Genomic DNA, 144,179 nt, shown 5'->3' with positions numbered 1-144,179 from the left:
GCATCTGGTGTCCCCACAGTCCCATTGCTTTGGAGACCAGAGGCAATTGAGGTGCTTTCAGCCAGAAAAATATAATTTAGGGGTTTGGCATCTGGCTGGCAGCAGAACTGTGTTGCCATGGCAATGCCTCGCTTCATTTAACAGCAGCATATTCCTGAGTTTGGTCACATCCACACTCAGGCACATATAGCACCCTGTCAGCAGCCCCACGACACACACACATACCTCTGGCAGAAATCCCTCTGCAAGATGCAAAGCCCATTCCCTGCACCATCCTCCCCATCACAGGCACCCACAGTGCCTTATATCCTTTCCTATGACAACTCGGCCAATCACATAGACTCCAAAAAATACCCCTAGATAGCACAGAGCACTCCAGGGAATTTCGAGTGTTATATGAGTGCAGACACTCTTCAACAGGCCCACTTAGAAAGCTGCTGGGGTCCATATACTTTTCCAAAGACCCTAACATACAGCCATATCTCCATGTTCCTTTATAAATCTCCTTTGTAGATCATCTCCAACCTATGGAGAGATAGGAGCCCAAGAGGACGGTAAAGAGAGAGAGGAGCAGTGTTAACCACTGGTGCACGAATGTTGCTGTTTTCTTGAGAGGAGGGTTGGGGATAAAACCCTGCAGTAATTACCCAGAAGCACCTACTGATATTCTGTTTCTGCGCCTCCCTTTACCCAGGCAGTGGTAGACAGGATAGATTAGAGCAGTGAGATATGAAGGCACAAGGATATTCACTGCATTACTATTTACAGTAGTAAAAAATTGGAAATTCCCTAAATGTTCATTAACAAGGAATAGTTAAATAAATAGTGGTGCACCTGTGTAATGACACACTCAATGGAAGTTCGAGAGTTATACATGCATTCACATGAAAATACGTCAGTTTGTAAAGTATGCTCCCACTTACATTTTTTAACTTTATGTAGTATATGCACATGGATATTTATAATAATAGGTAGAAAAAGGTCTGAGGAAAGTGGTATCAAGAGAGGGGTGATGGGGACTGTTTCAGTTACCCTTTGTTGCATAACAAACCACCCTAAAACTTGATGGCTGAAAACAACAATAACCTATTGTTTTTCCTGATTCTGTGAGTAGGCTAGGTAGCTACTCTGCTGGGCTCCCGGGGCTCCCTGCTAGAGCTGCGTTCCACTGGCGCTGGCTGTCAGCCAGGCTGCTCAGTCCTCCACATGGGCCCTCGTTCTCCAGTGGGCTAGAGTGGCTTCTGTGGTGTCCCAGGGCAGCATTCCAAGACCTTGAAAGTGGAAGCAGCAGGACTTTTAAAGGCCAAGGCTCTGGAATTCAACATAATCCTGTCTGTCCCATTCTATTGCTCAAAGCAAGTCAAAAGTCAGCGCAGTTTCAAGGGACAAAGAAATAGACTCTACCTCTTGATGACATGAATGGCAGCTACATTGCATCATATGTATTGGCATGGGAAGAATTTGTAGCAATTAAACAAACAACCGTGGGTACCTTTCACTTTTTACTCTATGTAATTCTGTACTTTGTGTTCACATATTACTTGTGTAAATTTAAAGAAAAAATAAATGAAAGGTTGACTCTAAGAGATACAAGGTAAGAATGACAAGGATTTTGTTGACACATAATTCAGACAGAAAAATCAAAGATGACCTCAAGGTTACTAGTCTACTCTGGAATACTAAATTATACTGAGCTTTTTTTTTTTAAACCAACTATGAGGAAATGTAAATTGGAATATCCAAGGACAGAGATGGGACAACATTAACTAGTGATTCAGTGGGCAAGAAGCATGAATCTTAAAGAGCAAAGGAAGAAAGTAGAGCTATTTCACCGGATTCCCATTTTCTAAGAAATAAATGTAATCAGCCTTTGAAATAGCTATACATATGAAATAGATGTGTATATATATTCACTGAGCTATCAAAATGGATGACAGGATTTTTCATTCTCTGCTGGCTCTCTGTCACTGCTCGCTGGATGTTAAGTAAATTCTAGAACCACATTCCCACTCATAAAATGAAATGATCCTCCCTGATAAGGTCTTTGTAGAAAAAAAAAGTGATTTCACATTATACAAAATTCCTGCAAAGATGATTTGGTCCATCAGTATATGTGATTTAACAAAACAATATCCTCAAAGGCATGGAAAAAGAGGGCCAGCAAAATAGAAAATAAAATCTCATTCTCAAAATGGCAAATTGGGGGCCGGCCCGTGGCTCACTCGGGAGAGTGTGGTGCTGATAACATCAAGACCACGGGTTCGGATCCCATATAGGGATGGCCGGTTAGCTCACTGGGTGAGCGTGGTGCTGACAACACCAAGTCAAGGGTTAAGATCCCCTTACCGGTCATCTTTAAAAAAAAAAAAATCAGAATGGCAAATTGGATGCATCGTGATTCCCAGCATGTCCTCAGTGAAGGCTTGGTCTGTGTGGAGCACTGTGGAAAACACCAATTTAGCAGAGTTCCCAGGACACACAGGGAGTGGCAGAAGAATCAGATTATGAGAAAGGTGCTGGAGATGGAGAAGTTGCCTGGGGCAGTAGACCCATAGGGAACATATATTTCATGTGCCTGGGTTAGGACCACAGATGTAAGGGAGGAATATGAGGAACGAAACTTCCTCCTCTCTCCTGATGTTTCCTTCCTGTGAAGGAAGCTTAATTAGGGAATTTCTGGAACTCTCTCTGCCCCATTGCTCCCTCCTCCCCTGGTAGGTGTAGGGGAGGAGCCATGACTTACTCACTGTTAATTTTGGGAAGAATACACCGGCATCCTTGGCTCCCATCCACACCTTGTCTCTCTTGGACATGAGCCCACTTGCCAAGTAGAAGTTCTCCCTTCTTTATGCTTTTGCTCTGCAAGAGGAGGTGTGTTCTCATCCTAGTAGTTTTGGGACTCTGTGGGTAAGTCTACCTAAATTCTGGGGCTGAGTATTAGCAGGCTGAATTGGCTTAAGACCTAAGGTCGGGGGCCAGCCCGTGGCTCACTCGGGAGAGTGTGGTGCTGATAACACCAAGGCCACAGGTTCGGATCCCATATAGGGATGGCCAGTTAGCTCACTCGGTGAGCGTGGTGCTTACAACACCAAGTCAAGGGTTAAGATCCCCTTACCGGTCATCTTAAAAAAAAAAAAAAAAAGACCTAAGGCCACATCCTGCGATCTGGCCTCTTATCAGTAATGAAAGTGATATTTCACTTTCCATGTTTACTTTTTGTCTTATTTCTCGACTGCAAAACCCAAGAAGGAAACGACAGTGCTTTGTATCGGGAGCCCTCTTGAAGCCTGTCTTACGTGTGTCTCGCTGCATGGCAAATTAGTGACTTAAAACGACAAACATTTATGGTCTCACCAGTTTCTCACAGAGCAGATTTCCTGGGTGGTTTTTGAGGGTCAGGGTCTCTCATAAGTTGCAGCGAAGAGCGTTGGCTCCCAACCAGGCTGTTGGCAGAAGGGCCTCTCTGCAGGGTTGCCTGAGCATCCTCATGGCCTGGCAGCCATCTTCCCCTGAGCAATGGTCCGAGTGAAAAAGAGGAAGTCACAGTACCTTTTATGACCTCGTTTCTAAAGTTGCACACGGTCACTGTCGCTGAGTCCAACCCAGGAGGAGAATTCAGCTCCACTTCTTCTGGAGGGTGTCAGAGAACTTGTGGATCTTTCTTAAAGCCACTGAGGCCTCAGGAAAAGTGACTCAGCTCTTACACAAGAAGCCAGTCAGGAGTTGGAGAAAGAGAAGTCATTTCACTCAAAGGGCTCTTATTGAAAACCCACTAATTGCTAGGCTTTGTGCCGGCTGTTAAGTGAAAAGGCAGAATACTCTAAGATCCTTTTGCTCAAGGTTTGAGTGAAAGAGGATGCATCGTGGGTCCCATACATTGGAGGATGCTCCCCGCTCTACCAGCTCAAGGGAAGTGCCCACCCAGAGCCCTTGACCCCCTTCTACATTATAATCCAGCAAGTCTGCTCAGCCTGCTGTGAAGGGATGATGTGAGCTGGATTAGGCTGCCTCAGTTGCGCCCCTTCTCGACCACCCGAGAATCTGTAGCCTCAATAGCAGGCGAGTCTGGTGCCACTTCTGAGCCCATGCCGCCCTCTAGTGGCCAGTCAGGGGGCAACAGCCAGAGGTTCCTGCTGCTTTCCCAAATGGACACCTCTACCAGGACCTACTTTCCAAAACACATATCTGATCCTGTTGTTCTTTGCTTACCTCAAAAACAAAGAGTAAAACCCACCAAGTATCCCGTTCCCCGCGTGCCTTTGAGGAAAAGATAAAGCCCAAGTTCCTTAGTCTGGTTTAAAATATACCAGGTGTCATGCCAGAGGCCCTTCTCAATTTGAAGCCAGGCTTACTTTTCCAGGATCACTCAGAGCCAGCTTCCAACACACATACACACATGCTGCCACCTTTCTTCCTCCATAAAGACTCAAGTCACGGCTTCTTTGTGACTTTTACGAGCCCCCATGGGAGAACTCACAGCTTCTCACTGGGTTCCCCTAAGGGCTTTTTTTACAGAACAATCTCTAACATTTATTTAGCTCTTAATGTCAGTCCCTATGCTGAAGGCTCGATGGGTATTATCTGATTAATCCTCTTGATAACCCTAAAAAACAGGTGCTATTACTATCATCCCCATTTTACAGATGAGGAAACAGAGGAGAGGGGTTAAATCATGTGCCCAAGGCGGCACAGACAGCAAGTGCAAGAGCAGTGTGGTGCCCAAGTGCCCTCTCTTGACCTCTAGCCACCTCCCCAACCACAGCTCTTAGCACCGGCATCCTTGTGCCCTGCTTGCCTGTGAGCTCCTCCAGAGAGGCCTGTTCACCTTGCCTCTGAATCCCCAGCATAAAACTACACAAAAACCCCTGTGCTTGGTGCTGGTAGGTACATGATGTATTTCGTGAATTGAATGCCTCCAATTTTTCCTCAAGTCCTTTAGGTCTGAACACCGATTCCTTTTTGGGGGGTTGGGGGGTGCAGCTGGCTGGTACAGGGATCCAAACACTTGACCTTGCTGTTACCAACACCATGCTGTAACCAATTAAGCCAACCAGTCAGTCCTTGAACACTGATTCTAAATCCCCCATCTAAGGCTAAAAATCTTGTCTCCCCCCGCCACAGAGCCAGTAAGACACATTTAACAAGCAAAGGCAAAAGCTGTGGACATAGCTCACAGTAGAAAGAACACTATCTAAAAATAAGAAACAGGGTGTAAGTTTGGGCTGGTTGCCGAAACAATGGATCTTCAATTCCCCCATCTCTACGCTAATTCACCCCAAACTGGCCAGGATTATTAGAGTTTGCGCTGACACACCCAGCTGCGTCCTCAGGGCCCAGGTGTGCTCCAGTCTGACCCAGGCCCATGTCCTGCTGTCCTCCCCCCACCTCCCATCCTTCTCTTTCCTTTTTCCCTGCCTTTCTGCCTTCCTTATTTTTTCTCTTTTCTCTAATTTAGGCAACGTGCATTAAATAAACAATTTTTTGTCCACCTGGAATGCTCAAGTTGTTAGACTAAGCATTCATTTCTTCCTTTTTTTTCTTCAGAATGGAAATATAGGGGCCGGCCCGTGGCTCACTCGGTAGAGTGCGGTGCTGATAACACCAAGGCCCCGGGTTCGGATCCCATATATGGATGGCCGGTTCGCTCATTGGCTGAGCGTGGTGCTGACACCAAGTCAAGGGTTAAGATCCCCTTACCGGTCATCTTTTTAAAAAAAAAAAAAAAAAAAAAAAAAAAAGAATGGAAATATAGGATCTCTTTTTTCTTCCTGGTTATGAAAGTAATGCAGTCTTGTAAAAATCCAAACACATAAATTTTTAAAGTAGAAAATGAAAGTTGCCAGTCTGATCCCACTACAGACGATAACCACTGTTTTCAATCTGGTTCATAGCATTCCATATTTGGGTGTGTGCATGCGTGCGTTTGTCATTCCACTTTAATCTGAGTCATAAATAAAGATGTCTCTCTCCCATGGTGATTTTGTTGCAGCAGTCCCAGGTTGAAATAATACTGCTACAAGGTCTCTGTCAAGAGCTACCCAGATTCATTCCAACAGAATTTTCTAACTTCAGTTGGGGAGGAAGAAGAATAGGGGATATTGGAATTTTCAGTTCCAGAAGATTCCTGAGGTCCTTATGCCAATTGATTATGAGATCTATGTATAGAATGGCCTTTACTAAGCCACAGAAAAGTCTTTTCACACCATTTCCTCAGAACAAGGCTTCTACTTCTTCATATCTACCAAAATTAAGGGAGGCCATCAGCATAATATTTTCCCCCAAAATAGTGAAATGCCACCACTCTCAAGTAATTTGCTAGCTTCCCTTTAGGACCAAGCAGAGGATGGCAGAGTACTGGGGGTGGGGGGACAGTGGGGACTTCACTTCAGCAGGAATTCATTCATTTCAGAAGCGTTGGATAAGGAGATAATAGTACCACATGGTTCCTGCTCACAGGCTATGGGAAGAATCTCTGTTCTCCACAGAGCGGTGGTGGCATCGAGGATAAAGTACTCTGCAAAGGGTAAAATGCCAGACATGTGTAAAGCAATAATTACTGATTCCCACTACCAAACTCGTGCGAGATCGACGCATAAAAGCCAGGAGAGCAGTCTAATTGTTTTCTAATAAGAAATAAAACTTTTAAATGGATTGACATGCTGCTTGTGTTTGCCAATCAGCACATTCTCTCCCTGTGGGTTTATAATTACAAATGATAACATTGTATATATAACAAAACCATCATCATCATCATTTCAGTTACTCTGTTGAGTACGCACTAAGTGCTAGGTCCTGTGTTGAGCGTTTATTTTCGTTTTCTCACATAAGTCTCTCTACAATGCTATGTGGTGGATACTATTTTCACCCCCACTTTGCAGGTAGGGTTTAGAAATGTTGACAGCAAAAAAGTGGGAGACTTAGGATTCGAATCCAGTTCTGCCAGCCACCAAGGCCCCAAGCTCTGGATTGCTTACTTATCCTCTCTTCCCATCTGGGAAACCAGATTGTAATCTGGATTTGGAATGGGGGATGTTAGGGAGTGACTCTTCAACCAACTCAAATTAACAGAGTCCTTTGGAGCCAGGCTCAACACAATGATGTGCCACAAAGAAAGCACACGTCTGACTCCCAAAGCATCAAGTTCAAAAGTCTGTGTTCCTGAAGGTTTTATGAAAATAAGAGTGAAGAGGTTACATATCACAAAACATCCTAAACATCTCATTTCAACATCTCTTTCCCCAAAGTCCCTCTTCCTGCGGCAGTTGTCCCCAGGCCTTTCCTCCTCCCTCTCCACCTCATCCCACCCATTCCTTCTTTCCGAGTCTTCCTCTGCTCCATTCCAGACTTCTCCTCCTCCCAAATCTTTACCCTGGTTATTCAATTCAGAGATTACAGACTGATAACCGCAAAGATAGCCTACAAAAGAGGTTTGTTTGGCCCACACAGCATTTCAAAATTTTGAATTAGTTGCCAATATTTAAAACCAGCAGAGGCTGGCCAGGTAGTTCAGTTGGCTAGAGCACGGTGTCGGTGTCCTAACACCAAGGTCAAGGGTTCAGATCCCCATGCCAGCCAGCAGCCAAAAAAATAAATAAATAAAACCAGCAGATTTCACATAAAAAAAATTTATTTGCAAATCAACAAAACATTTTTCACATAGCAAGGACTGGTTGGAGGTGAACTGCAGCTGCTCCTTTTAGAAGCAGGGTGGGTTCTTCAGTTTATCAGTCTCCTCCCTTCCCTATAGCCTACTGGCCGTGAGTCCAAGGGTCAATTGCTCTTTATCATCCTCCTAACTCATGGAAGTTATCAGATAATTATCACATATCTGATCCCTCCAGATACATGAATTTCCAAGCTCTCTCTTTTTCTTTACTTGGTTATCACAACATGATAACTAGGTCAGCTAGACTTTGGAGCCAACCTTTGGGTGGATTTTTCTTCCATGTCTATAAATGTATTTGAATGTCTTGTAAATGTGTCACTGATTAGAAAGAATGTTGCTTTGCACTGGTTCTTCTTGGAAATTCCAGGCCTGGGTATGTCTGCTCACATGAAATTATCCAAGAGGTTGCACCCTGGAGCACATGCACCCTGCACTCAAATGAATGCCAAGCAAAGTTCAGGTGTATCTTCTAAGGACACACTCTTATCATGAAGTAAGAGTCAGTTGTGCGATAAAAAGCAAATGCTTAACACATCACATGGTGATAACATAACATAGATAGTTCTAATGTTTAAGATTGAGGGATGGTCAGTTAGCTCACTTGGGAGGACGTGGTGCTGGTGACACCAAGGTCAAGGGTTCAAATCCCCATGCTGGCCAGCCACCAGGAAGAAAAAAAGGGAAAGAAAAAAGAAAAGATTGGGCCGAGCCCGTGGCGCACTTGGTAGAGTGCTGCGCTGGGAGTGCGGCAACGCTCCCGCCGCGGGTTCGGATCCTATATAAGTATGACTGGTGCACTCACTGGCTGAGTGCCGGTCACGAAAAAAAAAACGCCAAAAAAAAAAAAAAAGAAAAAAGAAAAGATTGGGTGCTTCTAAACTGAATTTAATATTTATGATAAGTTATAAGCTCAGGCTTAGTGATTCAAATTTGAAACAAACTGTGGTGGATTGAATTATGTCCCCCTAAAACTCCCTGAAGCTTGAATTGTGTCCCCAAGTTTTATGTATTAGAAACTTGGGCCCATTTTGACTGCTAAGAGAGTGGGAAATCCTATTATGGTAATTGAAAGGTGGAGCCTTAAGGAAGTGATGGGATTGTAGGACCGTGCATTAGTGAACGGATTAAAAATGGTGGTCAGGGGTGTGGTTCTGAGGGCTTTAAAAGAAGAGAGAGGAGAATCTGTCTCTTTCTGCTCTCTCTGCTTCCACCATCTTGCAATGTGAGACCCCTGGGTCACTGTCCCTACCACCAGATGGACTTTGGACTTCCCAGCCTCAGAAACTGTAAGCAATAAACTTCATTTTCTTTATAAATCTCCCAGTTTCAAGTGTTTTGTTATAAGCAACATAAATGGACTAATACATAAATTTCTAGTGTTATTTCAAACTTAGGTGTTCATCTAATTAAAGACTCCTTGAGATTGCAAGGTGAGCTTTTGTCATTTCTAATGGCATTTCTGTTTAACCAGATTTCTAATGTATTTTGCAGTAGTAGACTATATTGTTGTTTATGAGTATTCTCTGTTCCTCCCTTGGACAGGATTATATTTCTTTGCTTGTCAACATCAGTCTTGACCATGTGATTTGTTTGGGCCAATAAAATGCGAGCAGAGTGATTTGCGTTACTTAAGAGCTCTATGAGTTAGTGGAGTGGTTTGCCAGGGTTCTCTCTTCCCTCTGTCACAATGGGGTCAGCCAGGCCCTAAGTGAAGGTGATATGTAGCAGAGCTGCAGATGCCCGCTGATGGACACAGAGCATGAGTGAGAAATAAACTTTTGTTGTTACAGGCCACTGAAATGTTGGAATCATTTGTCACTGCAGCATAACCTAACTAGTCCTGTTGCCACCACCAGATGGAAACCAAAATACTAGGTCTGATGCTGAGGCTTGGGATAATAACCCAAAGTTCGTTTTTTTCCTATTCATCAAAATGAACTAATTTTTCTCATTGATTGAGAAGTAAATGTTATAGGCTGGCCAATTAGCTCACTTGGTTAGAGTGTGGTGCTGATAACACCAAGGTCAAGGTTCAGATCCATGGCCTGCTGCCAAAAAAAGGTAAATGTTATAAATTTAAACATAATTATATGCTAATAAAATGCTCTTTGTTGATAATATGAAATACTATATACATATATACATATATGTAGTCTCTGTAAATTTTCATTTAAAAAGAAATCTCTGCTTATAAAAATCTTGAAAGTCTCAGAATGAAATTCTGGTGTTTATGGAGCAGATCACCCTCCCAGGACAAAGTTTAGATGGAAAATGTCAATGTTTGCTTTTTTTGCATCTTCTTTTCTAAGCACCTTTTGCTGACCAACCCCTTTCCAATGGACATATTCTTCCTTTGTGTGTTGGGGGGGGCTGGCCAATGCAGGGATCCGAACCCTTGACCTTAACGTTACAAGGTGCACTTTAACCAACTGACCCAACTGGCCCAGCCCCAACATATTCTTTTTTTTTTTTTAAAGATGACCGGTAAGGGGATTTTAACCCTTGACTTGGTGTTGTCAGCACCACACTTTCCCAACTGAGCCATGGGCCAGTCCAACATATTCTTTTTTGAGGTAGGTCCACAGCATTGATTTGACTACTGTGTCAAGTTCTGCCAACATGGAAGTCATTCTGCCTCTTCAAGGTAGTGTGTGTATCTCTGCTCAAATACATTGTGAGTGAAATATTTTTAAATTATTGCAGTAAGGTAAGAGCCCACCACAGCAAATAGTCGTGGATAATTAGCCTTAGAAGAGCCATTTCGTAGAGTATAGCTTTAAGCAGAACACTAGTCATAAAGAAGTCTTTTTGTAACTTTGACTCGCAGCATAACTCGTGGGAAAATGCTATAGAACTTGGTGCCATCCAGCTTGTGGGAACCAGAGAACACTGGCGTTCCAAGGATATGCTGAAGACTTACAGGACTGACCATGAGATAATGAATAGCCCAGAGTCTGCAAGGTTACACATAGCAGCTCCCTGACGAGAATAACCTCCCCCTTTGTTTACCACACTTTTCCCTTTATTTATTTATTTTTTTTAAATTTTTTATTTTTTTTAAAGATGACTGGTAAGGGGATCTTAACCCTTGACTTGGTGTTGTCAGCACCGCACTCAGCCAGTGAACTAACCGGCCATCCCTATATGGGATCCGAACCCGGGGCCTTGGTGTTATCAGCACCACACTGTCCCGAGTGAGCCACGGGCCGGCCCGCACACTTTTCCCTTTAAAAACTTTGGTGAGGCTCCTGAGCCCTTGAGATAGTTTTAGTCTGACTGTCTCCCAGGCCTGATAATAAAGCTTCTAATCCTTGCATTAACATTTGACTTTTGAGTGTTTTGTTTCCGGCAAGAGGGCAGCTGAACTTGGTGCCTATAACAGTAATACATGTACATAGCAAAAAAATACATACCAGAGTATAGTATAAGTAAATTCTCTCTCCCTTCTCAAACCCTCAGTGCCACTCCTCAGAAGTAATCATGTTAGGAGTTTCTTATCACAGCCAGCTTTATGAGTGTACTACCTGGGCAGTCACACAAGCCCCCACACTCGGAAGAATCCTTCACTTGGTTTAATGCCCTACCGTTGCCATCTTGAAAAAAAATTTTTTTTTTTTTTGGTGGCTGGCCAGTTTGGGGATTTGTTTTTGTTTGTTTGTTTGTTTGTTTTTTTAAAAGATGACCGGTAAGGGGATCTTAACCCTTGACTTGGTGTTGTCGGCACCCTGCTCACCCAGTGAGCTAACCGGCCATCCCTATATGGGATCCGAACCCATGGCCTTGGTGTTATCAGCACCGCACTCTCCCAAGTGAGCCATGACCTGGCCCTTCAGAAAAATTTTTATGCATATGCAAACATATGTAAACATGAGTTTGTTTATTTTTTAACATGGTGATTCAGTGCTCACCAATGCTTTTTCTTCTTCCTGGGCCTGTAGGAGGACTACAGTTCCCAATCTTTCTTGCAATTAAGTTGGAACTACGTAACTAGGCTCTGTCCAGTGGAAGGTGGGTTGAAGTGGTGTTCACAACTTCCAGGAGGAGCCCCTAAAAGGACCTGCCCAATCTGCTGCAAACTCTCTGCCCTGTTTATATGGCTTGCAGTGAAGTACTCTGAAATGGCACAGCCACATGATGGGAGGATCCTAATCCCTGCATCACCATTTGGAGGGGAACCACTTGGGAGAACCCATAACCCATGTTAGACTGTTATGTGAGTGAAAAATAATCTGCTATGCTGTCAGGCTAAGGACTTAAATATTATTTGGGGAAATGTTTTTATCACATGTATGTTGAAATTTACAGTTTAACTCACTTTGAGTTTTTGGTAGGCAACTCACCATTGCCCTTGAGTAATGACAGCCTAAGCTGGAGACAGAGAGCTGGAGAACTTTATGAAGCTGTTTGGGCCAATCCACGCCCCAGATCTTTTCTCCTTCTTCTGTTCTCTGTTAAGTGGGACTGACTCCTAGAGACTGCATTTCCCAGGATGTCCCATGCCAGCTGGCTTCCCGCTGGGGCTAGCCAATGGAAGGCAGGAGATTAGAAGGTGAGAGAAAGGGAAAGGCCAGGGTGTTTTTTCCCTTCTCTCTCTGTGGTGAGTAGCATCTTCAGCAGCACCTGCATCTCTCCTGTGTCTCTAGCTCTTGCTGGACGGGCTCACCACAGTCTAACTTTCACCAGCTGACCCCATCCCTGGGCTCTGGTAATACCACCTCCCCTCTTTACTCTTTGTTACAGACTGAATGTGTCTCCCCAAAATTCGTATGTTGAAGCCCCAGTCTCAAATGTGACTATGTTTGGAGATAGGACCTTTATGGAGGTAATTAAGGTTAAGTGAGGTCCTGAGGTTGGGGTCCTGGTCTGATGGAATCAGTGTCCTTAAAAGAAGAGACACCAGAGAGCTTTCTTGCTGTCTCTCTGCATGTGCACAAAAAGCCATGTGAGCTCACAGCAAGAGCTCTCTCTTGCCTACAAGCCAAGAGATAATATTGAAACCTTGCAGACACCTTGATCTTGAATCTCCCAGCATCCAGAACTGTGAGAAATAAATTTTCGTTGTTTAAGCCGCTCAGTCTATGGTATTTTGTTATGATAGCCTGAGCAGACTAAGACACCATTCCAGCTTAGTGATAGTGGAAGTATCCTGCGTTGTTAATTTCTGGGTTTCGCCGTCTCCTGTGGGCTTCTCGGCCTTTTTACTACCAATTCTCTGCATAAAACTCCCTCTGTTTCAAGTACTCAAAGTGGTTTCCCTCTTTCTGGTTAGACCCTGAATGATTCATGTATTAGTCAGGGTTCTCCAGAAAGACAGAATCAATAGGATATGTTATAATTATATGAGAGGGATTTATTAGCTCATGTGATTATGAAGAAAAGTCCCACGATAGGTCGTCTATAAACTGGATGCTAGTAGCGTGGCTCAGTCCAAGTCCAAAGGTCTCAAAACCAGGGAATCTGATGGTGTTCTTGGTGTAAGTCCTGGAACCCAAAAGCTGAAGAGTCTCGAGCTCTGATGTCCACGGACAGGAGAGAAGAGTGTATCCCAGCTCCAGCGGATCGAGAGAGAGCTTCACCTCTTTCCTCTGTCTTTTGTTTTCTCTGGACCCCCAGCGGATTGGATGGTTCCCACCCACACTGAGGGTGGGTCTTTCCCACCTAGTCCACTCAGACTCTCATACTAATCTCTGCTGGAAACACCCTCACAGACACAACCTAAAAAGATAGCTTTACCAGGTTTCTCAGCATTCTTTCATCTAACCAAGTTGACACCTAGAATTACCCTTCATAATTCACTGTATCATTCTTGTAGACATTACTTAGGCTATAATACACCCATCTCCAGTCACTGGCAATACAGTGTGATACATAAGTTCATTTTTTGTTTTTTGGATGGCTGGTACAGGGATTCAAACCTTCGACCTTGTTGTCATCAACACTGCATTCCAACAAAGCTAACTGGCCAGCCTAGAAATATATTCTAAAATTAGCCTGATTCAAGTCGGAACTCTGACTCTATTCATTTTCTAGTTGTGTCACATTAGTCTCACTAAGCCTCAGTGTCCTCATCTGCAAAATGGGGAGATAATAATACTTAATCTATCCCATAGAGGAAATAGTACATAAAACATACTTAGCATAGCATCTGGAACAGAGAAAGTGTTCAATAAGAGTTAGCTTATGTATAGGAGGAAGGACAGGGGCTGGTGAGAATGTGACAATGTCAGCCATAGGTACCAGTGTTCTCATAATTTCCAGTGTGTACATCAGTCTTCTGAAAGCACTGTGAGCCTCTTGTGCAGTGTCCTAGAAACTTACTTATCCTCCACAATGCCCAAAACAGTGGTTAAAACAAAGAAGGGTCTCAGAAACTTAAATTGTGCCCGATTCTGTAATTACCACGTATTACCTCAAATCGGGCCTGCCCTTTTTTCTGTATCACCAAAAGCTGGCCCTGATCTTCCCCTTGGTTTCTGAGCCATTCATCAAAGGTTTCCAGTTTCTGCAGAATTCTGTGTCCCCTCCCCAGTCACTCCTCACATACCTCACTCAGATCCCAGTGTCTAAGGCCTTCAAGGAGAGTTAAAAACGTAAGAAACTGCTGAGAACTCCAGACCAGGAATCAGCAAGCTTTTTCTGTAAAGGGTCAGATAGTAAATATTTCAGGTCTTACAGGCACTTACAGTCTCTGTTGTAACTACTGAACTCTGCCTTTGCAGTATGAAAGCCATCATAAATAAACAGGCATGGCTGTGTACCAATAAAACCTTATTTATCAAGATTGACATTTAAATTTTATTTAATTCTCATGTCATCAAATTATTATTCTTTTGATTTTTTTTAACCATTTAAAAATGTAAAGACCATTCTGAGCTCTCAGGCTATTCAAAAACAGGCAGCAGGTAGAAGTTAACACGCAGGTCACAGTTTTCTGTTGGCTTTTGCTCAAGTCCCTGTTCTTTTTGTTGCCCTCTTCTTTCCTTGCTGTGTGACACTGAGTAAGTCACTTAGCCTCTCTGAGCCTCAGTTTTTTTTTTTTTTTTTTTTTTGGCAGCTGATGGTACAGGGAACCAAACCCTTGTCCTTGGTGTTACAAGGCTGCGGTCTAACCAACTGGGCTAAGGGCCAGCCTGAGCCACAGTTCATCACCAGCTACTCTGGAGTAAGCAGTAGATGAGTGTTTTTCAAAACCAGCTCTTCAATGAGGATGGGGTGGAGGGAAGGGCAGGAGAGCAACTGTTGGTTTTGTTGTTGTTGTTGCTGTTGTTGTTACTGTTTTTAATCTATTTTATTTATTTAGGCTTCCGGGTAAAATTTCATTGAAACAGAAAGTTCACCTCCTACAACTAGGTTTGAGAAAGTGCTCATTGGTGCAGTGGTTCAAACATGTTTCCTGCCTCCTCACTGTTCACCAGCACAAAACAAATCCATCAGTAGCATTTCAAGAGGTGCAGGCGACAGCGAGGTGTGCAGTGACTTTCCTCCTTGCGCACCCTCTTCTTAGGCCACCGGAGCATGTGTTTGTGCCCAGGGTCCTTTCTTGTAGGAGTTTCTGCCCAGCGCCTCCTAGGCGCGGAGCCCCGGCCTGCACCAGCCGCAGTGAACCCCCGGCCGATCGCTCCCTCGGAGGGAGAGCCGGGGCCGACAGACCCAGCGTGTGTGTTCCCAGCATTGTCCGGCTGCTGCTCCAGAGGCCCTGCTCTCTGGCTTCCTCTGCTTCCTTCCGGCGCCTTCTCCAAACACAGCCTCAGTTTCCCGCGCTAGCCCCTCCGCCGGCGTCCTCTCCGCCCGGCCCCTTCCCAGCAGCAGGGGCGGGGAAAGCGGCTGGAAGTCACACCCCGGCCCCTGCGCTGACCCCAGCTCTGCCTCGTGCTTCTCGGAAGGGCTCGGTGCCCCGCCCCGGCCCTCGCGATCCGCCGCCCTCCCTTATCGGGCTCGGCCACACGGCCACCTGGCGACTCTCCGGGCAGCGTCGGGCCTCCGGGCCAGGGCTCTGATGCCCGTGGGGAACTGATCCGGGCTGACCCCGATCTGTTTCAGTGAACTTTTCTAGGAAGAAAGATTGTTGCCAGCGATTGCCAGGGAACACACAGGAACACACGTTCTCTTTGGGACTTGAGCCTAAAATAACCAGACGACCTGATTTCCACTCTCTGGGCGGGGACAGGAGAGGATGGGGGCACGGTCTAAACCTCCCCTCTGTGTTCTCCGTAACGTTTTCTGCCCTAGGGCCGCTCCTTTCCTTCTCTCTTCGCTGACCACCTCTTCCTCACTGGTCATTCAAGAAAAGTCCTCGGGGGATTGCATTTTGACTTCTTAACTAAGGGATTTCTCAGCTACCTCCTGAGATAGTTCTTAGGCCTCGCAGCTCTTCCGTCTGCTGCTCCCCATCTGTTCATCTTTCTCAGGCTGACCGGCTTCCTGCTCCTAACATGGATAATCTGACCCTTATCTCCTTTCTTTTCTGCCTCACCCAATACAGTAGACACTAGGGGTGGGATCTTCTAGCTCATGCCTGCCCTTTCTCTGAGAATTTCCTACACACACACAGACACACACACACCCTTCCCGTGTGGGCCCTCTGCAGCTGTGTTTGAGCGTGTGCCTTGCCTCAGGGCAGTGTTAATTGGGCCAGGGTGTACGTGACTCACAACTAGACTTTGGAATTGGGTTTGAGATGCTAGTTGCAGCCTGAGTTGGTCTCCTGCATTCAGGAGATGCAGAGAGGTCTTTGCCATGTGAATGTTGAATAAGTAAGTGACCACTGGTCTCTAGAGAAAGAGTGAAGAAGGATGCAGATTCTCATAAAGGAGCAAAGATGAGGCTGGAGGAGAGTGTAACTGCCTAAGGGTGTGATACTTTCCCATCCCTGCTTCCTGACCTTCCAGAGTTTCTGCCTTTGGGTCCCTTGAGACTCATAGTAAATGTCTTATAAGTCTGTATGCATTAGGATATACTTGACTGCAGGTAAGAGATAACCTAAATGACAGTGACTTGAACCACTATCACGACCACTAGGACACATTGTTTCCTTAAGAATTCTGGAGGCAGACAGAGTCAGGGTTTGTTCAACTAAGCCATGTCATCAAGGACCCAGGCTCTTTCCATCTTTTAGCCACTTGGCATTTTGACTTTCCCTTCTTATGCTTATGGCCTCCTGGTCACATAATGGCTGCCAGAACTCCAGACATCATGTCCTCACATCACTGCATCAAATAAGAAGGAAAGGAGCAGAAGGGAATGGGGCTCAATTTTTTGTTAATAATGAAAAATTCCTCTTTCTCAGAGGCCACACAGGAGACTTTCTTATGTCTCATTGGCTAGAACTGTGTCACATATCTCCAGTACCTACAAGGGAGGTTAGAAAAGTGAGTGCCTGACAAAGGGGAATTGGATTGGATTTCCGTGGTTAGCTTAGACCAACTATGACTCATGGGGCTGGCAGGACATCTGCTTCTCTGAGATCAAGGGATTTCCTCCCTGTATCTCAGCAGGGAAGAAGGGGAAGAGGGGGAGGAAGAGGGGGAGCTGGTATTGCATAGAAAGCAGTATCTGCCACATCTTCCCAAAACTTCCTGTTCCATTTAAACTAATTTAATTGTATTTGTTACTTGTAAACAAGAGAGTCTTGACTAAGATGCCTGTTAAAGGGGAATACGTCTTTCTCCATTTCTCAGGTTTACCTAATCACTCTTGGCCTCTTGCCCCCCCACCCCCACCCCTTACTTCTCCTCAGAGAGGTGGAGTGGGGTATCTGGTCGGTGTGGGACATGTTTCTCCACTGTCAACGATGTGGCTTGGGGGGATGTGGTCTCTTTCTCTCTTTCCAGCAGAACCGGTGGGACAGCAATTAGCGTACATGCTCAGACCCAAACTTTCCTTTAGGTGGGCTGCTCCAGTGTCTAGACTGGAGGTCAGAAATTGGTTTTCATACTCAAGCTACATCCTCCCAGATCACTTATAACAGTAATAAAAAGGGCATTTTGTAAGGTGACATTTTTGTCAGCTACATAATGTGTGGGACCCATTGCAAAATAAAAATTACCAAGAATTTCTGGATGGTGATGGTAGAACATTAAACCAAGTGCAGGGCCCTATGCAACTCACACAGGCCCCGTGCCCAGGAATTCAGTCATGCACCTGAGTTCTGCATCTATTGACCCTTTTGTCTTATTTCTCAATTGGTTCAGAACTTTGGTGAGGAAGGGGGTGTCCTTTATTGGGCCTTTTTGAACCGCAATGACACCTAACATTAATTTTCAGAACATCTCCCTTTACTTCCCTTTCTCCCAATGGCCTCATACACACGCGTATACAGCTCTCTCAGTCATGTCAAGGTAGCTTAGGTTCACCCCTATATGTTGAAATTCATCTTTAAACCTCATCATGAAAATTATAGTGATGAACATGCAGACTATGGGCTTTGGAGTATACAGACTTGAGTTCCGATTTTCCCCCACCATTCAGTAGTGGATGGATTTAGATTAGTTACCGATCCTCTAGGAAATCTAGTTTCCTCATTTGTAAGATGGCACACTGTAGAGAGTGAGTAACAGTTTCTGAAGGGATATCATAGTCAAATCACTTCCTTCCTTTTCCTCCCTCTCTTGTTCTCTTTTTCTCTTGTCTTCCCCTTCCTCCCTCCCACCTTTTCTTCCTTCTTTCCTTTCTTTTATTCAATTGTTATCAAGTGTTCCATGTGCCAGGCACTGCAGTAAGTGCTGAAATTACAGAGTTTAAAAAACACAGTCCCCTTCCCATCAATGAACAGGACATTATCCCTGTAAGGGTTTTTATTTTTGAATAAAGTATTTTAGGTTTTGTTTTCTAATAGCTTTGTTAAGATGTAGTTTATATACCATAAATTTTAACACTTACAGTACACAATACATGGTTTTTGGTATATTTACAGAGTGACCCAACCATCACCATAATTTAATTTTAGAACACTTTTTTTTTCTTTTTAAAAGATGATCGGTAAGGGGATCTTAACCCCTGACTTGGTGTTGTCAGCAGCACACTCTCCCAAGTGAGCCATGGGCCAGCCTTTAGAACACTTTCATTATCCCAAAAAGCATCCTTGTACCCATTAGCAGTCATTCCTATCCTACCTCCCTCCTCTTTTTCTCCACCCTGCCCCCACCTCCCAACCCTGCCCAGCCCAAGACAATCACTAATCTACTTTCTGACTCTGATTTGCCTATTCTGGACCAGTATGTAGTCTTTTGTGTCTGGCTTCTTTTATTTAGCATACTGCTTTCAAGTTTCATCCATGTTGTAGCATGTATCCATACTTCATTACTGTTTACTGTTAAATAATATTCCATTATATGAATATACAATCTTTTGTTTATCCATTCATCAGTTGATGGACATTTGGGCTGTTTCTCCATTTTAATTATTATAAATGACACTGCTATGAACATTTGCACACAAGTTTTTGTCTGGACATGTTTTTTATTTGTCCTGGGTAGGCACCCAGGAGTAGAATTGCAGAGTCATAATGATAACTCTATGTTTAGCATTTTGAGGATATGCCAAACTATTTTCCAAAGCTGTTGCACCATTTTATGTTCCTGCAAGCAGTGGTCAAGGGTTCTGATTTCTCCACATCCTCACCAATACTTGTTACTCTCTGGCTTTTTATTTTAGCTATCCTAGGCTGGTTGAAGTGGTATCTTACTGTAGTTTTTTTTTGTTTTTTTTTTTTTTTTTTTTAAAGATGACCGGTAAGGGGATCTTAACCCTTGACTTGGTGTTGTGAGCACCACGCTCAGCCAGTGAGCGAACCGGCCATCCCTATATGGGATCCGAACCCGGGGCCTTGGTGTTATCAGCACCGCACTCTCCCGAGTGAGCCACGGGCCGGCCCATCTTACTGTAGTTTTGATTTGCATTTCTCTAATGACTTATTAGCTTATTTTTTTATTTCCCTATCTTCTTTGGAGTAATGTCTTTTCAAATCTTTGGCCCATTTAAAAACTGGGTTATTTATCTTTTAATATTGAGTGTAATAAGAGTTCTTTGTATACTCTGGATGCAAGTCTCTTATCAGATATATGATTTGTAAAAATTTTCTCCCATTTTATGGGTTATCATTTCACTTTCTGATGGTGTCCTTTGAAGAACAAAAGTTTTTAATTTTTTTCCCCAAACTTTTAAATTTTGATCAAGTCCTGTTTATCTATTTTTCCTTTGGTTGTTTATGCTTTTAGTGTCATATCTAAAAACTGTTGCCGAATTCATGATCTTGGAGATTTATACCTATATTTTCATCTAAGAATTTTATACTTTTAACTCTTATATTTAGATCTTTGATCCATTTTGACTTAATTTTTATATATGGTGTGAGGTAGGGGTCCAACTTCATTCTTTTGTATGTGATATCCAGTTTTACCAGGACCATTTGTTGACAAGATTATTCATTCTCCCCTTGAATTGTCTTGGCACTCTTGTCAAAAATCAGTTTATTATAAATGTTAGAGTTTCCTTCTAGGTTCTCAATTTTATTATATTGATCTATATGTCTAACCTTCTACCAGTAGCACACTGTCTTCATTTCTTCAGCAGTGTAGTAAATTTTTAAATTGGGAAGTGTGAGTCCTCTAACTTTGCTCCTCTTTATCAAGATTGTTTTGCTATTCTAGATCCCTTATATTTCCATATGAATTTCAGGATCAGCAGTGTCTCCAAAAAAGAAACTGGGTTTGGATAGAGATCACACTAAATCTGTAGATCAATTTGGGAAGTATTGCCATCTTAACAATATTAAGTCTTCCAATCCCTGAACATGGGATCTCCTTTAATTTTTTTAAGAGTATTTTTTAGTTTTCAGTGTACAAATATTGCACTTCTTTTGTTAAATTTTCCTAAGCATCTTATTCTTTTTGATGACAGTGTTAATGGAATTATTTTCTTAATTTTGTTTTCATAATGTTTATTGTTAGTATAGTATATAAAAAATACAACTGATTTTTGTAAATTAATCTTGTGTCCTGTAGCCTATTTAACTTATTAGTCCTATTCATTTTTTAATGGATTCCTTGGGATATTCTATGCATAAGATTATGTCATCTGTGAGTAGAGATCATTTTACTTCCTCCTTTCTAATCTGGATGCCTTTTATTTTACTTTCTTGCTTAATTGTCCTGGCTAGAAACTCCAGTATGATGTTGAATAGATGTGATGAAAGTGAACATTCTTGCCTTATTTCTGCTCTTGGAAAGAAAGCATTCAGTCTTTCACCATTTAGAATAATGTTAGCTTCACATGTTTTGGGAATGCTCTTTATCAGGTTGAGGAAATTCTGTCCTATTCCTAGAGCTGAGTGCTTTTGTCATAAGAAAGTGTTAGATGTTGTCAAATGCTCTTTTTTGTCTAATAAAATGACTATGTGATTTTGTCCTTTATTCTATTAATGTTGCATATTAATTTAATTGCTTAGGGATATTAAAACAAACTTGCAGTCATATTCTATCACTAGATTTTTAATTATTATATTATAAATAGATTTATCATTTTTTACAACTGGAAAATAGTCATCCACAACTTGACCACAGGATTCTTTGGTCTAATTTTGGGGGGTACAAATACATGAAAAGAAAAGATGCATAAATAACCCCATATGATAACCGAGTATATTTCACTAATTCCTATTTAGTGCATGAGGAAACAAACACAAATAACTACACAAATACCTTGAATACAACACATGCAGGTGTGCTTCAAAAAGTTCATGGGGAGGGGCCGGCCCATGGCTCACTTGGGAAAGTGTGGTGTTGATAACACCAAAGCCATGGGTTTGGATCCCGTATAGGGATGGCTGGTTAGCTCATTGGCTGAGCGTGGTGCTGACAACACCAAGTCAAGGGTTAAGATCCCCTTACCAGTCATGTATAAAAAAAAAAAAAAGTTCATGGGAAGAAAATATTTGCAAAATATACATCTGACAAAGGATTAATATCTGGAATATACAAGGAACTCAAACAACTTAACAGCAAAAAACAAGGAACCCAATTAAAAAATGGACAAAGGAGATGAATAGGCATTTTCTTTTTTTTAAAGATGACCGGTAAGGGGATCTTAACCCTTGACTTGGTGACGTTAGCACCACGCTCTCCTAAGTGAGTTAACCAGCCATCCCTATATAGGGATCCGAACCCGTGGCCTTGGTGTTATCAGCACCACACTCTCCCGAGTGAGCCACGGGCTGGCCCTGAATAGGCATTTTCAAAGGAAGATATACGAATGTCCAACGGATACATGAAAAAATGTTCAACATCACTCAGCATTCAGGAAATGCAAATCAAAACCACTTTGAGATACCATCTCATTCCAGTTAGGATCGTTAATATCAAAAAGACAATAATAAATGCTGATGAGGATGTGGAGAAAAAGGAACTCTCATACACTATTGGTGGGACTGCAAAATGGTGCAGCCTCTATGGAAAATGGTATGGAGTTTCCTCAAACAATTACAGATAGATCCACCATATGACCCAGCTATTCCACAGCTGGGAATATACCCAGAGGAAAGGAAATCATCATGTCGAAGGGATACCTGTATTCTCATATTTATTGCAGCACTATTTACAATAGCCAAGAATTGGAACCAGCCTAAATGCCTATCATCAGATGAGTGGATGTGGTATATCTACACAATGGAATACTACTCTGTTATAAAAGAAAAATGAAATACTACCATTTGCAGCAACATGGATGGACTTAGAGAAAATTACATTAAGTGAAAGAAGCCAAGCACAGAAAGAGAAATACCTCATGTTCTCACTTATTTGTGGGAGTTAAATAAATAAATATACAAACAAATAAACAGGGGGTGGGAGAAGAAGACACAACAACCACAACAATTCCTTGAACTTGTTAAGACAAGTGAACAGATATGATGTTGATGGGAGAGGGGAGGAGGAGGTAGAAGGAGGAACTGGTAAAGGGACACGAAAATCAACTACATTGTATATTGATAAATTAAAATAATATAAAAATGTTTTTTTAAAAAGTTCATGGAAGATTCATATTATCTTGTAATTCTATTTTTCCATGAACTTATTGAACTACCCTCATACTGAGCCCTGTGTTTCGTTACAGGACTGCAGAACAGGGACTACTCCTCTAGGACTCTGTTCCAGAACTGGTGCATCATCTGCCCCCTTCCTAGGCTGTTTTGTTTCTTGGTGACTGCTCAGCCTTTTCATTTACCCCCAAATTCTCTTCCCATCTTCCTTTCACTGTTTTTCCCCCACCAGGTTATCATTCCTGGAAAGATCTACATCAAGATATATTACTAGTGATTTTAATTTTTTTCCTTTTTTGCCTATATTATATTCTAACTTTCCTACATTAAATATGTGTTGCTTTTGTAATAGAAAAAAAAATGATTTAAAAAGAGACTCCACTCCTAGGTATTTAACCAAGAGGAATGAAAGTTTATATACACACGAAGATTTGTATACATATATTTATAGCAACTTTATTTGTAGTAGCCTTGTATTAGTCATTTCTGTTGCTTATAACAGAAATACCTAAAACTGGGTGATTTATAAAGAAACAATATTTAGTGCTTACAGTTTCAAAAGCTGGGAAGTCCAAGTCCAGGGAACATGTCTCGTGAGGGCCTTGTTCTTAGTGGTGACTCCAGTGACGCAGGGGTATCATAATGAAATGGCAGAAGCAAGAGAGAGCTAACCTGCTCATTCGCTTTCCTTATAAAGCCATCAGCCCCACGCCCAGGATCACCCATTACACCATCAATGGATTAATCTATTCACTTGGGCCTGGTCCTCACAATCTAATCACCTCTCGAATGCCCCATATTTCAATTACCGTAGTAGATTTCCTACCCTCTTAACCCTGTCACAGTGGGGATTTAGTTTCTAATACATCAGACTTTGGGAGGAACACAATTCAATCCATAGCAAGCCCCAAATTAGAAACAACCCAAATGTCCATCAACAGGTGAATGGATAAACTGTTGGGCATCCAAACAATGAAAACTACTTGGCAATAAAAAGGAACAAAGATAAGAGCAACAACATGGATGAATCTCGAAATATTATGCTGATTGCAAGAAGCCAGACAAAGAGAGAACATAATTATATAAAATTCTAGAGAATGCAAACTTGTCTATATGACAGAAAGTCTGGGGGTGGGAGAGGGCAGTGAAGGAGGAAGAGATTCCAGAAGGGCATCAGGTATCCTTGGAGTATGACGGCTATGTTCATTATTTTAATTGTGGAGATGGTTTCACAGGTGTATACATATATGTCAAAACTCATCAAATCATACACTTGAATATATGCAGTTTACATAATGTAGACCTCAATACTACTGTAAAAAAAGATTCTGATGAAGGATTATAATAGGGTGCTTTAAGTTCCTATTTTTAAAAGCCACACACAAAACTTCTTCTTTTTTTTTTTTAAAGATAACCAACTGATAAGAGGATCTTAACCCTTGACTTGGTGTTGTCAGCACCACGCTCAGCCAGTGAGCTAACCGGCCATCCCTATATGGGATCCGAACCCGTCGCCTTGGTGTTATCAGCACCACACTCTCCTAAGCTAGCCACGGGCCGGCCCCCCACACAAAACTTCAATGTGCACAAATAATTAAAGAGAATTTCCTGACTCAGCATAACTGAAATGTCTGGTATAGATGTCAGGTATAGTTTGATCAGAGCACAAACTGCAGCCACTCTGCTCACTTCCTGATGTTGGCTTCATTCATTCTTATGGGGTTTCCCTTGTGGTAGCCAAACGGCTGCAGCAGTTGTAGATGTCACATTCACATACCACATCTGCCAGGAGAACAGATAGGATTTCTTCCCCTGAACATTGAATGAAAGTCTCCAGTTTCACCATGATTGAATCAACTAAGCTCCTGTGTCTGTGCCTGCACCAATCACTGTGGCAAGGGTCTGGGCTGTGGTCAACCCAACTCTAATTACATGACTACTAATCAGTGAAGGAAGAGAGGGTGGATGATGGAGAAGCAACCAGCTGAAATGTGGGATACAGACTGGCAGATTAGTGTGGGGAGGTCTGCATGGGAACAGGCTGTTAGGATTGAAATAAAAGGTGGCTCTAAAGTTGTCACTTATTGCAGCACTCTTTACAATAGCCAAGAGTTGGAACCAGCCCAAATGTCCATCATCAGATGAGTGGATACGGAAAATGTGGTACATCTATACAATGGAATACTACTCAGCTGTAAAAACGAATGAAATACTGCCATTTGCAACAACATGGATGGACCTCAGAGAATTATATTAAGTGAAACGAGTCAGGCACAGAAAGAGAAATACCACATGTTCTCACTTATTGGTGGGAGCTAAAAATTAATATATAAATTCACACACACACACACACAAAAAAAAACCCGCGGGGGTGGGGGAGAAGATATAACAACCACAATTACTTGAAGTTCATACGACAAGCAAACAGAAAGGACATTGTTGGGGGGGAGGGAGGAGTGGGAGGAGGGAGGGAGGTTTTGGTAAGGGGCAACAATAATCAACCACAATGTATATCGACAAAATAAAATAAAATAAATAAAAATTAAATTAAATTTAATTTAATTTTAAAAAAAGTTGTCACTTATGCTTCAAAAGAAGTTATTGATATAAAACAGATGTGTACTATATTTTAAAATGTTATAGTGTCAGGGTCTTGAACTAAATACAAGAAAGTTCCTTTCTCTGTCAACTTTTGGGCATCCCTGTTCATCCCCACTGCCTGTTGAAATTCCTGTACTTAGGACATCCATTGAGAGAACCTGTCATTTGGCTTTGGAGTCACCCTAGGAACATAAACAACAGAATAGCACACTTCTAGACATAAGTTAAAATGGCTCCCCCAGACATAAGGCACCAGATATTGTTGGCTTTGGGGGTGGTACAAGATAGAGAAAAAAATGGAAGAAAAAGTTAGGAAAATATTGAGGGTAGCAGGAAGAACCCCAAAAGGCCATTTTAAAGAAAGTTAAGTTGTATTGTTTGAGAATACATAGCATTGCCAAGTTAATAGAAAGAGAGTGATGGGGAAGATAGTGCAATCTTTGAAGGGTTCTACAGTGAAGAAAAGAAACGGCAGCTTTAACTTAAACCTGTTCTGTTTATTTTATTTCTTTTGAACCTATTCTATTTAAATATGCAAATTTCATCACTCCATAGAATGCATATGCCTCGTTGCCTAGGAACGAATGCACCTTCTTATGTCTTTTTATAAAAAACTTTTTAAAAAAAAAATTGAGGTATACTTCACATATAGTACAATTCAATTTATGTTATTTTAAATTGACAATATATAACATATTCAGAGCTGATGTGGCTGTCTATGAGTCCTTTGTCATCATTAATGCTCTCTTAGAGAGTAAATTCTCAGTCCGTAGAGACAGTATTTCTGTTTTTCTTATACAGCCTATATATACAGAAGATGTTTATTAATTGCTTTAGGATGATGGTTTGTTGAAGATGAAGATGTTATCAGCCACTTTAATCAGTTAAGTAAACACACAGATAGTTACCATAAAAAGAGATTAATTTAGGGTAAAATTTAGAAGGTGGATTTAAGGAGGAGGGGGAGCCTAAAACCAGTGTTTCTTGTAATATCATCTAAAAATGTTGACACTGTCCTAGGCTTTTCTGTTTCCCGTCTCTTCTAATCATCTTCATATTCAACATGATCAGTATAACGAACATGCATTGTGTAAGCCTGCCCAGCACCCTTTTTTCTGGTAACAGCACCCATCTCTTCCAATTTGGAAACCATTGGTCTCCCTTTCTCAGAACCAGTGGCTCAGAATTGGGAAAGTGGGTGGGCCCAAGATTCAGACCTTCCCTGCACTGGTCAGCAGCCAAAAACAAAAACAAAAGGAGATTCAGGCGTGGCCAATCAATCCGACATCCACCTGAGGCACGTGACCCAAGCTGGGCCAATGGGAGTCTACTTAAGAATCTCTCTGGGACTATAGAAAGAGGCACTTTAGAGAGGTGTTGAAAACACTAAGGTCAAGGGTTCGTATCCACATACCGGCCAGTGCCAAAAAAAACCCTAAACAAACAAACAAACAAAAAACCCCAAAACCAACCAAACAAAACAAACGAACAAAAAACCGAGAGAAAAAAGAGGCGCTTTCTGTCAGCTGAGGTTTTAAAGCTGATCGAATGCAAGCTTGCCTGCCCTGAGACGTCTTTGCCATCACATGGTGACAGCCTATCTGGGAATAAAGCCAAGTCAGAGGGACGCTCAGCCAAGGATGGAGAAAATGACATTGTTTGAGCACCTGGATCCAGTCAGATCTGCCCATGGTCTTTTTGGTTATGTGAGCCAATAAATCTCTATGCTTAATCCAAATTGAATTCAGTTTCAAAATCTGCAACACAGTGTGTTGACTAACGACACTGCCATTAGTATAATCGTTATCAGCACCACCATTCCTTGTCCTCCTTCCTGGAGCCAGAAGCAAGTTCACTTCCTGAAGCAGAGCCTCACGTGATTGCGACACTCAGCCTGGTGAGTGCCCACAGGAAGTCCAGGGTGGCAGCGCGGGGAGTGGCGGTTGAGTAGGAAGCTCTGAGGTGCTTCTAGAGCAGAGGTAACTCAAGGGCAAAGACCTGCCATTGAGACATAGGCTCTAGCTGCCTGTTCCTGGAGCACTCATCTGTTTTATCTCAGAGCTCCTATTGCGAATGCCTCGTTAGACACAGATTAAAATCACTCTACTGTATGTTCAGTGGCACCCTGTAGATGTGTAATCAGGAGCCATTATTCCTCTTAAAGCTTCCTATTTTCATGCAATCATTCCTTTAAATAGCTCAGGTCTCAGATCCCCTCTTCTCTGGATCAAGTTCAGGATGCGGAATAAAAGGGATCCGCTTTGGAGTGGCCTTTCAGTAAATGCTAGGTGTCATTTAAAAAATACAGTTACGGTATCAGCCAGCTGCCCCTTACCCCCCAGCCCCCTGCCCAATACTACTACTACTACTACTACTACTACTACTACTACTACTACTACTACTACTACTACTACTACTACTACAAATAACTACATAGCTTAGGTTTTGAGATAATAATGCAATTCTAAAACTTTTGTCCCAGGGTCGGCCCAGTTTTGTGGATGCAAATATTGCTACTGAAAATGGTCCAAAAACATTGTCCAAGATTTCTCACCAAAAGTAGGGTCAGAAAACCAGGGAGAGTAGTCTCTTTCACTCATTGTATTAGATTAGGAATAATGAACAGGGAAATAGCAGACCCCTTCCTTGTAAATCAAGTCTGAAAGCTCTATGAGCACAGAGTTTATGTTTCTTTCTGCTTATTCTTGTAATTGTGATACCTGACACGATGCACAGCAAAAAATATTTGTTGAATGATGGGCCAAATAGATAAATGAATGAACGAAGCATGAAAGGTTTGGAAAGGGAGACCAAATGATGCTCTCAGAGTCAGGATCAGATAATAGCTCTGAGTTGTCTAGCTCTGCTTCTTGTACAGAAGTAGATAACTTCTGAATGGAGATTCTTCTGCGGTCTTAACTAATGTAGTGGACATTGGTCATTTTTGCCTGCCCGGTGTCCATTTCCTTATTCTATTAGGTCCCCAATTTATTTTTGAGAAATCACCTCTCCTCATTGAGAGTCCTCTTCTTGGTAAGCACCTCCCACCATGCAAGGTGAAGTAAATTTCCTTCTTCTTTCTGTGCCTGTATGGAACAGTGTGACCTAAACTCAGTGATGGAGTTTGGATGTGTTGTCCCCTCCAAAACTCATGTGGAAATTTGATCCCCAATGTGGCAGTGTTGGAAACTAATTGAATCATGGGGGCAGATCCCTCATGAATGGATTAATGTTCTCCCTGGGAGAGGAGGGGTAGTGAGTTCTTGCTCTATTAGTTCCTTTGAGAGCTAGTTGTTTAAAAGACCCTGGCACCTCCTCTCTTTTGCTTCCTCTTGCCATGTGATCTGCTATACCTGCTGGCTGCCCACCACTTTTCCGCCATGAGTAGAAGCAGCCTGAGGCCCGTGCCAGATGCAACCGTCCCAGAATCGTAAGCCAAATAAACCTCTGTTCTTTATCAATTACCCAGTCTCAGGTAGTTCTGTTATAGCAACACAAAATGGACTAAAACACTCAGCCAATCAGGCTGGCCAGCTGCTCAGCTGGTTAAAGTGTAGTATTGTAACACCGAGGTCAAGGGTTCAGATTTTCACAGTGGCCAGCTATCAAAATAAAATAAAATAGAATAAATTCAGCCAATCAGATGCTTTTTCCTGGACTTTGACTCTTGAGCAAGTGACCGAAGGATGAAAGGGCTGGATGAAGACCATTTATTTTGGTGGTGGTGTGCTCACCAGACAGTTTCTTGCTGCAGTCCTTGCTGCCTGACCCTCTGAAGCTCCTCTGGCTCCTGATTTTTTTCTAAGCCTGGTCCTCCAGCCTTTAGCCAGGTTTGAGCTGCTGATAACCTTCCAGTGAATTTCCTTCTGGATAAGTCAGCCAGCGTTGACTTATATTGCATGTAACTGTTACCGACAGGTCAGGCTTGGCTTGCCCTCTCGCCTTAAATGACCTGAAAGTCCAAAAGTTGACACAAGGATTGGAAGATTTATTCAGATCACCGGTACTCAACTAAATGTCTAACCAAGCAAACAAACGAAGAGAAAAGAAGAGCTGTGGGGTCCAGTTTAGCCTAGTCCTAATAGGCGGAGCCAACCTATTCCATTAACAGTAATTGATAAAAGCACTTCTCCCCACTGTTTTCAGCATAAAGAAAAGTATCAACTAGATTTAAATCAGAAAAACAAAGCATAGCCAGGAGCCCTCCAGGGTGCACCTATACAGAAGTGGATACAATCCAACCAAACAGAAGAGGGCTCAGAAAATCAGAGAAAGGTACCAAGAATAAAGCATTGCCTTGTCAGAATTTAGGCCAGGGACTCCAGGAGAGATCTACCAGCAGCAGAGACATGAGAGCAAAATAGTCCCAGTGGCCACTTGCCTCTTGAAGTTAAGAGTCTTTTCTGGTGTCCAAAGCTTTCCAATTTTTGCCAGTGATTAAATTAGGCTCTCAGATTCCAAAGTCATAGAAATAAACAATGTACCCAACAGTAAAGCAAGCAACACTTTATTAAAAGAGGAGATAGACTTATGCATAAAGAGGGTAGCGACAGTAAAGCTAGCCCCCCCCCCCCGCCCCAGGGGAGCTGTTCAGGGTCTTTTACAGGGAAAGGAGTTAAGAGGTATAGGCCAGTGTCACTGGAGGTGCTCCGTTCTGTTCTTCCTGGTTGCGTCATGGGTGCGTGCTCAGTAGGCAGTGGTGTTCATCATTGCCACCCCAGGAGGATCATTGTAGTAGTCACCTTGATGCTTTGTGGGCAGGTGGGAATTCCTAAAGGGGTCCTAAGGTTAATCTGTAACTTTTACAATTATAGTAAACAAGCCTTGGGGAGGGGTTTTGCAACTCAGTAAAAATCTGTTTCCTCTCTTATCAGTCTATTTTGTCAGGGCAGCCCGTGGGGTAATCATTTGCCCTGAGGGGTCTCATGACTGAAGAGTGGAAAAGTAACAAAGTGTCTTCTGCAGGGAAAATGGAGTCAGTTTGGTTCACAGGCCTAGCCTTCTTCTCTTTCATAACCAACCCCCCTATCTGATGGTGCCGGCTGGTTGCTCCTCCAGCTCAATATAGCCTTGTTTCTTTCACTTCATTTTTCTAACTAGGCAGCAATCCCTGTAACACCCTTTTGAAAATGCTGTACTGGAAGCTTCCTCCTTTAATACTCATTCCAATCTATTGTTATTTGTCCTTTTCATTCCCAGATTCTGTCTCCTTAAAGAGGACACTGATAGGGTTGTTCCTCCCTTCTCTGCAATGATTCTTCCTTCTCTGTAACTGATTCCTCATCACCAGCAACTTGACCTTGTGCTCTGCCTATCACTGATCGATCAAACTTAGCCATTTAACCCTAAGATGGGCCAATCAGATTTCTATTTCCTGAGAGTTTAGAAGTTTGACCTAGGGAATGTGAAAGCTGTAGGTTGCTGAGAGCTAAGCATCAGAAGTGGTTTGGTGCTAGGAAGGAGGTCTATAATTTTCGCTTGCTGAGGTTTGTGCTTTGTTCTGAGTCTTAACACTTCACTGTCTTCAGGGGAGTTCCAATAAATTTACCGTTCTTGATTAAGTTTTCTAATATTGACTTACGTTATCTGCAACCAAAAGGACCTTAATTAATACAGTTTCCATGTGATGAAGGCTCTTTGGAGACAGGACCAGATTTACATTCATTCATTAATTTATCAAACATCAACTGAGCACTTGTTGTGGAGCTTTTTTTTGGGAGAGGGGCAGCTGGCTAATACAGGGATCTGAACCCTGACCTTGGCATTATCACTCTATGTTCTAACCAAGTGAGCTAACTGGCTCACTGAGTACTTGTTATGTGCCAGGCATGTGCTAGGTGCTGGAAACCCAAAGATGAATTACACAATCCCCTGAATTCAAGGAGCTTGTTCTCTGTCTAGTTGGAAGTATGAGTGTATTCAACCATTCATTCATTTAACAAACAATTCAGTTATTCAACTAATAATTGCCAATACTCATTGAATGTTATATAACAGGCCCTGGTACTAAATGCTTTTCCTATTTGAAAGAAAGTGAGCCGAGATGCCGGGTACGTTCAAGCTTTATTAAAGGAAAAGAATCTGCCGGGCTGTGCTCAAAGTGGGGAACAGCCCAGGGCTGCCCTGAAAATGGAGGATAGCACCAGGTCTGGGGGTGGTAAAGCTTATATTGGTATGTTGGCACCAAGAGCTGGCTGATAACATCAAGGAGGGTCATTGTGCTAATGTGGATCGGGGTGGAGAACTGCGCCCTTGCAGAAGCAAAAGGAGTTTCTGTTTAAGTCAGGAGGCTTCTCGTATAGGGAAGGGGGGAGGGGAGGAGGTGGGTGGTGTGCTGATTATGTTACAGATTTATTACTATTTAATTCTCACAATAACTCTATGTGGTATGTCCCATTTTACAGATGAAGGAACTGAGTCACAAAGAGGTCAGGCAGCTTTGTCTACGTCATGAGGTTTCCAAGTGCCGGAGCTGTGCCTTCAATCCTGGTATGTCTGACTGCAGAGCTCAAGCTTCTAAGCATTGTATAACCTCTTTCTCAACATAAAGAATCCCAAAGCAATGTGACACATGCTTACACAGGTGTGTATGAAGCTCACAGAGGAGAAAGTAACTGATTTTGGGGGGAAAGGCCTCACAGTTGAAGTGGTTTGAGCAATCTTGAAGGAAGAGAAGAGTTGTATTCCTGGTGCCTAGCTTAGAACTTTGCATGTGAACTCCATAAAATGATGATAAGGCAGCTTATCCTTCTGGAAGGGGTTGTTCTCCTGTTTACCCGGAGCCTGGGGTGTTTCCTACTGCCTACTGAATCCTTTTTGTGATTTAGCAATGGTGAGTGAAGTAATCAGATTATTTGAGTATTAAATCTCTGATGCTCACAAAAACCTTGTGAAGTAATTATCACAGGTACTAACTTTGCAAGATGAGTGAGGAAACCAGGGATGAGTTTGCATGACTTGTCCAAGACCCTACATGGTGACTAAGTGGCAGAACAAGATTAGGAGCTGGTGTCCTGCCCTCAGGAGGGAGGGATCGGCTAACAGAATTCCTCTAAACAAGGAGCCGGGCTCCTTTACTCTTCTTAGGCTCCACTTCAGGCTCTGCTCTTTCCAGCCTCTACACCTGACTTTCTGGAGGTTCCCTCCCTTAAGAACATCCTCCCCTCTGTTCCCAGTCCCAACTCTGCAAGTCCTGCTTATCCTTTAAGATCCAGCTCATTCCACATTTTCCTCCCAAGTCTTCTGCCATTCATTCAACCCACTATCTAAGCTTCAATTAAATCCCTTAGTCCTGCTTCCTTGAAAACTTTCCATATGGAAAGTGGTCACTGCCACCCAGCCTCCCTCTTCAGAACTCCTGTTGCCCAATCTTTCTAGCCTTTGGTTGGCCTTTCATTGTTTTCTTTACATGTATACATCCTGTCTCTCACTGGAATGTAAGCTCCATGAGGCACAAGCCATATGCTTCTTTTTTAACCTCATACCTAGAGATTTATGTTCACTTTGGGATCATAGTGTCTGTGGACTCTAAGAGCATATGTGCTATACTCACTCACTGTTAGATTGTTCAGCTCCTAAATCATGCAAAACTGGTAACTTGTTGATCCCCTTTCCAAAGCTCTTGTGGGGTAGGGGGAAAATGCAGGGACTTTCATAAGGGCATACAGCAATTAATAATAACCAACATTTAATGAATGCTTACTAATTGCCAGATCCTGTACAAAATGCATTACATGTATTACCTCATTAAATTCTCATGACAACTATTATTATCCACACTGGACAGATGAAGATACATAGCAGTGGTTAGGCTAGTAAGTGCTGTAGCCAGGATTCAAACCCAGACATGAATCCGTACAATGACAATTCTTTTTAAAAATTTTTTAAAGATGACTGGTAAGGGGATCGTAACCCTTGCCTTGGTGTTGTCAGCACCACGCTCAGCCAGTGAGCGAACCGGCCATCCCTATATAGGATCTGAACCCATGGCCTTGGTGTTATCAGCACTGCACTCTCCTGAGTGAGCCACAGGCTGACCCACAATGACAATTCTTTATGGGTAACCAAAAGTATCTTGCTGTTCTGTAGATCAATTTCCTTTCACTCCAACCCCTCTGAGAAGATAGGACTAAATGGGTGAGAAAATAATATTTATTATCCTCCTAGTTTGGACCAGGTATTATGATAGGTGCACAATGCTTTATTAATATAATTCTTGCAATGAATATATGAGGCAGGAAGTATTAACTCCATTTTAAGGAATTTAGTTCATAACGAGGTTGAATACTCAAGTTTTAGCTTCCAGTTATTGGTAGAGTTGGAACTAGACCAGGCTTCCCGACTGTCAAGGAAAGACTTTAAAGGAGACTGTACAGAAAACTCTGACAAACGTGAAAGGTACGTGAAGAGGTGTCTAAATTATTTCTTAAGAAATGTGCAAACGTGTGGTGTGTATTGAAGAACGGTGACAGGCTGTCAATAAGGCTATTCTATAAACACCCACAGAGGAATCAGCTAATTAAATAAAGGAGCTGCCTGCCTCAGGTTCAAACGCGAGCAGTTCCCGGGAGGGATGGACAGAAAGGGCGCCACTTGTGCTGCAAAAGCAGGAAAGCCCCTCGACAGACTAGGCTCCGCCCCCTTCCTTTCCTCACACTCTAATTGGCTACTTCTTCCTGAACCCCGCCTCCTCCTCAGTCTGCACCATTTAGCAGCCAAGCCCCACCCACGATCTGGCTTGGGCCTCCAATCAGGTCGCCAGGACTACGAGTTCTTCCAGAGAAGCCCCCTCCGCACCGGCGAGCCGCTGTGCTCTCGCCCTTGATTGGCCGGGCAGCTGCATGAGGTCCGCCCCCTCCTCCGTCCTCAGGCTCGCGTCAGTGCTCTGTGGCCGGTGCTCGCCCTGTCTCCCCTTCGTGGCCGGGCGGGGCGCGCCGCATCCTCTGAGTAGAGGGCCCCTCCCGTGCGTGACGTCCCGGCTGGGAATTGGCGGTGGCGCTGCAGCCATTTCCGGTTTCGAGAGGTGGGTGGGGTTCGGAGCGGAGCCAGGGTCCGCGCTACTGCTGCCGCCGCTGCCACCTCCTACGGAGCCTGCCTGGAGCCTGGTGCTGCCAGGACGATGCGGCCGGGGTCCGGAGGCTGCTGCTCCTGCCGCCGCCCGGCGCGGGCGAACGGCTGCGTGGCGAACGGAGAAGTGCGGAACGGATACGTGAGGAGCAGCGCCGCTGCAGCCGCAGTCGCCGCCGGCCAGGTGCGGGGGCACTGAGCGGCCGGCCCGGGGCAGGGGGTCAGGATCCCGCGAGCTGACGTTCGGGCCGGGCCGGGGGCGGCGCGGGGTCGCGGTGACCCTCTGAGGGGTGTGCAGGCCGGGAGGCTGGAGGGCGGCGCGGGGGCTCTCCATCTCTCCCCGCCTGAAGGTCTTCCTCCCCTTACCCCGGATTTTTAGGCTCTGCTCAGAGCCCCGGGTACCTTCCTCTGACTGATGCGGCCAGAAGTGCGGACAGCCCCGGGGGAGGCAATCAGTGACTCATCCGACACTGATCGGATCCACTCAAGGGCTCCTTCCTCAAGTCCCATAGTTGCTTCCTCTTAGGGGAAAACCACTCTTGGTGTCCTTTTTTGTTGTTGCTTCTTTTGTAAGTTATATTTTATTGGGGGTCCTTAAGAGGCAAACAAAGTTAGCAGTAGTGCCAGGGGGAAACACGCCCAGTCTCTTCCTACCACATTCTGGACTCCCTCGGCAAGACATTGGACCGTAGATCTGGCAGTGAGCCGGTTCCAGTGCCTCGAAAGCATTATCCTCTTACTCTGCCGGTGGTGAGGCCCCATCTCAGGCTGCAGGTTGAGTTAGGTGGTCCCTTTGACTGAGCAAGAGTGCTATCACACAAGGGGATTGTTTAACCTGGTGGTGACTTGGCATGAGTCTCTATACTAATTAACCAAGGCTGAGTCAGCAACCAAATGCAGGCAGCCCTAAGGTATTTTGAAAAGTTCTGAATTCAAGACAATATTTATCTACCTTCCAGTTCCCTGGACTGACAGGTACTCTGTTGAAATGTGTTTTTAAGATGAGTCGGTTAAAAAGATGCAAGATCAGTGTTGCTGGAGGAGTTATGATTTGCAGTTGTCTTTAATACTTAAAAGTCTTGTTCACATATTAAGGAAAATTTGTACTCTCTTCACTTTGGCAGGAGTGTGACTGTTGCAGTTTTGATGAAGGTAATCTTGATTTGGCTTTAATATAAATATCTGGCAGCCTCCTCCCCAAAAGAAAATAAACAGAAAATAATGAAACAGAAAATAAAGCATTTCTTTTGGTCATAGTGAGATATTGAGATCGTGAGGATTGGGGGAAAAAAACATAAAAGAGATTTGACCTCCATGAAGTTCTAAGGTGTCAAGGCAGAGGAATATGAGGGTACTTCAAAAAGTTAGTGGAAAAATAGAAAAGATAATACATATCTTTTCATGAAGATAGAGGGGTCTTTTTTTTTGACACACATTCAAAAAATTTGTTCTCAGGGCCGGCCCTTTGTTCACTTGGGAGAGTACGGTGCTGATAACACCAAGGCTATGGGTTCAGATCCTATATAGGGATGGCCGGTTAGCTCACTGGTTGAGCGTGGTGCTAACAACACCAAGTCAAGGGTTAAGATCCCCTTACTGGCCATCTTTAAAAAAAAAAAAAAAAAGTTCTCACTTTAAAAGAAATTATTGTATGTGAAAAGAAGTGCAGAATTAGCTTATTAGCAGTGGAAGCATTTGTTGTTTTTCTAGCAATGTAAATGGCTAGTAAGACAATTGTTGTGGTATAGAATGTAACAGAGAAACTTAACGGGCAGTAGTTAGAAAAGACATTGCAGGTGAATGAGTGAGGTATGATTCTTAAGAGGAAAAAGGAAGTCAAGAGAAAGGTGTTCACACTTCAGAGGTGCTTTGTGTTTAAGTGCTCTTTTCAATCCCTAGGAGTTATGTTCTGATTTAGTAGTAAGTCATGCTCCTCCTTCCTCCCATTATCTCTAACAATTTAGCATTTGTAGACATGATATTTCTTCAGAATTTGCCAACTAATAAGATGAAAAAATATCAAGTTACTAAAATGAAATTTAAAAATCATTATGACTAACATCTGGCTGACTTTTTGGAACAGATTTTACTGAAAAATTTCACTCAAAGCACATGGGTAGCATTTGGAAGAATGTTCTAGTAGAATGCTCTGAGGGCCGTAGTACCTCTTCTAGAAAACTATTTCTCACAAGTCTTTTTAAAACAAAGACTTCAAATCTATAGCTCTGTGCACTCATACAGAGGAATATTGTCTGTGAGGTTATTTTTTCCTTTCTTTTTCTTATGCAAAAGAGAGATCTTGGTAACTTCATGAGAGCAATTGAATATCTTGAAAATATTTTTAAAGTTGTTTTTGTTATAGTTAAAATCATGTGCTAGTGCTCCAACCTTTATCTTTCCTCTCTGAGGAAAATGTTATCAGTTATGCCATCAAAATACACAGAATATGTTAGGTGCACAGATGTGTATCATTCTTGTACTCAAATGTAAATCTGGAGTAAAACATGGTTGAGATGTAAGTTCATTTCCTCACATATCCCAACATTTATCTTTTAATGAACAGGAGAGAAGTTAGACATTTCTAGGATCCTTTTACATTCTCAAGAGTATGTTACTGTGTTTGAAGGGATGAATGTATATATTAAAATAGCAACTCTTGGATTTGGGTTTAGAGTTTGATTTAAGTAGATGCTGTGGTAGGAAGGAGTTATGAAACAATAAGACATTAATTACTATCTAATGATGACAGTAGACACAAAGTTTTCACAAGAGTAGCAGTTGAACAATAAAGCAATAATTTTCTTCCCTGACATTTAGATGATGGAGAGGGGAGGGTCTGCCTTTATAAGAAGTAAAGGGTGGTAGTTAGCCTTAGGGAAACTTTGACAGCATTAGCATTTGGAAGAAGGTTTCGGGGGTTCATGTAATTCAGTCCGTTTATCTCTTTGTAGAACTTTATTGAAAACAATCTTGATAGACGTGTTTTAAAGTACCTCCAGAGTATTTGCAGGAAATTTCTCAACAGCAAGCGCATTATTCAGTGATCTTAATTACTAAGAGTTTCTTTCTGTGGATTTAACATTTGGTTTAAATAAATGCCATGTTTTGGGTACACCTGAAATGTAAGTTTGTTTGCTTGTTTGTTTTTAAAACTCGTTGTTAACAGTACTTTTAAAAATATCTTCCATTTCTTTTTTTTGCTTGTTTGGTGGCTGGCTGGTTTGGGGATCTGATCCCATGACTGTGGTGTTGTGAGGCTGCCCTCTAACCAAGTGAGTTAGGCCAACCCCCTAAAAGATCTTCCATTACTTTATAGAACTTTTGAGATTTGAACACACCTTATGCTTTCCTTGATTAGTTAACAAGTATGAAAGGAAAAAATTTATCTGCCTTTGAGACAGTTTTGAACCTAACTTTTTCCCCCTTGAGAGTAGTTTTCTTGAGATATTAGAAAGATGAGAGCCTTCTAATTGTCAGAATGAGTAAGATTCTGTCTCAAGGAGGAATTGGGGTACAAGTTATGTTCTTATGTTAAATAATAAGACAAGCAAAGGAGAAAGAACAAAGTATTGGTCCTGCTACTTATACTTAGAAGGTGGTAAATAAATAACTAATGACCCGTGATATAGTAAATAACTACCAGCTTTTGTTTCCACTGAGGGGAAATAGTAACTGGGGATTTAACGTGATGGTAGTTGAGGAAAACCAGAAGTTAGTTATGAGACAGGAACCGGAGGAGAATCTAGAACGGCCAGTACACCTGTTCAGGTGTAGCAGGGCCTGATGAGACACCTCAAAGACCTCAAGGTTTTGCAGAAACAATGTTTTAACTAATTACAAGTAGTGAGACAAGATTTTTCTTTCAAATGTTTTTTGCTCCACGGGGAAGAACATTTTGATTCTTACTAGCTGAATCTGGAAGATTCCAGAGTCCTTTGAGGTACTCAGGAATTGTCTTTAATAAATAAGAATTCTAGGAAAATACATAAACAACTCTATCCTTAAGATAGTATTTGAGGACATGGATGTTCAGAGAAGGCAGACTTGCCCACTTTTTAGTGTTGGCCCAGTTGCCCTAGAAATGTGTAGTGCTCTGAGCAACACAGTTAATTGGTTGATTCAATTAGATTCAATTTCTGAAAGAAAGAAGCAGTGTTTATTGGTAGAATAGGCAATTGAGAGGGCTGGGTAGAGGCAGTGTTTGCATTCTGAGTGGGTGTGCCTTACTTGATTAAATAAATGGTTTGTGACCTCAAAAGTCAGTTGCCTTCAGGACAGTTTCTAAAAGGCTTCTGTAATACAGTTTGCAATTTGTGACCAATTAAGAAAGTGTGCTCTTTGCTCTTGAAATCTGTGCTCTTGCCCATTTAATTTCAGAAAATTTATCCTTTTGTTTTAAAATCATTTTTATTTCTGTTTGTAGAAACAATACATAACTGTAGGACCTTAAACCATTGGGATAGTCCTGTGTTGGAGGTTCATTTTTTAATGTGGTTATTGTAAATCACTCTGCTGTTTTCTGATATTTCGTAAGTACAGTGAAATATGCAGGTGTCCTGAAACTATGGATGTGATCCAGCCTTATTCCAACAATACATGTTGAGGTTGGGGAAAGTATTCAACCACTTTTGTAATCTGGAAAGATTTAGAAACTATTGTATAAATAAAGCACTGATCTGTTAAATGTGATGATCTTGAGTTATTTTCAATCGCCTAATTAATAATTGCCTATAGCAAACATTTGAGATTTTACTATTTGTATTGTGTCGGGTATGTAATGGGAACTCAGGAGATATTAGTTGAAGGAATGAATGGGTGGTAGTTGACGCCCATGGGAGTTGATTACTTAGAAGAGGGCACGAAGCAAGAGGAGGTGTCAAGGATGTAATACGGAAAATCATAATATTCCTGGAAGAACACACACACACACACACACACACACACACATACATGCACACACACATACACGCATGTACACACACGCACACGGGCTGTTGAAGAAGATTGTGAAAGAACACAATCGGGAGGAAGTGGTGTGAGAAAAGACCAGGGAACAGGAGGTTATTTCATTAAGGAGGGCTAAGCACCATCTTCAGGTGGCAAGATACCAAACGTGATAGTAGTAATAGGTACCATTTACTTACTGAGCGCCTACTCTTGGCTTCTTTATCTAGCTAATCTTCACAAGAGCCTTGCTAGGTAATCAGTATTCCCATTTTACAAATAAGAAGACTGAAGTCCAGACCACTTAAATAACTGGCTCCAGATCAACAGTTATGAGTTGGTAAAGCCTGGATTGTATTCGGGTTTGTCTGACTCTAATATAACACTGGATTTGGTGATACAGAATTCACTGGTAATTTTTGAGAATTTAAATTAGATATTAGGGATGACGATAGATTTCATCTCTAAAGAATTGGTTATGAAGGCTGATCTTTTGGAATTGTACTGAAATGTACTAGCCTCTTCCTACTGAATATCACACATACTAGAGAGAATAGTTTGAAGTTTTGCGCAAATCACACAAGCTATGCCACACTCTGAACATGTATTTCCGGAAGTGTCCTTTTTTGGCAGGGAAATGTTGAAAAGTAGGGAGTCCACATTTTTTCTTGCAGTCAGGATAAATTCCTTAATATTTGTCAATAAGTATTCTCATATGGAGTGGACTGAAAAGTGCTTCCAAAGCTAGCTGTAAAACACATTTGTAGTTTGACATTACCGTTTTTCTATTGAAAACCAAAAACAGAGAACTTTAAGTGTATATGAACTGGAACATTTCAGTTCAGTGGCATCCTGTACACACTGGGCACTGATGTCTGCCCTGGAGTTACCACTCTAACTTGCCACCCAAACCTCCTCTGTAGCAAGTGCTTTCCTATCTAGATGAGCATCATAATGTAACAGACAGATGCAAGAGTCAGGAGACTGGAGCACAAGCGCAGCTCCACCACAAATTCTGCATCTTCATCTTAGCTCTCTTCCACCTCCAGCACATTCTGACCCTGTAATACCATCGCTTGCACTCTGCTCCCTCCACGTGCTCCGATCTGGCTTTGTAGTGCACATTACCAGAGAGCCCACCTGATCTGCATCAATTTCCATTCTCTGGGAATACTCCCTGATATGCAGGGGTGGGCCCCTGGTGATGACATTTATGCTTTGTGACTGCATGTCCTGGGCCATAACTGATTGACAGGGTAGGCATTTTTGCCAAAAGGAACCCAACAACCCTCTCTCATGGGGACTTAATTTTAATGGGGAGGATTTGTCTTAGGTGGAATAGTGCCTTATTAGAGTTTACATACATGAGAAGTTGTACATTTTTTTTAGTTGTAAAAGCTAGTATTTATTGAACATTTGTATATTTTCCATAAAATTAAAATTGGACATATGTAGTGTTTCTTCTGTAAAAAAATGTATTTTAATACTATTTTATCTGAAAAGGCAGAAGTTGAAAAAATACCTACTTGGAAAAAATTACACCAGCGCATTAAAGTATAAAGAAAACAAAAATCTCCTGAAATTTTCTTTTTTTTTATTATTACTTTTTTTCTTTTTATTTATTATTTTAAAAAATTTTTATTGAATCATAATTGATTATATATATTTTGGGGGTTCAACGTTGATATATGTTGATCAAACTGATATTACTACCTTACATATTGTTACAAATCATACTTATTCTTTATATCCATGTTCAATCTCTCCTCTACCCCCTCTCCTTCCCCCCCACCTCTGATAACTCTAGATTTCTTCTATTCTTCTGAAATCTCCTTAAATTTTTTAGCTCACAGATAACCACTCTTATCATTTTGATGTGCATCCTGCCAGACTTTTATATTTGTGTAAAAGTTTATGTGTATACATAGAGAAATGTACAATTTTGCATAAAAGAAATCATATAGCATGTCTTACAATTTTTTTCTACTTAATCTTTTTTTTTTTTTAAAGATGACCGGTAAGGGGATCTTAACCCTTGACTTGGTGTTGTCAGCACCATGCTCACCCAGTGAGCGAACCGGCCATCCCTATATGGGATCTGAACCCGTGGCCTTGGTGTTATCAGCACCACACTCTCCCAAGTGAGCCACAGGCCGGCCCCTCTACTTAATATCTTTAATATAGTTTATCATCAGTATAAACAAATACCATTCTTTTAAAGGACACATAAATTCCATAATATGGATATATAGTATAATTTATTTAACCAATTCCCATTCATAATATTTAGGCTTTTCCCAGTATTACTAATATGTAGGCACTTTGTACATCTCACACTTTTGATTTTCTTCTAAGAAAACATTGGTAGATGTGAGGTTTGCTTGATGAAAAAGTAAAAGTATACATTTATTAGATTCCAATCAGAGTATCATTCTATAAAATAAATTTAAGGAGGATTTAGAGCTATTTTTAAAGGTTTGCTGATTTCTGAAGCGCAGTTGGCTACAATTTAAGTGATCTAAACCTCATCTTTAAGTGAATAATACCATCAGTGTAATGTTACACAAAATCATCTTGGGTTCCCAAAATGCACTGATGATAATGTGACAAAGATGCCAGTTTCCTTAAATTGATTCTTAAAGGCAATGCAGTTTCAGTTAAAATCTTACCCTCTAAGTGTTTTTTTTTTTCCTTTTCTCTTTCATTTTCTCATTCTTTCTTTCTTAAATTGATGCTGAAATTTATATAGGAAAGCAAAGGGCCAAGAAGAGCCAAGGTAGTTTTGAAGAAAAAGTAGGTGGGGTTGAATCACTTTTATTAGATAAGACTTACCATAGAACTGTAGTAATTTGGGCATATAATTTTGATTAAACAGTAGAGAAGTGGAACAGAATAGAAAACCCAGAAAGATTACACTGTGAATACGGAATTTGATAGATAATAGTTGTGGCATCTCAAATTAATATGGAATGGACTGCCTTTTTTATTAGTTTGTGCTGAAACAAGTGGTTTTTCATGTGGAAAAAAAGAAAAAATAGATCCCCACCTGACACCATTCTGTAAAATCAATTCCAGGTTTTTAAATATCCAAATGTGAAAATCAAAAAATTTAGAACTGTAGCATATAGGAGAAATTTTTACGAGTGTGAAGTACAAAATGATTTTCCTAAAACCACCAAAGCACAAACTATAAAGGTTGATAAATTGGATTGTTTAAAACTAATAGCAGCTTTGGGATGGAGGGATCTCTAAGGTTTGATCTCATTTCTTAATCAGTATAGCCCCAGGAAGGCTAGGGCTATTTACCGGGATAGACAAAAGGGGTTTACCTCCCACCTTCAGTCCTAAGTCCCTGTCCCCTCCTTCACACCATAACTAGGTAGCAGTTTGATAACTAGGGAAGGAGACAGAACAATAAGCCACAGCCACATGCCAGCCTGGCTACTGGTCTCACCCCAGGCAGGGTATGGGCTAGCCATCCTTTCCAGTGGTAGGGCCCCTTTGTGGTCATGGGAATCTCCAGTCTTGCTCTCTGCCCAGCCCATCTTGCCTCCGTGGTGCCTCCTCTAAAGAGGTTTGGTAGGTACCAAGAGCCAGTGGAGTAGACTCCTAGCTGATGAGGACCAAGTCCCACATGTTGCTTCTGGGAATGGGTTTTTAACACTGCTACATGTGCTGTGTGGTTCCTGGGATGCCCTCCACTGTCTGCTGCTGCTCAGTACCAGGGCCTTGCTGATCAGATTGTCACTTAATGAGAAGTGCTTGGGGTTTAAGTTACCATCCTGGCTTTGCCCATCCTCAGCAATTTGTAAAACTGATAATGAAATAAATAGTACTAAAAACAAACAAAAAAGGACTTCACATAAAAGCATCAAAAAGAATAAGATACTTAGAAAAAAAATTAACAAAAAAGGTGCTGACTTGTACACTGAAAACTACAGAACATTGTTGAAAAAAATAAGGTCTAAATAAATGGAAAGACATCTGATGTTTAGGGATCGGAAGACAATATTGTTAAGATGGAAATACTTTCCAGATCTACAGATTTAGCACAACCCTTATTAAAATCTCAGCTGGCATTTTTTTGAGACCTTGCCAAGCTGATCCTGAAATTTTTATGGAGATATAAGGACCCGTAGTGTACAAAATCTTGAAAAAACAAAGTTGGAGGACTCACTTCCCAATTTCCAAACTTACTAAAAAAACACAGTAATCAAGACAGTGTGGTGCTGGCATAAAGATAGACTAGACTTATAGATCAATAGAATATAATTGAGAGTCCAGAAATAAATCCTTACATTTATGGCTGGGTTTTGACAAGAGTGCCAAGACAATTCAAGCGGAAAGGAATGGCCTTTTCAAAAAGTGGTGTGGGGATAACTGGATATCCACATGCAAAAGAACTAATTTGGACCCCTGCCTCAAAGAATTAACTCAAAATGGATCAAAGAACTAAGTAGAGAGCTAAAACTATAAAATTGTTAGAAGAGAACATAGGGGTAAGTCTTTGTGACTCTTAAATAGGGAAAGTACAAGCAACCAAAAGAAAAATAGATAAGAAATTAAAAAATTGTGCATCAAAGGGCAACATCAAGAAAGTGAAAAGACAACACACAGAATGGAAGAAAATATTTGCAAATCATATAGCAGATAAGGGACTTATCTACAATATATAAAATACTCTTACAACTCAACAATAAAAGACCCAATTAAAAGATAGTCAAAGAATATAAATAGATATTTCTCCAAAGAAGATACAAAAGGCTAATAAGCACATGAAAAGATGCTGACCATTATTAGTTATTAGGAAAAGGCAAATCAAAACCACAATGAGATACCACTAAGGTAGCTAAAATAAAAAGCCAGACTTAAGTGTTGGTGAGGATATAGAGAAATTGGAACCCTCATTGCTGGTGGGATTATAAAATGATGCAGCCACTTTGAAAACAATGCCTAAAATGTTAATCATAGAATTACCATATGATCCAGCAGTTCTTGCAAAAGAAATGAAACAAGTTTTCACAAAAACTTATTTATGAATGTTCATAGCATTATTTATAATAGCCAAAAAGTGGAGACAATCCAAGAGTCCATCAACTAATGAGCAGATAAATAAAATATGGTATATCCATACAGAGGGATATTATTCAGTAATATAAGGAGTAAAGTACTAATACATGCAGGATAATACTGTATTGTTTATGTCTATATATTTATGCAGTAAAGGTATTTTTTAAATGCATGGGAATTATAAATACCAAATTTAGGGTAGAGTTTTCACCCCTGGGGAGCAAGGGAAATTGCAGCATTTCCTCAGGGCAGACTTCTTAAAAGAATTGGAGAACTTCTTACATATGTCAGATCATGACACTATCCTGATGGCCTCCTATCACTGATAAAATACAGTGTTTCTACAGGACTTACAAAGCCATGTATGATCTGGCTCTTCTGTACCTCTCTGACTTCATATCCTGCCAGGTCACTGCACTGCAGCCATGCTAGCCCTTCTGATGTTCCCAGAGCACATCAACGTCAATTGCACCTGCCTCAGGGCTTTTGCCTTTACAGTTGCTCTGCCTGATAACCTTTTTTCCTTAGTTTTCTTCCCTGTTCTATGTCAATCCTTGCTCATACCATAGCTCCTTCAGAGGTTGTCCCTAACCACCTTTTCTAAAATGCTTTCTTTCCATGATTTTTCTTGATTGTAGCACTGCTAACTGTTTGACATGATGTTATGTATCTATTGTCTGCCTCTCTCACTGGGGTGTGAGCTGCTGTGCAGACAGTCCCCACCTTACCTGATGATTCGACTTATGATTTTTCTGCTTTACGATGATGCAAAAGCAATACATGTTCAGTATAAAACATGTTTTGAGTACCCATACAGCCATTCTGTTTTTCTCTTTTAGTACAGTATTCAGTAAATTACGTGAGATATTCAACACTTTATTATAAAATTTATTATATAATTTATAAAATTATTATAAAAACTTTATTATAACATAGGTTTTGTGTTAGATATTTTGCCCAACTGTAGGCTAATGTAAGCGTTCTGAGTACTTTCTAAGCTATGATGTTCAGTAGGCTAGGTGTATTAAATGCATTTTGGACTTATAATATTTTCAGCTTATAATGAGTTTGTTGGTACATTAACCCCATTGTAAGTCATGGAGCACCTGTATTTCTAGTGTTCAGATCATGTCTAGCTTGTAGTAGGGGCTCAACAGGTATTAATGGAAGAAATGAATGAATGAATGATAACTTTAATAATTGTTAAGTTTTGATTAAGTCTAGGTATTGAGTATATTTTTATCTCTATTTTTTTGTATTAATTATAGTTTGATAGGCTGGTTGCCTTTCCATTAGCTCTTCCTAAGGCGTAACAGTGCCAGTAGTGACTTCTGCAGCACCTCTCCCTGTTGTCTTACCAGGGTTTAAGCTGTGAAACTGGCTAGTGATATAAGAAAGGGAAATGTGTTGGCACTGACTTGCTGACATGCCTGTCTTTTTTTCACATTGATTTGAAATGCCAAGAAGCTGGGCTGAGAAAAGGGGCCTGTGATCAGTGGTTAGACTGTAATAGACCTATCTGTTGGAGACCTCTGCAGTATGTGCTAAACCTTTATTGCCTTCTACTTGGCTTTTATATAGGCAAAAGAAGCAGGTTATTTCCAGGACAGCTAAATTAGCAGGTAAACCTCATTTCCAAAGAACAGACCTTTTTTTTTTTTAATAGCAAAAGACATTTTCTTAGCAGAGGAAATGCATATAAATGTTTATCTCAATCCAAGCCTAGTTAATAATTGAATAACAACAACAAAAAAAACCCCTATATGAATAGCAAAAATGAGGATGAAAGATGAGTTTAAAGTAAAACTCTAATATTAAGCCATTGATGATTTTAAAACAAGCAGATTAAGTTGTAGTACCTCTGTAATAATTAGAGGAAAGTTTGATTCATAGAAAATCTCAGGAATATGACTAAGAAATGGCAATAAATGAAAATAAGGACTGGATTCTAGTCCCAACTTTGATATTTAACCTTCTTGAGACTGGACAAATTGCTTAATTTGCTTTCCTTTATTGTGTTACTTAGTCAGGTGAAGAAAAGTGAGACAGCTTGGAGAATAACTTGTAAAAGAAATGCTTATCACTGTGTGCATTTTTCGTCTTGCATATTTAAATATAAATCCCATTAGACAATATTCTTTAAAATAGTTTTCTTATTCTCTTTTATCTCAAAAATTGTTAATACAAGGATACTTCAAAAAGTTCATGGAAAAATAGAATTAAGAAATAATACAAATCTTTCCATGAACTTTCTGAAGACCCCTTGTATTTACATCCATTTTCTGTTTTAAAAAAAGACTTCACAGTTCTTGAAGACAAGGATTATTTTGTATCATCAAATACAGAGTATAGTTCTTGACATATAGATAGAAATGAAATAGTAGAATGAGTGAAAACAATGAAATGATTATGATGATTTTGAGTTTCTTGGTGGAATAGAGATCTGGGTCCTAGGAAAAGATTTGATGTCTGGTTTGCAGTTTTGAAAATGTTAAAAAATTAAACGAGGAATTTCTACTTCTGGACACGAGACTAAAGAGAGGGAAGATCAAGTTGTGAGAAACTTCCCAGGACTAGCAGTGCTGAAGTAATGAGATGGATACATTAGGTGTATACTGTACCTTCTGTCTTTGTTTCATAGTCCCTCCCTCTCTTCCTCCTTCCTTCCTCGGAAAGCAGAAGTTTTTGATTGATTGCTAGATAATGTGTATAAAAGACTTTCAAAGACTAAAGTCAATGTTTTTGCCTTTTGCTCTCTTACACCAGGTAGGGTGAGAGGCTAAGCATCTCTATCCAAATAGCTGGGTTGGGCTGGGCTGAAGGTTTAGGAACTCTTCTAGTCTAGACCTCTAGCATCTCCAGCACTTGGTAAATGTACTGTGCGAAAAACTGGCCATATGTTTGGGGCTCTTCTAGAATTGTCTGTCTTGCACATCTGTGCAGCTGCCATAAGCTCTGCTAATTTTCTTTCTCTTTGTAGAGTTCTTCTGCCCATGGCAAGCCCAATTGTCATTAGCCCATGCTTGAACTCTACAAGTACCACAAGGAGAGAAAGTGGCTGGCAATTTCAGCTCACGAAGAAAGGGCTTTTTCCTCTCTGGAATTTTAGTTCGTCAGTCCTCTTTGCTTTGCATTGAAGACAGCTCTTCAATGTCTTTAAAACTATTTCATCTTTTGAGTGACATATATAGTTTTATCTAGTTGTTACTATGAAAGTGATGGCTTGCCTGTCCCTATTAAATCCAACCTGGAAGTGGAAGTCTCATTAGTTTTGTTTTGTTTTGTTTTTGTTGCTACAACTGTGACATAAAAATAAAGTTGTTCAAAAAATATAGAAATTATTTCTCTTTGATGTAACAGTCAGGAGGTTAGACGGGTAGTCCCAGGTAGGTAGATTATCAGGGACCCAGGTGTCTTCCTTGTTGTTCTGCCTTCTTTTACAATGTTATCTTCATTAGCATCTGCAGCTTCAACCGTTCTACATTCTAGGCCACAAGCAGAGGGGAAGACGAGGAGGAGAAGCAATTTCTGTCTTAAAGGAATGCAGCAGTGGTATACATCCCTTCTGTTCACTTATTGGCTAGAATTTCATCACATGATTATTCCTAGCTGCGGGAGAGATTGGAATTGTAGATTGGAGTTGGGTGGCCATCTGCCACCTTCAACTCAGAGATTCTGTTACTAAAGGGAAGATAGGTGGCCAGTTAGTCTCAGCCACAATGTGGTATGAAGAGAAGCTCCAAGTAGAATTTTTTCCTAAATAATCAGTTTTCCTAAAACTTTGTGTTAAATAATCTATTGCTTCCCCTTAAGTTTGTGATTTTTCTTTCTTTTTTTTTTTGTTTTTTTTTATAAAGATGACCAGTAAGGGGATCTCAACCCTTGGCTTGGTGTTGTCAGCTCAGCCAGTGAGCCAACCGGCCATCCCTATATGGGATCCGAACCCGTGGCCTTGGTGTTATCAGCACCACACTCTCCCAAGTGAGCCATGGGCCGGCCCAAAGTTTGTGATTTTTCTTATCATAAAAGAGTTAGTCTTGTGTAATGGTTATGGGCTTGTTCTCTGTAGTTTGACAAACTTAACAAATATTGAATTTTAATTTGTGGTCTTCTGTGTTTTTTTGTGAGGAGTGGGCGAGGTCTATCTTATGTGTATTAATGAAAACTCGGAGAGGGAGGGGGTTAGCAAGAAATTGGTAAAGGACCATAAAAAATGATTACATTGTATAATGATAAATATAGTAATAATCCTGATTTGAGGATCACATATTGCACACAGGTATTGATATTCAACACTGTACCTGACAATCATGTTTCAATTAAAAATCAATAAATAAATTTTAAAAAAGAAAAAGAAAACTTGGGAGGAGGTTAGTTTTAGCAGACAAAAATCTGATATCCCTCAATATAGTGAAGCACCTACTTATAATTTCGAACCAAATGTCCCTTACCCTAAGATACTAAACAAAATTTCAAGTGAACAAAATTGATAAAGTTGGGAACCATTTAAAAATTTTTTCTTGAGGCCCTAAAAGTTTGCAGGCTATGCTAACATGATAATACCTGATAAAAGTATAGAAAAGAAGTTCCAAGAGATTTCAGCATAGAATCTGTATCTGTTAACTTTTTCAGTTGAGAGTAACAGAAACTGACTCAGCTAAACTAAGCAAAAAAGTGGTTTATTGGAAGGATGATAGATATGCAAGAAAAAAGGAGGAGGGAGAGGAATTGATGAACAACTAAGTCTCAAAGTCAGAAAGGCAGGAACCAGCACAGCTCAGGAGCTCAGTGTCAGGAAGTTAAGAACCTTTCCTCCTGGATGTTGGAAGTCCACTACCCTCCAGACTTTCTCCCCACTGAAATTTTAAATCCCCATGAGAGAGGGTTGTTGGCTTCCTTTTCGCAAAGACGTCTACCCAATCAATCAGTTATGGCCCAGGACATGCAGCCAAAATCATAGATGTCACCACCAGGGGCCCACCCCTGCATATCAGGGAGTATTCCCAGAGGATGGAAATTGATGCAAACCAGGTGGGCTCTCTGGTGGTGTGCACTACAAAGTGAGATCAGAGCACGTGGAGGGGGCAGAGTGCCCGGATGGTATTACAGGGTCAGAATGTGCTAGAGGTGGAAAAGAGCTGAGTTCTGAAGATGAATTTGTGGTGGAGCTGCGCTTGTGCTCCAGTCTTCTGACTCTTGCGTCTGTCTGTTACACCATGATGCTCATCTAGAGATAGGAAAGCTCTACAGAGGAGGCTTGGGTGGCAAGTTAGAATGATAACTCCAGGGCAGACATCAGTGGCCAGTGTGTACAGGATGCCATTGAACTGAAATGTTATGTCCATATATACTTGAAGGTCTTCGTTTTTGATTTTCAATAGGAAAATAGTAATGTCAGACTATAAATGTGTTTTATCCTGATTGCAAGAAAAAGTGTTGACTCCCTGCTTTTCAAAATTTCCCTGCCAACATAAGAGGACATTTCTGGAAATATACATTCAGAGTATGGTATAGCTTGTGTGATTTGCATAAAACTCCAAATTATTCTCTGGTGTGTGTGGTATGCAGTAGATGAGGCTAGTACATTTCAGTTAAATTCCAATAAAAGAGAATTTCTGCAGAACTGATTTTTAAGGAGCAATAGAAATTCACACCTGGAAATGAATAGGACTCATTTTAATGGAAAAAGCATGATAGCACTTCCTTGATTGCTGAAGAATAATGGGTTGTTCATATTGGACATTACGTTTTTTAATAATGTTCCAAAACCATCCACCAGGTGGGCAGGTTCTGTCATCCACTGTAGCCTTCAGCTGAAATGTGTTTGTTTGCTTAAAGAATCAGGCTGATGTGATTTTGTATTCATATCAGAAATGTATGCTTCTTTTTCCCGGTAATGACTTCCTCATTACTGCATCATTACATAGTTACTCTGTTCTTTCATGGGATTTTGAAACCTTTACTTAGGATCGTTTCTTTTAAGTCAGTTTACAGTGTAATCAAAACTTGTCCCCCCCCCTCCCCCCCCGAGACTAAAGAAACAATACAACGTATAATCTTAGATTTTCTAAGATTTTCTTTTGCTGTAAAGGACATAATTAGGACAATTGGCAAAACCTGAATAAAATTGTAGACTAGATATTAGCATTTTATCAATTTCCTGATTTTGATAATTGTTCTGTAGTTATGTAAGAGAGTGTCCTTGTTTTTAAGAAATACACACTGAAGTATTAAAAGGTAAAGAAAGGGCCAGCCCGTGGCTCACTCGGGAAAGTGCGGTGCTGATAACACCAAGGCCCCGGGTTCGGATCCCATATAGGGGTGGCCGGTTAGGTCATTGGGTGAGCATGGTGCTGACAACACCAAGTCAAGGGTTAAGATCCCCTTACCGGTCATCTTTTAAAAAAAAAAAAAAAAAAAAGGTAAAGAAAAATCATAACTGCAACGGACTCACAAATAGTTCAAGAAGAAAATTCTCTTTCTCTCTCTACACACACACACGAGATTATTTATTTTTTTCTTGAACCAATCGAGACTACCTTGTATGCTTTAAGTCCCTTTACCATTTACCTCTATACATGGTTTTAAGAGTCTGATAGTTTGACAAGGCTTGTTATGAAATATACAGCAGTCTCCTGCTGTCTTCTACCCCTTTTCTTCATCTTCAGAGGGAGCTACTTTCAATTTTAGCTGATTCTTTTGATATTTAGCTCCATGTTTCTAAATAACATGCTTATATTACTGTTTCTTGACTTTTCAGTATTGGACATTATTTATGGGCTTATCACTATTAGAAGATTTTCATTCCTCCTAGTGGAGGATTTTTTTTGGAAAGACTGTGGCAAGAAGTTTGTGATTAGAACAAAGAGTTCAGGAAGTAGGAAGAAGGAAATAATGGTCACACAAGGGGCTGGAGACTTAGTTTGCTGCCATGATGTTGTAGACTAAATTTTGATTCTATTAGAGTTGAGACTTGAGACTTTATCTTGGGAAAACAGTGGAGCTTTTGAGCAGGGGAGTGTCTTGATCATGTTTGTTTTGAGAGGTTAATTAGAGTGTGGAGAGAGTCCTGGTGGCAGGGAGATTAAATAGGCTAAATGGGAAGAAAAATGTTACAATGGTTCACTGAAGGAAGAGCCAGAGATTTCTTTTAAATTGAGGAGTAGAATATGCTAGTCTTAGGTGTATAGCTCTGTGATTTCTTTACCTGTGTGTGTACTGTGTATTTCATTCCTCTCTCAAGTTATAGAACATTTCCAGCCTCCTTAAAACTCCTTCATGCCCCACAAGAAGATCTTGAACAAAGGCACTAAAATTTATCACTAGTTCTAGGTGGAAGCCAGAAAATAAGGTGGAGCTAAAGACGATTCCAGACTTGGGAGACTGGGTAGACTGGATGGTGATGCTGTCGACTGAAATAGTTAATACTGGGGGAGGATCAGGTTTTAATTGAAGGAGGGGTTAGGATGGTGAGATAAGAAGTTCAGCTTTAGACTTTTTAAGTGTGAGGTGCCTATGAAATGTGTAAGCAGAGCTATACAGGAGGCAGGTGGGAATGTAAATTTAAGTTCTAGAAAGAAATTTGGGATTGCTGTATAGATTTGGCATATTCATCTACAGAATGTACAGTCTATTTGAGAACCAGCAGGTAGATGGAAATTCTCTAGAGAGGCTGTAGGGAGTGGGATGACCTAAGGTTATGATGATAGGCATGTGTTGCTTTTAACTCTGTTTTAGCCCAAATAGTGAATAAAATCAGTGACAAAACTCAGTTTAGACATTTAAAAATAAAATGACAAGTGAAAATTCAGTAATACATATTCGTCATTAAAAAAAAAAAAAACTGGTATAGAAGGTTATAAGCAAAAAGTATGCCTTCTTACCCCTAACTGCCTTCCTACACCAGTTTCTTGTGTATCCTTCAGACAGTTTTAGTGCAAATATAAGCATATGTATTGTGTATGTGGCTTATTTTTTGATTATTTTTTCCTATTATTGCTTTGGTTAGTAGTTCCTTTTCAGCCACTCAGTAAACATGGTTGACAATGTGGTTGGCATGTGGACAAAATGGCTTTTAGTTTGATTTTTTTTTTTTTTTAACTTCCCTAGTCTTGTAATGTTTTTTTATGATGCTGTGCTTATAATCTTGACTGAAAAAAATTTCTTCCATTGCCTTTTTGTTTTCTTTTGGATTTTCTTGAACAGTAATATTACTGTTCAAGCAAATGTATCTTGGTATTCAACAAAGTTCTTAAATCTTCTCTTGACTAATAATACTAATGTAGTGTCACAATCTTGTCTGTTTAAGGTGAGCAGACTGATATCTCTTTTTAGCCTGGAGGAAATGATATACTAATATTTTTCTTAGTTATTTTTCTGATTACCTTGTTGACAGTATAATTCTCAAGTTAGAATGACTGAAAGGCCCATAAAGGGCCCTCCTGGTGAATCCAGAATTTGAAATAAACTGTAAGAGTTTTAGCCCATGTTTTGTTTAGAGTGAACTTGATCTCACTGACAGTCTGCTTGAGACTAAAAGGCACTAGATCTGGGTTCTAGAACTGTCCTAATATTAATTGTGTGATCACTGTAACTTACTTAAGCCCTTCTTTGCCAGGGTACTTGTTTTTGAAAGAGCAAAGAGCATAATGTATATTTTCATTTATTTGTCAAATATTTATTGATTTCCTATGAGGTACCTCTTTCTGTAATATTAATAGTTATAAAAGGAAATAAATTCTATTCTGGGGGCTAGATGTGTGATAATGAACAAAAGAGGCCTGGTACTTTCATGGAATATTATATATGTGTAAGATGGTAATACCATTATTATAGTTCAAATCACTGTTAAAAATAAAATTTGGCATCAATTAAGCATTACTTAAAGATCAGGTAATTTTGTTCTCTCATGAGTTCTAAGATATTTTCACCTGTGAGAGGTTTTCCTATCAATTGGCCTGTTCATTCTGCCCCTGCATGTTCACTGTGTTTTTATGGATGGTGCATTCCAACAGTCGCTTCATAGTTGAAACTGAATTCTTTAAAATACATTTAATTATAAATAAGGCTTTGATAGAATTGTACAGTACTTAAAAGCAAAATAATGACTTAACTTCCTCCTTCCTGGATAAATCCAACCTGCAGTATGAATTTACTTGGTCCTGCTCATTTGGGTGTGTCTAAAATCAAGGCGGATATCTTTAAAAGAGATCCACCCACAGCATTCCTGACATGTAAAGCAGGTGCACATTAGTTAGAGACTCTGGGGCTCTGTAAATTTCCTGGCTTTTTTAATGATATGTACAGTTAAATGTAAATAGTTTAAACAATTTCAGAGTTAAGGAGAGTTTGGCAAAATATTTTCAGATATAGTTTTCTAAAGAGATAATCGGAATGTTATCTTTCTTGTGTTTTAAACTGCTTTTCAGTTTGCTTTCTCTAGCTTAATAGCTTCCTTATATTGTTACATTGTTAACTTATAAATAATTTTCTATCCTTAGATATTGGCTCATTTCTAGCTATTCTGTTCATACAAATGCATTACAACTTTACTCCTGTATTAAAGTTTAAGTATTAAATATTAACACAAACCTCCACCCTTTTGGGGAAGAGATTGATGAAGACCTAAACCAGTTTTGTAGTTTTCAGAAGTTCTTATTTAGGCCATCAAATTGAGTCAGTACCAAGATTCCATGTGTCATGCCTATCTGAATGCCTTTCCTTTGTCAAATACATCTGTGTCTTTCCAAACTCTTCTCACTTGCAGCATTCAAGCAGCTTTCCAAAACCAACATTACCAAGGAACACTATTCTAAAATGTCTTTAGCTGTTGGATATATCAATTATTTTGTATTATGTACATTTTTATTAATTTGTTTTTGTTTGTTTATATCATATCTCTGATAAGGTTGGTTCTTTTATTCCTTTGGGACTTTTTGTAACTCTAGTGTAATGCTTCATTGACAATATGCTCCTAGTAAATTTTGATTGACCATTCCTCACTGCAGTCAGTTATTCCAAAGTTAAAGTTAACACACAAACTTCTTCTCTAGTGGATTTCCCTTTGTTAAACAAGATTTCCATTAAAATTGATAAAAAAGTAAAACGTTTTAATCTGTGAGATCAAAAGTAAAATCGGTTGGTATTTGTATATTAAAATCTAAGTATCCCAAGGGATAGAACAAGGGATAATCTCACAGTGTTTGGAAATTCTTAGGTCAAGATAAAAGGGGACAGGATGAATTCATGACAGTTACTGATCATTCTAACAGTTTTTCCCCTTGTGGATTGAAGTATGTCCCTTCAAAACTCACTGAAGCTTGAATTGTGTCCCCAACTTTTATGTATTAGAAACTTGGTCCCCACTTTGACTCCTGGAAGGGTGGGAAATCCTATTATGGTAATTGAAAGGTGGAGCCTTGAACAGGTGATTAGACTGTAGGACCGTGCATTAGTGAATGGATTAAAAATGGTAGTCGGGGCATGGTTCAGAGTGCTTTAAAAAAAGAGAGAGAAGAGTCTGTCTCTCTCTCTCTCTCTCTCTGCTTCCACCATCTTGCAATGTAAGATCCCTGGGTCACTGTCACCACCACCAGGTGGACTTTGGACTTCCCAGGCTGGCTCAGAAACTGTAAGCAACAAATTTTGTTTTCTTTCTAAATCACCCAGTTCCAGGTATTTTATTATAAGCAACAGAAATGGACTATACACCCCTTGTGTTGGGTTTCACTTTCTTTCTACTTCTATGCAGTGCTAGACCACATTTATGAACATTTTACTTCTGTGCATAATTTATTTGTGTTATCACTGACAACAAAGGTTAATATGAACCCCTTGTTTCCACAGGCCCTAGTGCTGATAATTATTTGGGATACTATGGCTGGGTGGCTTTAAGAATGTGTGGCAGTAAAACATTTATGACTAGTTTATTTTTCATTCTAAAACTGAATTTACTTTTGAACTTTTGATCACTTCATCAATAAGCTAGCATAGTATTTTTCAGGATAGGCTTTTTCTTTGTTGATTTATATATGTATATATTTTATTAGAACAAAGGAAATTATGCTTTCTCCAAATACAGCATTTTAGGATCTATTTCAGAAAATCAAATAATGATAAAAATCAGTGTTCGGCATTGTTCTTAGGCAGTCCTTCTCACTCCCTCTTTTTTTTTTTTACTGTTCATCTGAAGTATATATAATTTACAAATTATTTCTATTGAAAACAAGTGTGCCTTTTTACATCTTAGTGTTCCATTTGACTATTACTTAGAAAATTCTTAAGGTGTAGTTCTGCAAATCTCTGAGGACTGAGATTTTACATAGAAATCTTTTTCTTTCTGTGATTGAAAGAAGTGTTTCACTTTTCTTTCAGATCCATCACGTTACACAAAATGGAGGACTGTATAAAAGACCGTTTAATGAAGCTTTTGAAGAAACACCAATGCTGGTTGCTGTGCTGACGTATGTGGGGTATGGTGTACTCACCCTCTTTGGGTATCTTCGAGATTTCTTGAGGCACTGGAGAATTGAAAGGTGTCACCATGCAACAGAAAGAGAAGAACAAAAGGTAATTGTTAGAGGGTCTTTGATTCTGTAAATGTAAGCCTTTTAAAGAAATCTTAGTATTTCCAAACAAAATTTTTTCCTTAGAAATTTGGGTGCAATTTAAAATAATACTGTAGATGCAGGTAAGTGAAAACATTTCACAAAGGAAGCTGAAAACAAGGTTAAAGCATGGAGAAATTAAAGCATTTAAAGTATTTTTTATTTGATCACTGTAAGAACCCAGTGAGGTAGGGAACACTGCCCCTATTTTGTGAGTTAGAAATCTAAAATTCACAAGGTATGTGATGTTTCCTAAGATGCCTAGTGTCAGAGCTGGTAGGTGGAGACAGGACTGTGAAGTGCCAACAGCCGTGTTCTTTCTGTTCACATTACCATACTGTGTCCCAAGTTGTGTTTACAGTCGTCTGAAAAGATTGTGTTCTTTTGAACTCATAATGTGTTTCCTCTTAGACACACTATTCATAGTTGTCTGGTTCACAGATCAGTGTCTCTCCCCAAACACACAAGCCCTAAAACAGAATGTGGCTGAGCTATTCTTTTTACGGCAGAAAATAATCTTGTTTTTGTAGTGGTGAACAGAGATGATAATGGTTGTCTCTGGGCAGGAGGACCTCGTTCACTTCAGTTTTCTCTGTTTAGTCCTTTGTGCCTTTAGGGTTTTATACAATAGACATATATTAACTATTCTCAATAAATAAATAAAATTAAGGTAAAAGTTGCCTGATTTTACTGAAAATAAAACAATCCTGTTTGTTCTTGGCATGTGAAATATGGAGAGGTTGTCCTCCAGCCCAGGGAATATACCAGGTTAAAGAAGGACTTAAGATATTAGTTTTTTCTTATTGTTGTCCATCATACCTCTCACTTTTGTGGGGGTGGCAAGGTCACCACTGAGAGAGGAGCCAGTAAACACAGGTTGTAGAAGAAACTTCAGGGAATGGATGGTGGTCATGTTGTGGGAAGGTAAAGAGTACATCAAGAAAACATGGGAGAGTAAAGGACCTTGTCAGCTACTAGGAAAATAAAACCAATCAGTATGTGTATGGATTGAGGAATCTGGCCCCTGGGAGAACTCAGGATCAGGCATCCTTCCTTCTCATCTCAACCATTTTGCACCCCTATCCCGTCCCCCAGCACCACAAGTTGGCCATCCTATTCATTGCCCCGAAATGCCTACAAATTAACTTCAGTAAGAAGGTATTCTTTGAATACCTTATACAAGTAAAGCCCTACATTGAAAACTAGGTTCACTAGGCCACACTACTTTTCATCATTAAAAACCCAAACACATTTTTAAATTTCTTTGATTTTCCTCTGTTTACCCCTGAGTGTATCCATCCAGAGTGCATCTACAATTTGTTGATTTTGTACATCCCTCAGTTATAGCTTACTAATACTCTTACTATGTTGTGCAGTATTGCAATTACTTGTTCACGGGCCTATATCCTCCTACTAGACTGAGTTGATGGCATTTGTGACTGTGTGTCTGATGGTAGCTAAAGTTTTATTTATATATGCAAACTAATAAAATCTTTATCTACAGAAACCTGTCATAGTGTGAACACATGGTAGAGACGTAATAATTAACATGTAGAGATGGGGGTCAGGGAAGTGCTGATTGTGGTGTAGACAGAGCATTCCTGGCTGAGAGGATAGGGTAGGCAAAGGCATGAAGAATATTTGAGAGAACCTGGAATGTGGATATATGAGAAATTGTGTTTTGAATGTCAAACTAAGAAGTTTGGTAGGCAACGAGGAGTCCAGGGAGTGGCCATAGAGCTTGCACAGCTTGTGCTGTAAGTGTGATGAATGAATGTATGAAATGATGAAGATGCATCTGAATTACTTTGTGAATGCTTTTGTTATATTTGGAACTCGTTTCATGTTTCCAGAGGGTAGACTAACTTTAAGTACTGGGGGCCGCCTGTGTATATTTAACTTCATGTGAAAGAATTAGAACATGCTGGTTTTATTCTTAAGTAGTTTCTGATTTTGTTGAGGAAACAAACATTTCAAACTTACAGGCCTTTGCAAAGCCATAATATAAGCAAATAGTGCTTGAATTGTATGAAGATGTAGAACAAAAAACTAATGAGTAGCATAGGCTTAATCAGGAAATAATTCTTGGGGTAGTAGGAGGAAATATGGGGGACAGAGGGGACATTTGCCTCTACAGTTTGTGGAGAGGAAGATTGTACTGATAAATTATTCAAATTTATTTTAATGGGATTTTCACAGTAGATAGCATTAGCAGTTAAAACAGCTAACTTATGCCATTTTCTTATTTTTTAAAAAATCAGCTTTCAGAGAGAAAAGTTCATTCAGCCATATGATAGATCGTGTTTGGTTTCTGGTGCTAGATTAGATGTGATGAAAGGAGTAGGCAAATTTAAGTGTTAAAATGGAAAGACTTCAGGTCCAGGATTCAGTCCCTGTACTGGCCAGTCACAAATGAAGGGAAGGAAAGAAAGGAAGGAAAGGAAGAGAGGTGAGGGAAAGTGCTTGCTTGGGATCATAAAATGCAAATACAACATAGTTACTTCCTCATCTCATTGAGTGAGCAGTATCCATGACCACATCCTGATTTTCTTCCTTCCCACATTACAAAGGAGAGCCCAATTTAACTATTTATGTTAGGTCTTCACAGGCAAATATTATATGTTGCTTTGGGTAGAACTGGATCACATGGTTACACTAATAAAGATGAGTTACCCTGAGTTTTATTTTGTGTAAATATTATTTTATTTTGTATAAATAAATTTTATTTTATATAAATTGTGTAAAATTCTTGGAATTCTTTACCTCTTGATCTTCTGTTATTAGTGTGTTTTAGATAAGAATGTTGTTTTCCTGCTCTATGGTTTATTTCTTTTTTATGTGAGGTGAAGCTAGTAGTCCAGAAACATGTATGTGATAGATACAGCAAAAGCTTTAATTAATAAAAATGTTCGAATATTCAAATAGGAAGTACCTAGAAATCTAAGGAGTAAATTATGGTAAGTAGTTACCACACACTTACTAGACTTTAAACTAACATTTTGCCTCTACATCTTGTTCACGATCAGATATTCTAAAATGGGAGGGATAGGATACTGGGAAGGGACATTATATGTCCACATCCTGATATGTTTAATTTTCAAGATACAAAAGAAGGAGTTCCTGAAAGAACTTCTTTAAAAAGTAGCTTACTGAAAAAAAAAAAGAAAAGAAAAGAAAAAAAGGAGCTTACTAAGACTGTCTGGTGATTGTCATTTTAGCAGTATCTCAGGAAACTAATAATGTAGTACAGTTGCCTGGTGTATTAAGCTAGGGGATTAATCAGTTTGTTTCTCTTTAATTCTATGGATCATTCCGTTTTTTAAAAGACCACTACTTTCCATTGCTTTATTAACATAAAGCAACGTGTGGGGCCCAGGACAAGTTACCTGTTTTTTCAAAGATGGTTTTATTGAACAACACCAGGGTCAAGGGTTTGGATACCAAAATAAATAAATAAATAAATAAACAGCTTTATTGAGACATCATTTACATACCATAAAGGTCACTAATTTAAAGTGTACAATTCACTGGTTTTTAGTATATTTACAGAGTTGTACAGCCAGCACCATACTGTAATTTTATAACATTTTCATCATCCAGAAAAGAAACCCCATATCCATTAGTAATCACCCCTTCCTCACCTGCTCCTTCCCACTAGGCAACCAGTGATCTAATTTATGTCTCTAGAGATTTTCCTGTTCTGGACACTTTGTGTAAATGGGATTATACAACGTGTGATCTTTGGGGTCTGGCTGCTTTAACTTGGTACAGTGTTTTTCAGGTTCATTTATGTTGTAGCATATATCAATACTTAATTACTTTTTCTTGCTGAATAATATTCTATCATATGGAGAGTCATCTCTTTTTATTTACTGTATGGATTTCTCATTGGTAAGAAATTATACCCAAATTAAACCCTTTAAAAGAGTTTTGTGGTATATTTACCACTTTATCCTTTTGTACTAGTGCCATTATTAGGTTTGCAAGAGTTTCCTTGTCACTTATCTATTGAGCTTTTTGTTTGGAGTAACAGTGTAGCTTTTTCAGCAAGCTTTGTCTTTTGATCTTTAAGCTTCAATTTCTTTATTAAGATTTTCTTCGCATCTGGCAATTTGGGACTTTTTAAAAAATTATTATTACTGTGAATGTAAAAGTTTAAATAACTGGATTCTTGTCTGATATTTTAAGTTATTACAAGTGTAAATTAAGTTCCATTGGGATGTTAAACTGGTGAAGTGATTTTTTTTTCCTTCATATTTTATTTATTTATTATTTTAATTTATCAATATACAATGTAGTTGATTTTTGTGTGCCTTTACCAGTTGGTTAAGTTATTTTTAAATGTTTATCAAAATGATAAAAGAGAGTTAAAAAATAATAATAGAATTTATACGTCCCTGAGAGTACTCAGAAGCCCTCAGGAGTTCTTGGATTCCATTTTAAGAAACCATGTTGAAGTTTCCTTAGATTTTAAGCTGTATTTTGTTTTTATTTATGTTTCTCACTAAAGCATTTTGGAAATGCCGTAAATTTTGGTAGTAAGTAACTGAAAATGTGAAAATGTGGTTTACTCTATCTGAATCCAGCTGTCTGGTAGGGCTTGTTAGAGGTCACGTGATGACTGCTAGTACTCTGATGCTCTTATTTAATACTCTTCCAGTTTTGACCATTAGGGTGATGGCTATTCAGCTCCCGCCACAATTTGTCTTCCTCTACTGGACCATTCCCATTAACCTGCAGACTTGTGTTATTTTTGCCATCATAGAAAAAGCTTTCTTCTTGATCCCACTTTCTCTTCCATCTACTGCTCTATTCTTTGTTTTATAACAAAATTATCTAATGTTGCTGCTTCCAGTGTCTTGCTTCCCACTCTTTACTGAACTGACTCCAGTCAGATTTTTGCCCCTACCACTTCAACTAAAATGATTCTGTGTCACCCATGACCTGTGTTGCAAAATCTAATAATCCTTTCTCAGTCTTTACCTTGTCACCTGTCAGCAGCATTTGACACAATTGATCACTCTCTCCTGGAAGCATTTTATTCATTTGGTTTCCAGGACATTGTAATTGCCTGGTTTTTCTCCTGCCTTTCTGGCTGTTTTTTCTTATTCTCTCTTGCTGGATCTTCCTCATTTGCCTGACTTCTAAGTTTTGGTGTGGCTCAGGAGGCTTTATCCTTCGATGGATACCTTCAACACCTTCTGTATACCAACAACTTCCAGATTTATATCTCCACCATTGACTTCCCCATTATATCTAGCTGCCCACTTGACATTTCCACATAGGCATCTCAAACTTTACACATCTAAAACTGACCTGATATTTTAATTAACTAGCTGTCTTCCCCGTCTTTGTGAATGACAACTCTCTTCTGCCAGTTGCTTAAGCTAAAAACCTTGGAGTTACCCTTGATTCTTCCTGTCACATGCCATGTGTGGTCCATCAGAAAATCCCAGTTCAACCACTTCTTAACATCTGTTACCACCCAGACATTATCTCCTACTGCTTGTTCCTTCACTCATCTGCTCTAGCCCCGTTGGCCTCTTTGCTGTTCCTTGAACATGTCAGGCACACTCCTGCCCCACTGCCGTTGTATTTGCTGTTTGTCCTGTCAGGAAGACTTTCCCTCCACCTAGTCCCATGGGTAGTTCCCTTACTTATTTTCATTCTCTATTCTACTTGGGCTACCCTAGCTAAATTGCAGCATGAGGCCAGCATTGTACATTCCCCTTCTGTGCTTGCTTTTGTTTCCATTAATATTTTTCACTACCTAACATACTTTATATTTTATATATATATCTTGTTTAGTATCTCTTCCACCAGAATATAAATTCCAGGAGTGCAGGGATTACTGTTATTTTTTTGTTTACTGCTCTATACCTAGTGCCTAGAAGAGTGCTTGGCACATATTACTCAGTAAATGCTTAGGGTATGAATGGTATTGTGAGTGGTGATAACAGTAACAATGAAAAGTTTTGAGTCTTTTGAAGTATTCATGGTCAGGGGTGAATACACACTTGCACATACATACAAATGACTCAGTTTTAGTTCTGGGGAAAACAAGTATCTTTAATCTGGAAATCTCATCTTATGCCTTCATGGACAGCGTAGAAACATCAAGGATGTGACTTCCTGTCTTTAACATTAAAAACAGAAAAGAACAAATAGTACTATGACTTATATGAGCAGTAGGGAAAGCTCTTACTTAAGCATGGTTCAAAGGTTTTAAAGTTGAGTCTAATAGTCTTTCATAGGTTATTTCACCTACTTTTTTTTTCATTAAATAGGAGTGTAGACAAAATTGTTGATTTATAAAATAAATGCTTCTAGCTGTATAATGCTTTTTAGCCATAGGATGACTCCAATTTCAGCACTTCCTTGGGTGTGAATTATTTGGGATTAAAAAAAAATGAACTGACACATTGTAATTATATGTATTTATGGGGTACAATCTGATGTTTTGATATATATGTTGTATAATAGTTGGGTTAAGGTGGTTAATGTATCAATCACCTCATGCATTTATCATTTCTTGGTGGTGAAAACATTCAAAAGCCTCTCCTCTAGCTTTTTTTTTTTTTTTTTTTTTTTTTTTTTTTGATGGCTGGCCAGTACAGGGATCTGAACCCTTGATCTTGGTGTTATAACACCACACTCTAACCAATTGAGAAACGGGCCAGCCCCTCTAGCTATTGTGTAATATACAAAACTTAACTGTTAACCATAGTCACCCTACTGTGCAGTAGAACATCAGAACATACTCCTTCTATCTAACTGAATTTTGTACCCGTTGGTCATCTCCTCCCCCTCTCCCTACACTTACTTGGGATTTTTTAATTCTTAGTTTTAAGTTTTGAAATAATTTTATCATGTTTCAGCTATTTCTAGATCTATCTTATGAAGTTATTTCCTTCTCTAGTAGAAAAGACATTGCCCAAATAAAAACTCAAAACCCTGTGGATTTTTTTCCACTAGCCTAAGTGTCTTAGCACCATGAGACAAAGTAGATTTTCTTGTGATCAGATGTTAGGCTAAGTAAATTTGGATACACATTTAACCCCAGAGTCAGGCAGCTCAACAAACTCTGTCATGTAAAACTTTCAGAATAAATTGTATGTCATGGAAAATATTTTTTTCTTTCTATATAGAAAGTTTGAATTTATTTAATCGGAACACATTTTTTTTCTGTTATTTTTAACCTTTTTGTTGGTTATACAAGTATATAACCAACATAAACATAAAGGCTGCACACACCTAGAAACAGTAACAAAAAGTAAATGTGGAGTATAATGAATGCTTATGTAAGTAAGCAGCCATGAAACCACCACCTCTGAAGTAGTGTATTATCATCATCACAGAAACCACTCCCCTCATGTGCCCCTTCTTGATCTTACTGTCTCCCTTTCCCCTGAGGTAACCATTGTCCTGACTTTTCCTTATGGCTTTATCACCTGTGTGTGCACTTTTGAACTTTATATAAACACATTTACATTGTACAGGTTGAGTATCTTTTATCTGAAATGCTTGGGATGAGAAATGTTCTAGATTTTGGATTTTTTTGGTTTTTAGAATACTTGGATATACATAATGAGATATCTTGGGAATGGGACCCACGTCTAAACACAAATTCATTTATGTTTCATAAACACCTTATACACATAGGCTGAAGGTAATTTTATACAGTATTTAAATAATTTTGTACATGAAACGCATGACCTGTCACATGAGGTCAGGTGTATAATTTAACACTTATGGTGTCATGTCAACACTGAAAAAGTTTCAGATTTTGGAGCATATTAGATTTCAGATTTTCAGATTAGGAATGCTCAACCTGTGTATGTGTTTTTGTCCCTTGCTTTGTTCACTCAACATAGGTTTCAGCTGTTTGTTACAGACCTCCACTTCATTTGTTTCCCTTGCTCTATAGTATCTCATTGTGAGCATACCACAGTTTATTCATTCTACTATTAATGGACTTTGAGGTCTCTCTCATTTTTTGTAAGTGAATTTTTTTGTCTTTTGCTTACTTCTAAAGTGGGGAAACTTCCTGTTGGGACCAGTACTTGAGCTCTGTGGTTGAGCTAAATTGCTGCTTTGCTGCTGCTTCCATAGGGAAGGCTTTTTGTGCAGCATAGGTTATAATGGTTGACTTTATAGGTACTTCCGGCTCTCCAGAGACCCAGTGCACCGGGGTTGTGTAGAAACTCTGATCTGGGCCTGAGTCTTTTCGTCAAACTGTGCCCCATGCAATTCTATATTCCTGAGCAGTCTTCTCTGAGTGGTCCTATGCTGATTGGGGTGCAGATCAGCTGTCCTTGCTGTGCCCCAGTGCTTTCCTGTTGGGCTCGTCTCTCCCACTGCACGTGCTGCAAACACTTCCCGTGGGACGGGCCATGCACCAGTCTCTTGCGATGACTCGCCGGCCTCTGAGTCGCTCCTTGCTCCTGTGTGGGTCCACCACAACCCTATTAGTGTTCTTGCTGGCCCAGGGGCCACCAAGGCCCTCCTCTCCCCTGCCGTCTCCAAGCAACTGCATTCGGAGGGCACAGTTGCAGCTTTTGCTGGCTCCTGCTCCATGAGCTCAGCAGCTCCAGCCTTAAAGCAGCCGTGGCATGAAATGGTCAGAGCAGTTTTTTCTTTCATCATGGCTTCTCCCACCTTCATGCACTCTGTAGGTCTCTCCTCCTCTTCCCCTGAGTTCTAGCGGCCCTAGCTTGGCTGTTACTTTTTTTTTTTTTTTTTTCGTGACCGGCACTCAGCCAGCAAGTGCACCGGTCAGTCCTATATAGGATCCGAACCCGCGGTGGGAGCGTCGCCGCGCTGCCAGCGCAGCACTCTACCAAGTGCGCCACGGGCTCGGCCCGGCTGTTACTTTTTTATATAGTTGTAAATTAGTTGATTTCTGGGAGAGCATGATGCTGCGCACCGTCTACTCCACCATCTTGACAGGAGCCACATAATTTATTTTGAAACAGAGAACATTGGTTACAGGGGCTTATTGCAGTAGTCGACATCAGTTCATCAGTGGAGGTAGTGTCAGGCAAGTGTTCTTGTACATCCCGCTAGCTGTCCTTGTGACTCATATAGCAAGTTGCAGTGTGAAAATTCCTTGGCAGAAGTTTTTGTTACTGGCATATGTGCATAAAAGAGGCTTTGTAATAGTGCCTATCGTGGGCCCTCCCTTCTCAGCCTCCAGGCTTTCCATACTTATTTTTTGTTACTGTTTGACATGCATGACTCCATTTTGGTTCTGACAGCTTTCACAAAATCTTTTGTGTGTTTTTCTGTTGAGTTTCTGTCTTTTTCTTAGTGGTTTATAGGAAATCTTTATATATAGAATATGTTTTGGAACTATCTTTCCCTATTTTGTGGCTTACCTTTTCACTCTACTTAGAGTGTCTTTTGATGAACAGAAGTTCTTTTGCACTAAGAAAATTTATCAGTTTTCCTTTATGAATAGTGCTTTTTGTACCATGTTTGAAACATTTTTTTCTTATTTCAAGCTCATGAATATATTGTCCTAATTTCATTGTTTTAATCCATAAATGTTATATTGAATCATTACAAAGAAAATGCCAATATTTGATCATTTTTGAACTAAAATGACAATTTCACATGATTCAACGTAATAAAATAAGAAAGTAAAAAGAAAGGGCATATATCTGGACATAGTACAGATTTTTAAAGAAATAGGATTTAGGTATATAATATGAATTATGATTGGTAAGTTAAATTTAGATTGTGATAGGAATTGTTAATTGACATCAAGAAAATTCAGTCCTACACTATGACCAGTACATGTTTTTCCATGAACAAAATAAATTGGGCTTCAGGAAATCAGAGCCCTGTTTGATCTTTGGAATTCAAGTAAAACATTTCCCTAGAGATTCTGGTCATCTTCCTCACTTATTCTGTGTGGCTGAAGGACTGATCGAATACAGAGCAAGCACGAGTTCATTCAGCCATTTTTCTGTATGGGGTGTTTATCTACATATGGCCACTCTCTCTCAGCTTTTCAGAAGACAGCTGCATTGTCATAGGCGCCATAGACAATAGACTCTAGAGTTTTGTCTTGAAACATCTGGGAAACTTGAGATTTGCAGTCAGTGCTTATTATAACCTGTTCTTCAGTTAACAGTACAAGTTAACTGCATGTTCAGGTTTTACTCCTCTACCCCAACTGTAGGGTTTATTTAGTTTCCACTGAGCTTTTTACCTTATTTGATGGACAGTGTCATTTGTTTGTTCATTCATATTTTGTTTTTGTGTTTTTAAACTGGCCAGGACATTCAATATAAGATTTTCATTAATTAAATTTCCTTATTGAGAAAGATAATTTATTGAATGGAGAATTTGTATATGTCATTGCTCCAACCCATTGTTTATTTTGACATTCCATCTTTCATTTATCCAAAAGTTATATTTTCTAAGAACCTTTACTTTCTCATATCTCATTTTCTCTTCACTGATGTCAGCAGCATTTGAGGTGTACTTTTTGTTGGTGAGTGAGGGTGGCATTTTTCATAAATCAAGTGTTTGTCACTTATCTAGTGTTCTAGGACAGGAATAGAAAATTCAAATCCTAGTTGCACTGTTGTTGATACTACGCCCACTTAAGCTCTTGCTTGTTTGCCTTCTGTATTTGGGTGAGATTCATGTCCGTGTCCTCAGCAGCACTATGTGTTATACATTGTGGACTGCCATACTTAAGTGCTAGTAGTTAGAGTACAAGTGTTTTAATGTATACCTGCAGCCTCCTCTAATATGGGGGGGGCAGAGTAAATGAAAACAATAGAACCCGTTTTGTTTTCTAGTAACTATGAAAGGGTATAGATAGATTGAACTTTAGATTGATTTCTTACCCCAATAAATTATTTTTGTTTTATTTTGGTATTTGCTTTTGTTTTATTGAGGTAAAATTCACATAACATACAATGAACCATTTTAACGTGTAAATAGTACTTACTACATTTGCAGTGTTGTGCAACCATCCATTCCATCTAGTTCTAAAACATTTCATCACCACCAAAGAAGACCCATACCCATTAAGCAGTCACTCCCCATTACTCCCTCCCCTCCAACCTCAGGTAGTCACTAATCTGCTTTCTGTCTCTGTGGTTTAACTATTCTTGATATTTCAGATAAATGGAATCATGCAATATGTGACCTTCTGTGTCTGACTTCTTTCACTTAGTGTAATGTTTTTGAGGTTCGTTCACCATTGTAGCATGTGACAGTGCTTCATTCCTTTTTATCACTGAATACTAATCCATTATATGTATATACCATATTTTATTACCACCTTTTGGCTATTGTGAATAGTGCTGCTGTGGACATTCAGTACCAGTACTTGTCTGAATATCTGTTTTCAGTTCTTTTGGGTATGTACCCAGGAATGGAATTGCTAGGTCATATGGAAAGTCTATATTTACCTTTTTGAGAAACCACCAAATTGTTTTCCACCTTGGCTATGCCATTTAACATTCCCACCAGCAATGTATTAAGATTTTTTTAACAGCCTCATAGTTTTATGTTTTACAGTTAAATCTGTGATCCCTTTGAGTTAATTGTCGTATAAGTTGTGAAGTTTAGGTTAAGAGTCTTTCTTTTTTTTTGCCTATGGATGTTCAATTGCTTCAGTGAGAAAGTTGTTTTTAAAATAAGTATGCCATTTAAAAAGAAGTCTGTGATACCTAATACTATCATTTTGTAGATTTTTATTTGTTTCACCCTGTTTTTCTTTACTTAGCCAAGTTGTGAATAGAGGTAGAGCCTTTTCATGATTCTTTTTTTTTTTTTTTTCCAAAGATGACCAGTAAGGGGATCTTAACCCTTGACTTGGTGCTGTCAGCACCATGCTCTCCCAAGTGAGCTAACCGGCCATCCGTTTATAGGGATCCGAACCTCTGGCCTTGGTGTTATCAGCACCACACTCTCCCCAAGTAAGCCATGGGCCGGCCCTATTTCATGATTCTTATATAAATTTGTTCTTTGAATACTATGTACTGACTGCTAAAGTTGGTTTACTAATCCCAGTTTTTTCCACCTGCACTAGGCACATATGTCAAGGGTGGAACTTTATTTATTTATTTTTGTAAAGATGATCGGTAAGGGGATCTTGACCCTTGGTGTTGTCAGCACCACACTCTCCCAAGTGACTGAACTGGCCATCCCTATATAGGGATCCGAACCTGTAGCCTTGGTGTTATCAGCACCACACTCTCCCAAGTGAGCCACAGGAAGTTGCTTGACTTCAAGCCCAACAATCCATCAGGTAGTCTCAACCACGAGCTGTTTTTCTCTACTTGTATGTGCTAGTATGTGGGGTTTGTCAAGTTTTCCGGGAAGAGTGTCCACCAAGAGTGCATCCTTAAGACTGCTTGCACTTGACTCTGTCGGTGTCACTCACCTAGCAGTTAGGTATTCTTTCCCTCTCTGGGCAAGCATTTCTTTATAGTACTTACTCTATCTTATTTATTTGGGTGTCTTTCCACTACACTAAGAGATGTTAGGGGATTAGAGGTTGTTCTTACTCATTTTCATCCCCAATGCCCAGCTTAGTGCCTAGAAGGTATGCTCAGTAAATGTTCAGTGACTGAGCATTATGACTGAGTATCAGGTCAGCCCTGACTAAAGTCGTTTCACAGTGACCAAACTGAGGAGGAAGAAGAGGGTGGTGGGAATGGGGGAGATGAGGGTAGGAATAATGAGGGTTTCATTGTCTGCAGAGAAGATAGTCTTGTTCTTTCATTTATCCTGGAAGTCTAGCATAAAATCCAACATATATTGCATATTCACCAAAAGATATTTGAATGAATGAATGAAAAGGTACGTCTCCTAGTTTAGCTCTAGTCCTAGAATATTTAAAGAGTATGAGATATTTCTGGAAACAGACACTTTATTGCCTAGAACTGGAACCCCAAGTAGTTATCCCCTCCTCTCTCTCTTCTTCATTGCGAAGCTTCAGGGAGCTTGGTTAGGTGCCCTTCAGATCTCTCAGCTGAACCTTCTAACTGAGGTCACAGCTGCTACCCTATACTTAGCTAGTGAGTAAAGGGAAGCTAAGACTTCAGTCCCTCTCTTTTACCATTCTGTCCCACCTGCTTTTGATACCTGACATCCCTCATTGTGAGAACTTCTCTCCTCTCCTTGTGTGCCCCTGTCTCAAGGACTTCACTGTTCTCTCATTGTAATGGCAGTAACAGTTCTCTGTTTAGAAGGTCCTAACCACACACAGCTATGTCACTAGCTATCTTGGTTTAGTCCAAGGCTGAGGGGTGAAGCTCTACTTCATTCTAGCCTGCAGCTCTTTTTCTATCTTGGGATTTGATAACCCTTCTGTTATCTGGACCAGGTTCTAAGCTTTTTTGATGTTTATATACTAAAACCAAAAAATATTGCTCTTTGTTATTAATAAATATTTGTGAGGAAATATTTCCCTCAAGTATTCAAGTTAATACCTTAAACATTAATATGCAGTGTTTAGATAGGTTATAAAGAAATGAGATGGACAGTACTGTGATTTCATAAGGAGAGTTAGTACTGTTACCCTATTTGATGTGAATCGAAAAGGATTGGAGACTACTTTTTTTTTCCTTTGGGAGATAAATGCATAGTGAATAATAGCCAAAGAAAAGTCTTTAATTAGAATTTGGATGTCTCTATTCCTATTTTTATTCATCCAGTACTATTAGAAGAGACTATCAAAAGGAACATACTGTTTAAATGATAAACCTCCAGAAGTGCTAAATGCATTATTTATTTATATTTTCTGTCCTTATGAAAGGTGAATATTAAAAACAATTGTGAGTTGGTATCAGGTACTGCAAATTCTTAGAGTAATCTCTGACTCTGCTCACCTTTATTTAAGGAGATTTATCTACTGTGAGACTCATTTTTTAGGCACTTTAGATAGAGTCCCATGTCTTGGAAGGTTGTTAATTTTAGAGTTTTATGTAGAGTCTTTTTTAGCAGTGAAAATCTTTTACAGAATAATGCTTAAGCCTTTTAAAACATTTTTGATTAGCTTATTTGACAGGCTAATATAAATTGGTGCCAAGCCCAGATCTGAGGGCTAGAAAGAAACTCAGTCGTTTACTGATTATAGTAGAACTGTAGTTCCCTTTCCTTTTTGTTTGGTTTACCCTTTGCCTTCAAAAGTGAAGTAGATCTCATGTGGTCTGGTCATGTGTGTTCTGAGCAGTCGTCATATCACACTGGGCATAGCATTATGCATTCATTGCAGCTCCACTCTGATTTGAGTTTTTATAGAGTTAAATTTTAGTATAATTTAATCTTAAAGAGGAAAGGGAAGCTTTGAGTCCCAGGTCATGGGAATTCATTTTGAGGATGTATTTTTTTTTTAAAAACTCCTATCCAAGTGGAAGAAAACATTAAGGTGTGTGGCTTCCTATAACCTACTTTTTAGTGTTTCTTGTTTATGACTTTTTCTCTGGATTTGTTTCATTTTGATCTTTGGTAATATGCAGAGGATAGAATCATAATTTTGGAATAATTTTTCTTGTTTGAAATTGGAATTATAGTGTTTTTTATGGCATTTTCTCCTAATATATCTAATATATTACCTGGGGAGGGGTGGGGGTGGAAGAGCAGTCTTTTTGAGGTTATTAGGAAGGGAAAACATTTAATGCCAAAACTGTACAACTAGATTTTATTTTTATGAGGCCTACTTAATTAAATTCACTGGCTTCATATTCATGCAATCAGTTATTTGAAGCCATGTAATAATATAAGTCAGCCATCAAAGTTAAGTGGTTTTTACCTGGTTAATGAAAGTTGTGTTAAAATAAATACATAGAGAATTGGTGAGGTAATTAAATATAATTTATCTTGCAGTATGAAAAGGGAAGTTGCAAAATTTGTTTTTAAAGAAACTTAATTAAATTTATAGTATTTCACCATTTGTTGGCAGGACTTTGTGTCATTGTATCAGGATTTCGAAAACTTTTATACAAGGAACCTCTACATGAGGATAAGAGACAACTGGAATCGACCCATCTGTAGTGTGCCTGGAGCCAAGGTGGACATCATGGAGAGGCAGTCTGATGATTATAACTGGTCATTCAGGTGAGTCTCGGTTGGGAAATTATTTCTTGGCAACAGCAGCAAAAGAATTTCTTCATTTGAGAAAATATTTTATTGCAAATTGAGTAATCTCTCAAAATAGGAGTAGCAGCTGAGGATACAGTACAATATGATTAGTTTCCTTGCATATGTTCATTGTTAGTGAGATTTTTAAAATATATTTTTGTTACATTTGATATTGTGTTGGGTTATATAGTAGAGAACAAAATTGTGTGTGTGTGTTTTGATGGCTGGCAGGTATGGGGATTTGAACCCTTGACCTTGGTGTTATAACACCATGCTCTAACCAACTGAGCTAACCAGCCAGCCCTGAGAACAAAATTTGATTTGTAGTTAAAAAAAAAAAAAAAAAAAAAAAAGGCTGGCTGGTTAGTTCAGTACCTGCCTCCTGCCTGGTACCCTGTACCTGCCAGCTGCCAATAAATAAATAAATGAATGAATGAATGAAAGAAATTTTAAAAAAGAAAGAAAAACTTACCCCTTCTATTATGCCACATACCAGAATCAAGTATCTGAATTTATTTCTGGGCATATTGATTTTTTAAGTGATTTAAGAGTATATGGAGTATTTTTACTTAAATGGATTGGTTTAGAAAACATTTTATTTTATTGTTTAGATTGCAAAAGTATTACATGATTGCATTGCCACTAAAAAGAAAAGACAAATAATACAGATAAACTGAAAGTCCCCCATGACAACTAACCCCATCCCTATGCAAATCCACTTCCCACAAATCCTCCTTCATTCCTCAGAAGTGACCATTGTTATCACTTTGTTTTGTATTATTCTTCCAGATGTCTTCTGTGAGGATGTGTGTGTAGTGTATCTACTGGTGTTACACACAGGTAGTTTTTTGATTTATAAAAATGAGATTGTTCCTGTACCCGCCAGCCAATAAAACAACAAAGAAAATGGGATCATACTATATAAATTATTTTATGGCTTACTATTTTTTTGCTTGCTAACGTATTGGTAACATTCTTCTCACGTGTATGTTCACAGTAAATTCGTTATTTGTGGTGGCTACATAGTATTCTACAGTATAGATGTGCTGTGATAGCAGGTTGAGTTGAGTCATCCTGTGTTAACAGACCCAAAATCTCAGGGATTTGAAACAACAGCAGTTTATTTCTTTTCCACACTTCATGTCCATGTTAGGTTGGGGTGCCTCTGTACTGTGTTGTCTTTACTTAGGGACCCAGGCTGTCTGAGCTTTTACCATGTGGAATGTCACTGGTCCTGGTGCCTGGAAAAGGGACGTGGCAAATTGTGTAGTGGCGCTTAAAGGGTCCTCATGTATATATGCTCGTGTGTGGGAATTGATGCATATCTTTTAATGGATAACTACTGCCAAACTGCCCTCCAAAAATAAGTACTGGCTGACATTATCTGCAGTATATTAGAGACTGTCCTGGCAAACAGTAGAGATATCACCAGCTTTTAAATCTTATCACTATTAATAAGTAAAAATTGGTATTTTGTTTAACTTTCATTTCCCTAATTGGTAGTGAGTTTGAGCTTTTTTTTTGTTTGTTTTTTTCTTTTTGGTGGCTGGCCAGTACGGGTGAGATCCTTTTCACATAGACCACATTCTCTCTACTTCCCGTTTGCGGTACTTTTTTTGTGTTACCAGTACATTTATTATTACATTTAAGTATTTAAATAGCTCATGAGTCTTATTAATTTTTATGTTATTGAAACACAGGTATACAGGGAATATAATTAAAGGTGTTATAAACATGGGTTCCTACAACTATCTTGGATTTGCACGGAATACTGGATCGTGTCAAGAAGCAGCTGCGAAAGTGCTCGAGGAGTATGGGGTTGGAGTGTGCAGCACTCGGCAGGAGATTGGTAAGTGTAAGCTCTTATTGGCTAGCTGCTACTTTTGACTTTTTACTCAGGTGCAAAGGATACTGATAAACACCTAGAGTGTTAAGGATCTAAACACTTACTTTGCCATGTAGTTTATATCAGGTAAAGAATGCTTCCTTTTTCGGAAGTGATGGATGATTTTAATGCTTTTAACACATTTTGAGATATATGTATCTTTTCCAATATGTTATACATACAGAATGTCCCCGGAAAAGTTCCATAAGTATTTGTTTCATTTAACACTGATTTTTTTGGCTTTTGCAAATGGCAGTGGTTAAGAGTACCACTTATCAGCACGTGGGCATATGAGGGTTAATCAGTTTTCATACTGGTAAAAGGCGAAAGATTTATACGATCTGAAGAGAAACCAGAGTATTAGTTTTCATACTGGTAAATTGGGGCTACTAGTAATTTCTGCCTTATAGAGTTGTTTCAAGAATTAAATAAGCTAATTCATGTAAAGCACTTGGAACACAGATACTCAATATATGTAAGCTCTTTTTATTATTGTTACAAGCCTGTAAGATGTAAAGAATTAACAGCTTTATATAAAGAAGTTTAATTTATTTTAGTTCAAAGGAAGATTTTAAATTCTTCTTGTTCCACAGAACAGATAACTGTAGAAGTTATAAGGCATAACTTCTGGTATTTATTACTGTAAATCACCCCAAAACTTAGCAGATTAAAACAATTCATGATTTTTTATAGGTCTGACGACTGGCAAGCACAGTTGGGTGGTTCTTACACAGGTTAGAGATAGCGGAATGAAAGCAGCTTCATTCACATGTTCCACCTAGGCTGGGATGGCTGAACTCTTTGTAGCTCCTCCCTGTTACTACCTTAGGCTTCCTCACAACATGGTGATCTTACACGTCCTTTGTCTTACATGGTAGCAAACTTTCCCCAGCAAGTGTTCAAAGATACCTGACTGAAAGCTGGAAATCTTTTTATGCCCAAGCCTAGCCTTGCAGATCCAGAATATGACTTTTGCCTCTTTCTGTTGGTCAAAGCAAGTCACTAAGGCCAGCCCAGATTCCAGAGTTGCGGGGATTAGACTCCACCTCTATAATGGAAAGAGTAACAAAGGATTTGCATCCGTATTTAGCCTACCACAGCAACTCTGTCAATTCACTAAATTTAAAACAAAATGAAGAAATAAAAAGTAAAAAAAAATTGTGCAGCTTTATATCCTATAGTTTATTATTTAAGTTGGGCTTTTCAAACCATATATACAAGTTGTTAGATCTTCAAGACCTCTAGTTTCTACTGCTATTGAAGTTTCCTAGGAGGCTCCTATAGTTATCCCTGCTATAATTTTTACTCCTAGGTTCAATGTTATTACCCTGGGCCAAGAAACATAAGCAGTTCTTCCTAGAAAATATTCAGAGTTGCTTTTTAAAGTAAATTCCAATTGAAAGTAAACTCTTGTGAGAGTTAGAACATGTTGAATTTTATTTAGGTTTCTTTTCAAAATTTTCATAGGTTCTCTGCCCTGTTTCTGGAAATAGGCTAGTATATGTTTTCTTAGACACCACAAAGGTCCTTAGATTCTGTTGTGGTATCTGAGCGTAAAAAGTGATCTGACTTGTATTTATTTATTTTTAAAGATTAAAAGTGAGTTTGTATTTTGGCTTAATTCTTAGTCTATGTGTATATGTAGTATGCAAGTTTTGATCTAAAAAGTCTGCATTTTTAAAAGTTTGGCTGTAGAATAACTCAGTAAGTAAGAAATGGGATAGTCTTTTGTATTAATCTGAAATATACTTTGCATCTACATCATGAAGTTTTCTATTTCTCTGATCCCTTACCAGTTTAATGCCAGAGGAGCCTTGGTTAGATCTTTATCTCATCTTAAATTCTTGGCTAAAATCTATTAGGTAGCTTCTAGGAGGAGGAGACTTAAAAATCCTATTCTTTTTTAATGTGGTCTGCTGGGTACTGTTAGATATTTCCTTAATGTAATTCCATCCTGCTTCCTGCCTCAGTTTGAAGTGGTTGCTCTCCAGGACTGCTGTATAGTTGCATTCTGGTACTTCTTTATTTTTTTTAAAAAAGATGACTGGTAGGGGATCTTAACCTTTGACTTGGTGTTGTCAGTACCACGCTCTCCCAAGTGAGCTAACCGGCCATCCCTATATAGGAATCCGAACCCATGGCCTTGGTGTTATCAGCACCACACTCTCCCAAGTGAGCCATGGGCTGGCCCTCTTTTTTAAAAAAATTTTCTATTTATTGAATCAAAATCGATTTTACATATTTTGGGGATTGAACATTGAGATATGTTGATTAAATCAATATTACTAGCATATATATTGTTAGAAATCATAATTATTCCTTTTTTTGTCCTTTGCTTAGTATATTCAAAGGGTTGTGCAACCATCACCACAATCTAATATTGGAACATTTTCATTCCCCTTAAAAGAAACCCCATGCCCATTAGCACTTACTTAGTGCTTTCCCCCCTCCCCAAGCCCTTGGCAACTAGTAATCTACTTTCTGTCTTTATGAATTTGCCTATTTTTGGACATTTCATATAAATATAATCATATAATATTGTGGTCTTTTGTGTTTGGCTTCTTTTATTTAGCATTATGTATTCAAGATTCATCCATGTTGTAGCATATAACAGTATCCCATTCTTTTTTCTGACTGAATAATAATCCGTTGTGTGGGCATACTACATCTTGTTTATCCATTTTTCACTGGGTGAATATTTGGGTTGTTTCCACTTTTTGGCTATTGTGAATAATGCTGCCTTGAACATGGGTATGTGAGTTTTTGTATGACATGTTTTCATTTCTCTTTGGTATGTACTTAGGAGTGGAATTGCTGTGTCACATGGTAGCTATGTTTAACTGTCTGAGGAATTGCTTAACTGTTTTCCAAAGCTACTGCACCATTGTACAATCCCACCAGCAATGTATAAAGGTTCCTCTCTGTTTTTTTAGAACCTACATTACTTGGAGGGACTCTGTCTGTTTTTTATATCATCTTTCAAACAGTAATTTTGCTTGTAGCCCAACTTTAACCCTTGCCAGCTTTGATGCTTATTGCCTCCAGTTTTTTTTTTTTTTTTTTTTTTTTTAAGATGACCGGTAAGAGGATCTTAACCCTTGACTTGGTGTTGTCAGCATCACGCTTACCCAGTGAGCTAACTGGCCATCCCTGTATGGGATCCGAACCTGTGGCCTTGGTGTTATCAGCACCACACTCTCCCGAGTGAGCCACAGGCCGGCCCCTTGCCTCCAGTTTTTAAGCCTCTCCAGGATTCATACAATGAGTTTGCTTGATTCTCATTGAATCCCACTCTGTAAGGACATAGATGTGACCTTCTTCTAGTTGTGAGTCATCTACCATCTGTATTAGTTTCCTAGGGTTGCCATAACAAAATATCAGACAATGGGTGATTTAAAACAACAAAAATGTAGTCTGGTGGTTCTGGGGGCTAGAATCATGGAGTCAAGGTGTCAGCAGGCCATGCTCAGAGCTCTGACAGCTCTACAGGAGAACCCTTCTGAGCTTCTGGTGTTTGCCAGAAATCCTTGGTGTTCCTTGGCTTATAGATACATCACTGCAGTCACACAGTTGTCTTCCCATGTTTCAAATATTGTCTTCTTACATGCTCCCTCTGTGCTTATCTCTGTGTCCAAATTTCCCCTTTTTATAAAGACATTAGCACCACCCTAATGACCTCATTTTTACTTGATTGCCTCTGTAAAGACCCTATTTCCAAAGAAGGTTGCATTCTGATGTGTTGGGTTTAGGACTTCAAAATAGCTTTTTGGTGGAACACAGTTCAGTCCATAACACTATCCTTCTGTATATTTTCCATTTTCATTAATTGTGTTGAGGATTACAGATATATACTAATTAAAAAATGGAATTTTTTGTTTTTATTTATTGTTCTTCCAGTTGTTTTATGATGGTTTTCAACAGGAAAATGGGAGGAGAGCAATTTATCCCCCCATCTCTAAAACAAAGTTTCTAGCTGGCACTCAGAAATCACAGGCTGCTTGACCTAATGATGTGGTTAAGGGAGCATTGTGCAGTGACAACAAATAGTGAGCATTCCTTATATCTTAGTGGCACTTCATATTTGAACATATTACCTCTTTTGATCCTGACAACAATGTCACAAGAAAGATAAGGCAAATTATTACTGGGAAACAGAGGCCCAGAGAGGTTTTAAGTGACTTGATTAAGCCTTAAGGACACATAGCATCCAAGCTTAGTAGTATTCTTTCTCAGCGTCTTTTTTCTCTGCAATGTCATTCAGTCCTTATGGATTTGAGCACCAATGTAAAATCACAGTACAAATTTACCAGTCAGATCAAAGTGAGGGAAGGTACAGTTTTACCTGTCTTTCGCTGAATTAACAAACCATCCCAAAACTTAGTGGTTTAAAACAAAAACAGGCATTTATTTGCTCGTGATTCTGCTATTTGGGGAGGGTTTGATGCTTTCTCAGCTCCCTGTGGTATTGGGTCAGCCATTATTACTGAAGATAGAGTGTCCAAGATGGCTTAAGTCACATGTCTGGCATCTCAGCTGGGTGGCAGAAACAGTGAAGGGCTCTCTAAACATCTTTCTCTCTCCTTCCTTCCACCTCCTTCCCTCCATAGTCTCTTTCCCACCAGAGCCCCTCTCTCCCCACGTGTTCTCTCTTTACAATAGGCCAGTTAGACTGCTTTACATGGCAGCTGACTTAAAAAGAGTAAAAGCAGATTCTGCTAGGCCTCTTAAGGCCTAGGTCTTGAACTGGCATGCACAAACAGGAATGGGAGAAATTGTTGGTGTCTCTCTTGGAGAAATTCCACCATAGGTGCTGAATTTGAGTTTATTCAACTAATGTGTTCTTTATGAGCCATCACTCTTCATAATACTGACTTCTTCTTAGACCTTAGACTGAAAAGGTCACAACACATAGACTATGATTTCTTTTTGTGGAGCGATGAATAATTTTTAAATTCAGCCTTTCCTGATATTGATTTTGTTAACTTCTTTATGCAGGAAACCTGGATAAGCATGAAGAACTAGAGAAGCTTGTAGCAAGGTTCTTGGGAGTAGAAGCTGCAATGGCATATGGCATGGGATTTGCGACGAATTCAATGAATATTCCTGCTCTTGTTGGCAAAGTAAGACACTGTTATTTATGAAAATTCCTTCATATATATCTTCTTTTGTTCTGAAACACGTTCACAGTGAGCCAAAAGCTATTGTAACCTTTAGACCAAGAGTAGTTTATCTGAAGATATTTCTCTGATGAAGCTATAGCAATGCTCAGATAGAAATGAATAGCATTAAATGCTTACATTAGAAAGAAAGAAAAGCTTCTACCTTAAAAAATTAGAAATAGAAGAGCAAATTAAACCCAAAGTTAGCAGAAGGAAAAATATAATAAAGATAAATTCAGAAATCAATGAATTAGAAAATAGATAGTAGAGGAAATCAGTGAAACCAAAGGAGATTCTTTGAGAAAATGAATAAAATTGATAAATTTCTAGCCAGACTGGTCAGGATAAAAAGAGAGAAGACACAAATTACCAGTAGCAGGAATGAGTTAGTGGCTTTCTCTACCAACCTACAGACATTAAAGAATAATAAGAGAATATTAAGAACAGCATTATGTCAATAAATTCAGCAACTTAGATGAAATGGACACATTCCTTGAAAGACATACATGTATGCTTCTTTGATCTCACATTGACCATAAGACATTGCTGTCCTGTGTTTTGTCAGTATAAACCTAGGATTCTTTTTTTTTTTTTTTTTTTTTTTAAAGGATGACTGGTAAGGGGATCTTAACCCTTGACTTGGTGTTGTGAGCACCACGCTCAGCCAGTGAGCGAACCGGCCATCCCTATATGGGATCCGAACCCGGGGCTTTGGTGTTCTCAGCACCACACTCTCCCGAGTGAGCCACGGGCCGGCCCTAAACCTAGGATTCTTAAATTTGGAATTTCTTAAAATTTTTCACACTAGGGAATTAAATAATTTCATCTTGCTTCTCCCTGTGAACTCACAAACTCCACCAAATCATCTAGAATTAGATTTCTTCTATACAGACACGGAAGGTACTACCTTAAAGATTTATCTTCCAAATCAAACATTATAGTTGAAATGTTATTAAATATTATTTAATCTCTTAAAAGCAGTACCTAAGCCAGTTTTAATAGTTCTTTGAATCTGATACTAAGTTTCTATGTAAGTTCAGCTTAAAGGCAGGAGGAGACAGTGTATTAAAAGCATATGTTCTGGAAACAGAAACTTTGTATTGAGTCACTTACTTGTGACCTTGGGCAAGATTTTTAACTGCTAAACAAGTTTTCTCATATTTAAAATAGGGATGATAGTAGGACCTACTCCATAGAGTTTTTGTGAGGATTAAAAGTAATAATGCATTTAAACCCCTTAACATAATGCCTGAAACATATTAAGAGCTCAGATGCCAACTGATGATATGTAATATTCATTTTATTTTTGAACCAAGGGTATAATAGAGCCTTATAGTAGATTAGAAGGAAAAAAACAGATTGATACATAGAAATGATGAGTAGGCTGTCTAAAAAAGAGGTGATAAACAAAAAGAACATAATGATATTGTAGATTTTGCCAGAAAAAAAAATTAAGCTGGACAGAGAGGAAAATAAAATTCTGTGTAGAGAGAAAGGAAGAGGCACTGTCCCTTTTAAGGAATAGTGGAATGCCAAAAGTGGTAAGTAAAAAATGTGAAGACTTGTAGAAGAGAAATCCAACTTCTCTTCAGTTTTTCCCCCAGTTTCATTTTTTAAGATTTTAACACTTTTTTCAATTTAAATTTAGACTTACAGGTGAGTTGCAAAAGAGTACAGGGGGTTCCTGTATACCGTTTACTCAGCTTCCCTTTATTTTAATATCTTACATAACAGTGGAACATTTCTCAAAGCTAAGAAATTAACTGTGATACAATACTGTTACCTAAAATACAAAACTTATTTGTTTTTCACCAGTTCTTCCAGTGATTACCTTTTTCTGTTCCAGGATCCAGTCAAGGGTCCACATTGTATTTAGTTGTTGTAGCTCCTCAGGCTCCTCCAATCTGTGACAGTCTTTCCCATCTTTCAGGCCTCGACATTTCTGAAGAGCATTGGTCACTTATTTTGTAGGATGTCTCTCAATTCGAGTTTGCCTGCTGTATTGTCATGATTTGATTGAGGCCATGTACTATTAAGAAGGATACCACAGAGGTGACAATGTCCTTCTCAGTGCATCATATCAGAGAATGGTTTCTGTGTGCTTTACGGGCGATATGACTCTTGATCACTGTAAACTTACTACTTTTCCTTTTGTTATTACCAAATATTATGACAGAGATGCTTTGAGTCTATATAAGTAGCATTTCTGATTAAACTTTGACCCAATGATTTTAACATGCATCTGTGGATCATGCCTGTGACAGTTGTTTCCTTGGTATTTTCATGGTGATTTTTCTGTTTTTCTTATTCCTTCTGTACTTCTTAGTTGGAATTTTTGTATAAGAAAGAGTTGTTGCTTCTCCCCTACTTATTTACATCAGTATGGATTCTTGAACATTTTATTATTTAGGTTATAATCCAACATGATGTTTTTTTGGTTGCTTGAGTTATTAAAATATTAGGCATTGGGAGCTCATTCACGTGGGCTCCTGTGTCCTTTGAATATGCAACGAAAAAAAATTTTTTAAAGGACTTTCATACTTCCTGGCATGATAAGATGTTCTGCGCTTTTGTGCTCATCTTGTGTTTTCCCTATTCCAGTTTTGGAATCAATTCTCCAAAGAGTGAGCCCTGGTTCCTTGTGTTGGAGAATGGTATTTAGAAACCAAGGACTGGGAAGTAGGTGTGTTTATTGCTACAGGAGTAGCACTACTTCTCACACCTCAGTTGATAGAGCTAGAAAATTATTTATCTGTACTAATTCATGCAAATACACATATCTGTGTGTGTGTACATATATATATGAGAATTTTAAACCAAGAGTCCATATTAATACCTCCAACTCTACTTTTCCTCATTTTTAATCTATACATTTTAAACCAGGTAGCTTTTTAATCTTAATAATAAAAACTGTGCACACAGTAAATTTTCAGAGAAACTGCTACAAGTTTCTTAAATATTCCTCCAAGATATTCTATAGTAAATAGGCATATATATGTGTCTATATATTTTCCCTCTTCCTTTTATTCTCATGGGAGCATGGTATATACTTTCTCTACCTTCTTTCATCTAATTGAATATTTTGAGGCCTTTTTTGACAGAGAAAAAACTGTTTCTAAGTTCAGATCTTACAGGTTGAAGGGCCCCATGAGAGATGGACGAATAAGAACTAAGGAAAAAATAAAAAACTTACCTTAGCAAAAACCCATGTTTGCATGTTAAAGTAAAGTTTGTTCGGGATTTTAAGGGCAAAACTGAGGCTTAAACTTCATGTTGTGTAGGGGAGAGGTTAATTAGTAGGATCTTTCCAAGGCTCGATATGTCTAGTAGTGAAAGAGAGAATGTACCATTTCCACAGGCATTACACCCTCAGCTGCCATATCCCCCAGGTAAACAGTACATCATATCAAAATTCATGTGGAATTCCCTCAAATCAAAGAAGCCAAAACCTTTTAAAGACTGATGTATCAAATTTTAGGTATAAATAAAAACCTGTTGCTATATATCTGAATATTTAAGTCAATCACAGGACTGAAGATATTAAAGTGAAAGGTTTGAATTTTGTACCTACTTTGCAAAAAAAAAAATTACTATATACACTCATTTTCTTTTTAAAATTGGTTGCTTTGCTGTTGTACAAGATTTCCTTAAAAGAATATAATTATCAGTGATTGTAGCATTTGTAATTTGTGTAAGTAAACCCTTTTCTTTCAGCTTGTGTCTTCCTGTGCTTGTGATTTTTCAGGGTTGCCTGATTCTGAGTGATGAATTGAACCATGCATCACTGGTTCTAGGAGCCAGACTATCAGGAGCTACCATTCGAATTTTCAAACACAACAGTGAGTTTGTCATGGAATTTATTGCTGGTCTTAGTGTAATATTCTTTGGGTCAGTAATGGTGGTAACCTTTAGTTACCTTAATAATTGAAAGTACAAATGAAGCTGAAGTAATAACATTTAAAATGTTCTTCTGGTCCAGTCTTTTCAGTTATTCTCTTCCTTATTAGAATAAAAATAGGTGTTGAAGAAAACCTTTTATACTAATATAATATTCTCCTTTTATTTGACTTTCAAGTTTTCCATTCCTCTTCCTTGTTTACAAATCTCTCATTCAAATACATTTACTAGATGCCTGCAGTGTATCTTGAACACTACACTGGGGGTATTGAGAAGAATAAATCAAGTTTCCTGATCTCAAGAATCTCTGCCTGTTTAATGAAGAGATTTAACAGATAACCAAGTATTCACAGTACAGCAGACAGATGCTGAAATACAGATATGAACAGAAGTCATAAGAGCACAGAGAAAGGTTGGCACTAAGCCAAAAAATTTCTCCCTAAATGGAAATATCTTTTTTTTTTTTTTTTTTTTTTTTTTTTAAAGATGACCGGTAAGGGGATCTCAACCCTTGGCTTGGTGTTGTCAACACCACGCTCAGCCAGTGAGCCAACTGGCCATCCCTATATAGGATCCGAACCCGTGGCCTTGGTGTTATCAGCACCTCACTCTCCCGAGTGAGCCATGGGCCGGCCCAGAAATATCTTTTTGTATTATTGAAAGAGTCATTTACAATAAAAACACGTGACTTTCATAGTTAAAACACTGGCACACATAGGGAAAAAAGATTACCAAACTGTATGTTTAATATCATCTTTTGCCAAAATGCGTATAGGTACAGACAAAAATCTAGAATATATGAGAGGTCTTCAAAAAGTTCATGGAAGAATTCATGCTATCTTTTAATTCCAATTTTCCACAAACTTTTTGAGTACCCTCATATACCAAAATGCTAGGTCTGTATCTCTGGCTGGAAGGATTAAGAGTGGTACGTTTCTTTTTTTCTTTTATAAAATGTTTTATAATGACAATGGTACAAACAGTATTTTGTTGTGTGTAAATAATATCTTATTAAACATTGTTTTATAACCTATTTTGTTTTTACAATAAATTGTGAATGTTGTTTGTCAGTACATGTGACCCTACTTCATCCTTTAATCCTAGTGTGGCAGTCAGGATCAGATGTGCTGTAATTAAATCAGTCTCTCAGTTTGGACAATAAGGTTGTTTCTAAATTTTTCTCCTAGCAATAGCACTACACTCACATTTTTGTGCAATCATCCGATTATTGCCATAAGATGAATTCCCAGCAGTCACAGAATGCCTGGTTAAAAGGGTGTTAATTTTTAATACTGTTCCAGATTGCCTCCAAGCATTGTTACAGATTTTTACTCAAGAATGTGACGGTGACTGTTTCTACTCACTGGCCAACTTAGGCTATTAATATTCATTTAAAATCTCTCTGAATCAAGTAAAGAACATAAATAATATGTTAATTTTTATTATTTTAATTAGTAGGTATAGAGCAACTTTTATAGTTATTGTATTTGTGTTTCTTTATAAATTGGCCATTTTCAAATTGTTTCTCTTTTTGCTGACTATAAGAGCCTTTTATATTAATTATCCATTCTTTTATGTTGCAATATTTTTAATTTTATTTTTGACTTTGTTTTTAGTGTCTTGCTGTGTAGATTCATTAAAATGTTTATGTTGTCACATTTATTATCTTATGACTTTTGGATTTTATATAATGCCTTCCCCATTTTAAGATCATAATGTTTTTAAATTTTCTTCTGAGAGTTTTGTGGTATATTTTTTATTTAAATTTACATGAAATTTGGGGTCATAATATGGGAGAAAGATTGAATTTTTTTCCTAAGTTGATAATATAGTCAACCTTTTCTGTGTATAAGCATAGGAAACTAAAACAGAATGTTTTTACTTGTCTCCTGCTGGTTGCCACACATTGCTCCCTGCAGCAGAACTGGAGGCTTCAGATCAGGACATACTTCTATGGGGAGCATCCCTGGTCTCTTGGTTAGGTAGTATGCAGATTGTTTGTTACAAATAACTGACTGTATGATTGTATAAGCACAATCATAACCTTTAGCTATCTTATCTGTGTTTGTGTTATGTGTTTTATTACCTAATTTCTCTATTCTATCGAAGTCCTTTTATGAAAAGAGCGAAATCTTTTAATTTTGTAACCCCATCCTCCAGTGATGAGCAATAAAGAATACAAAATCAGATTTTTATGATGAGATGTCTCCTACCTCTATTAAATACACCCCAGATTTAATGTTGCTTAGATTTGGGGGAATTTTTTAAGGGCTTCATTTCAGAGCAAGTATTTTAAGAAAGCATTCCATGGTGGTGGCAACATTGGTCTTCAGAGCTTTTGTCTTTAGCAGGGAAATTATGATCCTCGTTAATGGTAGTAACAGCCAAGTTGTTTCCTAGACCTGTTAATAACCACCTTAAGGACCAACAGAGCCACAAGAACTTGGTTATATATAGACAGCTGGTGAAGTCAAACAGAACAATCTCAGTTGATTGCCAAACTTGCCTAAGGCACAGACTCATTCCTGCTCCAGACCAGTGTATTTTTAACCCAGTATCAAGGTAAAGCTGTATAACAAACATTCATTGAGTATATTCTAGGTGAAAGGAAGTGAAGCATGCCCTTTGAAGTTTTTTCTTCCTGTGTTTGTTATTTAGAAGGTATATGTATCTGTGATGGTTGTTCACACTCTCTTGCTTGGTCTTTATGCATTTGTTTCTGAATGGCTCACTAGGATTAGAGTTACAGTTTGATTGTATAAACACAAAAAAGCTAAGCTAACTGAATGGCAAGGTCTTTATCATGAAGCACTGGTCACTGCATAAGCTTGCTAATGAACTGAATTAATTGCCACAGTTGAGTTTTGATGGTTTTGGACATTCGTTACATTTTAGATTTCATTTTAAGGTGGTAATAATTCCCCCATTTTGCCTTGTCTTTTTCTGCCTAATTCAAATTATGTGAACGTCCTTTGCTGTCTTAGATACCACTTCCTGAATAAGAAATCTGCATTTGCATTTCTGAATAAAGTTAGGAATAGGAAGATTCTTTGTGACTCAGTTCTTTTTTGTGTGCTGTAGATATGCAAAGCCTAGAGAAGCTATTGAAAGATGCCATTGTTTATGGTCAGCCTCGGACACGAAGGCCCTGGAAGAAAATTCTAATCCTTGTGGAAGGAATATATAGGTAATCCTGCTTTATTATTCTCTTCCTTGTTACTTGAGCCCATGAAGTCATAGAATTTTTAAGCTGAGGGGAACCTAGTCTGGCCCCTCTGGAAACTAAGGACACAGTGTTTAATGACTTGTTAAAAGAAGCTAGCTACTGCAAGTGAATCATTGTATAGTGTATGCATGTATTGAAACAACATACTGTACCCCACAGATATGTACAAGTAAATGTTAAAATATTTTGAATTTAAAAAACCCCCAAAAAACAAAACCTAGAAGCACAGTCAGCAGAACAGAAGACTTTTTGTCAGGCTCTTTATTCTTTTCATTATACTACGTGGTCTCCAACCTCCCATGCTATGTGGATCTTTTATTTTTCTACTGTTTATAGAGGGAGCTTATATATAGAGGCACAAATTGGGATATGTATTCTGTCAGAACAAATTATGCACCATTTAAGAAATATTTTATTTTGGTTAACTTTTGCAGCCCTTGTACTTATTTCTTTACTGCCTGATTTTTTTTTGTTGTTGTTCTTTTGTGTAATTTTAATTGCATATGCAATGTGATGGGAAGTCTAATGTTGTCTGTAATTATAAGCTTTAGAAGAATCTGATGTGACCTTAATTCTTTCTGTCGTGAATTAAGATTGCTTGTGTTCTGGTGCTCATTTTAAAAGACCCAATCTCCTTCCCTCTAGACTTCTGCCTAGCCCTGGTATCTTCTAACTTTGTCAGTTTAAAACCACAGATGGGGTTGTTGGGCCATTTAAAAAGCAATAAACTTGAAACATTAAAAATAAAGTGGCCAGCTCCTAATTTTGAGAGTTAAAAACTCCCAGCATATGTATTGTTTTAATCCTGTTTTTCCAGCATGGAAGGGTCTATTGTTCGTCTTCCTGAAGTGATTGCCCTCAAGAAGAAATACAAGGCATACTTGTATCTGGATGAGGCTCACAGCATTGGGGCTCTAGGCCCTACAGGACGAGGTGTGGTGGAATACTTTGGCCTGGATCCTGAGGATGTGGACATTATGATGGGAACATTCACAAAGAGCTTTGGTGCTTCTGGAGGATACATTGGAGGCAAGAAGGTAAATGGGCCGTGAGAGGGAGCAATTAGAGATGAGGGTACTGGCTACTAGATTGGGCAACTCAGGTTTAGCAGATGGGGTCCTGAAGTGGAGTTCCTGAATTTGTTTGTGGCTTAGGCTCACAGTGCCAGTGGGCTTCACTCTTCTGCTGCCTGGTGAGTGACTCTGATGTCTCCTCACTGAACCAAAGGCTGGTTGTGTTCATTGTTTGCTGTTTTCTTACTTGAGCTTCTTGCTAAACTACATGCTGGTCTGAGATGTAGAACCCTCTTGTATGAAAGAACACACAGTGGTGTTTCCTGTTTACCATGGTCTTCTGTTAGGTTTGATTTATGCTCACAATTTCAAAAGTAGTGGTGTTATCATGGATCCAATAGGAATAGAAGACCAGGTGCCCCGCCATTGGACTCAGACACATCATAGGGGGAGCATAGAGACAGGAAGACAAAAGATTTTGTTAGCCCTGGAATACTACAAAGCATTGTGTTTTTCGATTTTAAAATCATGTAGTGATCTCTGAGGCAACTAAGAATCAGTGTGGCATGGTAGAAACAGTGAACCATGGAAACAGAGGCCTGAGTTTGAATATTTCTCTCTTTGCTTTGTGAGACCTTGAAGACTTTAACCTTTCAATTTCCTTCTCAGTGAAACAGAGATAAATATGTCTAGCTTGGAAGACTATAGTAGGGTTTTAAAAATAATGTATGTCCATGCTACAACATGGATGCACCTTGAAAATATTATGTTAAGTGAAAGAAGTTAGTCACAAAAAGTCACAGATTATAAGGGTTTTTAAAGATATATGTTATCTCCAGATTAGGCATAGGAACAGAAACAGATTGTAAGTTGCCAGGGCTGAGGGGATGGGGGAAATGAAAGTGACTGCTAATGGGTATGAGGTTTTCTTTTAGAGTGATGAAGATGTTCTAAAATCAGATAGGGATGAGCGCTGCACATCTCTGAATATTCTAAAAGCCACTGAGTCTTTTTTCTTTTTTTTTGGTGGCCGGTCAGTACAGGGATCTAAACCCGTGACTGTAGGATTGTAAGGCAGTGCTCTAATCAACTGAGCTAACTGGTCAGCCTCTAAAAGCCACTGAAATGTACACTTTTAAAAGGCGAATACTATGGTATTTGGTTTATATCTCAATAAGCTGCTATTTTAAAAAACTCATTGCAACATTAGGAAAAAAATAATGTATGTCAAGTATTTGTATGTGGCACATAGTAGGTGCTCATAAATGTTCTTAATTTCTCTTTAAAACTCAACATTGGGAGTGTTAAAAATCAACTGCTATTCAGTGGGTTTTAATCAAGTTGTGATAGATTTTTTATCTCAAATTTTACCCTTATGTTTATAGGACCATGCACATAGAAGAGTTCATTGATTTTTGGTAAGATTTTGTTGCTGTGAACCAAAGGATAGAAAAATAATCTCTAGGAGGTCATTTAAGTACAAGATATTTGCGGTTTTTTGGTATAATTTTTATTGTTTTTGAAGTGATAGACTGTTTCATAGCCATATTTTGTGTCTCCTTATTTGATTTTGGTGCATAAGCTTATGTGCACATTTTATTTAAAAGATTTAGTGAAGTTCGAGACATCAGAGAATAGGGACATACGATTAATTGCTTTTGAAATCCTTGTAACTGACAAACTGGTTTTTACTTTATTCAGTGAGATGGTGTTAGTGCTCTAATAAAAGACCTGGTGAATTTCTGTTTAATTTCTGCCACATTTATATTATTCATAAATCTCTGTGTATCTAGAGGATATTATAATACACTTAAAATTGATTGTGGCTGGCTGGTTAGCTCATTTGGGAGAGTGTGGTGCTGACAACACAAAGGTCTAGAGTTCGGATCCCTGTACCAGCCAGCCGCCAAAAAATATATATATATTATGTTGGAGAACTGTATTATTTAGGGGTGTAAGGATGGGCTCTGCAGGCATAGGGTGAAATGAAGATGACATTTTTTGTAACACTTAGAAGTAAATTATTGTATCTAAAAAGCAGCCCATGCACTTCTTGTTTCATTCAGCCTTGTAGGTTTATTTGTAACATTAAATGGTACTTTCTCCAAATTTAGAGGGATTCTTTAAAACTAGTTTTTCTTCTGTATCGTGACATTTTTAAAAAACAAAACAAAGCCTAAGGACTTTGCCATGTTTCTGACCCAGTTGTTGGGAACAGTATGCTCTGACCATGTTGGTTGACCTTGTGTCTCAGATTAGTGTCCCTATTTCAGTGCCATTGAAGGGAGGAGTCCACTAGCACCTGGAAGGAAAGCACTGACATTGCCAGTGAGTTCAAGAATTGCCTCTAATTACCTGCCTCTGTGAACTCCCCAGGAACTGATAGACTATCTGCGAACGCATTCTCATAGTGCAGTGTATGCCACGTCACTGTCACCACCTGTGGTGGAGCAGATCATCACCTCTATGAAGTGCATCATGGGGCTGGATGGCACCAGCCTTGGTAAGTCTTTTAATGAAACATTTCCTAGGCTCAATAAATACTCGGCAGCCAAACATGCTCTTTTTGAGTTTTTTCCCTAAAATAAGGAGTCAGGTTTACTAATAGAGTTGGCAGGTGTATGAGGCCTTGGTTTCCGTGGACACTTTTCAGTGTCAGGTACCCATGCTCTGAGAACTATACTGGTATCACTTGCTGTGGATTCTTCTTGTCTACAGATCATGAGGCTTTATTCTTACTATCCTTCATACCTTCTTAACTCATAGGTAGTATGCCTTCAGAGTCTGTCTGTTTTGTTTTTTTTTCCTGGCAGCTGGTCAGTACAGGGATCTGAACCCTTCACCTTGTTGTTATAACACCACGCTCTGACCAACTGAGCTAACAGGCCAGCCATCTTTCTTTCTTTCTTTTTTTTTTTAAATTTTATTTTGTCGATATACAATGTGGTTGATTATTGTGGCCCATTACCGAAACCTCCCTCCCTCCTCCCTCTCCCCCCTCCCACCCAACAGTGTCCTTTCTGTATGCTTGTCGTGTCAACTTCAAGGAATTGTAATTGTTGTGTCTTCTCCCCCACAGTTTTTTGTGTGTGTGTGTGTGTGTGTGTGTGTGTGTGTGTGTGTGTGTGTGTGTGTGAATTTATTTATTTATTTTTATCTCCCACCAATAAGTGAGAACATGTGGTATTTCTCTTTCAGTGCCTGACTCGTTTCACTTAATGTAATTCTCTCAAGGTCCATCCATGTTGTTGCAAAATGGCAGTATTTCATTCTTTTTTATAGCTGAGTAGTATTCCATTGTGTAGATATACCACATTTTCCGTATCCACTCATCCGATGATGGACATTTGGGCTGGTTCCAACTCTTGGCTATTGTAAAGAGTGCTGCGATGAACATTGGGGAACAGGTATACCTTCGACTTGATGATTTCCATTCCTCTGGGTATATTCCCAGCAGTGGGATAGCTGGGTCATATGGCAGATCTATCTGCAATTGTTTGAGGAACCGCCATACCATTTTCCATAGAGGCTGCACCATTTTGCAGTCCCACCAACAATGTATGAGAGTTCCTTTTTCTCCGCAACCTCGCCAGCATTTATCGTTCAGAGTCTTTTGGATTTTAGCCATCCTAACTGGGGTGAGATGGTATCTCAGTGTAGTTTTGATTTGCATTTCCCGGATGCTGAGTGATGTTGAGCATTTTTTCATATGTCTGTTGGCCATTTGTATATCTTCCTTAGAGAAATGCCTACTTAGCTCTTTTGCCCATTTTTTAATTGGGTTACTTGTTTTTTTCTTGTAAAGTTGTTTGAGTTCCTTGTATATTCTGGATATTAATCCTTTGTCAGATGTATATTTTGCAAATATTTTCTCCTACTCTGTTGGTTGTCTTTTAACTTTGTTAATTGTTTCTTTTGCTGTGCAGAAGCTCTTTAGTTTGATATAATCCCATTTGTTTATTCTTCCTTTGGTTGCCCGTGCTTTTGGGGTCGTATTCATGAAGTCTGTGTCCAGTCCTACTTCCTGAAGTGTTTCTCTTATGTTTTCTTTAAGAAGTTTTATTGTTTCAAGGTGTATATTTAAGTCTTTAATCCATTTTGAGTTGACTTTAGTGTATGGTGAAAGGTATGGGTCTAGTTTCATTCTCCTGCATATTGATATCCAGTTCTCCCAGCACCATTTGCTAAAGAGGCAGTTTCTTCCCCAGTGTATAGGCTTGGTGCCTTTGTCAAAGATCAGACAGCCATCTTTCTTGAATTGAGTAATTTTATGTGAAGATGTAATTCTCTGTATAGTGATGTTTCATTAACAGTATATTTAAGAGCTGCTTTTTCCATGAATTAATGTCCTTGATTTAATGCCTATTTAAAGAGTTTCTAATTTTACTTACAGTAGATAGTAAAGGTCATCCTGAATCTGTTTATTTTGTCTTTGTTAGGATTTGTAGTCTAAACTAGATGTCTTGACTTAAACATACTAAAATGAGCAATAAAGTGTGATGTTCACTTTCCGATATTTGATTTTTATTCTGCATCACCAGAGGGCAGTGTTGACTACAGAACAGTTATAATAAAAAGGGGATAGTTGGGTTTTTGTTGTTTTTACTTTAAAAAGTATTTCCATCGCCAGTATGAGACATATGTTAGTTTTACTTGTTGCTTTTTTAATGCTTCTTAAATTAGTTTGGCTCTTGTAAAAGATTTCACTTTATCAACTTTGAGGTCTCCACTCTACAGTTATTATACAAAAATTGATTTGGTTTTCACTGAAAAACAATAAAGGGGTAAGTCTGATTTTGGTTTAAGACTTGATTTAAGACTGTTTTCTTAAATCAGAATTTTACCTTTATATTTTTTCTGATTTATGATAGATCCTTGTTATCTCTAGTGAGAGATTTTTGAAAATTTTCAGTTTTATGCATTAATTCTTTGAGGAAGAAAATATTTCATTAATGTTGTAAGCACAGCATGGAGCCTTGTGAATAGCTCCCTGTTAACAATAGCTACAACTTTGTCTTCTCTCTTTCTGATATGGTACTATTGAAAACAATGTGCCTTGATCTGAGATATATAGAGAGAGACGGAGAGAGAGGGGGCTATCATATATCTAGTTACTTCACAGAGGTACATTCACCTTATTGACTTAGTGCAGATTTAGGTGACTGAGAAATGTCTACCAGCTATCAAAGTTAAGGTTGGACAATTTCTTTGCCCTGTCCTGAAGCATGGATCTCTGTGACATGTTACCTCTGTATTAAATGATGTACTAAATGATCTGGATTCTGCCGGTGGTGAGAAAATGAAATAGGGTGATTTGATATAGGCTTTGGGTTAGCACAAGTTTTTTCAGTTTTTGCCTGTCCAGTTTTTGCCTCTCTGGCCCCCCTAAAGCTTAGTGGCTTGACACAACAGCCATCTTATTATGTTCACAGATTCTGTGGGTCAGGAATTCGGTCAGGGCACAGCAGGGATGGCTTGTCTTTGCTCTAGTGTCTGAGGCTAGCTTGAAAGACTCAGATCTTTGGGGGCTGGGATCCTCTGGAGGCTTCTTCACTCACATGTCACCTGGGCTGGAGTGACTTGGAGGCCAGGCTCAGCTGAGGTTGTTGACCCCAGAGCACCTTCATGTGTTCTCTGCCTGTGGTGTTGGGCTCCTTGTAACGTGGTGACTGGGTACCCAGAAAGGATGTGTCAGAGAGTAAGCATTCCAAGAGAACCTGGCTTGAATCCTATGACGTTTTGTGATCTGTTGTTAACAAGCAAGTCTTTAAGGCCATCCCAGATTGAAAGTGATGGATAATTAGACTCCACCTCCCCAATGGGAGGTGTGTCAAAAAATTTGTGGCCATTTTAAGAACTGTCTGCAACAGCTATCCCTACTGTCCCTACTTCAGAAAGTTCTTGGGAAAATAGAATTGGAAAATAATATGAATCTTTTCATGAACTTTTTGGAGTACCCTCATTTTACTTTTATGATTAAAACATTTTTGTTGTTAGGTTCCAGAGTACATTAAGCACATACATGGAAATAAATTCTGCTTAAAATGAGATTGAAAGTAAGGCTTAAGCTCATACACAAATAATATATTGATTATTAATGTTTTCATCATTTTTGTGGGAAGACATGTTGCTCTTTGCTAAGAGTGTAGAGCTTTCAGAAAAGCTGCAGCATGTGGGGAAGATGAGATCCATTTCTGACCCTGCTTTGTAAGCACTCCTTTCCCCTTCCTCCCAACCTTTTCTACATTTCCCCTCCAATTCTTGTCTTTTTCCCAAGGAAGAGAAGGACATATGACTAGATTGATGAATGTATACTGAAAAGCATCTTACCTAGTAACCAAAGTAAGATACTAATGAATGGGAATTGTGCTGCCAGTGTGCCTGCAACTTGAGTTGGGAATACCAAGTTAGTGCAGGCTGGTGAGTAGGAAAAGTGAAACTTAGGAAATTCTGAATAATCATTAATCCATGTCCAGTAATGGAAATTTAGCTGTAAGATCTATTTATGAATCAAGGCAAAATATCTGCTCAAACCAACTGTAATTTTTCTTTTCTATTTTCCAGATCTGTGCTTTGATATATTTTACTTCTAGGCAAAGATATAGTTAATAATAACATGCATAGCACCCAGCTTAGTATCTGATATCTAGTATCCTTTCAGTAAATTTGTTGAATGAATGAATGCACACATGATCCAGAAATATTAGAAAATGGGTTCTTAAAGTATTTTATTATAATGTTGCTTGTATAGTTGGATGTTAAGCTGGAATGGCGAGATCATAGATGCATTTTAATAGATATATTTTTAAGTGACAGAAATCACTTTTTTTTATAGAAAACTGGGCTTTTTGTACTTAGTTTTGAAAGGAATTGGGCCCATTCAGACGGTTATTGGTGTAGCAGAAAAAAAGAATACCCTGGGCAGGTTGAAGTTTAATTAAAATTAGGTTTGGCTCATTTGAATTAATTCCAGTAATAGACTTGTTAATGAGGTGTGAAATGATCACCTTGAGAATCCCAGGGAATTGCCAAAAACGAATTTAAGAGATTTGAGACACTTTTTAAAAAAAAAAGCATTCCAGCATTCTAACTGAGGGGTTAGAATTGTTGAAAAACAGAATTGGTGGGAGGGGGTCATAAAGAGAGAATTTCCTGCTTCTCCTCAAGGAGCTGACAGCTTTTAACCCTCCCTCCAAGCACCATGCTTTCTAGCCCAGGAATGATTGGGTTTCACTTTTTTATTAATTATCTGCTTTAAAGTAATTTGTTTATTTCACTATTAGAAATTCACTTAAAAATTAAGTTTTGTGGTGAACATAGTTTTCTTCTTTCCAACAGTACAGTTTAATGTATCTGACGCTGAGAGTCAAACGAGATTCCTCCTGTCTTGTAACTTACTGCCTAGAACATTTGTTTTAAAAAAAAAATTTGTTTCAGCATTTGTCAAACATTTATCAAGCAACTACTCTGTAAACTGTGTTGGATATGCTATGTGAGGGATGCAGAGTTTAACAACACATGATTTTTGCTTTGGAAAATCATAGTCTAGTGGTAGGAGTAAGATTCCTGGGCAGAACTAGTCTCAGAGCCACAGATAAATTCTTCCTTTGTTCAGCTTCCCTTTTTCTCAATTTTCTCCTTCCTTCTCCTGGACATCTCCTCCTTCACCCATCTCCCAAAAACCTTAAATTTCCTTAAAGCCAGTTAATTATTTGAAGCAAACTCAGATCTTACATTCCTTATCAATCTTTATGTAAGTGAAATTTTTTTTTTTATGGGATACTGTCACTCTAGTAAATTACTAGCAATCAAAGAAAAAGGAAACATTTTCCTTTTGTAGTTTTGAAGTAGCTCCTTATTGTCTAGCACAAAAAGCTTTTTAACCAGTGGCTTAAACCTTCAGAAATCAGCAAGCAATATGACCACTTTACAGATGGAGAAATTTGAGCTCTCAATATCTTGTCTCCAACTAGAATGTAGCTTTCCTAACTCCACCCTCTTCTACTTCATTTTTGCATTTGTGATTAATCTATTTCTAATTTTCTGATTTCTGGTCTGCTAATTTTCCAAAGAACAGCTAAGTTTAATTGTGAGTTATCAAGCCCAACAAATAAAAGCCCTTTGGGGCATTGCCAACCTGTTTTCTCTCCGTGGATCAGTAACCCCTTTCACCTCCCTCCTTCAGAAATCTGTTCTGAATACTCATGAGCTTTTGCAGCATGCTGTGTTTCTTCTTCCACTCCATCTCTTTCTTCCAAATCCAAATGCTAATAAAATTTTCTCCTGATAAGAGCAATCTCTCCTTTTGTGTCTTTTATCAGAGTTAGTTTGAAGCTGGCTATTAAGATGCCCACATGCATTAGGCTGAACACTAACCTTTGAACAAATGTTCATTAAGTAGAAAATTATTCTTAGTACAAAACGTAAATAAGGAGTTTGAGTATGTTCCCCTGGGATAAGGAAGGATCCCTGAATTAGATGTTCCTTGTTTTGGAGACGTAGTAAGATGACATAGGGATCAAGGGAAGACATCCCCTTCAATCCCCTGAAGATTCTTTGAAAAATCACCTCATAAACAGATTAATATGAAGCAAAAGCATGATAAATTTTATTATATCATAGTTTAATGTGACATTGGAGCCTGCAGAATGAAGACCCAGGGGGAAATGGTCTGTATTTATGCTTTGGTTCTATGAAGCAGGCACAGCCATGTAGAAATGTGATTGGACAAGAAAAGTATGCTCTAATGCTAATAGACTAAGTGGGCAAACCCAGCAAGGCCTGTCTGTCCAGATTCTTCTTGGCCCGTCTGTGTAGAATTCATTCCTCCAGGGTATGGGGCAGGACCCCTTCAGGAATGGAGGTCTTATGACCTATAATCAGACAAGGTAGGTCGTTGCTTTATGGACAGTTCCAAGTCTGAAAGGCAGTGGGGGAGGATTAGAGTGTATCCATGACCAGCCTTGGGGAAGAGGGATTCCAGTTTCTATGGATTGCCGCAGGGGAATATGAGGCGGGCAGGAGAAAGAGGAAAACTTGGCTTTTGAGGCTGCTTCTGAGGCCTTCACTTTAGGGTATCACTTTCTGGGCCCCAACAAAGATATGAGGAAACTAAACTCTTAACTAAATACTGTGAGTCAGGTTTTATTTTTCTTTTTTAAAGATTGAACTGGGTGAATTACCTTAGTTTTATTTCAGAATAAAATTTAAAGATTTTTCCCACAATTTGATTTGTTCAGTTCCTGTTGAGCTGAGATATATGACTTTACTTCAGCTTTTTCTTCTCATCATTTCTAATTTGTGAACTTTATAGCCCACTCTGTTGTATGTGGCTAACTTTCTAAATCTTAACATGATTGAAATTGCTTTTGTCTCCCAGAATTATTTCTGAGGGTCTTGTCTAAGAGACTTGCTCTTATCTGTTCTTCAACTTTATAGCAGTTTATTGCTACGCAAATACTTACTATATGATAGATGGACTCTGCTCTCAATTGAGAGCCAGATACCCTTCTGACAGCCTGCCAGCTTTGAGAGCTTTCTAAAGAGAAATTGATTTTTTAAAAAATTGTCACATGTAGTTTTTCTAATTATCTAGATACTTGACTTGAATCTCCTTGCCATCTACTTTGGCGGTGGAGTAAAGTGCTAAAGAAAAAATTATTTGTGACATTAGTTGAAGATGGTAAGGCAGACTTTTATGCAAGATGGTAAGGCAGACATGGTGATAGGTATAGGGACCACTGCAATGGGGCCTTCTAGTAGGGGAGAGAGATTGGGCTTAACTCTGACTCCAGTAAGGACAAGTGGTGATTTATAGCCAAAGAGCAGCACAAGGTCAGTGGGTGAAAAATTATTAAGAAGCAGCATCAGGAGTAAGGGGGATTCTTGCCTTCAAAATTCTTGCTGAAGGTAGGCTAGGGTGATAGGTGGTCAGATAGATTTTCTCTAAACTGTTTAAGCAGGATTCTTGCTCAGACTGGATTCTGTATGGACAGCAAGGGAAGCCCAAGTTTGGAACCTAGTCTGAAAGGACTCAGAGGAGCCTGACTCATGTTTGGTTAAAGGAGAGTGTCTTTGTCAGAGATTCAGAAGGACCTCATGACGGTGTATTCTTTTAAGCCCCTGTTCTCAAACTTTGTCCATGGATCACCTGCATCAGAAGTACTATTAGTACAGTGGTTCTTACACTTGCTCACACACAGGAAAGCTTAAAAAATAATGCATGTGTTAGACTCTCTGCAGACCCATTGAATATCTAGGGGTAACACCCCAAACCCGCATGGCGTATTTAAAAACATTCCAGATGCTTCTGCTGTACAGCCTGTGTTGAGCACCCTACTTTAATAATGCAAACTAATTTTTAAGAGGTTTAAGGGCTATCTTTTTTTTAGCTTGTTTACATCAGAGAGAACCAAAAGCAACTCTACTGATGGGTGGTAATTGGGGAATAGAAAAGAAATTAGAAGTCAAGATATGTTGTCTGTTTCTTTTAGAAGAAAAATGAGGGAATGTTTGGCTTGTGGGATAGGAGTTTGGAGGTAAAGCTAAGTTGCCCATTTTCATTGTTTTTGGAAATCTAAATGCCTGGGGCCCTGGCACATCCTTCTAAACAGCTGATGATACTTGCTGAATGAATCAATGACAGAGGTGTAGAAGTTAGAAACTAATTAGGGAAGAGAGAAATGATCAGGGTTCTTAAGACTGGTTGAAATTAATTAATTAATTTTTTAAAATGCTTTTATTTTTATAGTCTGTTAATTGAGAATCCCAAAATTTTTAGTATATAACCTACAAGTGGCCTGCTCACTATAAAGTTTTTAAAATGTTCAGTATTTACCAGTTTGTGAAACTCAACTCATTGCCTTGCCTTCTACCTCTAAAACTTAGTCTTAATCAAGATAAGCCTTTACCAGTGATTGACTTTATTTGCTAACCTTCTTCATCTGTAGGTGGATGCTTGACCAAAGTATACATATTTCCTCATTCTTTTAGTTCTGTCTAAAAGTATCTTGTGATATTTTCCAGCACTGTCAGAGGATGGTAGAATAGTCTTTGGACAAATTAAGACTTTCTGTCTTGACTGTGAGTTGGCACCTCCTTTTTTTTTTTTTTTTTTTTTGGTTTGTTTTTATTTTTTATTAAATCATAATTGATTATACATATTTTTGGGGTTCAGCGTTGACATATGTTGATCAAATCAATATTACTAGCATATATATTGTTACAATTTGTACTTATTCTTTATGCCCCTTGTCCAATCTCTCCCTATCCCCCTCCACCTGCACCTCCCCTCTCCCTCCTCTAATTACTCTGGATTTCTTCTCTCCTTCTGAAAGAGTAATGGTTACTCTGTTGATTTGTTGCCTAGATGATCTGTCCAGTGCTGAGAGGTTTGTTCAGGTTCCCCAATATTATTGTAGAGCAACTGCTTCTTCTGTCACTCTGGAATGGGCTTTGTGGAGAGAGACATCCTCTTCTTTTCTTTGGTCTCTGCTGGTGACTCTCATTGCATCAATGCACTCCAGTGGCTGGTGGACCATCTGCACACTGGTTGTGGTGTCTAGCCGCTTTTGTGGCAGCTGTAGTTATTGTGACTGTCGTGGGCCACCCACATGGAGGTGATATTTTTGGCATGCTCGTTACCCAGGTGGTGGTGGTGATGATGGTGTGCCTGGTTGTGGGAGGTGGTCTGATCCCCGGATTCATGCCTCAGGACCCCAGGCGGGCCCCATGGAACTGGCGGTGTGCCTGGTTGTCCCCCCTTTCTGGCTTGGTAGCCCAAGGAACTTCTGGTTCTTCCAGGTGTTATAGGTGTTCTTTGGTGAAATGAGACTTTTACTAGTTAATATCAACCTTTGTCTCTGGTTGTGGGTACTCTGTTTTTTCTTTAAGTTCTGTGTTGGATTATTTGCTGTTTCCACCACTTAAACTCTGCACTGGAACTAATTTGCTGTCCTTTGCTTACTTCTAAAATGGGGGAACTTCCTGTGGGGACCAGTATTTAAGCTCTGTGGTTGAGCTAAATTGCTGCTTTGCTGTTGATTCCCTGGAGAAGGCTTTTTGTGCAGCTCAGATTTTAATGGTTGACTTTATAAGACTTTCAGGTTTAGTGAAATCCAACGCACCTGGGTTGTGTAGAAACACTGGTCTGGGCCTGAGTCTTTTCATCAGACTGCACCCCATGCAATTCTGTATTCCTGGCCAGTCTCCTCTGAGTGGTCCTACACTGATTGGGGGTGTAGATCAGCTGTCCTTGCTGTGTCCCATTGTCTTGGTGGGCCCGTCTACCCCACCACCCATGCTGCAAACACTTCCCATGGGACGGGCTGTACACTGGTCCCTTGCAATGATTCACTGGCCTCTGAGTAGCTCCTTTTTTTCAGTTGTTATGGCTCCTCGCTCCTATGTGGATCCACAGGAACCCTATTAGTGGTCTTGCTGGCCTGGGGGTCACCAAGGCCCTCGTCTTGCCTGCTGCCTCCATGCAACTTCATCCGTAGGGCACAACTGTGGCTTTTGCTGGCTCCTGCTCTGTGCACTCAACAGCTCCATCCTGGAAGCGGCCGAGGCTCGAAACGGTTGGAGAGGTTTATTCTTTCTCTCATTGTGGCTTCTCTGGCCTTCGTGCACTCCGTAGGTCTCTCCTCTTCCCCTGAGCTCTAGGGGCCTCAGCTTGGCTGTCGTTGCTTTTTAGTAGTTGTAAATTAGCTGATTTATGGAAGAGAGTGACACTGGGGCCCATCTATTCTGCCGTCTTGACCGGAAGTCCTCGAGTTGGCACCCTTTAAAGCTCAGTTCCTTGATTTTTCAAAGGCACTTGCTTGGCCTCCTCCTTTTGTTTAGGACCCTCTGTTTGTTTAGGGCTGTGCTTTAGCAGCCATTCTTTTAAACTTTTGAGTCTGTTGAATCAACAACTTTAAGCCTTGGGCCCTGCTACTTGCTGCACATCCTGTTTCAGTCTTCGGGAAATCCTAGTTTCTGGCATTGAACCGAATTAAAGGATTAACCTGCTACTAGGGAGGGGGCAATAAACCATGCTTGCAAGAGGAATTTACTGTGCAGTTCTTGGTGTTAGCAAAAGCTGCTCTAGTTCTCAGTAGGGAAATAGAAAACCAAGGGGCTGCCTTAGAACAGTATCCCAAGGGTGTGGAGAGGCAGATCCCTGCTTTGATGTTCATTAGCTCCACAGTGGCCTAAGCTGAGCACTTTGGTATTTGTTACCAGTCTAGCAAAATAGGGGCTGTCTCGGAAATGGTAGACCTAGTTCCCACTCTTGCTTCAGTGTTACAAAATTACTGAACTCTTGCTTCCTGGAAGTCATTTTACAAGACTGTTCGCTTGGGCACAAAAATACCTCAGCTTGTAAAGAGCCTGTTGAAGGTGCATTTATTTTCCTTTTAGGGACTCTTAAGTGCCTAACAGAAAGATTTTCCAGTACCATTTAGCTGGGATTTAAGGGGAACATGTTATTAAAATTAGTCTGTCCCACCTTTTAGCTAATATTTCTTTTATTTTTGTTTTGAGTAAAAATTTTAGATAAGATTCTTTATCTTTCTCTGAGATAATGTGAAAAAAAGCCGGAACAGATAAATTGAAATATCAATATACTCTGATTTTAAAAAATAGCTTCACTGATTTTTTTTTTTTCCTATATGTGCTGTACTCTCCTTCCCACCCCACTTTCTTCTCCAGTCCCATTTGTTACTTTAAGATATTTTTAGATATGGTTCTCTTAATTTTAATGTGCATCTCTGCAGGTGTTCATGTGGAAGTTAAAGAACAAGGATGACCTTAAAGGGCACTTGATTTGTGTGTTCACTGGCATACTTTTGTCCGTCTTTCTTTTCAGTAGTCTGTGGATGCTATTCTTTATGATGCATTCTGTCTGGATACTGTGACAAATGTATAATTTACCGATCTAGAAAATGTTATGATAAGAATTTAAAGTGTTGTCAGCTGCCTTCTCCTCCTACTTTAGAGCTGTTCAAAGAAAGTGACCATTGATAATTAAGAAAGATGAATAGAGAGCTTGCTTCTTCTTTAAAAAAGAAAATTTGATGATTTAGTTAAGAATTCATCTCTGTTCTGCCCAGCCCACACACTATCATCAACATGTGAAAAAAAAAATGTGGAGTAGGAGTTCCTTAATGTTTTAACCTTGTTAATATTATCAATGTATTTCTGTTGGCATGGAAACCATCTTTAGTACCCAGTAATAAGATTTATAAGATAAGCAAAAATTATTAAATTTTAGTAAGTACCAAATACTTACTACCAAATGTTTACCACCACCTACAGAAAAGATTTTTTTCCATTAATGTATTTTTACCTTTACTAATTCAGTTTTTAATTATTTAACACACCCTTTTCTTGGAGGAATGTATACAGAGTATGGCTACAAGATATTTTGTTCTAAGGTATTTTCCACCGTTTGTGATTTTTTTTAAAAAAAATTTTAATTTTAATTTTTTATTTTATTTTATTTTATTTTGTCGATATACATTGTGGCTGATTATTGCTCCCCATCACCAAAACCTCCCTCCCTTCTCCCTCCCCCCCTCCCCCCCAACAATGTCCTTTCTGTTTGCTTGTCGTATCAACTTCAAGTAATTGTGGTTTTTATATCTTCTCCCCCCCCCCCCGGTTTTGTGTGTGTGTGTGTGTGTGTGTGTGAATTTATATATTAATTTTTAGCTCCCACCAATAAGTGAGAACATGTGGTATTTCTCTTTCTGTGCGCCGTTTGTGATTTTTAAGTAATGTGTTGGTACAGGGTTTCCGAAGCAACACCCCATCAATGGCAGGGTGCTGTGTTCCGTGGAGACCTAGAGGACTGTTTGATATGTTTTGTTTGTTTGTTTGGTTTGGTTTTTTTGCAGTTGATAAAGGATAAAAGAAGTACTTGGCCATTTTTATGTTTGGTATGGGGAGTGGTTCTTTTCTGTATAACCAAAAACCATTTAAATGAAGGACATTAGTTGTATGGTTTTAGTACTCTTTCCAGTTCTATGCTTATTCTTTAAATGGTAGTGGTGGGGATTGTGACCATTTGGGAAAGAAGTAGAAAGGAGATAGTAGAAGGTAAGTGACTTTAACAACAGTTGGATATTGTAATCTCTAAGTAACAGTGTGACCATTATTTAAGAAGATATTATTCTATTAAGTATCAACTAAATCCCAATCAGCATGGAATACTTGGTAAAATGAATATAGATGGCTAGCTCTTGGAGAGTTTTCTAAGCTTTCTGAGCATCAGAGCTGTAATCATCATCAGAAAATATTTGCTGGACCTTTCCTGTTCAGTATTTATGGACCCTGGTACACATTTGCATTAATCAGCATTCTCCTAAGAAACAGAGCCAATAGGGTGTGTGTGTGTGTATGTACATGGACACGTACATATATCTGTAACTTGTTATAAGGAATTGGCTCATGTGATCATGGTGGCTGACAGTTCTCAAGATCTGCAGTCAACAAGCTGAAAACCCAGGAGAGCTGATGGTGTAGTTCCAGTCCAATTTCAAAAGCCTGAGAACCAGGAGAGCCAGCAGTATAGATCCAGTCTGAATGCCAGCAGGCTCAAGACCCAGGAAGAGCCAAGGTTTCAGTTCCAGTCTAAAGGCAGAAAAATACTGATGTCCTAGCTCAAGGTACTTAGGCAGGAGGAGTTCCTTCTTATTAAGGGGAGGGTCAGACTTTTTGTACTATTCAGGCCTTTAACTTGTTAGATGAGGATCACCCACATAAGGGAGGGCAGACCCTCACTTATGCTATCAATTTCAATGTTAATCTAATCCAGAACACTCTCACACACCTAAAATAATATTTGACTAAGTATCTAGGCACCCCATGGCCCAGTCAAGTTGATACATAAAATGAACCATCATACCATTCTTGGTTAATTAGCCCACTTTCTTTGGGTACTAAAATTTGCCTTCAACATTTTTCAGCTTCAACAGAAGTGGATGAATAAATAAACTATTTTAGGCCCATCGATTTTTTCCCTCCATATTAGGCTTGGCATTGAAGATCCAGCTTTGGGTTCTGAACTCTGGCTTCTCTGGGATGTTGATAGTTTTATAATATTAAGTTCTCTTAACTTTATACTTTAGTTTCTACTTGTTAATTAATTTTTAGCTGGTACAGGTTGAACATCCCTCATCTGAAAATCTGAAATGATCCAAAGTCCAAAAGTTTTTGAGCACCAATAGGATGCTCAGAGCATTTCAGAATTCATATTAGAGATGCTTAACTGGTATGTATTCTGCAAATATTCCAAAGTTCAAAAGATCCAAAATCTGAAACACTTCTGATCCCAAGCATTTTGGGTAAGGGATACTCAACCTGTCCCATACTTGACATTTATACCTGTGGCAATTTGCTAGAAAGTAGATCATCAGTACCAGCCAAGAAGACCAGAAAGAATTAATTTTGGAACTTTGTTATGTTATTTTATTTTATTTTATTTTTTGGCAGCTGTCCGATACAGGGGTTGGAACCTGTGACTTTGGTGTTATAAGGCTGTGCTCTAACCAACTGAGCTAACTGGCCAGCCTGTTGTGTGATTTTAAATAATGACAGTAAAAGACTAATGAAATAAAACTCTGGGCCTGGAGTTTATGTTCATCTATACAAATATGCAGATGTGTTTTTATGTTCTGTTTTTGGAATTCTCTATATACAGTTTTACTTTGAATCCTACTGCTGCATGAATATTTGCAGCTCAGGGGTCAGTCTGTTTAGGATTCCAAATAGGGATTTTTTTTTTTTTAAAAAAAACGTATTTGCAGCTCTGACACTTTCTGTGTAGTTTTATTTATTTATTTATTTTTATTATTTTTTTTGTGTGTGACCGTAAGGGGATCATAACCCTTGGGTTGGTGTCTACCGCACCGCACTCAGCCAGTGAGCACACCGGCCATCCCTATATAAGATCCGAAACCGGACTGCCGCTGCGCTCCCAGCGCCACACTCTCCCGAGTGAGCCACGGGGTTGGCCCTCCAAATAGGGGATTTTTAATAATAGCATATTAATTTTTTTTTTTTACTTATTCTTTCATTCTTGTTTTGTTTACAAAAGCAATACATGCTCATTTTTGAAAATCCAAATATTACAGATATATGTCATTGTGAAGGTTAATTCTAGGTGTCAACTTGGTTAGATGAAGGAATGCTGAGAAACCTGGTAAAGCAGTCTTTTTAGGTGTGTCCATGAGGGTGTTTCCAGCAGAGATTAGTATGAGAGTCTGACTGGATTGGGTGGGAAAGACTCACCGTCAATGTGGGTGGGAACCATCCAATCTTCTGGAGGTTAGGAGAGAACAAAAGAGGAAAGGTGTAAAGCTCTCTCTTGATCTGCTGGAGCTGGGATACACTCTTCTCTCCTGTCCGTGGACATCGGAGCTCAAGAGTCTTCAGCTTTTGGATTCCAGAACTCATACCAAGAACATTATCAACTTCCCTGGTTTTGAGGCCTTTCGACTTGGACTGAGCCACGCTACCAGCATCTAGTTTATAGACAGCCTACCGTGAGACTCTAGACTCTTCAGCTTTTGGGTTCCAGAACTTACACCAAGGACACCATCAGCTTCCCTAGTTTTGAGGCCTTTGGACTTGGACTGAGCCACACTACCAGCATCCAGTTTATAGACAGCCTATTGTGGAACTTTTCTTCGTAGTCACGTGAGCTAATTTCCCTAATCCTCTCATATAATTATAATGTATCCTATTGATTCTGTCTCTCTAGAGAACCCTAATACAGTCATAGAACGTAAACAGTTCCCTGTGATCTTCCCATGGGTAACCAATGTCAATTGTTTGGTATATTGTCCACAGATTTCTTCTTTTGCATGTACTTATATACAAATAATTTTTATTACTATTATTGTTTTTTAGCAATAGCATATAAATAACACCACTTGAATAGAAAAGTTTGACTGGTAGTCAGTTATAGAAGGGAAGGAAATAAAGATATTTATTGCCTTTTTAGCAGTTATAGGGGCAGTTTAATTCTAGGGTTGTTAGAATTTGTTCAGTAATTTTGGCAAGAACAGAAAACAAATGAGTTCTGCCAGGACACCTCCCCTCCCCACAGTGTTTAATCTTGTTTCAGAATAATGAAAGAAAAGGAAGTTACATTGGTGAGAGGGCAATCAGCTTATGAATTACCCATAAATGGGAAAGCTCACAGTATTTGACCATGTGATAAGTATATAAACTGTCATGATTTGGGGAATCTTAATTGTCATTATGGTAAATGAAGTGTTCAGTATTGTTCCTTCATTTTGTGTGCATACCTGATAACACCCCATGTAAGGCTGATGTGTACAATGTTAATTCTTCTGAAATATTTTTCTTAAAAAAATAATAAAGCAATCCATTATTGTTTCTTGTTAATTTTTCCCCATGTGTCAAGAGCTATTAGCCAGTGAGAGTTGAGTGTAGCCAGTTATCCTCTTAAATTTTTTGGCAGGGGGAGCTGGCCGGTGTATGGATCCAAACCCTTTGTCACAACACAGCTCTCTAGCCAACTGAGCTAACCAGCCAGAGTTACCCTAACAGAACACAGATACTCTTGGACAGGAGGCTCTTTCTCTATCCTGACTTGGGTGTTGGCAGTGTACTCTATTCTGTTTCTGTCTCCATTGTGTATTTTGTGTTCTGGAACAGTTTTGACATAAACGTAATGGCTATCAAGTGTGTATGTGCAAGTGGTGGAGCTATTACACAGAAGTAAAGAATGGATTATGCTATGTGTGCACATGCACATTTTTTGACTTCTAGAGGTTTTTTCAAGGAAATTGAGGATACAACTAGTAATGATCAGCAAGAAATTAAGATTAGTTGTAGGTCTCTGATACTGTATAAAGCATCTTAAATGTCACTGCCACCAGGATACAAACCCAAATAGTCTAACTTCAAAAGCATGTATACCACCAAAGAACGAAACTAAAGCTAACAAATGAAATTTAAGAAGACAGTGGAAATATTGATTCTCTCTCTTACCTGCTTTTACTGCTTTGATGTATTACATTTAAAATGACTGACGATTTCAAGTTTTAAAATGTCCTCAATGCAAGTATCTCTGTATGCTTATTCCAGATTATTAGCTGAGAGAATCAGATTAGCCCAGGTAGAGACTAAGTCCCATTTCTGCTATGGAGAGGGGTAGTTTTTAGAAAATGAGGGCCTCCGCTTGCCATCTTGAATATTCATTTGCAAGAGTAATTTGCCTTACCTGGATGATAATTAGAGCGTGATGTGATGGTAGAGATGGTCTAAGTTGGAGGATGAGGGAAAACTGGTTAAAACTAGCTTTGGAAAGTTGGTAGCATGGTAAAGGATAAAACAATGTTTTAATAATTTTTAAATGTTTAAACAATGTTTGTTTATAAATTGTAAATTGGAGTGTTGGAGAATGAAGTGATTATATGTTAATAACGTTGACTGTGTCCTTGTGTTATATATTAAGATCAAGGGTGTGCTGAAGAATTAGAAAATGGAGAACTAGAAAAAACAAGGGGAAACAAAATAGTCCTTATTCTTTGTTTTGTTTTGGTTTTGGTTTTTTTTTTTTTTTTTGGTAGATAATAGCCCTTATTTCGTCTTTGTTTTGTTTTTTTCTTCTCTCTTTTTTTCTTCATGGTTGGCTGCTCACTTCATCTTTGAAAGGTAAGGGTAAGCTAAACGGTCAGATGTGTAGCATTGTGTGGAAGATATGAATGACATAATTTTAAGGGAAGAATACACAAAGCAGGGAGATAATAGTAGTGACCATTTATTGTGTTTACTATGTTCTGAGCACTGTTCTAAGTGCTTTTCATTAAATTCTCAGAACAGGTATTACTCTCACTCGTTTACTAAGTGGGGAAACAGAGAGGTTAAGTTGCTTGCCCAAGGTCACATAGTTACCAAGGGAAAGACCCAGGATTTGAACCCCTGTGTACAGTTCCAGAATGTTTTTTTGTGTACTGGATATTTATTAATGTACTAGATAATTATTTCCCTTATTGTAGTTGAATATAAGTAATTCTGCTTTGTAATTTAAATAGTTTGAATTCCTGGAAGGGTTTCCATTTTCTGAGAGTATTTCACCTGGAGTATCTGCTATGTACTCTTGGGGAGGTACTGGGAAAATAAAACACGACAACATAGTATTTGCCCTGAGAGTTTACAATTTGTTTTGACAACACAAGACCACACATGGAAAGGCTTAAGAACAGTGACACGAACTTATAAATAAGAGGAAGTTAATGAAGTATAAGTAGAGACATGTCTTAAATGTGCCATAGGGAATTTTTCCATAACCTAATGTTTTTTACTTCTGTCCTTCATATTTCACAGTACAGTGCTTGTTGGTTCCTTTGGATTTTTTAAAGATTAGAAATACATAAACATTGGCAGAAAATAACAAAAACAAAGTTAAAATTTTAAAATTGCTTGTTTTTAATGATTTGCATGATTTTCATCTAAACTGCAGAAAATTGTCCGTAGGGATTTTTACTAGTAGTATTGTATCTTTACAATTGTGCTAATGGTTTTAGAGAGCTCTAAAAGAGGCTTGAAAACAGGTTTTTTTCTTTTCAAAAGTTATTGTTTGTCTGTTGTTTACATAGAAGTGCTTTTGTAATAAACTATATACATTACCCTCCCTCCCCCACCACCAAAAAAAGTTTTGCTTAAACTTGGCCTATAAGCTAAGAGGATTGGGCCAGCCCCGTGGCTGACTCGGGAGAGTGCGGCGCTGGTAGCGCGGAGGCCGCGCGTTCGGATCCTATATAGGGATGGCTGGTGCGCTTACTGGCTGAGCGTGGTGCAGACCACACCGTGCCAAGGGATGTGATCCCCTTACCGGTCAAAAAAAAAAAAAAAAAAAAGCTGAGAGGATTGGTATAAAAAGGGGGATGATTATTAATGGGTACTAGTTTCTTTTTGGGTGATGAAAATGTACAAAAATTAATAGTCGTGATGGTTGCACAACTTTGTAAATATACTAAAAACCATTGAATTGTATACTTTAAATGGGTGAATTGTATGGTTTATGAATCATATTTAAATAAAGCTGTTTTTTAAAATAAACATTGTGAGCGAACAGTGTCACTTAAATAACTTAAAAGAATTTTTTATTGTGATAAAATATATATTACATAAAAATGGTTAAAGTGGTAAATTTTAGGCGTACAATTCAATGGCATTGTATACATCCACCGTGTTGTACAACCATCACCGCTATCCATTTCCAGAACCTTTCACATCCCAAACAGTAGTTAACTTTTAATATGCCAGTCCAAGTTTGGAAGCAGTAGTCTTGACCTCCTTCATGTCAAACCTCTAGACTCTGAAAATACTTGCTCCCCTAAAATTTGGTTTTATGTCTCTAAAGTTTTTAGTCTTTCGTGCTTGTATTCCCTCACACCTGCTTTTTCTTTTGTGTTTCCTGTCTCAGGTGGTGGCATCACTATTGATGAAGTTGTCCAAACAAATCTCTATCACATTTTCTCTCCTTTTATTGCTGTTCTCTACATTTAACCACCAGTGCCTATGGATTGTGCCTCCTTCATATCTTTGAACCTGTCTACTTCTCTGCATCTCCACTGTTTTTTACTTGACTTAGACTTTCTGGCTACTTTCACCTGGATATAATAGCCATTCACAATAGTAAAGGGATCAGTCAAGCAAAAAGAATTTGGAAGGATTAAGATAAATAATCAGTGCTGAAAATGAGGGATGGGAGACATCCATGCAGAGAATTCCAGTAAAATTTTATGAGTCCATGACACCTTTCCTAAGTATGCTATTCCAGATTATTAGATGAGAGAATCAGATTAGCCCAGGTAGAGACTAAGTCCCATCTCTCCTGTGGAGAGGGGTAGTTTTTAGAAAATGAGGGCCTCTGCTTGCCATCTTGAATACTCATTTGCAGAAGTAATTTGCCTTACCTGGATGGTAATTAGAGCATGATGGTCATGTTGGTCTCTTCCCAGCTATTCAGGATTTATTTGCTCATTAAATATTTATTTAGTACCTTCTGTGTACTCTAAACATTTGTAACACTTAGGTCTACTTTCAAAACCTATCCTCAAAAACTTTTCACCACTTGCTATCACTGTAGTCCAAGCCACCATCTTCTCTCCATGTGCTCTCTGCTTCCATCTTTGATTCTATTCTACGTATAGCATCCAGTGTGATCCCGATGTTACTGAGCAAGGGCTCGCTGTCACATGCACACAGAAGCCAGTACCATGGCACCTGTTCTTTGGGTTTTATTTATTTATTTATTTTTATTGAATCAAAATTGATTATACATATTTTGGGGATTCAATGTTGACATATGTTGATCAAATAAATATTACTGATATCTATATTGTTACCAGTTGTACTTATTCTTTATGCCCCTTGTCCAATCTCTCCCTATCCCCCTCTCCTGCCACTGATAATCCTAGATTTCTTCTGTCCCTTTGAAAGAGTAGTGGTTATCCTATTGATTTGTTGCCTAGATGATCTGTCCAGTGCTGAAAGGCGTGTTCAGGTCCCCCAATATTATCATAGAGCAGATGCTTCTTCTGTCACTCTGTAATGGCCTTTGTGGAGAGAGACATCCTCTTCTTTTCTGTGGTCTCTGCTGGTGACTCTCCTTGTGTCAATGCTCTCCAGGGGCTGGCGGACCATCTGTGTGGTGGTTGTGACATCTAGCCACTTCCGCAGCAGCCATGGTTACTGTAGTGGCTGTGGTGGGCCACCCACATGAAGGTGACGTTTTTGGCATGCTCCTTGACACTGGTGGTGTGCCTGGTTGTGGGCCGGGAGTCCAGTCCATGGCACCTGCTTTTGAAAAAAGAAAAAAGCTTTATTTCACGAAGTCAAGCAGCATGGAGACAGGAGGCAAGATGCTACAAATCTGTCTCCTTGATCTAGGGGCTGTTCAGGCTTTAAGGGGTATGTGGCAAAACTGATTGGACAGCTCTGAGTCAGGCTTTCTATAGTGATGACATTTCTGGATGCTGGATCTTCCTTCACAGAAGAACTTCTCAGAGATTCCTAAAAGACTCTGGAGGTTCAACTTCCTGCTTTTAGTTCAGAAGACAGAGGAGATTTGTGGTTCTTGCGGTACTTGAGGTCATCTGGAAGAAAAGGTCCTTTTCTCCATATATGCTCAGCTTACATCCTTCAAGATACTTCGTATGAGAAACCGAGATAAGGAAATAAATCAGTTTGAACTAATTTAGATGGTTTCACTGATATGAGTCTTATGTTTTAGAACCCTCTCAGGGGGTTTCTCATGCCGCTTAAAGTGAGTGAAAACCTATGAAGCCCTTGTGATCCACCCCTCTGTTCACCTCCTCTATCTTTCTTCCCCTCACTCACTCCAATATGCCGACCTAGGCTGTTCTTGGAAATGCCAGGTGTGTTCTTTGCTTCTGGCGCTTGGCACTTTATGAAAATAGCGCTTGGCTGATTCAGGTCTTTTCTCAGGCACTGCTTTGGTGAGGTGTTTATCTTGTTTGTTGTCCATTTCCCACACTGGAGTGTAAGCTTCATACAGGTGGGAGATTGTGTCTCTTTTATTTGCTACAATATATCCAGGGCCTAGAAGAGTATCTGGCACATAGTGGTACTCAGATATATTTGTTAAATGATATCTGCTTCCCTCGTGTGCAATATGTTCTCCCCTTTCTGTGTAGTCTTCCTAGTGAGATTTTTGTCTTTGGTGTAATGACTGATACTACTTTTTTATCTCCTCTATGTCTAGCAAATATGTGCTGAAATAAATGAATAAATATTATCTATTTATAAACAAATATTATTTATGTATTTATGTACTAGATTTCTGTGTTTCTTAAAGTTAGACTACCCTGAGGCTTCATAAATGTTAGTAGTCCCATAATTCAACTTCATGTTTGTTTTTAAGTATCTCTAAGAAATCCTGAACCGTATTCACAACCACTAAATGTGCACAGTTTCTTTTAACTCTTATCTGATAAACTTATCAATATAAATTTGTCATCTTTCTCAAAAATGAGCACTTTTTCTTTAATTGATAATGAATTTGATGAAATATTTCATTATTTATATGGAGTAAATAATATGAAGTGGAACACAAATTTACATGTTCTACTGAGACTTTTATAGATGTGCGTATTTATTTTAAAAGAAAGAGGTAGCACTTATAATGGGAATTCAAAATTTAATTGGTTTCCTCTGGGCATGAGAAAACCCCAGAGATTCAGGGATATTTTTTTGTTACTTTTCGTATCAAATCTAAGTGTTCACTTGCCCAATCCACTTTCCCTTTCTTAGAAGAAGTTAGTTATTTTTGGAAATCTGATTTCCTGAATAAGTGGAGTCAGGAATCCCAGTAATTCTCACCATTAAAGGATATGCTTGTATATGTAAAGAACATTCTGTTAACCTATGTTTTATTTAGTGCAGGCGCATTGTAAGCCCTAGTACAAGTCTAGCCTTCCTTAAATTGTCTTCCTGCATGTTTGGCCCCTTTTAAAATGGAAGTCAAGCACTCTAGTTCAGTAAAGGTGTTAGTCCTGAGAAATTATTTTGCCAGTATTACATATTTGATGTTCAGAATTTTGGCTTCCAGTCATCCTAGAGAGCGTAATTTTTCCTACAAAAACTGTTTCAGGAGGGCTTTTGTTACACATTGATAATCATGCTCACCTAGAGATGTTTAAGATTTTTAAATCCCAAATTGACCTTTTCTATGAACATGAAGCATGCTTAGTACTACAGTGGTGTCATTTTAACTTTTTCTTTGAACAGTTTTATACTTCATTGCTCCCTCATTAACCTCGGTTATATAGTCACATAGCTGTCCTAAAAGGCAGTCTGGATCAGGTTTGTATTAAGTTACTAATTCTTTGTGCCAGCCTTCTATCAGCCTCTCCCTCTTGGCAGAGTGTGCAGAAGAACCTAATACTAAAATATCTAGGGAAAATGTCTTTATGGGAATGAAAGTAGATGCACAGATGGAAAGCAACTGTTTCTATGGCCAGTATTGTCTGATCTGTGTATTTGTTCATATGGTTGTTTAAAAAGAGAAAAGGGAAAGAAAGGAAGGGCCTGCTCCTTTATGCTTTAATTTCCTGCCTCAAGACAATGTCTTTAAAAAGTCCAAAGTGCTATTTTCATAACACTTCTTCTATCTTACAAATTACTGGAAGACCCAGCACCAAAAGTTTCGGTATTTTTCCAGGTTTGTCTTAAGCATCAAAGGCTGAGAGTGCCTCGGCTCACCCCTGTAATGTGTATATGGGGTGCTTTGTTGTTTTCAAGTAAAAGGGGGATAATTAAATAGTAGTTGGCTATATTTAAGACTATGAATAGAGAAATCAGAAATTTAACCTTGATTTCAGTTTTTAACTTCAGATGATTTTTCAAGTATTAAAAAAATTTTTTTTATTGAAATGTTGATATTCATACAGTAAGTGCACACAGATCTTAGGAATACAATTCCATGAAAAAAATATACAATCTCTAAGCACCACCCAGATCACAGTATAGACATTTCCAGTATCCCAGAGGTTTCATTGTGCCTCTTCCTAGTCCATTCCTTCTTGCCAGAGATAACCGTTATTTTGACTTCTTTCATTATGTATTATTTTTACCAATTCTTGAACTTTGTATAAATGGAGTCATACAGTACATACAATCACTCTTTTGGATCTGCCTTATTTTATTCATCATTCTTCAGAAAAACACAAAACACAAACTCTGTTTTTCCTCTACTCCCACAGCACAACAAGCAACACAGAAAACCGACGTCTGTGACCACATGTGTGGAGATTTCTCCCCACTAGCTCAGTGGACACCAGCTGGATGTCCTCCAATTTAATTCCGACACTATCTATCTTGGAGATAGTGTCAGATCCCACAGGTTGAGAGCTCAGTCCCCAACACTGCCCCCACTTCAGATGCCAGTCGCAAGCCCAGGCCTCTGGAACTTCTGAAGAACGAGCTGTAAATCAAGGGTCCCATAACCCTCTCCTTGGGTTCCACTATTTTGCTAGAGAGGCTCACAGAACTCAGAGAAACACTTATTTACATTTACTGGTTTATTACAAAGGATACAAAAAAATAGCCAGATGAAGAGATACATAAGGGGGCAAAGTTTGAAAAGGTCCCCAGCACAGGAGGTTTCATTCCCATGGAGTTGGGGTGTGCTACCCTCCCAGCACGGGGATGAGTTCTGAACTCAGTTCTCTTGGGTATTGATGGAAGCTTCATTATGTGGGCATGATTGATTAAATCACTGGCCATTGGTGATCAGCTTAACCTTCAGTCCCTCTCCCCTCCCTAGAGAGGATCATAAGTCCGGCCTTGGTCTTTCCTGTGACCAGCCTGCATGCTGATGCTACCTAGGTGCTGCCAGCTATCACTAGCATACAAAAAGACTCTTTCCACTTTGGAGATTCTAAGGATTTTAGGAGTTATATGTCGGGAGACAGGGATGAAGACCAAACATATATTTTCACAATATCACAATCATTATATCTTTGAGATTCATTCATGTGTTTAGGCAGAACAATAACTCATCTTCATTGCTGTCTAGTATCTCGTTGCTTGAATATATTCTAAGTTTATCCATTCTGATGGACATTTGAGTTGTTATCTGATTTTGGCTATTAAGAATGCTGTGTGACATTCTTATATATGTCTTTTGGTACACAGTTCTGTTGAGTATATGTATGTAGGAATGGAAATGTGGGGCCATACAGTAGGAATGTGTTTAGGTTCAGCATATATTGCCATTTTTACAAATACCAATTTACAGTCCCATTAACAATTGTGAGAGTTCCATTTGTTCCATATTCTTGCCAACACTTAGTGTAGCCTTTCAAACTACTTTTTTTTTTTTTTTTAAAGATGACCGCTAAGGGGATCTTAACCCTTGACTTGGTGTTGATGCTCACCCAGTGAGCTAACTGGCCATCCCTATATAGGGATTTGAACCCATGGCCTTGGTGTTATCAGTACCACACTCTCCCAGGTGAGCCACGGGCCGGCCCTGTTTCCAACTACTTTTAAGACAAATTCTGATTAGGGTTGGAAGTAGAGAAAAAAAGAAAAAATGTTATTTAGTTTTACTCCATATTTATAACCATATTACTTGATATTGAATATGTTTATTAATTTCTCACTTTTGCCCTCCCTTCCCAACCCAGCTCAAAATTTTGAGAATATTTACTAAATTCCACCCAATGGAAAAAAAATGGAACAAAACAAGAAAAGAACCTAAATAAATGAAAAGATATCTATGTTCATGGGTTGGCGATCTTAATGTTAAGATGGCAACACTCCCCAAACTGATCTATAGATTCAACATTATCCCTGCCATTTTTTGTACAAATTGGCAAACTGACCCTAAAATTTGTACAGAAATGCAAGAGACCCAGAAAAGCCAATCTTGAAAAAGAACAAAGTTGAAAGACTGACATGTCCCCAAAGCCTATTATCAAGACAGTATGGTACAGCATATGTATAGATATATAGACCATAGAAAAGAAATGAGTCCAGAAGTGAACTTTTTCATTTATGCTCAGTTGATATTTGATAAGATAATTTAATGGGAAACAGTAGTCTTTTTAACAAATGGCGGTGAGGGTTGGCAGGTTAGCTCAATTGATTAGAGCACAGTGTTGTAACACCAAGATCAAGGGTTTGCATCACTATACCAGCCAGCCACCAATAAAAATAAAAATAAAAAATTATATTAAAAAAATGCTATTGGAACAACTCTCCTGGGACATCCACATGTAAAAGTATTAAGTTGGACCCCTATCTCACACCATATATAAAACTTAACTCAAAATGAATCAAAGACCTAAATTCAAAGAGCTAAAATTATAAATATCTTAGAAGAAAAACGTAGTGTAAATCTGCATGACTATGGATTAGGCAGTGGTTTTTTAGCTATGATACTGAGAACATGCAACCAAATAAAAAATAGATAAATTGGACTTCTTCAAAATTAAAAACTTTTGTGCTTCAAGAAAGTGAAAAGACAGATCTCAGAATGGGAGGAAATTTTGCAAATCATATGTGTGATGAGGGTGTAGTATCAAGAATATGTAAAGAACTTTTACAGCTCTATTATACAAAGGCAAGTAATCCAATTTAAAAATGGGCAAAGGGCTTGAATAGACATTTTTCCAAAGAAGATATACAAATGGACAATAGCAAAGAAGAGTTTGATTTGTTAGTCATTAGGAAAATGCAAGTCAAAGCCACAAGATATACCACTTTACACTAACCAGGATGGCTAAAATAAAAAAGACAGTAACAAGGTTTTTGAGGATGTGAGAAATTGGAACCCTCCCATATTACTGGTGGGAAAGTAAAAGGGTCCAGCCAGTTTGGAAAACAGTTTCCAGGTCCTCAAAAAGTGAAACAGAGAGTTAACATGTGACCCAGCAATTCTTTTCCTAGATATATACCCAACAGAACTGAAAACATGTTCACACAACAGCTTATACATAAATGTTTATAGCAGCAGTCATGGTAGCCAAAAAGTGCAAACAGCCTAATATGCATCAATTAATGAGTGGATAAACAAAATGTGTTGGTTAGAGCATGGTGTTATAACACCAAGTTCAACGGTTTGGATCCCTATACTGTCCAGCAGTACTCCTCAACCCCCCAAAAAGCAAAATGTGGTATATCCATACGAATAATATTATTTGACCATAAGAAAAAATGAAGTGCTGATACATGCTACAATGTGGATGAATTTTGACAACATTATGCTCAGTGGAAGAAGCCAGACACAAAAAATCTCACATTATATAATTCTGTTTACATGAAATGTCCGGAATAGGCAAATTCATAGATACAGAAAGGAGATTAGGGATTGTCCAGGGCAGGGGGCAGAGGGGAATGGGAGTGACTGCTAATGGGTACAGAGTTTCTTTTGGTGGTGATGAATTAGGTAGTGGTGATGGTTGCATAACTTTGCAAATATACTAAAAATCTCTGAATTCTAAGAGTGAATTTTATTCGATATGAATTATATTTTAATAAGAACAATAATAATAATGAAAGAATGAGGAGGAAAACTCAGAAGAGTATGTGTTAGGGGAATAAAATGTATTATATAAGCTATAGTAATTTGTAACAGTCAAATTAATGGAACAAATAAAATTCCAGAAAGGAGTGCAAAAACATAAGGAAAGGGCCTACTGAAGAGAGGCCCTACTTAATCGTAAGGTATTGCCTTTTTAATAATACTGTTAGTCAGTTAGCTCATATTTTTTATTGAGTTTTCCCACATGTGGCTTTGTACTCTAAATATATCAGATTGTCCCATATTTATATCTTCTTCTAGAGTAAATACGGTAACTGAATGTAAGGTAGATAAAAACATACCCAAGATCATATAGCTAATGAGTGGCAGTGAGTCTCCAATTTGGGTTTAAGGTTATAAGAGAAAAGAAACCCATGGTCCCTAGAAGGAAATAACTCAGGACCAGTAGTAGTTCTCAACCAACCAGTGTTAGTACCACCTTCCTAAGAAGCATTTGGAAAAGTCTAGGAGTTATTTTTTTAGGGTCACAGACTGGGCTGTGGGGTGGTGCTGTTGGCATTTTTTGCCTAGGTGCCAATGATTCTAAATGTTCTGTAGGGCAATGGACTGCCTTAGCAACCAAGAATTGTTCTGCCCAAAATGCCAATAACAGTCTTACTGAGAAACACTGGAAGTGGTTGACTGAAATTTTGCAGGGTGCCTCCTTTGGAAGATGGGGGATGGCAGAAATCTTAGAAAGGAAATTGGAAAGGAGAATGCAGGATGAAAGGAAGTATCTGGGTACCACCTCTTTCTCTGGGACACTGCGCAGATGGTAGAGCCAGAGAATCAAGGAGACATGGTATGATGTGTTAGTCTGTGAGGGATTTCCAGTAGGCAGGTGAGTCTCAAGAGGATGGGCCAGCATGTGCTGTCAATTATTTGAGTTACTTAGCTGTTTCTCTTTAAATTCCTGTGTTACCTAACATTCCCTTTTAGTCAGTCCTACTTAATACAGGAGCTAGAGTAGATCACTTGAGTCATGGTTAAGGGTGGGTTCAAATCCTGGTTCCCCTACTTTAAGTTGCTTAACCTCTCTGGGCATCAGCTTAGTTTCTCAGCTGCGAAATAACTCTTAAATATGCCTTGTTTCTAATATGGAGAGGTGGAAAAACCTATTAAGTCTGTTCTTCCTCTCAGAAGATTCTAGTATGATATATGAAAGATCCTGTGCTTAAGCGTTGTGCATGAAAGGAATTTGAATTTTTCTTAGCCCAGGTTTGCTTGTCTCTTTTAAAAGTGTTGTCTTGATTGCATCTGAGACTTTCCTACTGTATAAACTATTTGCAGTTCTTGAAACTGGTGTAATTGCAACAGGTAAGTTACATCTGCCTTCTCCTTCACATAAGCCCAAGATACTTCCAGCTGAGAAGAGATTGAACTGTTGTCCTAACGTTGGAGTTAGCTAATGCAAGAGAATGCTAATTTAAATTAATGTAAAACAGTATATCCTTCCATTCGCTTATGGTGGACTATAAAGTAGTGTCTTATCAAGAGGTAAGGTAGGTTTGTAGTTGCTTGGTAGTTTTAGAGATATAATAAACGAAGCAAAATAATGATTTCCCCCGATTAGAAATTGCTTTACTAGAAAAAGAGAAGGGAACAAATATTTATTGAGCCTGGCACTGTGCTTGCTATTTTACATACTTTCCTTGCCTTAAAGGGAGTAGTACTAAGTGCTTCCATAATTACTATTGGAATTGCCTTTGAAAACAGTTTGCTTGTGCTTTGACTTATCTGATGTTATAAACACTTGTGTAAGAGGTCTTTCAGCTTTAAGCTCCAGTTTTAGATTTCAGTGGAGACACATTCTTAACATAGTCAGAGTAAATACTGAGGGTATCTAAGTTTATTTATCAGTGGAGAGCATATTTTATCATGTTCTGGTTTAAAATGTCCTGGAAAAGACATTTTAAAAAATGCTTTTGAAGAGAAAAACTACAGGAATGAAATGTGTTCCTTTTCTCTCTGTAGTATAATCCAACCAAAGTAAAATATTAGAAAAAGTAAACTTTCAAATAAGCAAAAATAAGAACTTTGGAACAGATGATTAAAGTAAGTGACAGTTAAGTTCAATTCTTAGGTATAAAATGTTAAATTAAAGAGGTATATGAGATATCTACAATGTAATGTTTTTGATAGTATAAATTAGAATTAAATTAGGTGATGGGTAGTTTTTTCCATATTTTATCCTGCTTTATATTTCTTAGTTCCTAGTTAATGCTGAAAACTAACTGAAACCATTGTTGGAGCTCTCTGTTCTATTTGAGGGACCCTAAACTGAGAAAACCCTTAGGTATTCTTATCTGCTTTAAAATTATGGTGTTTAAAAAGAAAAGGGGGAGCAGGGAAGTTCTTCAATTTAAAATTCTTCTAGCTCACTATAATTAATTGGAAAGTAAAAGTCTAAGGAGTAGCAGTATACTGTGAGTTAGGGGATCAGCTCTGACTGAACATTCTTTATATTTGTGTCTTTTATTTTGAAAGATTTCAGTTAATACTGGAAATATTATTTTTGAAGCTGCAGACTGAAACACATTTTGTTGATTATGGCGTAAGTTATACATGAGTTCATCAACTAAATTGCAAATTATATTGCTATTTAAGCAGGTTCTTTGAAGCATAATTCTGAGTAATTAGCATTAGTGACATTTAAGACAAGATATGTATTGTGTTTATTTACCTTCTTTTGTACATAGGTCTTATCCCATTTTTTTGGTTTTGCTTTGTTTTGTTTTTACAGTCCCGAAACTCCAGAAAACTTGTAGCTCATAGAACATTATCTGCTCTGAATGATACCTATCTAGGAGGGCTTATGAAGCTTGAGTGATAATACAGTAGTTCCTTCCAAATTTAAGATTACATGGCTGAGAATACTGAGAAATCTGTATTAAGACTTGATAAAAATATTCCTCTTTAAAATGGCTGGAATGCAATTAGTACAACTTCAAAATCTATTTGGCAGTGATTAATAAAGATAATTATCTAAATCTAGTTCTGTTTTGTGAAAGCGATTTAAGGTTATCAATATCTAGTGGTTCTCAGGAAGTAGATAATTGTGATGCTTCTTTCCTCCGTACCCTCTACTCTTTTTAGGCTGTCTAGTTCCTTAAAAGAACTAAATCGAATGATGCCATCATGACCTATTTATCATTCATGTTTGTTCCTTCCTTCTTGAGCATAAAATTTATTGCAAAGAAGTTGAGGACTAAAAATGACCTATTAAAATTATCTACTACATTTTCTGAGAAATGAACTATACACATGTTTACTTTTCTCTCTCTCTTCCATGCCAAGCTGTAGATCTTTTATAGTATAGGTTCTAAAAACGGTTTTATTCTAACAAACCATGTTGAAGAAGTCTAAAAGTTTAGCCACACAGTGAAGTTTGTCAAGTTCAAGAGAATCAATACAGATTTTTTTCTCCAAATTGCTTTTATGCTTTTTATCATAGATTTATGTTGAAATGTAGAGAATTCTGGCCTCTTATATTACTGTCTGTGTTCTTTCTGAGGCAAGGATGAAAACCTTTTAAGAGTTAGTGTTTTCTTAACAATTCTAAACTTTCTTTGTTAAGTCTATGTTAGACCAGATCACTTGTTGAAACTCTGTGGTAAGAAAATTCCTTAGAACTGAGCTAGTAGATTGGATTTAAATAGTGATTGGTGTTCTTGCATTAATATTAACTTGTATTTTATGATATTTAGTTTTAAATGGGTAGCTGTGTTATCTGTTAAAATTCAATGTCACTTCAAGAGTGAGGGATAACTACTTTCCAACATGTGTAAAAGCCATAGCTTACCCATTTGTCTACATTTATCTAACTGCCTTATTTTTCTACTAGTCTCTTTGAAATTATTAGATTGAACCATAAGAAATTGCTTTTTTTAGGGCCAGCCTGTGGCTCACTTGGAAGAGTGTGGTGCCAATAATACCAAGGCCGCAGGTTTGGATCCCTGTGTAGGGATGGCCGGTTGGCTCACTTTGGAGAGCATGGTGCCGACAACACCAAATCAAGGGTTAAGATCCCCTTACTGGTCATCTTTTAAAAAAAAAAAAAAAAAAAAATGCTTTTTTTTTAGGTCAAAAATAGTAAAACATTGGCAGTTTCATGGCTCAACCTAGTAATTTTAAAGGATAAATAGATCACTTCATTTCTGTGATTAACTCTGCCATTTTTACTGTTCCCACCAGAAATTAGTTGACTTCCTTCTCTAGCACTGGTCTTGACTCTTCCACCCAGTCGTTATTCCTCTACTCATGAGTGGTGATGACAGCTTTTCTATTTAAGATCGGCTTATTGGGAGAACTGCTTTTCACTTGTCTCATGCTTGCCCTGCGTCCACTTAGGTTCTTTTACCCACTCACCCGTACCCCATGGATTTGCCCATCAGTGCTGGTTAAAAAATAAGGCATGCATATTGTTGCCCAATAAAGGGTTAAGCTTTAAAATTTGAAAAATAGAAATTTCTTGGTGTGGTATAGGAAAACACTGGACGGGAGTCAGAAGACCTTGATCTGCCTCCTGCTGAATGAAAGGCTTTAGAGGAAGTAATTTAATATCTCTTGGCCTGTTTCTTTATGTGTAAAGTGTAAATAATACATTCTTTTACCACGCACCTAAAGCAGTTAGGATCAAATGAAACTGAGCGGTTAATTGCTAATTGTAGTAGCTCTTCCCTTATTTGGGTATAACTGGGATGCTTAAATATACACGGGGTCTTCAAAAAATTCATGGAAAGATTTACATTATTTTTTAATTCTGTTTTTTCCACAAATTTTTTGAAGTACCATTGTATATATTTAGGAGAGAATTCTTTTTATTTTGAACTTTATAGCTGCCAAAATGAAGGCTGATGATCTCAACTCTGATGTCCACCAACACCTAAATGAATTAACAAAATTGTAGTATATCCTTACTATGGAAACTACTCAGCAATAATAAGGATATATAAATTGGGGGGTTTAAGTACCTGTTCCCAGTATTTTCAGGTTGTGTGTATGAGTGTTATTTTACATATACTTATATTTCCTTTAGGGAATCTTCTTGTCAAAGAACAGATGACAGTGACTAGTGGAACTGAGATTTCCACCTCCTTCTGTTAAAGAAAAGTTATGTAAAAAAAGCAATCAGTGGAAAAGTTAAGGTCTAAATCTCCTAACATATATTCTTTTCCATTAAAATTTTTCTTGATTTTCTTGGAATGAAAAAAAATGTTTTAACAGAAGCCAGTTGGTGATGAGGGCTAGTAGGTTTGTTATAAGAAAAATGTGTTGAGTTGCAGAATGTTAAAGTGGATACAGGAAAAAATTAGTGTACAATAATATGCAAATGTGTCACTCAATTTTTAAAGTCGGTTTTAATGAGATATCATTTACATACAATTAAATTCACCAATTTTAAGTATATAATTCAGTGAGTTTTGACAAATGTATACAGTCTTATAACCATGCCACAATCAAGGCATAGAATATTTTTATCATCCCAGAAAGTCCCCTCATGCTCCTTTGCTGTCAGTCCCCTTCTCACTCCCTGGCAGCCACTGGTCTGTTTTTTGTCATTACAATGATATCTTTATAGAATTTCATATAAATGAATTTATACAGTATATAGTCTTTTGTTTCTGGTTTATTTCATTTAACATAATTCTTTTGAGATTCATCAGCATTGTTGCAGGTGTAAATTGTTTGTTCCTTTTTATATATTTGCTTTCTCTCCTCCTCATGTTTTCCCTACCTTTTTGGACATATAGAGCATATTTATAATAGCATTTTAACATCCTTGTCTGCTCATACTCTGTCATTTCTGGCCTGTTTCTGTTGATTGACTTTTCACCTGGTTGTAAGTCATTTTTTGTTTGTTTGTTTCTTTGAATGCCTGTAATTTTTTTATTATATGTTGGATGTTGTGATTTTACACTGTTGGGTGCTATATGAAAGTTCTTCAGAAAGTTCATGGAAAGATTTGTATTATCTTTTTTTGATGGTTGGCCAGTACCGGGATTGAACCCTGGACCTTGGTGTTGTTGGCATCTTGCTCTGACCAAATGAACTAACCGGCCAGCCTGATTTGTATTATCTTTTAATTCTATTTTTTTGTGAACTTTCTGAAGTACCCTCATATTTTGTTGTGTTCGTTTAAGAAATGTTGGACTTTATTCTTAGAATCAAGTAGATCTTTTAAAGACTTGCTTTTAAGGTTTGTTAGAGTGGGTCACAACCAATTTTTAATCTAGGGCTAATTTTAAGGTGATACCATCTGAGGGACTCTATTAGATGCCCCATGTATTATGTCTTTCCATTTTGGTGGGTCAGAATACAAATGATTCCCAATTCTTGTGAGTGCCAGGAAGTGTTCAGTCTACGGCTTTCTTTCTGGTGGGTATTTCCCCAGCCTGGATAGTTTCTTCTCATGCATAGGCAGATCTGTACTCTTCCCAAGGCTCAAAGGGATCCCTCTGCAGATATCTAAAGCTCTCTGTCCTGTACATTGCCCAATAAATTCTAACCATCTTCGTCTCCCCAACTCCAATCTCATCCAACAACTCTCAACTCCAATCTCAATGGTCCTCAACTGACAAGACCAGGTCCCTCATCCCTGTGCCTGGAGCCTGCCTCCAAACAGTGTGAGAGCAGTCGAAGTTTCATCCTTTGTTTCCCTTCTCTCAGGCAACTCAGTCCTGCACTGCCTGTGGTCTAATGACTGGAAAACATTGTTTTGTATACTTTGTTCGGTTTTCTATTGTTTATAGCAGGAAGGTAAATCTGGTCCGTGGTACTCCATCATGGCTGGAAATGGAAGTCTTTTCTTCTAAATGTAGACTAAGCATGTATTGATATTTCTAGGGGGAAATTAGGGTACTTGGTCATCAGTTCTCAACATACTTTAATGTCTGCTTTATTTTTTGTAAGATATATGACATAACTTAAATGATGTTCTTCAGTGTTCCCAATAATTAGGCTCATCCAAACTTGAGTGTCTTTCTCTAATCAACTTAAAATTAAAAACATAAGGAGTATTAATTTGGGGTTATTTATGGCTGACTTGTCTAAAGTTGCTTCCCAGAAAAAACGGATATGTTAGTGTTCTAATTCTAAGGATATTTGTTAGCCATCTGTATGTCTGATTGGCTGATTGTCATATAAACTGTATCATGTTGGGATTTTTTAATTTGCTGACTTTCTAATATATGTGAGAAAATTACTGCAACCTGTTCTTATTCATGAGTACTCATAGTTGAGAAGACCGTAAAACACTTCTTAGACCTCTGCAAGCTGATCTTTTTTTTTTTTTTTTTAATTTTATTTTGTCGATATACAATGTGGTTAATTATTGGCTGATCTTTTGAATGTATTGGTTTGCTTTATATAACAGAACAGTTGTTTGGACACCTATTCATACATTGACCTACCATATTGCCAAAACCTGGCCAGATATTCAATTAGCAAGTAGAGAATGTGTGTTTTAATCTATTTATGTTTTAGGGAAGATGAACAAAATAGGATTAAAAATAGGATCTTACATTATTGCAGATATGATATTGCTGTCTGGTAAGAGTTTTAAGGAGACAGTAGTATGAAATGAAACTCTTAAGAGGAAAATTTGGAGGTCAAAATGGCTTTATCTCTGGTCTTATGTGTAAAATTACTTGCAGCACGGTTGGTTGGAATAAATATTAAAGTTGGGAGACCTAGATTCTAGTTGACTGTAGGCAAGTCACCACCTTTGTGAGAGTCTCCTAACCTGAATATCCCTCCTGCTGTAAGGGGATGTGTGGAGTGCTGAATGAGGTGGTATGGCTGAAATTCATTGAGGATGCCAGTGTGCCATAGAAATATCAGTCATTAAATTTTATTTTTTATATTTAAAAATCTATCTGTAGTGACAGAATACAAAGTCAGATTTATTTATTTATATTTATATTCCATTCGGTTTACTATGTGAAAATATTTTATGTTGGAATGGAAGAGATGAAATGGGACTGATTAAAAAGAATGGAGAAAGAGGAGATTGCTGGGTTTTTTCCACTCCATTTTTCCTATTATTTTCTTTTCTGTCCTCATGATTTTTCCAGGCAAAGAGTGTGTGCAGCAGTTAGCTGAAAACACCAGGTATTTCAGGAGACGCCTAAAAGAGATGGGCTTCATCATCTATGGAAATGAAGATTCTCCAGTGGTGCCTTTGATGCTCTACATGCCAGCCAAAATTGGGTATGTGTTTTTGCAGATCACAGCCTGGTCTCTCATTAGACTTTAGGTACCTGTGATGGGAGACATGGATTTATGTATTTTGTTAGAAAAAAAATTGTCCTCATTGTGTTAACCCTCATTTGGTAGATATGCCATAGATTAAATAGTGGATTCCAAGTTGCAAAATACATTAACTTGTTATTCTTTTATTAAACAAACATTTGAGTTTAATGCAGTCTTCTAGGGGCTTGGGATAGATCAGCAAACAAAACATAAACATCCTTGTCCTTGTGACTTATATTCTAGCGGGGCAAGAGTCAGACAAACATAATAAAAAATATGCAGTGTGTTATAAGGTGTTAAATGCTGTGGAAAAAAAAATAGAGCAGGAGATATATGAGGGATTGAGAGTGCCCTTGTGGGTGGGCAGATGACAGTATTAAATAGGGTTCTCATGGTAAGCCTCAATGGGAAGGGAAGATAGCATCTGAGCAGTGATTTGAAGGAGCTGGGAGAGTCATCCTTTTGGAGAAAGAAGCATCTGTGCAAAGGCCAGAATGCAGGAGCATGCTGAGCCGATAGAACAATAGCAAAGAGGTCACTGGAGCTGGAGTACAGGGCCCAGGGAAGGGCAGAGGGCCATGAGGTCAGAGGTTCTGTCAGGGCGTGTTTGTGCTGATGACACCAGCTTCTTTTGTTTGTGAAGGCATATATAATGGAAAGCCTTGCCCTGGGATAGCTTTCAACGTATTTAAGGAGTCTGGATGTATAACAAAATCAGAAGACATTTGAAAAGCAAATGAACAGTTTGAACAAATTACATGCAAAATAATTAAATACAAAATTGCACTGGAAATGTAAAATGAAGGAGTAGTCTGCTTAATATAGGCTCTGTAAAAAAGGCGTGCCTTTTTGGTAGAAGAGTTTAGAGCTGGATCTTAGATATAAAATTGGATAAGGATCATTTCTCAGGTTTGGTTGAACTCTTTAAGAGAGCAAGTATTCTTATTCATCTTTGAATTCCCAGTGCCCACCATAGTCCTTGGTATTCAGAGGGCACTCAGTAAATGTTTACTGAAGTGAGTATGAGAGAAAATTAAATTGAGGGACATGGAATTATGGTGATTCCAAAGATAGTGAGAAGGAAATTGGGAAATGGTGCTCACTGAGGGAAAAAGAAGAGTTCAGTTTTCAACACGAAGTCATATGGGTATTATGGCCTTAGGGTTGGAGGGTGGGGATTTTCTTCATTCTTCTTTTTTTTTTTAAAGATGACCGGTAAGGGGATCTTAACCCTCGACTTGGTGTTGTCAGCACCACACTCACCCAGTGAGCTAACTGGTCATCCCTATATGGGATCCGAACCCCTGGCCTTGGCGTTATCAGAACCACACTCACCCGAGTGAGCCATGGGCCAGCCCTTCGTTCTTCTTTAAATAGAATTATCATAAGTAAACCTGAAGAGTTATTGGATCTGGAGGACTCCCTTAGTCTTTACTTAACCTTTACTTTAGAGAGGGCTGCGTCGAATCTATTTTACACAGGTGAAACTGGTATGTACATTAAATTAAGAAAGATTAGAGAGGGTAAAGAATTGGCATGAAGGACTACACAGTTTGGGAGCATGTGCTGAAGACCTGTGGTGCTTAGGTCTTCAGCACAAAGGAGGTACATAGAGGAAGATCTGCTGGTACTAGAGAGAGTGGGAAGAGTGAGTGGTGCCAAATGTGCAGAATTTTTTTATTCTCAAATGCTGTAAACAGCTTAAGGGAAAAGTCAAAGATAAATAAGGTTGGTCAACAAGAGGAAAAGACAAAGAACAACGTAATTTAGTAAACAAAATTAAATGAAAGTTAAAATGTGTAATTTGGACAAGATACAGATGTGGAATTAGGCCAGCAGTTTGGCTTGGGGGAAGAGGGATGTTACAGGAGAATTGTGTAGTCTGGGTAATTAGCTGAAGCCAAGGAATGAGCTGGCCTGCAAACACCGAAGGAAACCCTGAATTCCAAAGGCAGCCTTGCTCCCAAGTCGATCAAAGAATTGCCTGGTCTGGAGAGCTAATACCAGTCCGCCAGTCTGTCAGCAGAAAGATGTCCAAATCCTCTGCATCCTCATAATCTTAAGAATGTTTTAAACTGCCTAGCTTAACATTTCAAGGACCAGTTTGTTTTTTTTTTAAAGATGACCGGTAAGGGGATCTTAACCCTTGGCTTGGTGTTGTCAGCATCATGCTCAGCCAGTGAGCTGAGCAAACCGGCCATCCCTATATAGGATCCGAACCCGTGGCCTTGGTGTTACCAGCACCGCACTCTCCCGAGTGAGCCACGGACCCGCCCTCAAGGACCAGGTTTTAAACTCAGGTTCATTTTACTCAGGTTCATTCTGAAGCCTCTGAACCACTATTACGTGTCAGGGACATTTTTTAAGGCTGCAGTTACGAATCTCTTTAGGCAAACCCTATTAAAATTGGTCTCTTCCAACTATGTTCGTTCACCTTTGTGAAGGAAAACATATGGGAGAAGACTACTTTAGGATTGAATGAAAGAAGTTTTTGTGAAGTGTCAATTTTAACTTTTTAAAGGTAATTCCTATTAGATGTCTCTAATGCCTGCATCACCAAAGAGTTTAAATCATTTAGGACAGCAAGCCCTTTGTACTGTGTGCTTTATTACCTTTCTGGGTTTCTTTTCTTTGTTTTCCCCTTTGCAGAGCCTTTGGACGGGAGATGCTGAAGCGTAACATTGGGGTAGTTGTGGTGGGATTTCCTGCTACTCCAATTATTGAATCCAGAGCCAGGTTTTGCCTGTCAGCAGCTCATACCAAAGAAATACTTGATACTGTAAGTATGCACTTTCACCTTGGTATTATAAATATGCCTTATGGTTTCAAGATGGCGGTGGCTGCGGCGGTTGGCACGGAGTAGCTGAGGTGGAAAAGGCGGCCACTGGGCCTCAGGCAGCTGGGAAACTTGTGGACCTTCCTCTTGCCATCTCTTAAGGGAGGACCGCTGCTGGTGGCCGGTCGTGGGGGCTGACCACCACTTTGTCCTTGGCAGGAGAGGCTGCCTCATTTACAGGCAAAAGCTTTGAAGTATGGAACAGGAAAAGAACTGTTTCGTAGCTGCAAAAGTGAGTCCCTAAACAGGGAACATGACGCCAGGGCTGCTGTGGATGCAGACAGGATCCCGGAGGCCAGGGATGCGCTGAAGGCAGCCAGCTGCCCTATTCATGATTCGAGGTTTCAGGCCGGCATAAAAGAAGATTCCTGGGAGCACCCGAGCCGCGCCGCGGGACCGAGCAAGCAGCCTGAGGCGGCAGGAACCGAGAACGGGGAAGGCGACAAACCAGAGGCAGAGAGTGAGCGCCCGACCTGGCACAGCCCTGTGAGTGACCCCCGGCCCGGCCCTGCTGGGGCCGCTGACACCCACCCGGCTTCCGCCTGCATCACCCGGCCACTCGCCGCGCTGGGGCTGCCTCCATTTTCTCAGGTGGTGGCAGCTCTGGCCCGGCTCGGCTCCTCACTGAGCCTTCCCACCTGCTTGCCCTGGCGAGGGGCTTCCCAGGGCTTGCGGGCCGGCCTCCCCTCCCAAGTCCCTCTGTGTTTCTCTGGCGGGGCTGGTGGCGTGGGGCGTCCCCGGCCAGTGTCGGGAGGGCAAGGAACTATGGGCAGGGCCGACTGTCACTCCACCACACCCTGGACTCCGGCCCCTGGTAAACTTCCCGTTACTGGGAGGCGGAAACCATCTCTGCGGCCACCAGTTTGGAAAAATGCCTAACCAATTTCTGGTTGGGAATAGTGTGGTAGGAGAGTTCCCAAGTCCGCTTGAACCTGCCGGAGAGCTGACTCCAGGCGGGCACTGGACTCGGTTCGTGCTGGGGGGATACAAAGGTGAACCGTGTGCTGCGGGCGCCTCCCACGAGGAGCTCATGCTCCGGTGTGGGAGATAAGACAAGTACACAAATAACCGCGATACCAGGAGGAAGGTGATAAGTCCCGAGAAAGATCTACACAGTGCTACAAAGGCACCCAGAGCGACTGGTCGTCTGTGCCTAGCAGACTTCCTGGGCGAGGTGGTGCCAAGCAGGGTCTTGAAGGCCCAGCTGATAGACGAGAGTTGCAGAAGACAAATCCCAGCCCAGCCCAGTGCGCACAGAGCGGGGAGACGTGTGGCCCGGGAGGCAGAGACTCGACAGAAACCACACACCCTGTGGGGTCACCACTGCACGATCCAACAGCCCGGGCCAGAGCACACGGAACAGGGAGAAGTCCCGCACAGGAAGTGAAAGCTCAACAGAGATCACACACCCTGTGGTACGTGATCCAGCAGCCCAGGAGAGTCCAAGCTGACCAGAAAGTTGGCTCCCCGGAGGCCCAAGACCCGAGGCAACCATACACACAAGGCACTAGAGGCCAACTGAGCAGTCACGGAGGTAGCCATACCAAATTGGCAACCACAGAAACATCCTAGTTAGTCAATAGTCTCAAACTGGTGGACTGTGAAACCCCCTGCCACAATGAATAAACATCAAAAAAAAGATACCAGAAATACAAAAAATCAAGAAAGTACACCACCAAAAGTTAATAAATCTCTAACTCTAGATCCTATAGAACAAGAAGCCCTTGAAATGACTGACAAGGAATTTCGAGTGATAATTCTAAGGAAACTGAATGAGATACAAGAAAACTCACCTAGACATCATGATGAAATGAGGAAAAGTATACAGGACCTGAAAGAGGAAATGTACAAAGAAATCAATGTCCTGAAAAAAAATGTAGCAGAACTTGCTGAACTGAAGAAGTTATTCAGCGAAATAAAAAACACAACGGAGAGTTTAACCAGCAGGCTTGTCGAAGTTGAAGAGAGAACCTCTGAACTTGAAGATGGGCTGTTTGAAATAACACAAGCAGACAAAAAGAAAGAAAAAAGAATCAAAGACATTGAAGAAAATCTGAGGGAGATATCAGACAACCTTAAGCGCTCAAATATCCGAGTCATGGGTATTCCAGAAGGGGAGGAAAATGGAGATTCCATTGAAAACATATTCAACAAAATAGTGGCAGAAAACTTCCCAGGTATAGGAAAAATCACAGATCTTCAGATCCAGGAAGCTCAACGATCTCCAAACGTATTCAACCCAAAAAGGCCTTCTCCAAGACATGTTATAGTCAAATTAGCAAAACTCAGAGACAAAGAGAGAATCTTAAAAGCTGCAAGAGAGAAGCGTCAAATCACCTATAAGGGAGCCCCAATCAGGCTAACATCAGACTTCTCATCACAAACCCTAAAAGCTAGAAAGGAATGGGATGCTATTTTCAAAATACTAAAAGACAAAGATTGCCAGCCAAGAATACTCTACCCTGCAAGGCTATCCTTCCGAAATGAAGGGCAAATAGTATATTTCTCAGACAAACAAAAACTGCGGGAGTTCACTACCACACGACCACTCTTACAAGAAATCCTCAAGGGAGTACTGGGTTTGGTTCCTGAAAAATAACTACCACTGCCATAAAAACCCAAGAAAAATCAATACCCACTAGTATAATAAAAATGGCATCCATGAAGAGAAAACAAGCAAACAAAAACGCTATCTACAACCTAAGGAACCAACAAACACAGAAACCAAACAGTAAATCAGAAAGCAAGGAACAAAAGACACCTAAGACAACCAAACAACCAATAAAATGCTAGGAATAAATCAACACCTTTCAATAACAACTCTTAATGTAAAAGGCTTAAATTCCCCAATCAAAAGACACAGACTGGCTGACTGGATCAAAAAGGAGGACCCAACTATATGCTGCCTACAAGAGACCCACCTCACCCATAAAGATTCACATAGACTAAGAGTGAAAGGATGGAAAAAGATTTGCCATGCAAACAGAAAAGAAAAACGAGCTGGAATAGCTATTCTTATATCTGACAAAATAGACTTTAAACTAAAAACCATAAAAAGAGACAATGAGGGACACTACTTAATGATAAAAGGACTGATCCATCAAGAAGACATAACAATCATAAATATGTACGCACCCAATGTTGGAGCAGCCAGATTTCTAAAACAAACTCTATTAGACCTAAAGAAGGAAATAGACACTAATACCATAATAGCAGGGGACCTGAACACCCCACTGTCAATACTAGACAGATCATCTAGGCAAAGAATCAGTAGAGAAACACAAGATCTAAACAATACTCTAGACCAATTGGGATTGGCAGATATCTACAGAACACTCCATCCAACAACCTCAGAATATTCATTCTTCTCATCAGCACATGCATCATTCTCCAGGATAGATCACATATTAGGTCACAAATCAAGTCCCAATAAATTCAAAAAAATCGGAATTAGCCCATGTATTTTCTCAGACCACAATGGATTAAAACTAGAAATTAATAACAAACGAAACTCTGGAAACTATACAAACACATGGAAATTAAACAGCATTCTACTTAATAACATATGGGTCCAAGAAGAAATCAAGCAGGAAATCAAAAAATTTATTGAAACTAATGAAAATAATGATACATCATACCAAAACCTGTGGGATACTGCAAAAGCAGTATTGAGGGGGAAATTTATTGCATTAAATGCTCACCTCAGAAGACTGGAAAGATGGCAAGTGAACAACCTAACACTTCACCTTAAGAACTAGAAAAACAAGAACAATCCAAACCTAAAGTTAGCAGACGGAAAGAAATCATTAAGATCAGAGCAGAACTGAATGAAATTGAAACCCAAAAAACAATGCGAAAGATCAATGAATCAAAAAGTTGGTTTTTTGAAAAGATAAATAAAATTGACAAACCATTAGCATGGCTAACAAAAAAAAGAAGAGAAGACTCAAATAACAAAAATTAGAAATGAAAAAGGCGATATTACAACTGATTCATCTGAAATACAATGAATCATTCGAGACTACTATAAACAACTATACGCCAACAAATTTGAAAATCTGGAGGAAATGGATAAATTTCTGGACACACACAAGCTCCCAAAACTGAACCATGAAGACGTAGAAAATTTGAACAGACCAATAACAATAAAGGAGATTGAAGCTGTTATCAGAAGACTCCCAACAAAGAAAAGCCCAGGACCAGATGGATTCACAGCAGAATTTTACCAAACATTCAAAGAGGAATTGACACCGTTTATTTACAAACTATTCCAAAAGATTGAAACAGACGCAAATCTCCCAAACTCATTCTATGAAGGAAACATCATCCTGATACCAAAACCAGGTAAAGATATAACCAAAAAAGAAAACTACAGGCTGATATCCTTGATGAATATAGATGCAAAAATCCTCACTAAAATACTAGCAAACAGAATACAGCAAACATACGTAATATTATTCACCACGATCAAGTGGGATTCATCCCAGGGATGCAAGGTTGGTTCAACATACGCAAATCAATAAATGTGATACACCATATTAATAAACTCAAACACAAGGACCGTATGATCATCTCTATAGATACTGAAAAAGCATTTGATAAAGTTCAGCACTCATTCATGACAAAGACCCTCTATAAGTTAGGTATAGAGGGAAAGTATCTCAACATAATTAAAGCCATATATGCCAAACCCACTGCCAATATCATCCTGAATGGGGAAAAGCTGAAAGCTTTTCCTTTAAGAACAGGCACTAGACAAGGATGCCCACTCTCACCACTCCTATTCAACATAGTGTTGGAAGTACTAGCCAGAGCAATCAGAGAAGAGAAGGAAATAAAGGGCATCCAGATTGGAAAAGATGAAGTCAAACTGTGCCTGTTTGCAGATGACATGATCCTATATATCAAACAGCCTAAAACCTCTACAAAAAAATTGCTGGAATTGATAAATGATTTCAGCACAGTAGGATACAAAATCAACACACAAAAATCAGTAGCATTTCTTTTCTCCAATAGTGAACATGCAGAACGAGAAATCAAGAAAGCCTGCCCATTTACAATAGCCACCAAAAAAATAAAATACTTAGGAATTGAGTTAACCAAGGAGGTGAAAAATCTCTATAATGAGAACTACAAACCACTGCTGAGAGAAATTAGAGAGGATACAAGAAGATGGAAAGATATCCCATGCTCTTGGATTGGAAGAATCAACATAGTGAAAATGTCCATACTACCCAAAGTGATATACAAATTCAATGCAATCCCCATCAAAATTACAAAGACATTTTTCTCAGAAATGGAAAAAACCCTCCAGACATTTATATGGAACAATAAAAGACCACACATAGCCAAAGCAATGCTGAGCAAAAGAAATAAAGCTGGAGGTATAACACTACCTGACTTTAAGCTATACTACAAAGCTATAATAACCAACACAGTATGGTACTGGCATAAAAACAGACACACTGATCAATGGAATAGAATAGAGAATCCAGAAATCAACCCACACACTTACTGCCATCTGATCTTTGACAAAGGCACCAACCTATTCACTGGGGAAGGGACTGCCTCTTCAGCAAATGGTGCTGGCATAACTGGATATCTATATGCAGGAGAATGAAACTAGATCCATACCTCTCACCATATACTAAAATCAACTCAAAATGGATTAAGGATTTAAATATACACCCTGAAACAATAAAACTTCTTAAGGAAAACATAGGAGAAACACTTCAGGAAATAGGACTGGACACAGACTTCATGAATACAACCCCAAAAGCACGGGCAACTAAAGGAAAAATAAACAAATGGGATTATATCAAACTAAAAAGCTTCTGCACAGCAAAAGAAACAATTAACAGAGTTAAAAGACAACCAACAGAGTGGGAGAAAATATTTGCAAAATATACATCTGACAAAGGATTAATATCCAGAATATATAAGGAACTCAAACAACTTTACAAGAAAAAAACAAGTAACCCAATTAAAAAATGGGCAAAAGAGCTAAGTAGGCATTTCTCTAAGGAAGATATACAAATGGCCAACAGACATATGAAAAAATGCTCAACATCACTCAGCATCCGGGAAATGCAAATCAAAACCACACTGAGATACCATCTAACCCCAGTTAGGATGGCTAAAATCCAAAAGACTCTGAACGATAAATGCTGGCGAGGTTGCGGAGAAAAAGGAACTCTCATACATTGTTGGTGGGACTGCAAAATAGTGCAGCCTCTATGGAAAATGGTATGGAGGTTCCTCAAACAATTGCAGATAGATCTACCATACGACCCAGCTATCCCACTGTTGGGAATATACCCAGAGGAATGGAAATCATCAAGTCGAAGGTATACCTGTTCCCCAATGTTCATCGCAGCACTCTATACAATAGCGAAGAGTTGGATCCAGCCCAAATGTCCATCATCAGATGAGTGGATATGGAAAATGTGGTACATCTACACAATGGACTACTACTCAGCTATAAAAACGAATGAAATACTGCCATTTGCAACAACATGGATGGACCATGAGAGAATTATTTTAAGTGAAACAAGTCAGGCACAGAAAGAGAAATACCACATGTTCTCACTTATTGGTGGGAGCTAAAAATTAATATATAAATTCACACACACACACACACACACACACACACACACACACACACACACAAAAACCGGGGTGGGGGGGGAAGATATAACAACCACAATTACTTGAAGTTGATATGACAAGGAAACAGAAAGGACATTGTTGGGGGGAGGGGGGCAGAGAGGAGGGAGGGAGGTTTTGGTGATGGGCAACAATAATCAGTCACAATGTATATCGACAAAATAAAATTAAAATAAATAAATAAATAAATAGATAAATAAATAAATATGCCTTATACTAAAAGGGCCTGTTGACCAGATGAAATTATCTGTTGATCCTGATGTCCTTTGAGCACCTAAGATATTTACTGGTAAGACAGAGCAGGTAAGAACATAATGCTTCTTAAACCATCTACAAAATATTACAGAATCCTTAGCATCACCCACTAGTCCCAGTGTCATCAGGGCTCTGGAGAATTTTCCAGCTTCATCTCGTTTTTCACTCTCTTCCTTATTATGGACTCTACAGCTATACAGTTCTCTTTCTAAGCTTGCCGTACACCGTTCTGTTTGTAGAATGTCTCTCTTGAGCTTTCTTTCCCCTTTGCCTGGCTGACTACAACTCGTTCTTCTTATCTCCACTTAAAGAAAACTTGCTCAAGGGTACTCCCAAGCCCTCTTGCTGTGAGTTCCCTTGGAATCCTAAGATTCCCCCTTAGTAAATTCTTCACACCAGTAATTATTTAAGGGGAATCTTCTCCATTGGATAAATCTTGAGAATCGGGACTAAGTCTATACTACTTTTTCTTTATCACCAGCACCTACCACACTGCCAGACACGTAGTTGGAGGCTTATAATTTTTACCGAATTTAATTATTTGTGATCTCTTGATATATTCTTATCTCTTGATACTCTCTTAGTATGCTATTGTTTCATTTCTAAGATTTCAGACTTTAAACAAGTATTGTTTTCTGGGAGTGTATAATGCTTTAGAACATGACATTTGCATAAAATCAGTTGCTAGGAATATCTATTAATTCACTGACGAGCTACTAATCTTTTTTTTTTTTTTAAAGATGACCGGTATGGGATCTTAACCCTTGACTTGGTGCTATCAGCACCACGCTCTCCCAAGTGAGCTAACCGGCCATACCTATATAGGGATCCAAACCTGTGGCCTTGGTGTTATCAGCACCACACTCTCCCAAGTGAGCCATGGGCCGGCCCTGAAGAGCTACTAATATTAAAAAATATTATGAATGCCTGTTTTTAAAAGTTTGTTGTAACAGTCTGGTATTTAATTGTGGTAAGAACACAATATGAGATCTACTGTCTTAACAAATTTATTTTTTATTATTAAAACATAATTGATTGTACATATCCATGGGGTACAGCATTGAATTTCAGTACCTGTGTACAATATGTGATTCTCAAACCAGGATAATTAGTATATTCAATATTACACAATATAATCACTTTTTGTGGCCCTTTACCAATTCCTCGCTAACTCCCCCTCCTCTTTTCCCACCTTTGGTGGCCTCAGTTCTGTTCTCTCCTTTTGAAAGTTCAACAAGTTATTGTGATTATTGTATCTATCTTCCTTTCTTTTTCTATTTATTTGTTTATTTTTTAGCTCCCACTTATGAGTGGACATGCAGTATTTCTCTTTCTGTGCCTGGCTTATTTCACTTAACATAGTTTTCTCTGAGTTCATCCATGTTGCTGCAGATGGCAGAATTTCATTCTATTTTATGGCAGAATAGTATTCTATTGGGATATGTACCACATTTGCCTCATCCAGTAGTCTGTCAATGGACATTTAGGTTGGTTCCAACTCTTGGCCATTGTAAATAGAGCTGCAATAAACGTGGGAGTGCAGGTATCCTTTCAACATGTCTTAACAAATTTTTGAGTGCACAATACAGTATTGTTAACTATAGGCACAATGTTGTGTATGAGTGTATTTTTAATCACGTTCTGATATTATCAAATTGTATTCACTTTATTGATACTGGATCTTTGTTTTTCTTTTGCTTTATTTTAATTATGCCTTTCAGATTTTTTACAATAGATTTTCCCATTTCTCAAAAAATCTTACTGGAGGGCTGCCTGGTTAGTTCAGTTGGTTAGAACATGGCCTTGTAACACTAAGGTCAGGGGTTTGGTTCCCTATACTGGCCAGTTGCAAAAAAAAAATCTTACTGGTGAATTTCAGCTTTTTTTCCTATTCTCTATTTGGATATTTAGACTTTTCCAGATGCCTTTGTAAAAATATCTGTGTCATTATAAGCCATGTCTGTAGTAATGCACTATATTTTCTGACAACAACTTTGACTCCTGAGAATTGACATGTTCATGAAAGAATTTAGGTGTAACTAGGATTCCTAAGCAGATTTATGTTGCCAACAAATATGTTTGTCAATCGAGAATTCTAATCCTGTTCATAATATCCACCTGAGCAATTGCTGGACTTTGCCTTCCATTTGTTTTCTAAAGCATAAAGTGCGTTTTTTGAAACCATAGTTTTGTTAAAGTCATTTTGTCTTATGATCTTTTGTGGATCTAAACATAAACTAGACTATTATGAGATACAGATTAAATTTCATTAGTAATTGGCCTGTGACATGATTCTATTTATAGAAAATGCCATAGAATCCACAAAATACCTGCTAGTGCTAATAAATGGATTCAACAAAGTTGCAGAGTAAACAGCACACAAAAATTAGTGTTTCTATTCACCAGCAATGAACAAATGAAAAGGAAATTAAGAAAACTTCATTAATAGTGGCATTCAAAAGAATAAAATGCCTAGGTATAAATTTAACCAAGGAATTCTTTCCCTTGTACTCTGGTTAAATTTACATTTGTACACTGTACCTTTAGAACTGTATATTGATAACTACAAAACATTGCTGAAAGAAATTAAAGAAGACTTAAATAAATGGAAAGATATCCCATATTCATGGAGTGGAAGATTTAATACTGTTAAAATGACATTGATCTGTAGATCCAATGCAATCCCTATCAAAATTGCAATGGCCCTTTTTGCAGAAATGGAAAAAGTCAGGGGCTGGCCAGTTGGCTCAGCTGGCTAGAGCACAGCCTTATAACACCAAGGTCAAGGGTTCAGGTCCCCATACTGGCCAGAAAAAAAAAAAGAAATGGAAAAGGTGATCCTCAAATTCATAGGAAAGTGGATAGCCAAAACAGTATTGAAAGGGAAAATCAAAGTTAGGACTCACACTTCTCCATTTCAAAACTTACTGCAAAGCTGCAGTCATTAAAACAGTGGAATATTGGCATAAGTAAACCAATGGAATAGAATTAAGAGTTCAGAAATAAACCTATCTGTGGCCAATTGGTTTTCAACAAGGGAGCAAAGACCAGTCAATGAAGAAGGAAAAGTCTCTTCAACAAATGGTGCTGGTGAAAGAGAGCTCCCTACACCCTCATAACATACACCATCTGCTTCTGTAGAATTGCTTGCTTGACCTAAGTAACTCCATTTTACCCCGTCTGACCTGCAGACTACCCCTCCCCACTTCTGTGTGATAAACCATTGACCTTCTCATAGAAACAAAAACCGATGCATAGAAACAGGAACCATACACAGTGAACTATCACATGGGAACAGGGAGCATACACAATGAAAATTTGTATGCTTGATTGCTCTAACGGCTCATTTTTGGCTACTGTAACCTAGCTACCTAGCTTGCTTTGTGAACCTGGACAAACCCGTGTGCCAACAGGATGTGGTTTTTGCCTTTAAAAACCCCACAAGACCAAGGCCCGGGGCCGTTCTCCCTCGGTTGTTCCTTGAGAGACTGTTGCTGGCCAGCTGGAGTGAATAAACTGCCCTTTTCTGCATGAGTGGCGTGTAAGTGCATTTCTTGTGGGAGGGTGCCTCACAACACTGGAACAACTGGATGCAGAAAAATGAAGTTGTAACCCTACAACATGGATAAACTTTGAAAACATTATGCTAAGTGAAAGAAGCCAAACACACAACCCACTTATTTTATTATTCCATATAGGATATATCCAGAATAGGGAAACCCATAGGGTCAGAAAATAGATTGATGATTATAGGGCCTGAGGGGAAGGATGAGGGAGGATCAGCTGGTATCGGGTTTCACCCAAAAGGGGTGAGAAAAATGTTCTAAAATTAGATAGTGATGAAAATTGCACAACTCTGTGAATACACTAAGAAGCACTGAATTGTATACTTGAACAAGGTGAATTTTGTGGAATGTGAATTGTATCTCAATAAAGCTGTTATTTTAAAAGAGGAAGGGCAACTATATCAGATGGGGGCGGGGGCTTGGCTGTCCTAGAGTATTCCTTTACTTGACCCTATAATTAATACATAATTTTTCCTAGGAACCCATCTTATTTACCCTGTGATCCAGAGGTTCAGTGTAGATAATTTGTTAATAAATGATGATTTATATAATAGTTCCTTGTTCCTAATCTAACCAAATAACCCCACGGAAGAGCCAGCAGTTTCTATTACAACTTTATCTTTTATGTAAATAAAACTTATTTGTCTGAAATACTTGGTTTGAGATCAGAGGAAATTTTGTAATGTAGATCCCCTTGGGCTAGTGTGGCTTGGTTTTTGTTGTTGTTGTTATTATTTTCCTATCTCTTAATCATTTTCTTTTTTACATCGATGAAAAAAATATTAGGTTCTTCTGAAGTCAGAGTTTATAAATGTCCTTTCCTTTGCGAGCTTAGTAAATCATGTGGACTTTTCTTTTAAATTAATAAATCTTATGTCAGAGTTCAGGGGAATAAATGGTTAATAGGTTCTCCCATCTGAAATTCAGTCTTAAATTGTTTCCATATGGAAGCTTGCAATGAAACCTCTTCTCAAAAGTACGACTATCTGATAGCATATTGAAGTTCAGCTCTTACTTGCTTTTTATACTTTTCACCTTTTGAAAGGAAGAATATTTTTTCTTATACTAGAATACATAAGCAATACCATTGATGGTTTTTGCTCTCTCCAAACACCGAGTTTTAAAAATTAAAGAACAGATAAATATGTCTTTTTTTAAAATCAACTCTGAAATATAAGGTGTACATTCCCATATGGAATTAAAGTAATAAGATTTGGATTTATGTGATGTTGTGGAGATTTGGAAAGTCACACTCAGTCAACAAGGCTTCTACTGTACACCTTACAATTTCTTAGTCACTAATGAGATTATGTCATAGCATTGTCTATGAAGCTAAGGCCCATTAGCCCCAGGTTTGTTATTAGACCCACTACTTGATATCCATAGGCACTTGGGGAGAGAATAACTGAAGGCTGGGGATCTGCCACTTACTGAAAACTATTCCATGACCTGTACTAGGTGCTTTCTAATAAATGGTAAAAATGCCTTAGAATCTAGGACTCAAAATTTTTGCTCTCCTTCTCCTCCTTGGGTTTCTCAAAGAGGCATGTGGGGCTTACGGTCTCGCAGTCTTTATATTTAAGTTTTTCAGAGAAATTCTGGACACATATCTCTTTCTTATATTAGGATCCTCTTTTGACTTTTCTGTGTGCTGCTCTTGGGAAAAGTTCACTCTGTGAACTGACACTTATGATTCGTGCAGTTGCCTGTACGTTATACTTTGAGTAGTTTTTTTTTTAAATACATATAAGAAACTATATAAGGATTACTTCTAGCACATAGGACTAATGTAGCAATCAGGAAGAGATTTTATTTTATACCTTTCCTTAGTGTTAGAATTTTTTATAAGAAACATTTTCTCAAAGATAAAAGCAAGTATTACAGAAAGGGAAGAAAGTTATACAGAGATAATTAACATTTTGATGGGAAAACAAGATACTCTCTCAAGGTTAGGATTGTTGAGTTTAAAATGAGACCTGTGTTTGAATCCTAGTCTCTTCTTTCCTTGCTTCTTTACCTACACCATGTCTGTTATCTACCAAGAGGCTCCTTCTAAGCACTTCCAATTTTTCTTACAAGTGTGCACACAGCTCACTTTGGGATTTTTAGTCTTTCATCTGGGAAGTATCTCAACTCAGGCTTACCAGTTTTCAGGCTATGTAGGTAGTATGATAATAGAATGAACAAGTACTAAAGTAAAAAAAGAGAGGTGACAAGTTGTACCCAGTTTGGCAAGTACAGGATGCATATTTCTTTTTCTACTGAACATCATATTTGGAGGAATTACATCCTTTATCCTGCATACTTGGCTATTCACAACTCATTATTCATTGTCAGCCAGAAGGCCTTGTTCAAAAAGTAGCTCTTTCCACAGCTATGCTGTAGTCAGATCTGAGTAAATGCACTAGAAATGGTAAGTCCCACCAAAGGATAACTTTGCTGTGATTGTTTTCAGCAAAATAAAGCACCAGTCATGCATCCTACCGGCTCTGACTGACCTCTGCTTTGTCTTGTGTATTTTAGACTTTAAAGGAGATAGATGAAGTTGGGGACCTGTTGCAGCTGAAGTATTCCCGTCACCGGTTGGTACCTCTACTGGACAGGCCCTTTGACGAGACGACCTATGAAGAAACAGAAGACTGAGCCTTTTTGGTGCTCCCTTAGAGGAACTCTCCCTCACCCAGGACAGTATGTGGCTTTTCTGAGCCAGTTCCAGGAACCACACTTCTGTGGCCATCTCATGTGAAAGACAGTTCTGCAACTACTGAAGGTGGCCACCTCCAGTCTAAATGTCATTTTGTAAATAGCAAAAACTGCTTCACATTCTTCCTTTGCTAAATCTCACCTTTAAAAAAGAGGTGACTCACTTTTCATTTTTGTCCATTAAAAAACATTATTTTATAACTATTCTACTTGTGAAATCACGCTGACCCTAGCCTTTTTTTGGCTAACCACACAGGCCCTTCCCCTCTCCAGCCACCGTGCAGACTTGGGCCTGTCAAGAGCTACTGCTGGCCCTGGCTCTGCAGCCTTGAGCCTCACCTGGCCCTCCTCCCTAGGGAGCCAGTGCCTTCCATTTACTTCCCGTCCAGGTTTGAGAGGTTGCCAACCTTGGAATCCTTATTTAACCAGTCAAGTAATCAACCAAGTATTCTCCCTTTAGTCTTAAGTTTAGTCCTTTAAGAAAAACAGTAAACAATAAAATTGCTGAAAGGCTCATTGTATAAATCCCTGTGGCCAGGGCCCTCCTAAGGTTTGATCTTACTCTCTTTTGTTCTGGTCACCAGATGATTTCTTCCATCATCATCAGATATTTCTTCATAATGGTCATAGTCTGAGGATATGTCCAAATTCTAAGTTTTTCCTAAGCTCCAACCTTAACACCTCCCACCCCTTATTTAAAGCACTTAGTATTTTATTTAAAAGCACCCACATCCCACCCTGGTCAGACCTCTGTGGGGAAGATGACTTTCACGTCTCACTGCTCTGTGTACAAAGCTGCTCTGTAGAGGGATGTGCACTCTTGGTGGGGTGAGGGGCAGGAGCAGTGTGGAAAGAATTGATTAGTACTTGTGCAGGGTCTGTGGCTTCGGTCTCTCACGGCTTTCTACTTTTCAAAATTATGGCAGCCTTTGGGTGGGTCTGGGTCCAGATTAGGATTTACACTGATAAAAGAAAATGTTGGTAAATCCTCTGCTCAGAAATCATTTATCATGTTTTTATTTAAGGACTAAAGTAATTAACTTAGCCCTTTTAGAAGCTGACCCACTTAAATATTATTCTTCTAAATACTAGTTCTCTTTTATTCTTGAAGTCCTAAGACAATTTAAACCTCACATCTGGGGCTACGGTCTTCCTTTCTTTCCATTACATGTTTTTATTTTTTCTGAGTTCTGAACACAAGTTTCTTTCCTAACCTGGGATCCCCTATTTTGACTCTCTTTTCATACTATAACCAGGTAAAGGGACTTCTTTCAGAGAGGTTTATATTGCTTGACCAAAGAGCAAATCTGAAAACCACCAGTTTAAAGTTCTTTTTTTTTTTTTTTTTCCTCTGTTGATCAAAGCTTTAAGTGAAGTGAACTTTTGGCTGCATTATACCTACCCAAGATTGGGTTGTTTTTAGTAGTCATCAAGTATTCTACAGGAAGGTTTGGGAACAGAGTGGAAAAACAATATGTGAAAGTGGTTTTCACATCTCTATTTTTGAAATTGCTCCTCTTATGGTAAAGATTCTCAATGCAAATCATCCTGGACTTCTTGTCATCAGCTTTGGTGTGTTTATGCATATACATGTAGTGGAGGATGTAAGCAATTATTATTGTCTGGGTTTTTTTTTTTTAATGTCTTGAGTATAAGTTATTTTTGGTCACTGTCAGTGTCTGAGAGCTTTAAGCCCTTGAGATATTTTAACGTTTTATTTTACTTTTTTAAAGAACAGAAAAGGGTGAATAAAAGACTCGAGAGATGCAGGGACTATATTTAGCATGTACAAGTTAAAGTAAAAGAGAGACTGTGGTAACTTAATAACTAGTCCTATAAAATCAAATACGTTGCTAACTTTTTCTACACATCTAGTTTCCCACCATAGATTCCCACTGGAATGCCAGAAAGCTTTTGCACTGCAGTTCTATTTAATGGTGTAGAGGTAGGGTTTGCAAAATTCACAAACTTTAAGCAACGAACCTGCTAGTTTTATTTTGGCTTGCATGAAGTCACAGAAAATTAAAATGTCAGTATGGGCATTAAAAAATATATATATCACTTTGTTAGTGCAAAGTTATTTCAGGATAAATCTAATTAAGTTACAAGTTTATTCTGAAGAGACAAAACTCTTGTGATCTATCCAGGACCTCTGTGTTTTCTAGAGGACAAAATGTTATGTATACATTATACATGGCTGGTTATCTCTCTTGAAACTGGAATATAAATCTAGGGTCCAGTCATATCATAAGTATCATTATTTATCCAAGTACTTGAGCAAATACAAGTGTGTATAAATACGGTCATTGAGAATGAGTAGAAATCTGGGACATACACATTGGTTAGTACACAATTGAACATGGCCTGATTTCAAGAATCTGATGGGATTCAACAGGTGTCAGTTAACCATTACTACCAAAGCTGATAGTCTGAGTCAGTAGAGGGAGCTTATCACTTTTTTCTCATTCTCCTTTAGCATTGCCTTTATCCATTTCAGGTTTATAAGACCTCTTTCAGCAGATCACATCAGGAACCAGGGAATTTATAGGCAGGGGACATCAAAATCACACAGTGGATCAAGTGGTAGTGGCAGTTTCTCCTCCTGTCTTTATTTTAAGTGCTTTAACTTAGCCAGGGCAAGGACTTCGGAGCACTTTTTAAAAACATTTTGCTTTTCTTTGAATTAAAATTTTTTCCCTTTAAAAAAAAGATTCCAGTCTCCAGAACCCCAAAGTACTGCTTAGTTGTTTGAAGAACACAGCCATCTTAGTCCTTTAGTCATTATCTTAAACTCTAATGATAGGGTGAGGATTTCATACGGTCAGAATAAGCTTCTTCCTCATGTAGTCACATAAAGTGAACAGAAACATCCTATACAACTAGTAAGGGTTCTATGTTAGCCTCATGCCCTTTCAGAGGCCAAGGAGTTGAACATTCTTCCAGTGATTTGTCTCTGTAATCCCTCCCTCCTTTATTTGGCCTTTCCTTTTTTCTGTAGCTTCTAGTTCTTGAGTTTTAGAATTCCAAGTCCAGAGAAAACAGAAATATATGGTGGAGCTGGGCTATGAGGATCAGCAGATGAGACACCCTGGTTCTCCTTGTACACTCATCCTGTTTTTCCCCCTTTCCAAATTGATGAGGCTCTCTGATCCCCGGTGATACTGGATTGGGCAACAGTGCAGAACTGCTGGTCATGCCACAGGCAGTGAAGAAAGAATCTGGGTAATTGTAGGAATTTGGATGGTTGTGGTAAAACTACCTAGAGAAAGTTAAGTACAGTTGTTCTCTTGTATAAAGAATTGCTATGACCTAATTGCCAGGGTGTCTTTCCTCTCCTAGTTGTCTAGGTAAACCAAAATGGGTTTTAATCTCTGGTTGATATAACCATGTCATTAAAAAACAAGGAAGAGTAGGAGTTTTCCTTCTGTCTATGTTCACAGAGATCAAGAATTGTTGAGCATTTCACACAGGTAAGATCAGCTTGGCCTAAAGGGTTGTGAAGGAGGGAGGTATGGAAATCAAGTTTTCTTCTTGGCTACTAAGCCAAGAACCTATAGTTTTTTTGTTTTGTTTTGTTTACCCCCAGCCCCAGAACCTATAGATGTGCTGCTACCTGCTTAATGTGGAGGCTCAGTGCCTAGCGGGCATCTTAGTCCATTAAGCCAGTTAATCAAAATAACTTCCACATGGAGAAAAGCATGTCCGTGCTCTCCTCAGCTTTATCCACATGAAATGTGGGCTCAGGCTCCTAGACAATTGCCATGTGCCCAGTCAGATGGCCAAATTAGAGGGCTGATTTCCTCCCTTATCACACAAAAGAAATGCCAGGACTAGCCAATGATCCCTTTGCTTTAATTGCAAAGAAAATGCTGCTGTTCCTTTTGTCATTTCCAGTGACTTCTGTTTTCCAAGCACCTTTTGCTATAGATTATTTTCTAGGAAGGAAACCAAAGGGGCTAGTTTCAGACCCTAATGAAAATGTTTATTCTAGTTTTTTCTGAGTCTAGAGGTATCACATTGGCAGTCCACCCCTGAGAGTGACTTGGGGGGAGCTGTGGACAAGGTTTTGTTTACTACATAGTACACATGATAAATGTCCTTAAGCTGTGATTCTTTCTGGAATGATGAATTACAATAAACTGACCCTAAAGAATGCAGTGGCTCAGGGCTGGCCAGTTAGCTCAGTTGGTTAGAGCATGATGTTACAACACTAGGGTTAAGGATTTAGATCCCCACACCGGCCAGCTACCTAAAAAAGAGCATGCATTGGCTCTTAAACTGCAGTTACTGTATTCTTAATGAAGCAATCCCAAAGCCCTGTTCTTTTGGAGCAGTGCGGGGAGGTTGAATGAAAGGTACAGATGAGCAGATCTGTGCTTTCTAAGTGTCCTGTCTCACCATCTGCATGGGTAAGTGAAACCTTCCATGCACACGGAGACTTGGGCCAACTCAGAGTCTGCTTTTTCCAACACAATTTTCAGGTTTCTTGTGTGAAGTGTGGTTGCTTGGCCTGGGCATTCCAAGAGAGTGGGGAACGTATCACTGACCAGG

At 38.9% G+C, this 144,179-nt stretch overlaps 1 protein-coding gene across 1 annotated transcript; it reads left to right on the top strand.

Moving 5' to 3' along the window:
• Positions 1 to 34,379: 34,379 nt before the first annotated feature.
• SPTLC2 (serine palmitoyltransferase long chain base subunit 2) lies at positions 34,380 to 139,829 on the top strand. The gene is made up of 12 exons (XM_063090827.1): positions 34,380 to 34,548; positions 55,752 to 55,946; positions 70,917 to 71,071; positions 72,796 to 72,944; positions 77,976 to 78,100; positions 81,885 to 81,978; positions 85,118 to 85,223; positions 86,080 to 86,299; positions 88,652 to 88,778; positions 123,425 to 123,560; positions 126,252 to 126,381; positions 139,449 to 139,829. The coding sequence occupies exons 1-12, from the start codon at positions 34,417 to 34,419 to the stop codon at positions 139,566 to 139,568; spliced, it is 1,689 nt and encodes a 562-aa protein (XP_062946897.1). The 5' UTR covers positions 34,380 to 34,416; the 3' UTR covers positions 139,569 to 139,829.
• Positions 139,830 to 144,179: the final 4,350 nt, after the last annotated feature.

Source organism: Cynocephalus volans, chromosome 3, assembly GCF_027409185.1.
Source record: "Cynocephalus volans isolate mCynVol1 chromosome 3, mCynVol1.pri, whole genome shotgun sequence".
Taxonomy (NCBI): domain Eukaryota; kingdom Metazoa; phylum Chordata; class Mammalia; order Dermoptera; family Cynocephalidae; genus Cynocephalus; species Cynocephalus volans.
Note: the sequence above shows the minus strand (reverse complement) of the source record. Positions and strands in the feature narration are given on the sequence as shown.

What these genes read in the sequence shown, in the direction of transcription:
- SPTLC2 (XM_063090827.1), top strand. Translation starts at nt 34,417, where the DNA reads ATGCGGCCGGGGTCCGGAGGCTGCTGCTCCTGCCGCCGCCCGGCGCGG. An exon ending in GATTATAACTGGTCATTCAG is followed by an intron (nt 71,072 to 72,795) that starts GTGAGTCTCGGT and finishes ATTGAAACACAG; the next exon opens with GTATACAGGGAATATAATTA. An exon ending in GCTGGATGGCACCAGCCTTG is followed by an intron (nt 88,779 to 123,424) that starts GTAAGTCTTTTA and finishes TGATTTTTCCAG; the next exon opens with GCAAAGAGTGTGTGCAGCAG.